At 43.4% G+C, this 144,179-nt stretch overlaps 3 protein-coding genes and 1 pseudogene across 4 annotated transcripts; all 4 read left to right on the forward strand.

Annotated features, from left to right (window-relative positions):
* The first annotated feature begins 5,825 nt into the window (after positions 1-5,825).
* Positions 5,826-45,391, forward strand: bgnb (biglycan b). The gene is made up of 8 exons (XM_083768369.1): positions 5,826-6,130; positions 21,504-21,784; positions 33,922-34,034; positions 36,543-36,756; positions 41,009-41,119; positions 42,735-42,828; positions 43,597-43,735; positions 44,643-45,391. The coding sequence occupies exons 2-8, from the start codon at positions 21,514-21,516 to the stop codon at positions 44,838-44,840; spliced, it is 1,140 nt and encodes a 379-aa protein (XP_083624495.1). The 5' UTR covers positions 5,826-6,130; positions 21,504-21,513; the 3' UTR covers positions 44,841-45,391.
* LOC310861258 (E3 ubiquitin-protein ligase TRIM35-like) lies at positions 38,560-39,683 on the forward strand (annotated as a pseudogene). The gene has a single exon. The product of its transcript is annotated as an E3 ubiquitin-protein ligase TRIM35-like (transcript).
* An 8,372-nt stretch (positions 45,392-53,763) lies between the features above and the next one.
* Positions 53,764-67,771, forward strand: b4galt3 (UDP-Gal:betaGlcNAc beta 1,4- galactosyltransferase, polypeptide 3). The gene is made up of 9 exons (XM_083769055.1): positions 53,764-54,115; positions 57,089-57,176; positions 58,778-59,189; positions 59,786-60,021; positions 60,953-61,143; positions 61,319-61,441; positions 65,559-65,663; positions 66,168-66,423; positions 66,790-67,771. Exons 3-9 carry the CDS (start codon positions 58,892-58,894, stop codon positions 66,955-66,957), a joined length of 1,377 nt encoding a protein of 458 aa, XP_083625181.1. The 5' UTR covers positions 53,764-54,115; positions 57,089-57,176; positions 58,778-58,891; the 3' UTR covers positions 66,958-67,771.
* A 28,065-nt stretch (positions 67,772-95,836) lies between these two features.
* LOC310861945 (V-type proton ATPase subunit S1-like) lies at positions 95,837-129,899 on the forward strand (the record flags this gene model as incomplete). Its single annotated transcript, XM_083769682.1, has 7 exons — positions 95,837-96,021; positions 116,888-116,925; positions 123,520-123,599; positions 126,122-126,360; positions 127,322-127,372; positions 128,515-128,758; positions 129,663-129,899. The coding sequence occupies 7 exons, from the start codon at positions 95,837-95,839 to the stop codon at positions 129,897-129,899; spliced, it is 1,074 nt and encodes a 357-aa protein (XP_083625808.1).
* Positions 129,900-144,179: the final 14,280 nt, after the last annotated feature.

Genomic DNA, 144,179 nt, shown 5'->3' on the forward strand with positions numbered 1-144,179 from the left:
AGAAAGCCTTTAGGCTTATTTCCCTTGTGGTCCTCAACAAAAAACACACTGAAACAACATGACAAAACAACACAATAACATATACATCATCATACAGTACATGATGATACATCATACATCATACATCATGTCAGATCAAATGCATATCAAATATCTAAATATTGACTGAAGCAACTTGTCCAGAGTGCACACAAAAGTCAGAGCAAACGTGAAAATGACCCCAGAAGAAGAAGTGTTTATCCGGGGCTCCCTCTGTCAGAATAAGTCACTCTCTGAAGTGCTTTCAAGTGTCGAGACGCCTGCCATCTTCGGCCTCCATCCATCATCATAACGTCTGAGACGGCTAAACTGTTAGCCCGGCGTATCATCACACCCGACGCAGATGTTTCATGTCACAACGAGCAGGGGGCCACCCCGGAGCCCCTCGCCTCGACCCCGTCCCTCATGCAGAGACTGACCCCGGGACCGAGAGAGAGAGGCGTCACGCTTTTCTTATGCCCCCGTCCACCCAATGTTCTACCCGGCGACAGCAGCTTCCTGTGTTTGTTATTGGAGGAGGAGGAGGGGAGCCGTGGCTGATAAAATAAAAAAAAAGCACCGGTATGCAAACACACACACGCACAAACACACGCACACGCACACGCTCGCACACACACACACACACACACACACACACACACACACACACACACACACACACACACACACACACACACACACACACACACACACACACACACACACACACACACACACACACACACACACACACACACACAGAGAGAGAGACGGGCAGCCGATGCATTCCTCCGGCTGACTCAGGGAGGCCTACGTTAACAGCAAGAAGAGAGAGTGTAATTGAAAGGAGGGAGAAGGAAGATGACGTGAAAGATGGTTGCTTGCTGTGGACAGATAGTGTTATAAGAAGACGGAGTGGAGAGAGAGCAGCAGAGAGAGTACTCCTCTCTCGCTGGCCCGTGGCGTTCGGTTCCAGTGGGAAGGGTCAACTATTTGAGGTCAGGCAGAATGTGCTTATGGCAGTGCATCCTTCAGAGCGTCGCAGGCCGGTCGGCCGGTGCAGTGCAGTGTGTGTGTGTGTGTGTGTGTGTGTGTGTGTGTGTGTGTGTGTGTGTGTGTGTGACCCTCCCCATGGCCCCCTCACACACTCATCCTCCATCATCGAGCTCATTCAGCAGGCGTAGCGGCAATGAGCATGAAAACGAACCTTTCAAAACGGGCCGAGAGCCAAGTCAGAGGCACCGTGTGAGTGCATTCCAAAGTGCAACCCCCCCAAAAGAAAAACAACAAAAACAGTAGACCGATATTGGTCTGCATTTTCTTCTACATCCCTCCCATTCCAACGCATGCACACACACACACACACGCACACACACGCGCGCGCACACACACACACACACACACACACACACACACACACACACACACACACACACACACACACACACGCGCTTTACATGAGCAGCGACTGGGTACATGCTATAATCTCTAGAGACGCCCAGTTTAGATTGAACACACACAGGAGAAGAAGAGGGGAAAAAAATAGTTTAATTTGGACGCCAAACCCTCCGGCTACAGACCAACGCAGTAATCAGCCAAACCTCAGAGAGAGAGAGAGAGAGAGAGAGAGAGAGATGGGGTGGTGGAGGGTTGGGGACAGTTAAGAAACTAAATAGAAATTCCATGTACACAATCCTTAACAAAACAAAATATAATTGACAAAATGAAAGAGTGACAAAGAGAGCTGCAATGTTATCTCTAAAAATCTATTTAGTCTGGTCATGCCAGGCTGGATAGAGAGAGAGAGAGAGAGAGAGAGAGAGAGAGAGAGAGAGAGAGAGAGAGAGATTCTTGATCTGGTCTGGTCTGGTCTGGTCTGGTACCAGCAGTGGTGGAAAAAGTACTCAAATGTTTCACTTAATTAAAGGTATGATTGTATCAATACTGAAACGTGGAAATACTCTGTTACAAGTAAAAGTCCGTAATTCAAAATGCACTTCAGTGAGTAAAAGTACAAAAGTATTGGCGTCAATATGTACTTTGAGTACCAAAAGTAAAAGTATGCATTGTGCAGAATGTCCCATTTTCCCCACGTTTTCAAATGTATTAAAAAAATCATTTGAAAGATGGTCTATTTTCAATTGGCCAAAATGTAGAAGTGGATAATGTATGTTTTGTACTACCGTTAATAATCTAAATCTACTACGTAACTAAACCTTTCAAATAATTGGAGTGGAGTGGAGTGAAAGTATAATATTTGACTCCGAGCTGTAGTGGATTATAGAAGTAAGACTGCTGACTCTGTACTAATTGAAACCCAGAGTTTATGAGTGAATACAGGGAACAGCAGCTAGAGCCCCTGGGGCACCGCAGCGATGATGGTGATGACAATGAAGACAACGGTGATGACGGACATGGTATAAACTGTCGGGGGCTGCAGAGGAAAACAAAGATCATGGCGATTATACGGATACAACTGCAAATTGTCTTTGTTGTTCAACGTAGCTTAGAAGCAAATAAATAAAAGGTTCCCCAGATGGTTGAATCATGGCATGCCATGGGGCACTGCTTCAGCGCTGCATGCTGCACTCTCTCGCTTTCACTGGATGCTGGCATGCATTGGCGAGGAGGAGGAAAGCAAAGAAAAGAACACCCCATCCTGCCAAAAAGACTAAATTTAATACAATGTCCGTGAGAGCAGGAGACAAAATCATACGTTTTGTAATCACAGCCTCGGCGGTGCATTTTAAAGCCACAGTTTTTTTCCAAATTTAAACACATCTTAAAGAGTGTTGATTTGTGGGGTATATCCCACTACTCTCGGTGGATAATCAGAGTGCCAAAGCATATGATGATCCAGCTGGGTTATCCTTCCTTCCCCCGTGGCATGTATGTCACTGCGGATGAGAGAAAAAAGGGTTGAGAAGAGATTGAGAAAATAACAGTTTTTATTATCATTGTCTCCAAAAGCTGCACTACTGTATATCTTTGCTAAAGCTTGCTTTGTTTTCAGGTGCAGGATAGACCACAATCAGGGCTTGGAGAAATTGCACTTAAGTGACGTCTGTGATTCTGGCAGACTCTTCAAACGCCCTCGGTTCAATGTGTCATCTGACACAAATAAAATTAACTTTTTTTTAAGACGTGCTGGTAATTAAATAAACAACTTATAAACTGGCCCATACCACAAACCTATACGGATAGGAACTCGTTCTCTGTGGTGAATGTTATATACAGTAGATCTTCCAATGGCTCTCAAAATAAATCCTGTCATGTACCATGCTACTAAAGACCAAGAGGAACAGAACACAGAGTGCTTTGTGCCATTGAGTATCCACCTGTATCCATCTCTCTGTTTTTACTAACCTCCGAAAAGGTGAGTAGCTTATCCAAAACGAGTATGAAAAGGCCTTAACAGTAACCCTTTATACACTAGATGCCTTATTATTTAATCTGTTGCTTCTTATTTTGGAGTCTCCTTCACATAATGGTGTTATTTCCATATTATGTCAAAAACTTTTAGTAATGTTTTATACTGTAGTGTAAATAGATTTGTGAGCCTAAAGGCCTAGTTTTCGGTGAAGATGTGACCGTGATGGTTAGTAAAAACAGAGAAATGTGTTGTGTGAGCAGTGACTGACGACCATGGCGTGACGTCATGTTGTAGTTTTCGGTGCATGTCACCTCTTCACCGAAACCTCAGAACTGGACTATGAATAGGCCTTAAGAGCTTTTAAACTATCAGGGGTTGATAATATTTATACTGTGATGTGTTATGTACCAAGTCGTCTATTTATGTACTAGCCCTTGTGTGTATAATATGTGTAGGAGCCATTACTGTACACTGTACAGTGTGTTGGTGGCATATTATTTGTTAGGTTGGCAGTATTATTATTGGACATGGACACTAGTGGTTATTCGACAGCATTGGCGTGTGGTGTGTAGGCTATTTAGAGGGTCACAGCAGGTGCAGTAATCAGACAGGGCCACAGTGACAGCAGGTAGCCTACTGGGAAGCAAACCGTTCTTACCAGCCAGGCAGGCAGGCAGACAGAGAAGAGAACCACTACAGAACTGACACTGCAATATCACTGGTATGTTCATTTACAACTGCCACTACAATAAATACACCTAAACCTGGAATCTCGACTGGACATCAGTCTGTTTGTTTCACACTGCACTGAGTGGAATAGAAAGAGAGTCGTGACACGCTTTGATCTCGCCGCAAAGCAGGTGCCTGTGGACTATAGTTCCAAACATCCCATTGAGATAGAATGAGCACTTCCGCATTCCATTGTTACAATGGGAGTGAACGCTAGTGTCGCCAATCTCTTACTAGATTACTCTGACACTGCTTAGGACCACACCTGTTAAGTAACGTGCCAAAGATAAATTTGAGCATATGCGTGTGACTCATCATTCACTCATTCCCTCATCATCACTTCACTCATCATCACTTTCTCGCCTTGACAGCCCATACATCCAAACAGAAAAGTCCTATCTGATGGCATTAAACTATGTTAAACTAACTTTGACACTCAATTTGCCACTCACTTTATGCATGCTCTCTATAGAAAATGTTGGAATGTGAACATTTTTAAATGCATAATTTGCTACAATGATTGCACATATGTTTGGTGTTTGTCAGTGGGACGAAGGGGATTTGGGATGGCAACTTGAAAATGTTAATTATTTTTAATGGGAGCTATTTGATTTTTTTTCTGTTTCATTGTCACCACTGTCCACTGCATACTGTAGGTACAGTAAGATGAAATAGAACACGAGTCAGGGCTTGGAACCATTGCACCTACTGTAAGCAATGTCTGTGATTCTGGCATTCTGACTCTTCAAAAGCAATTGAGACAATGATCTGTTTTAGAGCTTGTGTTGTAATTGGCGGTGCTTATACGCATTGCCGTTTGAATCAAAGTCAGTGTAAAACATGTGCCAATTACAGACCACAGACACTATACCCTCTAATGAGGTCAGTTGAGACGTCAAGTTGGACAGCAAGCAACACACGACATTTTATTTATACCTCCCTCTCTCTCTCCTTTCTCACTCTCTCTCTCTCTCTCTCTCTGTCTCTCTCTCGCTCACAGTGGTGTAAAGTCACTATTACTATTATTTACTCAAGTACTGTACTCGAGTACGATTTTGAGGTGATTTTGCTTTACTGCAGTATTTCCAATTGTCAGTACTTTTACTTGTACTCTGAGGCAAATATTGTACTTTTACTCCACTACAATTATTTGAAAATGTTAGTTACTAGTTACTTTGTAGATTTATTTATTTACTCATGGCGCAATAATGCGCCATGAGTAAATAATGTCAAGTAGGCCTGGTCATTTGCAGATTCAAGCACAGTTGTTCCTTATTTCCTTACTTAGTTAACTTTGTTTTCAAATATGATAATTACCTATTTCAAATTAATGTCAACCCCCCCCTCTCTCTAGCCCTCTTTCAACTCATCTCTCATGTCCCTCTCTTTGAGCCTGTCTGTCACAATTAAACAACATGCAGACAGTAATAGGTTATACTGTACATTCAGTGAATGACAACAAATTCTGAAATATAATTTCCATTCCAATCAATCAATCAATCAATCAATCAATCTAAATATACTCTCTCTCTCCCTCTCCCTCCCTCTCTCTCTCTAGCCCCCCCCCCCCCCCCCCCCCCTTTGCTCCCTCCTTGAGCATCCAAAAAAGGGAGGGAGGGAGAGGGAGGGAGGGAGGTTGGCTTGTTAACTTTATGGGTTTGACCCCCCCTATACACTCACTCGGTCATTTCCTCGGTTTGGACTACAGAGAGCAGACCGACTGCTCCGTGCTCCCTCTGACAGACAGTGGCACACACGCGCACGCACACACACACACACAGTGCCACAGTGCATAGTACACACACACCCACTGCGTAACGGAGCTGCAGTCTGGATGTCAGAGGACCGGAGGGAAACGACAACACGACCTTTATTACCCTCGAATGTGATCCATATATCTGTACATTTATCACGAGGATAATCTTCTGTGAAACCTCTGAAGAAAAGCACACTTCAGTCCTGCTGTGTGGGGGATTTGGAATCATATTATTAATCATTTCTACTTGCAAGGTAGGGCAGACACGTCTTCTATTGTTTTTGCTGCTTGGAGTTTAGTCTAGAGTTGGCTTTGTTTTACTTCGGCTGATTTAGTTGACATATCTCATAGGCTGATATGATGTTTTGAATAGGATATATATTTTCTATCAAGTTTATTTTAGTCATACTGCACACGAGACTAGACGTGTACGTTAAAAGTATTCGACTTTATTTCCCCCAATGCATGATGCAATGCAATTACATCAGAACATCACCTGTGTACATTTAACCTGTTGCATCACACATGACGCGCTGATGCTGCAGTCTGGTTCAATATGTTTCCCCCTCTATAAACAGTAGATGGCGCAAGGGATATCACTTATATCTTAAACTGCAGGCCTTACCTGTTGTATCCTAATTAATACACACTATGGTTAGGTTGTTTATTTAGGCCATTTATTTTTGGCCTCTTATCATGACTTTAGGCTATGGTGAATTATGCCATTCCAGTCAACTAAGTTTGTTGTTTAGATTTGATAAAAGTATCAGTGACTGTGTAGTGTTATATTAATGTATTCAAATATTGATTCCATGAAGAACAGTCAGATGCATACAAATGACATAGGCTTGGTTCTCAACCAGTGGCCCAGGGACCATCCGTGGCCCTTGAGGGGGTTCCGGGTGGTCCCCATGCAGCTAAATGAGAGAGTTGGTCCAAATGGACCCTTAGAAATCTTTAACTCTTGAGTGTGTAAAGTGAAACCAAATGGACCTGTAAGGGTCTATTTGGTTTTTTGGGGTCAATTTGGTCCGTGACTCAAAATGGCGAATAAATAATGGACCTTTTGATATGAAAAAGGTTGAAAACCAACCACTGCAGGGCTACAGTGAATTACCCTGGCTTTCTGGCTGCTTTCCTCCCTGTGCTTGGCCTCATTCTGTCTAGTGTCGGTGATCTCATGCAGTATATCCAGCGGTGGGTAGCTAGCTACCATGTATGAGCCACATATAGGAATTAATTCATCCATTTTGGACCATATAACTGTGATGAGTCATCGAAAAAAGACACAAGACACACTGTACTCTGTACTTAGTGTAAACCAGTGGTTCTCAACCTGTGGGTCGGGACCCCAAGGGGACACGTTTTGTTTAATGACTATAAAGATGCTGTGTAAAAAAAGATGTGCGTGATGTTTGTACAAAATCTGTCAAAGGAGACACTGTCAAACAATGTGTTTAGCAATAATCGGTCTCCTCATACCCGGAAGTTATGTGGGAACGCCTATATTGAGTGGCAAAACGAGCTACTTTCTGGCCTTACCACCCCCTACATCCAAACAGAAACGTCCTGATTGCATTAAACAACGTTAAATAACATTAAACTCACTTTGCCACTCACTTTATGCATGCAGTATACCCTCTACAACAGGCCCATGTGAAACAATTTGGGGCAGAGGTTCTGCTTTGGCATCCAAGGAGTGTTTGTGTACGGTTGCTACGAGAGACACCGTGCCATGCCGTTCCAAACGTTGTGAAGTTCGATTAAGCCGAGTCGGCGCCATTTGAGTTACATGCTGATGGGCACAGAATCGTGAAATCATGTTTTGGCGAGAGCGTTTGCCCCAACTGCCACTAAAGTGTATGGCTACTAACCAATCACAGCATGTCCTTGCACAAGTGCACTGGCCAATCACAACCATGCCTTCCGGCCTGGTGGAGACAAAAAGAACATTACTGTGTCAAAAGTAGTCAACAAACCATTCTATAAAATAATATAAGAAAGAGGCACTGTGAAAATGCCTTGCAACGCGAGCTACTGTGAGCTTGTAGATCTGCTATTTACACATTTATCTGTGGAACCAGCTCAGTGGCCTTCTGGTTTGAGTGTCCGTCCTTGGAGGTCGGGGTTTGATCCCCGGCCAGGTCTTGCTAAAGACCCACTGCCTTCCTGCTTGGCACTCATCCGGCATCAAGGGTTGGATTGGGGTCCCTGCGACATATACTAGCGTCATGTTCAGGGGGTGTACTTGTACATCAAGCTGCCTCACGCTACAGAAACAGGAAATAGGCTCCTTGCTCTATAGAGCATCGCAGTCCTGCCCCTTTCATGACGACGAGTGGCCCGGAAGAGAATTTCCCATGCATTTTACCCATAGATGTTTCAAAAAGTATTAATTTAAAGACCTGTAAGCCTCAGACAAAGCCAACTCGGTTGGTGACAAATCATGACAATAAACAAAAAAAATTGGGCCGAACAAATAATTAGAAAGAAGAAAAACAACAAAAAAGGTGTTGACGTTGTAGCCTTCCCTTTTTCTCTTCTTTTAAATTATTTGTTCCAATTCTTCTTTGTTTATTGTCATGATTTGTCAGTAGCCGAGTTGGCTTTGTCCGAGGCTTTAAACTAGGGTATTTAAATAAATACATTCTGAAACGTCTATGGGGAAAAATGAATGGTAAATTTTATTCCGGGCCGCTCGTCGGGGCCGGGACTGCAACGCTCCATGGGCCTCATGGCTCGGCAAGGCTTACTCTTTACCTATCTGTGGAATAAAACGAAATGCCTCAACATATCAAGTGCTTGGCAGAGTGGGAGGGGTGGCGGTGTCCCTAGTTCAAATCATCATTATTTTGGGGGATTCATATGATATGATTATATAATGGGACACAGCTTGAAAAGGTTGAGAACCACAGTCTGCTGTGCAGGGGTTCTTCTCAAAACATCTTGTCAATTTGGCAGATACACATGTCGTCCTCAGACGAGCCCCGGGGCCCTCCATCCTGGTTCTCCATATACTGTACATCTGGCCAGCTCGTTGGTGCTTTGCCATCCTGCGTCTTTCTTGAGTAGGCAAAATTTGTTTTGTTCTCATGATTGATTGCCTATAAGTCAACTAGAATCTAGATGAAAAGTGAAAACCTTAAAAATATGCCCAAGGCAATTATGCTACATGAGGCTAACGATACTTCTGTCATCGTGGTGTTTTGCAGGCCAGTGTCTGTCTTCAAGAGAAACATTTTTATGCTGCTGAAGTTTTGAGAGAGAGGGAGAGAGGGGGGGGGGGTCCTCACTTAAGCTCTGCTGGTGTTGCAATGAGTTAATTGTGATCATTTCATTATTATTATTGCATTTATTATCATTATTTATTTAAAATGTTTATGAAGTGCTTGGCAGGAAAAACAACGTAGGGAGTGGTATTAACATTAATTGCTCCATAACCACTTTGTGGTGAGTGACGCAGCATATCAGTACTTTGGCCTTCACTCGACTGTGTGAATGAATGCATGCGCTGCTGGCCAAATACTTGTGTGCTTGTTTATATTGAATAAGGCCCATCTTCACACATGGACAGATCCGGGGCCAGTCGTATTGTGTGCTTGTTTATATTGAATAAGGCCCATCTTCACACATGGACAGATCCGGGGCCAGTCGTATTGTGTGCTTGTTTATATTGAATAAGGCCCATCTTCACACATGGACAGATCCGGGGCCAGTCGTATTGTCAACGGAGTGTTCCTCTGGTCTCTGCTGGGCTCTCTCTGGTTTAGTTCTTGGTCTATGCAGTGTCGAGAGGCCCCTGGTTTAGTTCTTGGTCTATGCAGTGTCGAGAGGCCCCTGGTTTAGTTCTTGGTCTATGCAGTGTCGAGAGGCCCCTGGTTTAGTTCTTGGTCTATGCAGTGTCGAGAGGCCCCTGGTTTAGTTCTTGGTCTATGCAGTGTCGAGAGGCCCCTGGTTTAGTTCTTGGTCTATGCAGTGTCGAGAGGCCCCTGGTTTAGTTCTTGGTCTATGCAGTGTCGAGAGGCCCCTGGTTTAGTTCTTGGTCTATGCAGTGTCGAGAGGCCCCTGGTTTAGTTCTTGGTCTATGCAGTGTCGAGAGGCCCCTGGTTTAGTTCTTGGTCTATGCAGTGTCGAGAGGCCCCGGCCACCACATCCAAGCTTGGCGGCAACAGCGAAGCTGCCAAACGGTTCCTTTTTTTAGGGACAGCAGTCACCAAATTACAGCCACGGGAGCAGTTAACTCCACCCGAAACAGTCCCCGCATACTGGACCCGCCTAGCATTAACAGTAACAGTCAGGGATGGAGCAGTGGTGTGGGTATGTGTATACATATGTGTGTGTATTGGTGTGTCTGCAGAGTGTATGCATACTTTGTTTCTTTTTTTTGAGTGGTGCAACCACTCCTACAACCAGCTTGCAATGTCCTCGTACCTGTTTGTGTGTGTGTCTGTCTGTGTAAGCACGAGTATGTGACTTAATAATAGCAGTAGGGGGCGCCAGAAACAGTGAGAGGGGTAGTGACTCTAATGAGAGAGAGTGTGAGAGAGGGGGGGGGGGGAATTGCAACACTCAGTTCACACGTGTGTGATTTTTTATTAACCCATTCTGACCGGGCACCCATTTTGGTGTTGGCATCATGTTATGCTTTAGCTATTGAAAAATAGCAGATCTACAAGCTCATATCGCGCCACCGGGTGGCGCGATACGAGCTTGTAGGTCTGCTATTTTTTGAAAAATCGAAGAACGACTGACATTTTTTTAATCTGATCTCAGGTCAGAATGGGTTCATCAGACCAGTGTGTGTCCGGCGGAAACCTCGTATGAATCTGATCTCAGGTCAGAATGGGTTAAGGAAGTGAGAATCTAGGAAAATGAGCCAAGAAAGAGAAGATTTGAGAAAGTGTCAATGAACTGTGCTGAGGCTGCGACAAGCGAGTCCATTGCAGCAGTTTGGGCATTGACGTTTCCGACGAGTGCTTTGTAGACTGTGGGGCTGTGTTACTTCCATGCTTAACAAAGTAATATAATGCTTTTTTATTACAGTTACTTCAGAATTACTGTTATTTAGGGAAGTGGTGTTCAAACCTTTTCATATCAAGGTGCATTATTTATTCGGCATTTGATCCGTGGACCACCGTTTGATGAGATTTAGCCTCTCAGACCCAAAACTTTTAATATTTTGTTATCGTTTGATAAGATTTTGTCCACAATTCCATGATGTATTGATGTGGTACCGTATGAGGCAAACAATGATCAAAATAATAATTATTCTACATTCTCTATTGTGAATTGTAAATTAAGGCAGATATTTAACAATAATTGAACTCAAATGAAACACATTTCACGCTCTCAATCGTTAAAGTAACAGTTCTATAAGGGTCCATTTTGTTTCCAACTCTCCATCATTTACCTGTGGACAACCTGGAACCCTATCAAGAACCACTGATTTAGGGTGTCCGCAGGGGGTAGCCTGGGAGGCATACCAAACAACTGAAACAGTGCCAGCAAGCACGGTCAGGACCTGGACGGATTTGTGACATAGTGTACATTTGTGACTAGTGTACAAAAGATCCAGTACAAGTAAGACACAAGTCAGAAATTAGGGAGAGAGAACCAAGAAGTGAATGACAGCTCCAGGACAGACGAGCAAGGCATTGCCTAGCAACGGCTGCTGTCAAAAAATGGATTTCAGCGATGTTTTATATAATTAAAAATGACCTAAAGATATGTATACACGTTTGAGGCACCCCGTGGTTTTATTTGAGCGGACGTGTGGACACACTTTAGCATCATACTGTAAGTGTTTTTTACATTTTGATACCAATACTTTTTACTTAAGTACATTTTTAATACGGAACTTCTATTTGTAACAACGTATATCTACATTGCAGTATTGATACATTTTCTTCAGTAAAAAATAAAAAAGTGAGGTAGGCTACTTTTTCCACCACTGCACAATGCCAGTCACGATTCGACTTAATCTCTTCAACCTCGCATTGACCCCCTGTCGCCAAGCGCTGCTGCGCTCAGTTCCAGGGCCATGTGACGTTAATCAACTGTGAGTGTTGTCGACGTGGCTGCTGCCAATAAAAGCCATGCCAGCCGCTTGTGGTGGTGCCCAGCTGGCAGCATGATGGAAGCCCTCGACGCCAACCTTGCCCCTCTGCTGCTCATTCAACCGATGCCAATGCAAATCACTGTCCGCTGGGCTGACGGGTTAATGAAAGAACAATCAAGCAGGGTCATCAGTATGTCCGTACATGGACAAAATGTGTCCGTGGCACAGACTTAGGGCGCCATTTTTGTCACTGGTTTAATGCCACAGATGAGTCCACACAGATGAGTCCACACTATTGATCCATAATGTATAAATGATAGATAAGGATTCAGGACAACGAGGCCTTTTCGTGGAGGGGTCAGAATGAAATTTGGACTTAGACTGTTTGTGGTAGCCTACTATTAGCCCTAAACTGCTTTGCCTTTTTGTCTCCACCAGGCCGATGGCTTGGGGAGAGTATGTTTAGTTTTAACTATTTAGAAAAATATATTATAATTGTTCAACGTGTGAGCTTGTAGATTGGCTATAGGCTATTTGAACTATTAAAAAATGTTTTTCAAAATAGTAAAAAAGGCAAATAAGTTTGGGGATAAGGGGTTTAGCACTGACGAAAATAGGGCCCTTAGGGCTCTATTTTCGTCACTGCCTTAGGGGCAAATATAAAATCACCACTGTCTGCAACACGGGTTACAACATAAATACGGTACTTTTGTGTTTAGCCAGCAGGCCTCATGAACGGATAGATAGACAGATCAGATAGTTAGTTGGATTTGTAGATGAATGGATGAATGGATATACCATAGATACAGTGGTCACATTGAGACTTTGAGCGTTCTAAAGCTTTGTAATGTTAACATGTTTCTGTGGCTTTGCAAGGCTGGTGCTGCTGCAGCCACTTGTTGAGATTCATGGGCATATTTCGTGTGTGCATGCGTGCGTGTGCTTGCATGAGCGGTTGAAACACAATACAATAGAACAGAGCTCCACTGTCCTCCCATGAAAAATAAATCTACAGGCAATCTCAGGGACGAGAGTACAGTAGAGTAAAATTAGCACTGAGGATTTTTGCCGTGCATGTGTACATACTGTATACTGTAACTGATTAAAATATCAAAAGCCCAGAAGAACAGCATAGATTCATATAGCCAAATCTCCACAGATGAGAAAAGCTAATCCCCGTATGGGGTTATGACTCCTCAAAGCCCCAGGGTTTAACTCTCATTCGGAATAAAAGCTCTCCCCTCTTGCGTGCTCGTTGGCATGGCGGGGGCATTAACCACAAGCATATGGCAACAACTCCCAACAAACAGCCAAGTGTTGCTACAGAGGTGACAGTGACTTAATTTATCCAGGGCCAAAAATAGCCGATCTACAAGATGACGACGTGTCGCGCCCGGCACGTTGCGAGCTTGTAGATTGGCTATTTCCCTCCCCCCCAAATATAACCTCTCGCTTCGGCTGCGGTCTGCATGGGCCCTGACCAAACAATCTCTGCTGCAACCATGCTTGGGATCTCAAGGAAAACAAAGGTTATTGTTAGAGACACGGCGAGGACACATGTGGTGAAGGATATGTTCTGTCTTCTTCACAAAGCTTCACAAAAGGCAGAGGTCGCCTTTGTGGTGAACCCCGGCCACATCCAACACAGCTGAGGCAGAAGGTCGACGTATAAACACCAGTTGATGGATGGTTCGTAGAGGAATTGTAAAGATGATCTCTGTCTGGGAGTGTGGGAACTTTAAACAACCGTACATACACCAGTCAGCTGGGCACATATCGGCCAAGTCATTATGGTAGCTTCATATACATGCCAGGTTCTCTTATTATCAGCCAGCATCCTTGTTTCTCTCTCTCTCTCTCTCTCTCTCTCTCTCAGAGGCATAATTTCAGAGGCGTAATGTGTGACTTAACTTCTCACCCTATCTCTAAGAGAGATGTCAGCCATTCGTCCGAGAAAACTAATTTCGACCTTATTCTTTCGGTCATGACCCACACTTCATGACCATGGGTGAGAGTATAGGAATGAAGATTGCTTGGTAGACAGAGAGCTCTGCCTTGCCGCTCCGATTTCCAGGCTGATCTCCTTCTCTGCCCTCCCCTCACTCGTGAACAAGACCCAGAGATACTTACAGTAAGCTCCTTCACCTGGGGTAATGAATGTCTCATTCCCTACTTGGAGTGCACAATCCAACGGTTTCCTATTGAGAACCACAGCCTCAGATTTGGAGATGCTGATCCTCATCCCAGCCGCCGTACACTCGACTAAGTTACCATAGCTCCATTTCATAAAATAGCGAAAATAGTGGATCTACGAGCTCTCAACATGTCGCTTGGCGACGCGTTGAGAGCTTGTAGATCAACTATTTTCACTATTTGTTTGGGGGCCAAAGAGAACATATTTGAAAATATTCGCCAACATAGTGATGCCACGTTGAAAATTATATCACATGTCACATGTAGATGAACGGGCATCGATTGCGATGAATTTAGATGAATCTGCTCAGCTAAAACAATTTAGAGTCTCTCTCTTTCATTGTTGTTCTTCTGTCTCACCACCTCATCTTCCCCTTAATCCCAGGCTCTTCTTCTCCCTACGATCACAATTTACAATTTGGGCAATTTAGACATTCTTATCCAGAGCGATTTACATTGTGAAGCTTCTCTAATCCAAGTATTATAACATTGGAATTCACCTCTTCATGAAAGAAAATAATAATAATCTGTCTGTTGTCATAGCTACCTGTTTTTACTGCTTCAGACCAAATCGGGTGGTTAGGAGTTCAAATAGTCTGAGAGAGAGGGTGTGTGTGTGTGTGTGCGTGTGCGTGTGTGCGTGCGTGCGTGCATGCAATTCCCACCCACGCAGGGAAGGAGTTTGCATACCTTTGACATACTGTACATAACATAGATGGGGAATTCACCCTCCTCTCACCTCTCATTTGTTTTATTGGTGTTGTCGGGCAGACTAGGAGAGGGAGAGGGAGAGGCTGCAGACACAGAAAAGCCTTTGTTTCCTGTGGGTGCTTGATGTGACACTTCATTTGGAAGTGGAGCGCTCCGCTCTGGTTCTGCTCACTGCTGATCGCATGTCTGTCAGTCCAGCCGTGTGACGTTATAGCATGGGCCTCATTTCACCATCATGTCATCTCTCACACCCTTGTTCTTGCATGTGCACTTGCACGGGCGCACGCGCGAAGGGCGCAGCCGCAAACGCACACACGCACGTGTGACACATTCCCTTTCCTTTCCTTTCCTTTCCTTTCCTTTCCTTTCCTTTCCTTTCCTTTCCTTTCCTTTCCTTTCCTTTCCTTTCCTTTCCTTTCCTTTCCTTTCCTTTCCTTTCCTTTCCTTTCCTTTCCTTTCCTTTCCTTATACGGCAGGGACCCCCATAAGAGAAGATCTTTACGGCTCTAGCAGTGATTCTCAACCATTTTAACTTCAAGTACCCCCCAGTTGGACATGCATTAGTCTACGGACCCCCATTTATGAATGGCATTTCTATCTCTGGGACCCCAATTTATATTGCAAAATCAAAGTTAATTTAACTCTGAGAGTGTACAAATGGAACCAAATGTACACTCTCTGAGTTACACGCCCTGAGACCCACAACTGCAGTAGGTTTCTGACGTTTACCCCCCCCCCCCTTCCCACACACACACACACGGACACGCGCACAACACCGCGCCTCTAAGACAAACGGCGCATGGATCAAGAATAGCCATCCATCCATTATACATCTCGGGCATTTAGGATGCATGGATGGAGAGAGAGAGAGAGAGAGAGAGAGAGAGAGAGAGAGAGAGAGGAGGGGCTGTAACAATTATGATTGGTGCTTTTGGGTTTGTTTTAGTCTCAGGCTGGATGTTTGGTGGTTCCCAGTGCGACTGGAAGGAGAAGAGAGGAATTCATATATACATGCAGCTGAGGCCGATAAGGTGGCTATTACAGCCAGAGAGGCATGCATGCTGCTTGATTGTGGCATGTCGTTTATTTAGTCTTATCATGGTGTTGTGTTTACAGTCGCCTTGTTCTTCATTCCTGACTGATGGCCTTGGCTTGTTTTTTTTTCACCTCTTCCTTTCTCGTCCGTCATAACATGATCCTATTGGTCAGTCCATTGGTCTGACCAATGGCTCGATATGGTTGGTTATCTGCACTTAACACTTTCTCCGCCCATGGCGTAGATCTTACGCCATGAGGTCTACCGCCGTTGACATAGATCTGCATCAAATGATCCTTTATAGTTGTTTGTGATAGCTTGCCATCGTAATGCTACTTACATTGGCCCCCACTGAGTAATAGTTGGCTATTTGACCTCTGTCTAAAAATGGGTTATAACTGGTCTAAAAATGATGTTTTTTTATGTCTATATACTTGTCTATAATATAGATGTGGAAACAACATTGTTTCAACGTCTAATCTAAGCCTAGTACGCAAAAAAACTTTCATTTTTAGCCCAGTTATAACCCATTTTAGACTCAGCCACTACATCTCTGATCCATTCCAGACTTGTACTTTTACTCCACTCCAATTATTTGAAAACGTTAGTTACTACAGTAGTAACTGTAGATTTTGACTATACCGTATTGTTACAAAACACACATTAACCACTTCAGCCCTTCAACTCTTGACATATGATAACTTTGAAACCGGACATTCTGCATAATGAGTACTTTTACTTTTGGTATTTTAGGTAAATTTTGATGCCTATATTTCTACATTGTGGTACTGATACTTTTTGAGTACTTCTTCCACCAATGACTTAACCCATAACAGCAAACATAAGATATTATGTACGTTTTTTAAGGTAGCCTATTTTATTTATTCATAGAAGTGTTCCAGCATGCAGCTTGCCATGTTCTCTAGTGTGTCTCTCCGTTGGTCAGGACAGTATATTACATGTGTGTTGCTTACAGGGATATCCGTGCCCACTGGCTGCATTCTTCTGGCCAGGCCGGAGCCCCAGTCAGTGTTTTGTTTCAGCACTATGGTATAATTTCCACAACTATTTTCGTGGCAGGGAGGGAGGCAGAACTAGACTGCGAGGGTTGTGATGCTCATTCGTGTCGACGACCAGGTCAGGACCATTATGCCCTGCAGTGTTTATGTTCCTAACCACTTTCAACCTAGTGGCGTCGACCGTCCCTATTTTGGGCATGTTGTTACTGTCAAAAAAGTGTAATTTTATTTCAAATGTTCTCCCTTCAAAAAGAGAAGAAGAAAATATACAAGCTCAAGTCATACATGTCATGTTGTTGACATGACATGTCAACATGTTGACATGTCCCTCGAGAGGTACATGCGTTAATGCCCGTGCTGTTCCTATGTATGTGTTATCCTATTATCTATATATATATATACTAATATACAATTCAATTGTGAAGAGCACACTTTGTGCATGGTTCGGTTGGCCAAGCCATAGACCGAGTATGCAGAGTATGTGGAAGTGCCGTTAACGCCTGGGCATTGTGGCCGTGATACGTCACTGACTTTACCTCTGCGTTTTCAACCCAGCTTTGTGGGTGTTGGCAGTTTCCCTTTCTGTGATGCGATGGACCGATTACACAGCGCCCACACAACCTTCCCAGCACGGAAAGAAAACACGTTCAGGGGGGCGCCTGCTGGCCTAGTGGGCCAGGCACATGCCACATAATAGCTCTGGCCTGACAGTGCGTCGCATGTTCGAGTCCCGTTCATGACGACCTTTGCTGCATGTCAATCCCCTTCTCTCTCTCCCTCTTTCCTGTCATTCTTCACTTGTATCTATCAATAAAGGCAGAAAAGCCATCACATCGCTGTCTGTCTGCCTTCGTTCAAAAGGTACGGTTTGTGTATGTATGTGTGTCTCACTCGGACACACGATATTCATGGAGAAACAACAACAACACGGGCCTTGTGGCATTAGTTGTTTACATTTTGCACCCACATTTTTTCCTGTTTATGTCAGTCTGTCAAATGGTTTATCCTCTGTGTTGTTTTGAGTTGGTTGTTTTCTTTCAGGGTGGAATGGATTGAGAGGGATCAGTCCCACATTAAAAGCCTTTCAAAGTCCCCATTAGTGGCTGACTGTCTCTGGTTCAAAGTCATGAGAACATCCGGCACAGCGATCGATGAAGGGACAGCGATCGGAAAAGGTCCACCGGATGTTTAATAGAATGAGATTAAGACACATACTGGAGTCAAACACAGAGACACAGACACACACGCAGTCCCATAGATACTCACACACACTTAATACGTGCACGCACCCACACGCACATGCACTGCTTTGCGTTCTGAGATGCTGTGTGTGGAATTCAAGACACATCCATCTGATCTGATGAACTATACATCAGTGGTTTTCAACCCTTTTCATATCAAGGTCCATTATTTATTCGGCATTTGAGCCACGGACCACCATATGATGAGATTTAGCCTCTCAGACGCAAAACTTTGAATATTTTGTTATCGTTGGATAACATGTTGTCCACAATTCCATGCTGTATAGTGAATGCAAGGTATGCTGTCACGCCTACCGGCGCCCTGCATCAAGTGTGTTGGTGTTTGAGTGTTTAGTGCACAGTGCTAGAGCTCTTTCAGTTCGCCAAATGGGATTTATTAAGCCTACTTGAGTAAGCTACTTGTGTGAAATACAACAAATAGGCTTCTCACCATAAACAAGGTCAGAATAAAGGGGATAAAATAGATAATGGACTAACGTAACGTTTCACCGGCGCATTCCTCTCACTGCTGCCTCCTCTGAGTGTGACTCTCTCTCTCTCTCTCTCTCTCTCTCTCTCTCTCTCTCTCGCTCTCACTCTCTCTCGCTCTCGCTCTCTCTCTATTATGGATATATAACCATATTCTCTCCCTCTCTCTCTCTCATATCTCACACACATCGTTATACGTTTGCATTAGTGACTGTCAAAGGTTTCAGAAGAAACCCTAAATACAAAGGGAAGACATCATTGCAATACCAATGTGGAGATCTAATGAAGTACTGTCACCTCATAAACATGAAAAACTGGAAAAAATACAAAATTCATGGCATCCATCTGGTTATCAACTCTTCCATCATTTAGCTGGGGACCACCTGGAACCCCCTCAAGGACCACTGGTGGCCCCCAGACCTCTGGTCGAGAACCACTGACCTACATTATGGACTGCACATGTAGGGAGATGGCAATTTAGGTCTCTTTTCCCCCCCTTAATTTAGTCAAGCCAATTATTTGTACCTAACCAAGATTCAAACGCCACAGCTGTTGTAGTTGTATCCTATACTGCCTCACCTGCCAGTGAGGAGCCCCCACTGGGAGGACGTATTGTTGTATCCTACTGACTCACCTGCCAGTGAGGAGCCCCCACTGGGAGGACATATTGTTGTATCCTACTGGCTCACCTGCCAGTGAGGAGCCCCCACTGGGAGGACATATTGTTGTATCCTACTGACTCACCTGCCAGTGAGGAGCCCCCACTGGGAGGACATATTGTTGTATCCTACTGGCTCACCTGCCAGTGAGGAGCTCCCACTGGGAGGACATATTGTTGTATCCTACTGGCTCACCTGCCAGTGAGGAGCCCCCACTGGGAGGACATATTGTTGTATCCTACTGGCTCACCTGCCAGTGAGGAGCCCCCATTGGGAGGACGTATAGCTCCTCTGTCCCACTCCATCCTGCTCAACATTCCCCACTGACAGGTGTCTCTCTCTCTCTCTCTCTCGCTCTCTCTCTCTCTCTCTCTCTCTCTCTCTCTCTCTCTCTCTCTCTCTCTCTCTCTCTCTCTCTCTTTCTCTGTCTCTCTCTCTCTCTCTCTCTCTGTCTCCTGCTCTTTCAAATGGTCAGTCAGTCTAAACGTCTCTCACACACACACACACACACACACACACACACACACACACACACACACACACACACACACCCTCTCTCTCTCTCTCCCCCAGCTGTTTCTCATTACGGCGGAGGTCGAAGGCCAGAATCACTCCGTTCCATGTTGCCACTAATTAAGTCCTGATGGTGTTTCTATTGGATGGATTAACATTTCCCTGAACAATCCCTAATTCACACACACTTCAGCCCTGCATGTGTAACACTACAGCACTCTGCAGAACTTCGTGCAGGGCAGCAGGGCTTAAAGATCAGACAGCGATTCACACCCCAGGGTGCTAGAGGTCAGAGGTCATGCACTGTGTGTGGTCTTATCATGAATTACCGTATGCTCATGTTAACAGTGGTGGATCATGGTCAACTAAGTACAATTTTGGTAACATGGTAACTACTGTAAGTACTGTACAATTTTGAGTTTTTTACTTTACTGGAGAATTTCCAATTGTCAGTATTTTTACTTCTACTCCACTACATCTCAGAGGCAAATATTGTACTTTTACTCCGCTACGTTTATTCGGTCCATTTTTTTCTCTTCATGTTACACCCAGTGACAGCAATAAATAAAATGCTTTCTCTCTGGAGAATTGAAATGAGTGACCGACGAAGCGAGTTTGTAACATTCTGTCCCAGTTGGTTTCTAGAGAAGAAGTGCTTTTGGTCCTTTGGGTTGGTCCTTGATGCATGCATGGAGTACCGTCCAGAGGGGATGTGAGCACTACTCTCCAGCTCCCAGTCTCTCCTCCGAGGTGTGGCGTGCGTGCAGCAGGGTTCCGTATGAATGGAGACACTGTATATAGGGTGTTTCTGGTTTCTATTCCGAGGCTGCGTTACGTCACTCCTCCTCACGCCCCGTAGCTTAATTCGGTTCAGTCAGACATTTGCTTCGTCCAAGATAAACCGTTTATTCCAGTGGCGTTGTGTTGAATGTGGCCCTGCTCCTGTGGAGCTCAGTCATCCGTCCGCGACGGACTCGGATTAGAACCGCTGCTACTTAACATGGAAAGGAGCCAGCTGTGGTAGCTCTGTCCTCCCAGTACGGACGGAAGCCTCCTGGGCGTCTCCCCAGGGAGGTCCTCCATGTGATCCAGCTGGGTGCATGGAGAGACCACGGGGCAGACCGAGGACCAGATGGGGGCATTATAGTTATACAGTTTATATCTCCATGTTGCCTGGATGTACTGTATATGCCTCCCAGTTTGAAGTAGCTAATGTGGCCACTTGGGAAGTCTGAGATTACCTCCGCGACCTGACTCCGGAGTCCGGATAAGTGGTAGAAGATGGATGGATTGACGGACTTACAGTATACAAATAGACCTGTATCATATCTTTGCAGTAGGCCAGTGGTTTTCAACCCCAATTTTCATATCAAGGCCCATTATTTATTTGGCATTTGAGCCATGCACGGACCATGAGATTTAGCCTCTCCTCCTCTCATTTTGTCTTGTTGGATAACATTTTGTCCACAATTCCATGCTGTATTGATACCATAACAATTCTTCTTTATCTACATTCTCTAATTGTGTACACAAGGCTCCATTTGGTTTAATTTTACACTCTCAAGAGTCCATCGACCGATTGTCAAAAGATTTACCCTTAGTTTTAGTCTCATCATATAGCTTAGTTTTTTATTTCGTTTTTATTTCATTTTCGTGGTAAATCAACACTAATGCCAACCTGTGCCCCCCCTTCCCCCCCTCCATGAAGGCGTTCTGAGATGTTGCCTCACTGCTGCCTCCTGCTGTTGCTCTGCATGGCGCGGCTGCTGCCCGGCCCGGCCTCGGCGCTGCCCTTCGAGCAGAGAGGATTCTGGGACTTCGCCATGGACAGCATGGACGCCGACGGGCCGACGACGACGTTGATGATGCGCGACGAGGAGGAAGGCTCGGCCGTGTCGGAGGAGCTGCCGCTGCCCCCCCGCCCTGGGGTGCCCGTGTGCCCCTTCGGCTGCCACTGCCAGCTACGAGTGGTCCAGTGCTCTGACCTGGGTGAGAGAGAGAGAGAGAGAGAGAGAGAGTGTGTGTGTGTGTGTGTGTGTGTGTGTGTGTGTGTGTGTGTGATGTCATGTGTGTGAGTAAATTTACATGCATTTATACATGGTAGGCAGAATGCTCGTCTTAAAACTCACCCTAATTGTTTTCCGCTGACCTCACGCCGACCGCTCTGTGGGGTGGTTCTTGTATTCTCTCTATTTGTTTTACTGAGAAAGGTTAGAAATATAAGTTTAGGGTTATACTGTAGCCATCGTTTTACTGGGGTTAAGTTAAGGAATAGGGTTAGGTTTTGGCACCGTTTTGCAGAGGTTAAGGTTAGGAATAAGGTTACAGTATGTTTAACCGTTTAGGCTGAGGTTTACTGAGGTTACGCTTAGGAATACCAGGCAGAGCAGTTCCGCCGGCTGTAGTGTACGCCCGAGGCGAATGTGTTTTGAGGCGAGCGTTCTGGTATTCGTAGCCATTATAGTAGTAGTAAGAGACACCTTTTTGAGCTACTACCCCTGGTTCGGCAGCATTCTCAAACCTAAGACACTTTTGGGGGCGTGGCACTTCCTCATTTGAAGACCGGAAGTGGTTTTTCAGCATTCTCAGCCCGAGGGCACTATGGGGGCGTGGCCTAACCCATATTGATGACGTCATCAGATTTTTTCTGTTTGATGGCACTTTCAGTTTTGATAGGTGCAACTACTATTGTTAGAATTAGTTTCACTTGCAGCTTCCGCTTCCAACTTCTTCATTTTGGTGGAGACAACTGTTTCACAATCAAACTGATAGACTATATCTAACTGATTGTGTAAGTGTGTGTCAACAGTTCCTATTTTAGTTCCTCGTTTTCTCAATTACTGTTCTCATCTATACCTCGCATTCGAACTGGCCAATTGAATCTGTGTGTGTGAATATGATACTTCCTCTTATGTGTTGGGGGCCGTTTGTAGCCCACAAACAGTATGTATGGGGGTGTGTGTGTGCAGCGGCGCAACACGGACCGAACGCTAGGGGGGGACATATAGCCGAAAAATCCGTCCCCCCGGTCCCCCCCACCACCCTAGGAGAGGGGGGGATGGGGGGGTCTAACCACAAACGTGGGGTTATGGTTAGGGTTTGGGGTCGAACTACAGAGAGGTTGTTCCAGTGACTCAATGTACATACAAAACTGCGTTTTGGCACAGTTATTATTATTATTATGAATTACCTGGCTGTGATTCCTCCTCCTCCCCATTTGTCTCAAAACGTAAAAGTTTAACCACATTATCAGCAGCGCCTCGAACAGGTCAAAACTCACTGACCATCTGATCTGTAAGTTAGCCTATCCCAGGGGTCCTCAACTAGAAATGATGAAGGTCCACAAATATTTTTTTGAATAAGACCGAGGTCCGGTCCCATGCGCGGCATCCATCGGAGAGCGGGGCTCTATGCCCGTTTAGTATGGTCAAGCCAAGCTTATACAAATCAGATCGCCTTCCACCCAACCAATAATGGGGTGCAGAGTGCAGGCCCGGAGTGGAACTCCAAATCAGGCCGGGAGTTATACGCCCTGGCAGGCCACACTGCGCGCGCGCATAGCGCGCGCCAGAATTTTGGGGGCCCTTGGGGGACATTTTGGGGGCCTTTGCAGCAATTTCACATGAGAAATGTACCATCAGATGTTATTTATATTATTAACTAAAAAAAAAAAAAAACGGTCGCGGACCGCGGTCCGCCAGTTGAGTACCCCTGGCCTATCCTATAAAATGTACAACACCTGGGAGGTTTTCAGGAGAGGATGTTTTAATGTAGTTTAGTTCAACCCATGCAACTCGAGAGGAAAGAAAAACCTGCAGCGCCTTACCTGGTCTTGACAGTTAATAGCGGCGTCGATCTCCTCCTTTCCCCAAATCCCCCAAAATAATAATATAATTCCCAAAGTGGGGTCCGGGGACCCCCAGAGGTACAACTACATGATAGTTTGTGGCATGTCATGTGGACGCTCTCAGTTTTTTTAATTAACATTGATTATCAATTGGAGTCCCACCGCTAGAAATGGTTAAAATAGGGTCCGTCCGAGCTGTATAAATCTTCTCTTATGGGGGTCCTTCTCTTCTCTTCAAATGGGGGGGGTCCGCAGGCTAATACGTGTCCATTTGGGGGTCCTTGACATGAAAAGGATAAAGTAAATCCATTCATCTATTGATCGTCTGACGGTGCCAAAGTGGTGCGTGACACCAAAAGTGGTGTCCTATTGAATTCTGTTCCTGTATTATTAGAATCATTACAGAGTGCAAAGCACATTGGGTCACTGATTGCGGTGTAACAACTCCCAACTTCCGAAAGTTGAGAGAACGGGCCAAACCATTTTGGGATTTAAACAGGGGTGGATCAAATATATGCTTCAAAATATATCGCGTTTATGAACGCAGGATTTCAAAAGTATTACTCCTAAGATAACTTTGGAGCCAGGGGGGGACCCCCCCAGCCAGGGGGGACCCACTAACACATCTGGGGGGGACCAATGTGAGGCTGGCAGGGGACGAAACCCCTCCGTCCCCTACCCTATTGCGCCCCTGTGTGTGTGTGTGTGTGTGTGTGTGTGAGTGGGTGTGTGTGTGGGGACAGGACTACGTCTGCAAGGGAAGCTTGCATGCCTCCAGTCAGCTGAGCACTATGTGTCCCCCTCAATACTAAACTCATAGAAGTACATTTTCACAGTAAAGGCATGTGCCGACAACCAAACTGAACCTATCAATATGGTATCCCATTAATCATGACCCTCTCTGTCTGCCTTCATTGGTTTGCTTTTCGGCATGCCTGTATCAACTATGATCCTATGAGCTCTGTAAATCAGAGAGTTAAATCACTAAAAGACGATTGAATGCTGAGTGATTCCAGACATTTATACTTTACAAATGAATCGGGAAAGGTCTGATGTGTTAGTAAACACATGAATATAGTGCTTTTGTATCCATGATTTACTATCGATGTCGGTAATATGAAGTAATGTTTGCTGTGAATAAGTTCATGTGTGGCATATATTCTATACATTTATGGATGGTTTGGACTCAAGCACTGAGACACATTATGTTTCGAGTGTGTGTGTGTGTGTGTGTGTGTGTGTGTGTGTGTGTGTGTGTGTGTGTGTGTGTGTGTTTGAGTGTGTGTGTGTATCATAGGCATATCCCATAGTTCCTTTTTCCCTTTTTCTTCCAATTTAGTAATTCTGCCAATTCCAAGTCCCCTTATACCGCTGTCCCTTGTCGCTGTGATGCCGACAGTCTGTGTCTGTTCACCTGACAGCAAGGATAAAATAATTGAGGAGGTAGAGCTGGAAATACTAAAGCTGAGCCTTGCGTGTACGTGGCTACTTGCTAGAGAACGAAGGCCCTCTTTGTCCATTATCTAACAGTGGAATTCCTCCTCAGATCACGCCGGTGTGTATTTTGATAAAGAAAGTCATCTCTTTGAGGAATTTGACGTTGTTGACTTGGTTTTGTGTGTGGACACAGGGTGCAAGACTAAGAGGGAGAGGGAGAGAGAGGGGGGAGGAAAACAAGAGAAAGGGGAGAAAATGAGCTGAAATAAGTGTAAAAGAAAGATGGATGGTGAGAAAAAGGCAAGAGGGAGAAAGAGATGGATGAGAATGGAAGGGTAATGGAACTAATGCAAGAAGAGACACTTCGATCGGGTGGAGGTGAAAGGTTAGTGACTTCCTCGCTGGCCTTAAGGAGAACTCGCTTCATGCTGTTCTTGGAATGACAACAACGGTTATCGGGGAGGGAGGAGGATGAAGGGAAGGAGGAACGGAGAAAAACTAAGCATACTTTAAATGCTTAGTATTAGGTATAAAGTACAGCAGCCCTGTGTTCATAAAACAGAAAGATTGGGTATTGGGTAAGACTGACGTTATGTATCTTTCAGGACCTTTCACTGCTTCGTCTCAACCATTGCTCTATGGCTCTGGTCTCAGCCACCGCGGTGGTTATTTTGACATTCCGATTATTATTTTTTGGAATGTTGCCACTACTGTTGAGCAGCCATAAACTACACAGGTTCATCCCGATGTTCTGGGCATCTTTGTAATGTTAGTGTTAGTAAAAAGCAGGTAAAAGAGTAACGTTTGAGGCAGACTAACATCAGTCACTCTATCCATTCACTGTAGTAGAAGAGGTGCAGGTTTACCCTGCAGCTATCTCGGCTCCGCCTACAGGAAATGCGTAAGCTGCGACCATGGGACCCGTTTCTGAATTCGTCTATATACACACTTCCACTCGGTTTGAGCATAGATATATAAATAATAGAGACGCAATGCAATGCAAGTGGATGGGAGGGGATTTCCGGTGCCATCTCTATTATTTATATATCTATGCTAAAACCAAGTGGAAGTGTGTAGGACGAGTGGTGAGGAGCTAGTTTCAAAAAGGGGGTAGGGGTCATCACCATGCTGGATTTTTGGTGGACATTTTTGTCAAAATTGCCCGGCATGAGAATCTAAGGGGTGGCAGGAGGATGAAGCGATGGAGGAATGGAGGCGAGGAGCCAAACTGTTCTCTGTAGATGTTCAGATATGGAGGTATCCTGACCTCCGGCAGCACCGAGGGTCATAAGCAATTTGGAAGAATCGATAAATCAGGCACAAATTATGAAAACAGTATCAGTTTAAATTGTTTTATTTGAACCGAAAATCCGCGTACAAATGATATTCAATAATATTATATTCAACAGTTTAATATCCTGTTGCCAATTTGACGAACTGAAGAAAAATGAACGCTGTGCATGACGTTTATCTAGTAGTTATTTATACATGCAAATAAATTTGTAATAGTGAATTCACTGAATCATCTATAAATACCCATAAATCAATGGTCCCAGCCTTAGATAAGAAAATAATTAAGGGTGCGTTCGGATATGCACTGGGCGTGGTTTTCTGGAGCCACTGAAAAATTGCCCATTCATTTTTTTCTATAGAGATTTACACAAATATTTATATCCATTACTTTAAGTCTAGAATCAAGCCATCCAGGATCCTGGTGAGTCATGACCATAAAACCTTTGATTCTGTGAAAATTTTTTTTTTAAAAACACTAAACAAAGGGTATTTATTAAATGTAGTATATCATATAATTAAATATTGAAATGTAATTTTTTCTACAGAATCAAAGGTTTTATGATCATTCATGGTTCACCAGAATCCTGCATGGCTTGATTCTAGGCTTAGAATAATTGACATGGATTTTTTTTGTAAATCTCTGTGGTAAAAATTAATTGGAGAGTTTTCAGTGGGTCTAGAAAACCACGCCCACTGCTATCTATAGTGTTCATGCCACTTACTCCGATCTTGCACTTACTTATACAGTAAGTAAGTTACACATGATAAGTTGTAAATTATAAATGGTATCATTATCAGCTCTTCTGCACACTGCAAACTTAGGCCCGGGTTCCTCTGTTCCTTCGCTCAGTCAGCAGGTCTGCTGACTGAGCGGAGGATTTGGTATTTTGAAGATTTATTGCTTCATGTGAAGCGTTCTAGGCCTTCTATAATCAAGGGTTGATTGTATGCACCCACAAACAGACTGCTGGCATCATGGAATTCTTTTAAAATATGCATCTTACACAAGGCGTGGCCATCGGTGCACGTACTGTACGTACAGTGCACAGACAGATGTTGTGTGCTGCTCATGCGTAGGATCACACAAAGTCAGACTCTTAAAACCTGCCTACAGGTTTTTGGTTAAATTATAGAGCTGTTTCTTGACAGTCTATGTATCAACAAAGCCTAAGACACTGCTCATTAACTTACAATATAAATTATCTTTTTTTTCTTCTTTTAATTGTTTTAGGGCTTCTTGTCTCAATGTACATCCATAACACTGTATAATTGCATATGCATCACTTTGCATCTACAGGTGATACAGTAAAAGTACAATATTTGCCTCTGAAATGTAGTGCAGTAGAAGTAAAAGTAGAGAAACTTTGACATACTCAAGTAAAGTACAAATACGTCTAAAGTACAGTACTTATAAGTAAACGTACTTTCCACCCCTGTTGTACAGTATAGCTATAGCCTGCATGTACATCATTCAATGGTGTTTATGGTAACAAGCATTCCTCACATTTATATACACTGTAACTCACACTACTTTCAGCCTGGCATCTCCATTTCAGGAATGTCATTATAGCGAACCTCCTCTGAAGTTCTCGGAGATTTCTGAAAGTGCATCAAATTTGCCTTTATAAGTGGCTAATAAGCCCTGTCTGTGTTTTTAGACATAATACTGTAAGTTTTGTTGAATCATCATTTTACAAGCTGCTTCTATGTTTCCTGTCCCAGACTTCCACGGCGGGTAAATGTGGAAGCGTATAATTTGCGAGATGTCAGTGCTTATTTAGAACAGATGTATTCTGGATGTGGCGTCTGTCTTGCTTCGGCGTGCGTCCCGTCGCGCATGATGTCGAGTATTTGCGTTGAGCGGTATTTAGGGGGCACCGGGGTTTTAGGGGGTGCTAGTTTTGTCAGCTGGCGGTAAGTACATGGGGATTTGGGGGCAGACGTGAGTGAATCGTTGCGGTTTGGGGTTTTACGGCGATGGGGAAAGGAAAGCGAGGGGGGGGTGTTTGCGTTCAGAGGATTCGATTCTCATGCTGGGCATTGGTGAAAGCTTTGGCCCAGTCTGTGGGTGTTAAGTGTGATGTATGGGGCACAAATGTGAGGGTTTGTTTCTGGCATATTAAAGACTAGAGGTGTGGAATGTAAATATTTTTCACTGCAGAGAGAAAGGTATTTACAGTACAGTACCTCCAGGTCACTTGCACCGTGTTTTGAATAATCATAAGCGGTATTAGTGCTTGTAGTGTCTGTAAGGTAATAATACACCTTCGCTGACCGGAGTACCCCAGGGTTCTATACTAGGACTCCTCCTTTTTTCCTCTACACCAACTCTTCGGCGAATGTCGAATGACGATTCGAATGATCTTCTTACTTTCTGTTTTAATGTGTATAATATGAAAACATTTAAGGAAGTAGGCAAGACAAATGAGCCTGGATTGTTGATAGAAAGTTGACATTCCATAATACATATACCGGTATACCTAATCTGATTAAGATTGATTTATATGCAGTCACGCTGTTGTGAAATGACACTGATGTTGTGCCTAACTTCTAATACAATATTAATGAAAAAAGAAAAGAAAGAAAGTGCAGCCCATTTCACGTCAATTCAAAGGTGATATCTTTGCTGCTGTGGTGAAGGATACTGGACAAGTCTATGAGGGCCCTGCCACACAGCACCAGGGGCAGGGAGTGACATCAGAAGTGAGCGACGTGGCGATGTGAGCCTAACATCAGGGATAGGTTTGGGAGCCAGAAGGGAGACGAGACTGGGACGTGTGGAGCGTTGAGCCTACCATCAGGGAGAGGTGCTGAAGGGTTTGATCCTGCCTGATGACATGGATTGAAGGGTGTGGGTCGGCCAAAGCAGAGTCATAATATCTAAACATAAGTCTCAGATATACAGCTCTGGCTAGAAAGCTTTGAGTCAGACATGGTCAGTGGAAGACTAGGTCCCATGTCGTGGGGGCGACTGGCAGGCACGCAGGCAGGGTTGAATCATGGCTGTGGTCCCTGGGGATCGTGTCCTGCCCTGCCCTGCCCTCATGGGGGTTCACTGTACCCAGCCTGTCTGGTCCGTGCAGCCAGGCCACATCTTCACTGTACCCTGGCCTGTCTGGTTCCTGCAGGCCACATCTTAGCACACAGCCCCATGATGTGGTCATGTTAATAACCAAGTGGGTTTTCATCCAGTGAGAGCTGCTGCTGCTGCTGGTTTCATTTTTCCAGACAGACACATTACTGGAACGGTGGCTCGCTGGAGCAACAGGTGCTCAGTGGTGGAAAGTAACTACGTTAATCTACTTAAGTACTGTACTTATGTACAATTTGAGGTATTTGTACTTTATTTGAGTATTTCAAATTTCCATTACTTTTACTTCTACTCCACTATAGGAAGTACTTTTAATACACTATACTTATTTGAAAACTTTAGTTACTAGTTACTGTGTAGATTTTGATACCATTACAAGCCATATAGACGGTAACCATTTCGGCCAATTGAAAATAGCCTACAAGCTCACATTGTGTGATTAGGGGGAGATTAATTGATTGATTGATTGATTGAATATTACAGTACTAGTATAGTCAAACACTTTGTCTAAAAGGATTACACCATCCTTGCGGTCTTGTTTCCATTGGGGTCCTATCCAATTCATCAAGAACTAACACAATAAATTAAATATAATCACAAATATAAAAGAATAAGAGGAAGCTATAGGGTTCAAGTGGTTAATTGTTGATTTAGTATCATTGCTGTCGGGTGGAAACTAGAAACCTCATACATGTACAGTATGTATGTCCAAAACCAAACCTCATACATGTACAGTATGTATGTCCAAAACCAAACCTCATACATGTACAGTATGTATGTCCAAAACCAAACCTCATACATGTACAGTATGTATGTCCAAAACCAAACCTCATACATGTACAGTATGTATGTCCAAAACCAAAAGTGTTCCCTTTTATTATGATTTGAAAAAAATAGTGAAAATAGCAGATCTACATGCTCACGTTTCACATTGCAACGTGTTATGAACTTGCAGATCTGCATTTGTACGACACTCTTTTTTTCCTATTACCGTACATTTTTGACCCACGATTTTTGTAACCCATTTCTTGGGCGCTACACTCCCTCTGCCAACCTGGGGAGAGCAACGGACTGACCTCATGCTTCCTTCAATGCATGAGGAGTGAGCAGGCCGCTTCTTTTCACCTGACAGGGTGGAGTTTCCGTTTGGACATAGCACGTGGAAGGAACACGTTATTCCAACCAGTTCCTGGCCAGGGGGAGGCAGTTTAGAGACCAGAATTACTGTATGTTTTTTGTGAGGGTACCTACCCTAGGCGACACGGGGAGAACATGCAAACTCCTGTGCTTGTATGATGAAGAATTAAATATGCACATACAAGGTTTCACTTTCTGCCCGACAGCGACAATATGGAACAAAATGGACCTACGTACAGTACACAGTCCAGAGCATTGATGTCATTGGTGACGTGTTAATTAACCCCACATGTGTTATAAAAAGTTATTAAAGTGTTTTTATCATAGGTGTTTTATGTAAACCATGCATAGTTGAATGGGAATAGTGACTTCACCACATATTAACACATAACACACATATGGTATACACTATTAACACACACTGTACAGTAACTTATAGCTCTATCACCTCATCTACACAGGCAAGGAGCAAGTGTTCCCACAGCGATATCCTGTGACAAACTGTCCTTATATGGAGCATTGGCCAATGCGTTGCGACGTAGCCTGAACCAATCGCGTGCGTGTGTGCGTGCACACATGGTGTTAGGGTTCTTCCTACGCCCGTTTTATTTGATGTGTGATTCTGTTAATGGCATTTAAGGGACATCGTTTGCGACTTCAGTCAAACCAAAACCAGCTGCGAAACATCTGGTGTCCCCATCTGTTGGGAGGCAATTGCGCGCGCGTGTGTGCGTGCGTGTGTGCGTGCGTGCGTGTGTGTGTGTGTGTGTGTGTGTGTGTGTGAGATAGAGACTAAACCGGAGCGATAGCCCCACCCCCCCGCTATTCGTTTAAATGGAAGTTGCTCAGTGGCGTTTTGAAGCACCCGGAAGAACCGTCTACTTTTCATTTTTTCGATTTGCAGAACTGCAAACGTGCTCAACGTTAAACCCCAGCTGCACGGGGTTTCCTCGTCATAACTCCACGGGTCCGCCTGCAGTCCCTCCTCTTACCACTAGGGCCGAGTGCTTCAACGTTGGAGAGCCTCACTGGGGCCTTGGTGTGCATGTGCGTGTGTGCCCATTTGCCCAACCTTCCCAAGTCTATGACTCATCAGTAATACCCCATACACGGGTTCCTTCCCTTTGATCTGAGTATTGGACAGTGATGGAAAAAGTTCTCCATTTGTTTTTCTTAAGTAAAAGTATCAACACTGCAGAAATACGTATTAATTATGCAGAATGTCCCCTTTTTAAGTTTTCAAATGTTTTAACATCTTTTGAAAACTAGCAGATCTACAAGCATCGCGACGCATTGTGATCTTGTAGATCGGCTATTTTCAAATGGCCGAAATGTATAGCGTATAAGTGGTTGTATGTTTTGAAATAATAATTAAAATGTACAAAGCAACTAGTAACTAATGTTTTCAAATATACTATATGTAGTGGGGTAAAAAGTACAATATTTTGGATATAGTGGAGAGGTATTGAGAATCAGAACTACCTCAAAATTATACTTAAATACAGTATGCGTAAATGTACTTCAATCACTTTCCACCACCACTCAGTGCTGGACCTCCATGGTTGTGTCTTCTGTCTTTGGCATTTTTTTCTATGTCTAAAACAACAAAGCAGGCTGAGGGTGCTTATTTCAAGCGTTTGCGTGTGTGGCAACGTGCGATTGCTTTTAATCCCTGGGCAGTTCTGATGGAGGGTTAAGAATAATACACAGCTGTTGGTTTGACAAGTTGGTGACTAAGATGTCCGACCTAGACCAAGTGGTTCCCAAACTTTTTAGTCCGTCACCCAAAAGAGAAATGTTATGTCTGCCCAGGACCCAAGCTAGTGAAAATAGCAGATCTGCAAGCCTCATTTGACTTCCTGAAATTACTGGGGGAAAAAAATCTTTGAATTAGTTTTTTTATTTCATGAAAAACAGATTTGTTTTGGGGGGGAATGTTTTTTGAAAATGTTTTGAAATAATAATACAATACAAATGTGAAAACACATACAAATGTGTCTGGACCCACAAAAGGGTCCCGACCCAGTGTTTGGGAACCAGTGTCCTAGACCGTAAACTACATAACTATACTGACCATGCATGAATACCGTACGGTCATCATGACGTCCGTTCACAATATGACAACAATTTCATTTTAAAACAACACAAACATCAAAACCATACATATACAAACACACAAATAGCTCAATCCCTACATTCCTCCAAACACTCAAAGAAACAAACAAAACCAAGGAACTGGGGTGTCACCCGATAGCAAAGTGGTTAGTGCACGATCCACACGGGCACCAAAAACCCCTTGATCAGCGATTATCCCTGGTTTGATTTCTAGCCGGCTGGACACCTTAATATAAATGATGTCATTCCGCTACTCTCTCCACATTTCTTTTGTCTCTCTCCACTCTCTGCTGTCAGTAAAGGCTTAGAAATGCCCCCCCCCCCCAAACAAACAAAAACAAAAACAAACACACAAACAAAAACAAAAACAAGTAACAAACAAAGAAAAATGATCAAATGCGACAATCATTTGCCAAGTTGGCAAAGGAAGTTGTGAGTGTAGTAATGAATGGAATAATGAAGGCTGAGCACAGATTGCCGACTCTGAACACGAACAGTCAGGAACACACCACGTCCTCAAGAGTTGACATACAGTAAAATAAAATAAAATATGAAACATAACTATCAACTGACCTCAGGTCATATAGCAATTACATTTTTGTTTTGTTTTAGTCATATTCTTTAGTATATTTTTAGTTTTGTTATATTTTAGTCATCTGAAATGTTTTAGTTTTAGTCTAGTTATGCACAGTTGATTTTGTCGTAAAAAAATATATTTTGGCGGGCCTTGATGGCGTCGTAAATGCTAAAACGCACGCATAGGCCTATAGCAGATCTACAAGCTTGTGAGCGTGTTGTGAGCTTGTAGATCTGCTATTTTCAGAGCACGAACCCCGAGGGTAACCAAACAAACTGGATCTCTTCTCCACTAGTCCCTTCCTAACATTTTAGTGTAGTTGTACATTATATTTAGTCATAGATTTAGTCATCATAGCTTAGTTTTATTTTGTTTTCGTCAGTGAGAAAGGTAGTCGACCAACATCTTTCGTCATAGTTTTAGTTAACAAAATCAACACTGTACTCTCGTCATTGTCACTGTCATTCATGTTGGCGTAAGTAGTTCATAAAGTAAATTCTATACGAGATTGCCATTATGCTTCGTGTGAAGGTCTGCCTCTACTATTTTGCCACAGAGAAGAGAGTTCTTTGGGCAATTGCTGAAGGTTTCGGATGCATTCTTATTGTTTTATTTTCCTTGGTTTCCAGGTCTGACCGAGGTTCCAGACAACATCCCTTCCGACACCAAGTTCCTGGACCTGCAGAACAACCGCATCACCGAGATCAAAGAGAACGACTTCAAAGGCCTCGCTAACCTCTACGTAAGACATGCTCTCCTCTGCTAAACACCCAGTTTAACCAGGTTTTAACCACTTATATACCATATCTGTGGGTCTCAAACATCTGCTAAACGCCCAGTTTAACCAGGTTTTAACCGCTTATATACCATATCTGGGGGTCCCCGGGCCCCACTTTGGGAACCACCGCCCTAAATGACATTGTTACTTTATAGCACCTCTTGTCATATTGACGGTACGTTGAGAGCTTGTAGCGTTCGACAACTCGGCAACTCACTTGCTTTAGCGAGCTCGGTGGTGTCTCATGTGGCTCAAGTTCGCTTGCGACGGTGGGCCTCCGTCGCGGTCTAGTCCATAGAGGTATAGGGTCTAGTCCGCAGTTGGTGAGAGGCAGAAGCGGGGCGTGGTTATAAGCACAACGACGTGCACACCTCGACCCCGCTGTTCCTCCCGGAAATTTCACCAGTGAGGGGCAACATCCCCTTCTGCGCCTCTATTCCAAGAAGACGGCACTGCCCGGCTTTGCTCCGTGGTGGGAAATATTGCTCGGTGTTGGCATGGCCTTGGGGCGGTAATAATGTACTATTCTGTGCCTATCGGGTCGCAACTCGAACAACGTGCACACCACATAAACACAGCACAGACTCGGTAGCTAATATAGCTATGGTGGACGTGAGTGACGTGCACGGCCCATAAACACAGCACAGACTAGGTAGCTAATAGCTATGTTGGACGTGCGCGCCACATAAACAGCTCAGCCCTGCTTGTGTTGGCTCAGCCAGGAGTCAAACACCATTACGCCCATTTCCCCACAGCTCAAGAAGTCTCCTCCATTTGCCCCATTTCATTTCTCTCTCTCTCTCTCTCTGCCACCTTTCGCTCTGAGGGCTTTAATTGTATTAAAGTCTGATGTGTGCCCGGAGCAAAAAAAGGAATAGTCGATCCCACATCCTCTCTCCTCTTCTCTGACCGGAAAAGGCGTTTTTTTCGCTGCTGACCTGCGTTCAAGAACAGTGACCAAGAGCAATATTGAAGCTGGAAAAAAAGGCGGCAAAAACGTTGACATTGTACACAATGGCATCTCTATTAGAGAGCTGTCTCACCTTCGCCTGTACCTGCCTGTCTGTCTCCACCCAATCTGCGAAACCCATCGGCAAAAAAAAGAAATAACAGCACCCTCTGCTGTTTGTTTCCTTTGAATTTGCCTCTGGGGGCAGGCCCCATAGAGCAGGGTTCCCCAATAAATTTTCCTCAAGGGCCATATTTTGACTAGCGTACCAGGCTGGGGGCCGAGTCTGCACGCGCGAGGTCGAGGTCTTGCCCTGAAAATTCATTTTCAAGACCCCATTTGAAAAGGATGCCCAGTTTGACATGCATAGGCTACTGACCCCCATTTAATGCCATTTATATCTGGGACCCTTAAAAAAAAAAAAAAAAAAAAAAAAAAAAAATGTTTTTAATTCTTTCATGGGCCACAAGGGGGCGCTCTGTGGGCCGCAAATGGCCCGCGGGCCGCCTATTGGGGAACCCTGCCATAGAGTAATAAAAGGATAGAGACCGAACCAGAGCATTAGCTTCACCCCCCGCTAGTCATTTCAATAGAAGTTGCTCAGTGGTGTTTTGAAGTACAATTATAACTCAATGGCTCGAGCGAGCGGAAGTTTAGCCTAGCCTAGCCCGGACCTCAAATTTGAGGTCCGGGAACGGAGGTTCATGACACGTGATGTCATGAACGTCCGTCCACCTCCATGAAAGTGCTGCAATTCCACATTTCACCAGTAGGTAGTGGCAGTAGGTAGTGGATAGCCTTACTGGGGGCTTGGCAGGCCCCAGTAGAATGTGTATAACAGGAAGGTGGCCCGTTTGGCCCGGACTCAGCCCTCCACTTCCTGTGGTGTGCCTGTGTTTTCATTCCCACTATCAACGGTGTAATATATACACATTCTGAATGGCCTTGCTGACAGAACCGTCTGTCTGTCTCTCCACCTGTCTGTCATCTCTATTAGAGAGCTGTCTCTCCTCAGCCTGCTGTGTGACGGGTCTGCCTGCTGTCCTGACTCACTGTATCTGCTCATGCAGCTGGACATGAGGGGGGGGGGGGGGGGGGGGGAGGGAGGGAGGGAGGGACTAGGGAGAGAGATAGGGGGAGAGGAAGGGAGATAAATGGGGGAGAGAGAGGAAGACAGATTTCAGATTTCTTTTTACAGCACTTAATTGATTATTTTTTACTGGTCCAGTAAAGAGGGGTTAGGCTCTGTCATCCTCTGTCTCCATCCTGTCTCTGTCGTTGTTCCCCCCCCAAAAAAAACAACAACAAACAAACAATACAAACAAGACAGACATCATTATTGACAATAATGCTGCATGCATAACTTCCCATTGCAATTAGAACTGCAGACTCACTCCCAATCTAATATAACGCTGTAATCTCATCGCTTCAGACCTTCCACCTTAGGACTATTCTATGGCTTTGATGTATTACTTTTTGTCTAAATTGTAAACGTCAATTCCCAACGCGTTTCCCCTATGTAGGCCCTGTCGCTGGTGAACAACAAGATCTCCAAGATCCACCCCAGAGCCTTCAGCACCATGAAGCACGTCCAGAAGTTCTACTTCTCCAGGAACCACCTGACCAGCATCCCCAAGAACCTGCCGCCCTCGCTGGTGGAGCTGAGGATCCACGATAACAACATCAAGAAGGTGGCTGAAGGAAGCTTCTCTGGACTGGGCAGCATGAACTGCATAGGTCAGTATAGAAGGTTCTGAGTCAAACCTTCTCCGGACTGGGCAGCATGAACTGCATAGGTCAGTATAGTAGGTTCTGAGTCAAACCTTCTCCGGACTAGGCAGCATGAACTGCATAAGTCAGTATAGTAGGTTCTGAGTCAAACCTTCTCCGGACTGGGCAGCATGAACTGCATAGGTCAGTATAGAAGGTTCTGAGTCAAACCTTCTCCGGACTGGGCAGCATGAACTGCATAGGTCAGTATAGTAGGTTTGCAAACTCACAGCTCATCCCTGTATGTAGCAGCCCCTGAATTACAATTATAGTGTTACTTTAGTGTTAATTATAGAGTTACTTTAGAGTGTCGCAGTCCCGCCCCCTTTCAGAACGGCGAGGGCACCAGGAAACTATTCCCAATTTTTCCCATAGACGTTTCAAAACGTTTTTATTCAAAGACCTTTAAAGCCTCGGACAAAGCCAATGGTATAGTTTCTGCAATTCCATCGTTCTTTGAAGCTCATTTCAGGCCAAAGGGCCAGACTACTGGAAGACAGTATTGTACTGTGGGCTACAATTTGAAATATAAGATAACATCAGATAAAACTATCTTCATCCCCAAGAGGAAATGCAGTTACTGGAGCCAGGAAAATAGTTATTTAATATTTACTATATTTATTTATTTTTTGCAACAGACGCGTGACATCCTCATCATACCCGGAAGTTATGCTGGTACACCTACTGAGTGGGGGGGGGGGGGGGGGGGGGAGAACGTTCTGGCCTTGACAGCCCATACATACAGAAAACATACAGAAAAGTCCTATCTGATTGTTCTGAACAACGTTAAACTCACCAACATTGCAGCTGTATGGAAAGCTTGAATTATACTCTTTCTATCTGCAAAGTTTTTGTTTCATAAAAATCCACATGAGCTACTCTGTCAAAAACATTCGTGAAGGTGATTATTTTTTCAAAGTGTCAGAGTTTGGAAGCGCTCGTTTTGAATATTGCAACATCCTGCTGCCTCCTGTGTTTTGTGACATTTAGAAACGGGTGATACGCAGGTCCGTTGAGTGATTTCCAACGAGCGCCTCCAAACTCCAGTCCTCCATCAGTTGATACCGGGTACTCAATAAATCCAAAGCTTATTGATACCGGGTACTCAATAAGCCCAACGCTTATTGATACCGGGTACTATACTGTGATATTTGGCACCGCCCGGTATGTTGATTTGATTTTGATGCCTATGATACCAGCACACCGGAGACAATATGTCACATTATATTTGAGCTTCCTTTTGCGTACTATTGTTATTATAATCACTTAAATATGCATGAAGATGACCTGCAGTCTATATTCTGTTCTCTCTGACCCTCTGATGATGATACAGTAGGAACGGAAGCTTATTGATGAGCTGCAGTTTAGTTGAACACATCTACTGTAATGTGAGTTATGAAACTGCAGACTTCAACTTACCTGCACTTTTAAATAGACACACAGTATAGAGCTTTAAGCAACTAGTCGACCATTCAACTTGTCGACTAGTAAATCCACTAGTCGACCTTGTTGGTAATAGTTGATTATAGTTTATAAGAAAGCTAGAAAAAGTGCCCCTCTGGGCACAGGTCTCCACCAGGGCAGGTCAGGTTGTGGCCTCCTGGTGGCGCTATAATAAGCCAATGTGAAAAGGGTGCCATTTCTTCTTACGCCTTGGATGGCAATTGGATGATCTGAGGCATTTTGTTCCAAAAATGTGTTTTGCAAAAATCCACCTTTTGGTGGCGCTATAACAGGCCATTCTAGAAAATTTGTAAGGCAATATCTTCGATGAATCGTCCACCTCGTAACCTGGCTCTGAAGCACCTGTGTGAGGCCTTCACAGAGGAAAGACATCAGAGAACGTCAGCAGGCTCTGAGGATCTCTGCAGTCTGCATGCTGAGAAACTCAAACTGTTCTGTCTGGAATGTCAACAGCCAGTGTGTCTTGTGTGTCGAGATTCTAAAAAACACACCGGCCACAGAATCAGGTCCGTCGATGAAGCTGCTCTGGATCACAAGAATCACTGAAATCACTGAAGCCTTTACAGGACAAACTGGAGGTCTTTAATATAACTAAAACAAACTATGATCAAACAGCAGAACACATTACATTCCAGACTCGGCACACAGAGACGCAGATGAAGGAACAGTTTAAGAAGCTTCATCAGTTTCTACATCATGAAGAAGAGGCCAGGATCACCGAACTGATGGAGGAAGAGCAGCAGAAGAGTCAGATGATGAAGGAGAAGATGGAGGGTCTGAACAGAGACATATCAACCATTTCACACACGATCAGAGCCATAGAGGAGGTGCTGAGAGCTGAACACATCACATTCCTGCAGAACTACAAGACCACGATGGAGAGAGTCCAGCTCACACTGCAGGACCCACAGCCGGTCTCAGGAGCACTGATAGACGTGGCCAAACACCTGGGCAACCTGGCCTTCAGAGTCTGGGACAAGATGAAGGACATTGTCTCCTACACTCCTGTCATTCTTGACCCCAACACTGCCCATCCAATATACACCCTGTCTGATGATCTGACCAGCGTGACATGGGGAGAGACAGAGAAGCTCCCTGACAATCCAGAGAGATTTGACCAGATGGCCTATGTCCTTGGTTCTGAGGGCTTTAACTCAGGGAGTCACAGCTGGGATGTTGAGGTTGGAGACAATACACACTGGGATGTAGGTGTGTTTGCAGAGTCCTACCAGAGGAAGGTAGACACAGAGGGTCCATACTGGACAATATACTATGAAGGTAAATACAGAGCAACCTCCTCAGGGTCAGACACTGATCCGTCATTGAAGCAGAAGCCTCAGAGGATCAGAGTCCAACTGGACTGGAATGAAGGAAAGCTGTCATTCTGTGATCCTGATACTAACACACACCTTCACACACGGGTTCACTGACACACTCTTTCCAGTCATTTTCACTGGTCCTGGTGGTACTCTGAAGATCTTACCTAGATCAGTCTCGCCCCCCTTCTGGGAACTCGGATTAAGTCTATCAGTCTAACTCTGGACAATAGATGATGATGATGATGACGATGAAGACTGTAGTGGTTGGTCATTATTGTGTGGTGGCCTGCCACACATTTTATTTGTATGTCTTGTTCTGATTAATTAAAAATGGAGGACCCTTATGTAAACAAGTCTTTTTCTGGTTTTATACTCTCAGATGTTGTATTGACCTGTACTTATAGTACTATAGGTTAAATGCCTAAAATGTTATTGTTAAGGAAATTAATCCCAAGAACATGTTTGTACAAGTATATTCTAGACAGTTTTACTTTGTTTTTCCTGCTGTTTGTGTTCAGGATTGCTTAATTAAAGATGGACTCTCTTCTTACCCAGACTCCTCTCTCTCCTCATTCTGTCATCTGCACTGGTGGAAAAAGTACTACATTTTTTACTTAAGTAAAAACAATACTGCAATGTAGAACTACTCTGTTAAAAATACAAAGTCTGGAATTCAAAATTGACAAGGGTAAAAGTATACAAAAGTATTGGCATCAAAATGTACTTAATTACCAAAAGTATTAAGTACTTGCACTATGCAGAATTTCCCATTTGAGGCATTCAAATGTAAAAACATATTTTGAAAACAGCTACGCAAGCTCACAATGCGTCGCAATTGTGAGCAATTGTCGGTGGTGAGGTGACCACCGAACTACAACATGACGTCACAAGCTGCAGTGAAGAGCAAACCACTGCTCCAGCTCTTCTCTCTGTTTTTACTCACCACCGCTCAACGTTATTTCAGCTCCGGTCAGCTCTGGTCACCTCACCACCGGCGCGGTGGTCACCTCACCATGTGGCACACTTGAACTTCTATGCGCGGCCAAAGGAAGCTGTCTTTTGCGTAATTTCCAGGTTTTTAGACAGCTGGTGGATGGAAATGAAGCTCCACCCATGTGGCAGAATGCCGCTGGGGCAAGCTTTTCCGGGAATCTGGCCGACACGGCAATCTGCAGCGTGGGTGAGCTTCTTTTCCATCCATCAGCTGTCTAAAAAACAGGAAATTACGCAAAAGACAGCTTCTTCTGTCCGCGCATGGAATCTAAAGTGTGCATGCTATTCAGTCTAGATAAGGAGGGAGTGTCCCCGTGGAAGAGTGATGCATGTGCAATGTGCATACTCTATTCTCCAAAACAGACAAAAATAGAAAAAAATAATAATAAATAAAAAGCAGGAAAAGTCTCAAATGTAAATTAATCGCTTATTGTGTCTTCCAGAGATGGGAGGGAATCCCATCACAAACAGTGGTTTTGAGCCTGGGGCCTTCAAGGGACTGAAACTCAACTACCTACGCATATCTGAGGCCAAACTGACGGGTGTACCCAAAGGTAACTCTAAACACACAGCACTGCACCACCCTGTGTTACTTTTGACTGCATTTTTCTGTCTTTTGAATACAATTTCATTTCGTTTTTTCTTATTTTAGTCATCTGAAAAGGTCTAGTTTCAGTCGACTAAATATAAGATTTTAGTCAACTAAGGTCGCCTTCACACCAGAAAGCTGTGCCTGAGCCTCCATGCCCAAAAGAACAGTAGAGAGAGAGGGGGGGGGGAGAGAGAGAGAGATGTCCCGTCATCGACGGCACGACACATGCACGTTATGAGTATAATTTTTTATTTCACTGTGTAGGCTAGTTTATGAATTGAACACATTGATAAAGGTCCCTGCTGCGTTCACCCTTTGTCAAGTCCCGCCCGTGGTTGTGCCCCTCTTCGCACCCATTGGTTGCCGTTTCGTGGTTGGACAAAAATCCTTTCTCTACCACTGAAATAACATATTTTTCAGTTGCTTCGTATTGATATTCTGTGCATTCAATTCTTATTTTAAAATTGGTGTCAGTGAAAAGGAACATCACAGGTCCAGCATGGTGACTGGGCATATCATGTTTGTTTTTCGTTTTTTCCAAAAAATATGTTTTAGCCAATTCAACATAAACAAGGTGGAACCAGGGTGGAACAAGGCAGAAAGAGCCTGCTGGTTAGTCAGTCAGGGACCAATCAGAAGCCTGACAAATGAATTGCTGCAGATGACAGCGCAGTGTGAAGGCAAACCGTGGACAATTAAATATGCAAGAATCCCTACTTCTCCACCCATTCGCATCGAGTCTAAGTATTAGGTGTGAATGCGACCTAAATGTACAGTTGATTTTGTCGACAATAATGTATTTTGGCGGTGTCTTGATGGCGTCATAATGACTACAAGATCTTGACTCTGAAGATCTTAGTTGCTGAAAATAGCCGATCTTCAAGCTTGTAGAGATGCTATTTTCAGAGTGCAACACCCGAGAGTAACCAAACATAAAATGACTTGTCTTTTAGTTCTCCCCTTTATGATCCCTCCCTAACATTTTAGTCTACTTATTTGTTGACCAAATTGTCAAGTATATTTAGTCATAGTTTTAGTCATCATAGATTATGATGTTAGTTAGTTCAGTTTAAAAAGGTAGTCGACGAATATTCCTCGTCCTAGTTGACGACATGAACTGCATCTGCCAGCCAGCTGGCCTACAAGCACATGTGGAGCAGAGCCTTCACATGTGGAGTGGAGCCTTCACATGTGGAGCGGAGCCTTCACATGTGGAGCAGAGCCTTCACATGTGGAGCGGAGCCTTCACATGTGGAGCGGAGCCTACGCGCCGCTATCATGTGGAGCGGAGCCTTCGCGCCGCTATCATGTGGAGCGGAGCCTTCACGTTATCATTTGGCATCTTAATTAGAGAGCAAGTTGTTAATTACAGAGTGAGCTTCGATATGATCTCGGAGCTGTCCATTAGATGCCATTTATTTACAGCTGATTAAACAGGGGAAGAAATAAACATCTGTGTAATAAGTAGGTGAGAGAGACAATGGATTTGGGTCAGGATTGTAACCTTGAGTCGTGCAAGGAGCCTTACAGTCTAGTTTTGGTCTCTCTCTCTCTCTCTCTCTCTCTCTCTCTCCCAGACCTCCCAGACAGTCTCCATGAACTCCATTTGGACCACAACCAGATTCAGGCGGTGGAACTGGAAGATTTGAGTCGTTACAAACACCTGTACAGGTAATTCCATGCCTCAGACTTAACGCACGACTGCCTTCAAACCGCTCCTCCCTTCCATCCTGGCGCTTTTAATTGCATTCCTGGAGAGAAATACTGGGTAATGACAAATGTATATATATTTTTTTTCTTTTTTCAGCCTACAGTGACACCTAAGGTGAAGGCTAAGAACTACAACTCAATGCCACCAAATAACAGCAGCACTGAATGACACATTTTTGGGACCAAGACCATCGATTATTGAAGTTTTTAGCGATAGTTTGTCAAAAAGTGCAAAATGTTGGAATCCATTTGAAAAACTTGCTTTGGTTAAACTTTCTATTTCAGAAAATTTTGCTTTCACGCAAAAATAATTATAAAAGGTTTCACTTATGCCCTATTCAAAAATGTACAAAAATATCCAATCTACATCGCGTTGTGAGCTTGTAGATCAGATATTTTTGAACATTTTCTGAAAACTCCTATAATGACATGCTTCAAATTGGAATGCCAGGTTGTAAGTGTTAAAAAGAAAACAGGGATACATCGGATACATCAGCATAATTGCTGATACTGATCAAACTCAAGAGTACCAGGTCATGAATTAGGTCCTTGGTCAAATGCCGTGGCTGGTAAATAGTAAAGCAGTGCGGAGTTAAAGAAAATGAGGCCATATTTTATCATACTCTGTGTGTGTGTGTGTGTGTGTGTGTGTGTGCGTGTGTGCGTGTGTGCGTGCGTGCGTGCGTGCGTGCGTGCGTGCGTGCGTGCGTGCGTCTGGCTGCAATGCAGGCTGGGTCTGGGCTACAACCACATCCGACACATAGAGAACGGCAGCCTGGAATACCTGCCCCGACTGAGAGAGCTGCATCTGGAGAACAACCAGCTCACACGCATCCCCAAAGGCCTGCCAGGCATGAAATACTTACAGGTAAGAACCAGCTCACGCGCGTCCCCAAGGGCCTGCCAGTGAGCTCTCAGTGAGCTTTCAAAGTGCTTTAACCCTCTAACACCCGCATTAATTTCTACTTGCAAAAAATAGATTTCAACCTTACTACTACTTTGTAGTAAGGTTTGATGGAAATAATTATAATTATAAATAATTATATAATAATATAATAAATTAATAATTTACATTTGGGGGATATCTTTCACAATAATGAATAAAACATGTTCTAGACATTCTAATGATCACAAAAAAACATATATTACAATTATTCTACCTACTTTTATTAGGGTAAAGGTCAAAAGTCTTAGGTTAAAAAAATGTTCAAAATCGCACAGAGTCCAGACATTTTTAATTTGTGTGAATTTCAGCCTCTGTGGGGGGTATTTATATGCAAATATCATGACCAATGGCATTGAAATGGCATTGCAATGAACATCACTGATGACGTTTAGGTGAAAAAAGAACAGAAAAAAATAATAATAATTTAGTAATTAAATTAAATAAAATTGTTGCTAAAAAGCAATGCTGGGTCTTAGAGGGTTAATGCGTTTACTTTTTTAATTTATTTAATGTTTTTTTTAAGTATGCGTTTATAGTGTTTGCAGACTATACTGTATTGGCTGAGAAGTTTTTGGTTAAAATTTTTTTTTTTCATTGAGGTCACCTTTAGGAATAGGGTTAGGTTTAAGAATAGGGTTAGGTTTAGGCATAGTTTTACTGAGGTTACTTTTAGGAATACCCGGTAGAGACTGTTCCGAGCTGCCGGATTTACGGCCGAGACAGTGACAGTGACTGTTTTGGAAGGATGGTTTCGGTATTTGTTACACCCCATCCCCCCCCCCCCACCCCATTCACCCACATTCTGCTATTACCCTTTCCGTTCCCCTAGGTGGTGTACCTCCATTCCAACAGCATCAGCCAGGTGGGCGTAGATGACTTCTGTCCCCGGGGCTTCGGGGTGAAGAGGACGTTCTACCACGGCATCAGCCTGTACTCCAACCCCGTCAAGTACTGGGAGGTGCAGCCTGCTGCCTTCCGCTGCGTCACCGACCGGCTGGCCATCCATTTCGGAAACTACAAGAAGTAGAGGCAGAGACAGAGAGAGCAGGGGTCATCAACATGTCCGTACACAGACAAAATGTGTCCGTGGCACAGACTTGGTCTTGTCTGTGGAACATTTTTAGATTTTCTTCTTTTACACACCATTATAATGTTCTTATTTTGAGCATAAGACCGAATTATTGAATGCCAAGTCTCCAGAATATGTATGACGCTGTGGCATACTCTTCGTCCAACTACTACTAGTGGTTCTCAAATGTTTTATTTGCGAGGAACCGCTTAACTCTGAGAGTGTTCAAATGGAACCAAATGGACTCTTACGGATCCATTTGTTTCCATTTGAACACTCAGTTACAACCTGCTATGGTCATTCAGGGCTAGCTCTTTATGCGTTTCTTCCAGGGACGGCTAGGGGGGCTTTAGCCCCTCTGGTGGAGGCTTAGCCCCCCCCCCCTCACCACAAACCAAATTTACTGACTTCTATTCAAAATGAATTAGCCCCAACTAAATTGCCATCCCACCCTCCATAGTCCCCCCAGTCACAATTTTCTGGAGCTGTCGCTGGTTTCTGCTAATATTATTCTCCCCTCATTTTTGTATGTCGGTGGTAAAAATTTAATTTTGACCAAAATGTCCACCACAAGCCGGCGTTGTGATGACCCCTGAGGGAGAGCGGAGGAGAGCAGAATGTGATGAGAAGGATGGAGCTAATTGAGATGAGGAGGAGGTAGAGGTTTAAAGTAAAACGTTTTTTTTAAAGTTATTATAAATGAATAGACCTAATTTTTGTTTTGTTTTTGTTTTCAGTTTTGTTTTTGGAGAGAGAGGGAGAGAGATGGAGAACGAATTAGCCACTTAAACCCTATACCGGTATACAGTACTTAGTTTACCGGAGTTCCCCAGAGCGCTATACTAGGCCAGCTCCTTTTGTCACTCTACAGCAAATCTCTTTGGGAAAAATAGCCGATCTACAAGCTCGTTTTGAGCTTGTAGATCGCCTACTTTTGCTGAATGTTTGCCCCAGAATAGGGACTATAGGGCTCTAAGTGGTTAATGGTAACGACTTAATACAAAAAGAAGTGAAAACTATTTTTACAGAGAACTTGAAGAGACTGGAAAGCCATGTGCCTACTTTTCACACTTAAAATATAAAATGTCAACACAATGCTAAAGCAGAATTTATTTGATGTGTTTTTTTGCCACACTAGGCATAGATTGTTTGTGGAGCCTTTTTGAAAGGAATGTATTGTTAGGGATGTTCGATATTGTCCAACTCCTAATTTCCGATACCGATTATCAACCGATGCCGTATACCGATACAGTATATGCAGGCTTTTTCACCAAAAGTCAACTAATTGACTTTTATCTAGTTTTTTTTAAGATATTTGTTGGGCTTTTTCCCTTTATTGATAGTGGAAAGTGGAGAGGTGAGAGAGACGGGGAGTGACATACAGCAAAGTTTATCAGGAACGGGACTCGAACCCACAATACACTGTCGTGCCGCATTAAGGGCCTATAGGTGCCTGGACCGCTAGGCCCGGCCCGGGCCAATGTTGGCATATTTGACAGTGCAGAAACATAATTGATGCCTAGCCTATGGCATTAACGAGTGTCAACAAGCGCCAGCTGCACAGACGCACACACCTGCCCTCTGCAGTGCTCTAATTCGAAAGTGACTAGAGTCTGTCTCATTTCTATCCAAAAGCCCATGAATATGATTACTGAGATTATGGTAAACTCACATTTCATATCACACCACACCATACAGTAACAACTCCTGTAACTTAATAAAAACAAAACAAAAAAGAAAATGTAAAGAAAAATCCAAAAACCTATACCAATATTCCCCCCCACCCCCCCCCCCCCCCTTCCAGCCAAAAAGTATGGAACAGTAAGTATTGAAAACCTGTGAAGCATCGTTTCATTTCATTCCTTTTTTTATTTTTGACATGATAGCTCTTATTGTGATAATAGTAATTTTTGTTTTTATTATGATCTGGTGGAGATTGCAGGTTAACGGTAGATCAAATCAATTCATGTTTGTGTGTAGTCACATTAACGGTGCTCTTTCTATTGGATTTTTGTGTCTTCTGATTCTGGAGTCACGTTCTGAACTTTTACTTTTGTTTCTTGCTGGTCTGAAGCCATTTGGAGGTAGGGATGGGACGATAATCGTTATTATTGTTTATCGTGATCAAAACAAAAAACAACGCTCACAATAATCATATCACAGAGATTTAATTTATCGTGAAATTGTCCTCCGGCTCGCACTGGGATCAATTCACATTTTATTTGCCGAGCTGCATATGAATCCGGTTAACTTAAAACCACTTAAAACCCTAAAACGGACCTTGATACAGTCTTTTGTCTCTGCTCTCTACCCAATGACTTAACCGAAACGTGTTCATTTTTGGAAAACGTTCCTTTAAAGTGGTTACGAAAAGTGGCATTTTAAGAGTCTTAAGCATATTTTCATTATCGCGATAACATTGTAAATCACAGTTGTTTTGGTCACGATAATCGTGACATGAAATGTTCATATCGCCCCATCCCTATTTGGAGGTTACATTGTGTTATCAAAGTGTACTGTATGTCCATCATGGATCATTATTTTCACACCGTGTACATGTCATAGCACAAAATAAAGTTAAAGCCACAATTACAGTGCATCAGTCCAACACGTTTTGTACAGGGGTCATCAATAATAATGTCCGTACATAGACAAATGTGTCCATGGCAAAGACTTGCTCTTGTCTGTGGCAATTTTTGTAATTTTCATTTTTACACACCATTATAATATTCTTATTTTGATATAAGACCCAATTACTGAATGTCATTATCCAGGTTTTCTTCAGGATATGTATGACACTTATTTACTACGACACTGATTGATTGATTAACAGTATTCAGATTTCAGATCAATCAATGTCGTAGTAAATAAGTGTTATACATATTCTATGCCTTCACTATGGCATATTGGGTGTCCAATTAGTGGTTCTCAAATGTTTATTCGCAAGGACCCCCTTAACTCTGGGAGTGTACTAGAAACCAAATGGGTCCCATTTGAACGCTCTGAGTTACAGACTTGCTATGTTCTAGCTCTTTATGTTTTTCTGGTAATATTATTGTCTCCACCAGGCCGAAGGCATGTGGGGAGAGTATGTTTTGCACTCCGTCCGTCCGTGTGTCCGTCCGTCCGTGTGTCCGTCCGTCCGTCCGTGTGTCCGTGAGCAGCTAATCTCGGCCACCGTTAACCCGGTCGATGCCACATTTTGCACACACACTCCCTGGATGCCAACGATGAACCTCTGCCCCAAACTTTCCAGAACGGCCTGTTATAGCGCCACCAGGAGGCCACTTTGTGCAAAACAAGTTTTTGCACAGTACACCTACAGATTTTGTCCAAACATCACGCAAATTGGTACACAGTCTCTCTAGAGCCATTCAACGAAACGGGTCTTTCAGATTTCTCACACTCCATCCTGATTGGTTAAGATTGGCTTCCAAAGTTCACAGGAGTGCTCAGTTTCAAACAAAATGCTGCAAATCATGAACACATCGCGTGATTTCCGTGAAATTGTGCACCCACATTCCCACTAGGCCGAGGACCAAATGCCACATGAACAATTTCAACTCAGACTCAAGGTGGCGCTATAACTGGCCGAAAAGTGTTTTTACCTCTAACTGCACGGATCTGTGGATAACTTTGTATGCCAACTCCCTAGAGGCCAAGGAAAAACCTTTGCCTGGAATTTTTCACATCTGCTCTTTATAACGCCACCAGGAGGCCGACATATGTAAAACACATTTTATATTATTACTCCTTCAGATTTTATCCAAATTTCACGCAAATCGGTATACACTATCTCCATAGTCATGTGATCAACACGGAGCGCCACCATTTCCCATCTTCCATCCTGATTGGCTAAGATTGGCTTCCAAAGCTCACACGATTCGTCCATTTCGAAAAAAGGCCACAAATCACAAACACAGTGTGCAATTTCCGTTAAATTATACACGCACATTTTCACTAGGCCAAGGACGACATGCCACAATTTTTTTCCTCAAAATCAGCCTCACGGTGGCGCTATAACAGGCCAATATGTATACAACTTATGTATGCACACATGGAAAAACATTGTACCTGCATCCCTCCAACACGAACCTCCGGCCCAAATCTTCCTCAACAGCCTGTTATAGCGCCACCATGAGGCCACAACCTGACCTGCCCTGGTGGAGACCTGTGCCGATTGGCACTTTGTCTAGTTGTCCACTCATTTTGTATGTCTGTGGATTATTATTTTTTTGTCCATCCCAAGCCCAAGGTGATGGCCCCTGGTTTTGTAACTGAATTTCAGAGATACAGACAAACACATGTATGCTCTGTCATCTAAATGTCTGTCTTTAAAGATGTTGTGATGTTTTTGGGACATTTTGTCTTTGTTAAAACTTTAAAGCTCTGATAGTAATTGCTACAGTAGCCTACTTCAGAGTACTCCGTCTCTTCAGCTCTTCCGAAAGCAGAACATAATTTTCAGCTGGGTCTCTAATTTCATCTAATCAGGAGAGAGATAAGTAAGTTCAGATAACCCATTTATCAGTTTAAAATGTATAGTGCTCCAGTTCCAACTTTTGTCGGCTCATTCATTTGTGTCATCTCTGCCAATTTTCATTTGTATATCCTCTTTCCCGTATGAGTTCACTCTCCTGACAGGATTACTGAACAAACACTCAACATAGCAATGATTACACTGGGAATAGAGAACTACTCCTACTCAACACATTTTGAACAAAACAATATTTAATTGAGTCAACCAGCTCAGTGGCCTTGTGGGTAGAGTGTCTGCCCTGGGACTGGGAGGTTGGGGTTTGATTCCCAGACAGGTCATATCAAAGACTGAAAAATGGGACCCCAAAAATGCCCTTTTGGCATTCAGCATCAACAGTTGGATTGGGGTATGTCCCTGCAACATACTAGCGTCGTGTCCAGCGAGTGTACTTGTACATCATGTCCAGAGGGTGTAGGAAACAGGTGATAGGCCATTGGGCCTCATGGCTCAGCAATGCTTACTTTGTTACACTTTTAACGCAAGCAATCTTAGCCAATCAGTAGCCTCATATTTCCCCATCGTTGTCCAGACTCAACATAACGGAACGCCAACCAGCATGTATTGTATACAGTAGTCAGTGTATGTATTGCATTAGCCTATCCTGTGCCTTTACTAACTATTATGCTTGTCTGTATTGTAATTTAGTAGACTAGAGCATCGTTCCCTTGAGGGGACACTGTTGTAGAGGAGGGGGTGTCCCATATATAGAGAGAACACACAATAGATTTGGCCTGAACCTCAGAGAGTGCAGTGTGTGCCCCAACAAGCCCATACAGTGTCTGATACATTGTTGTTTTGCACAGATCTTTTTTTTTTCTTTTATGCTTTATTTGCCTGCGTTGGGGGCAGCGGTGGAAAAGTATATTTACTCACGTCGTACTGTAAGTAACATTTTGAGGTGCTTTTACTTTACTGGAGTATTTCCAATTTCCAATACTTAACTACTCCACTAGTAAATCTCGAATCCAAATATTGTACTTTTACTACAGCACATTTATTCGAAAACTTTAGCTCCTAGTTACTTTGTAGATTTTGATTATTATACATTATGATCTACACAAGGACACAATGCACCACAATGTGAGCATGTAGATCTGCTTGTTTCCTTTTTTTTTCTTTTCTTTTCTGCATAATGAGTTCACTTTTTGGTACTTTAAGTACATTTTGATGCCAGTATTTCTATATTGCAGTATTGATACATTTACTTAAGTAAACATTGTGAGTACTTTTTCCACTACTGCATGGGTGGGGGTGGGGTCAAATGGGAGTTGTTTACATTGGTCTACTCTCTACGGTATTAGCAATTCCCCTATTACTTTAGCAAAGCATATATTCTGCCTTTTATATGTCCTTGTAATTGGACTAAGCTACTTGCTGCATGTGACATTTTTAGCCTGCCTGCTGCATCGACACAAGAGGGAGAGAGAAAGACATGTCCTTGATTGCAATAATGTTGTGTGTGTGCAAAAATAAAGGAGACGTTCAATTGAACAGTGAAAACATCTGATGAGACACAAACAAAATAGGATGATCGCCGAGGACAGTGGAGAGGAGGAAACATAACACACACAGTCGAGCCTTTGCTCTCTGTCATTGTTAGGCCACTCGTGGTCTGTGTTTATACATTGCTGCACTGGTTGGCATATATTTTCAAACTGCATCAGACACTAGGTCAACAATGCGGGCGTGGTGAGCAATATACAACTTTTGTATGCACTACATCCATTTGTTATGTGTGCGATGGATTCTATATCTATGTGTTGTTCAGAATCATGATGGTTTATACAAAGTGGAGTGTGGATGTCAGGGTACCAGATTGACAGATTGTACTTGGTTGGTAATATTTGCAGTCTAGCTTTGATGGTGAATTTTAAAACATCCTCCCCAATAGCAGCATTGTTGTACATCAAATGTGAAAAAGAGTGATGAGCTAAATCAACACAGGCCAACCTTCCCTGCAGCCGAAGTCCACGCCAATGTTGTTTGGCTTCAGTCTGTTTCGTACCTGTAGTCTAGTGGTGGGTGAGAGTAGCCTCCACTACCATGCTGGAGTCTGTAATTAATCCATCAGAGATGGGCACGTTTTCATCGTTCTTTGCCCATTTTAGCTGGACTCTTGTCCGATGGCAGAGGTCATTGAGATCTGGCCAATCAGACCAGATCCCAAAGGATCTGGATCTTTCTAGGCTTCCTCCTGAAGCCTAGAAAGTTATTCTGGTCTGCCAGGGTGACGTTCCTCCTGTGCAAATCCAGGAGGAGTGATGCCCTGGCCATTTCTCTGACGGTGCCATCATCATTATTGAGCATGTGTAGTAGGTGGGTTACTGGGTTAGCCTTGTTGCTGCATAAATCCACTCTACATTTGGGACCCCTAGCCCCCCTTCGCCATATGAAAGGAAGAGTATGTCTTGACTCTTGTGTGGCGTGTGAGTTTAGGTCAACCCATTTTCTGGCCAGCTGGCCAGTTCTATTCGTCATGTCTCTCAGTGCATTTTGTGGGATGTGTACATTGGCAAAGAGGTGATGTATTTTCGCCAGGGCCACTTCTCTCACAGCGTCGAGCTTCATGACTATAGGGAGGGGGACAGATCGATCAGGTTGAGACGGTGGTGAAACTCTTAGTCCTCAACTCCCCCCTCTCCCTTGTGCTGGGAGTCTGGTGCAACGCACAGGTCCTGGACCTGGTGAGACGTAACAGGGGCCCTGGCACGGACGATCATCTTTTAGGGAACTGTGTTGCTGTCGGACAGATTAATATATACTAGCACGACGATCATCTTTTAGGGAACTGTTGCTGTCGGACAAATTAATATATACTGGCTCGGACGATCATCTTTTAGGGAACTGTGTTGCTGTCGGACAGATTAATATACTGCATAACATAAACAATATAAAAGCATAAATATCAAAAGTACAAAGGACACTGTACTTAAATAATCTGCAATAAAAATACTTTGACTGCTGATATTCACAGTTTGACGTAAGACAGTCAATAAAAAATAACAATTACATGATTACAGTATTCCATAATAAGTTTGTTTTGGCCTTGCATGGTAGCATGAACTTTATACACCTCACTGAGGCACTGGTCAGACTCAATCAAATCAATCAAATGTTATGGAGAATATTTATTTTTAGCCAATATAAAAAAATACCACAAAATATCAGTACCATTTATCATTTCTGATTGGAAAGAAATGAGAGAAATGTAGAGCATCTGAGCTCTGTTTGCCATCAGTGCTGATGGAAATTGGGTTACTGTTGGTTAAAGAAGGAGAAGATAGATAATCTGATATGATGACTGCATAGTTTTCTATGCATTTCGGGGGGTTATTACGCTATGCAGCGCGTGCAGGGATGCCCCCCCATTAGGCCCATACAGTATATTCGTCCTGCCCACCCTAGTGGGCCAGGCTACAACCGGCCCTGGTTTGGTCCCTTGCAGCATGGTTTCCTCCGCCATCGGTGTATGAATGTCACTGTGTGGGTGAATGTTATGCATTATCTATGTAAAGTGCTTTGGATAAAAGTGCCATATAAATGCACCATTTTAAGGGCAGGGCACTGGGCAGTGCAGGGTTCTCAAACCTTTTCACGTCAAGGACCCCTTGATGTGTATTTGGCTGCAGACCCCCAACTGAAAACATTATGTCCCAATTGAGGACCCCATAGCCTACAATATTTATGGTGGCAAAAATGTCAGAAATATTCAAAATATACATACAGATACGAGTCCATTTGGTTCCTAAATCCATTATTTACGGTATATGGAATTATGGGGATCCCCTGGAACCCCCCTAGGGGTCCCCAGACCCCACTTTGAGAAGCACCTGTCTTTTGGTATACTTTAATGCCAAGCCCAATTTGTACTATTTTTTTTACATTATGACTACCACCTCTACTTATTATATAGTATTTCTGCATTTCAGAATTGATTGATTGAATGATTGATCAAATAGGCTACTTTATTAACAGTTTGCAGACAAAAAAAACACAGGAAAGTTGTAGGCTACAGTTCAATACAAGGTACTATTGCTATAATGTTCTATTAGATTATTTATAGCCCAAGAAAGCCTATATGGCTTGTTTCGGTTTTCATATTCAACTCATCTGAGTATTTCTGCATTGCAGTATTTGATACTTTTACTGTTAGCGTATTTGAGTAGCCTACTTTTAGATGATGACTGGTGTGCACTGGCCGTTTTTAATTTGGCCCGCTCCTCAGCGCGTCATCGCCCCTCTCTCTCATCACCTGACCACCATGTCCGTCTCCCAGCAGCGCTCCACTACCACCACGGCGCCGCCACTTGTCCATGTTGACATCGGATGGAATCAACGCACTATACTAGTGCCAGCGATGCTCTTGCGTGTCAAAGTGTCTGCAGCCGCAGCGGCAGCCGCAGAATCGGCGGCGGTGGTGGTCGTGTCTTTTGCTTGGGGATTTCTGCTCGGATGAGAGATTATTTAGAACGATCGAGAGAGAACTGGAGCACCAGAAACAAGTGTCTGACTGAACCATCGAATGTGTTTTTGTGACACTATAGCAGGCAGCTAAATAAATAGCGGCCCCGTCGGTCGAGTCTATCTCTCTACCGACCGATCGAACTGAACTGAAGCACCGCCGACAGGGAGTCTGGATTTGGGGAAAATGTCGCAGGGACATGCTGCTGCTGCTGCTGCTGCTGGTGGTGTGGTGAGTGAGTGAGTGAGTGAGTCGGCAGCCTACAGTGCTGCTGGGCTGGTGGCCACCCGCCGTAGAGAGATCACATTCTGCCCCAGAAATGAGACGCCTAGGGACCGGACAGGAGCACGCGAAAATTCTAGAGAAACGAGAGAAGGTCGTGAGCTGAGAACCCGGGCCGTTTAGAACACCTTAATGCTGCTGGCTGCTTCATGCATTTTGCAGCAGCATTAATAATCATAAGCAACAGACAGGAGCTGATTATTTATTGCTTTACAGCAGTGTTGTTGACTTAATTGTTTCTCAAACATTTTCATGTCGGATAATTACCACGGACACCCGTACGAAAAGAAAGATCTTGTTAGATTCAATATAACAGTCTACAACTGTCTCTGTACTAGAGAGAGAGAGAGACCTTATTATACAGCAGTACATTTTCTCTCACTGGATAAGGTGGAGAAATTCACCACTTTCAACTTGGCATCCCAATTCTGTTCCAAACTATTACAAATTGTAACTTGTTACAAATTGTAACACGTTTGCATTAGGCCTACTATCTCTGTGAGCTTGGATTCTGAAATAGGGTTCTAAAGTGGTGAAACCTTTGCTGTTTTAGCTGGGGACGTCACCCACCCCCCCCCCCCCCCCCCATGGAACTGGACCCCCCTCGAGGAAATGCATGATATGTTAACCAGTGGCCTGCTACACAGTACCATCAAGGTTATAATGCTCGTTTTAAAATGTATTATGATATAAAATGCAACTCTTGTTACAGTTGCTCAGTGGTTTTCAACCAGTGGTCCGGGGACCACCAGGGGTCCTTGAGGGGGTTCCAGATGGCCCCCAACTAAATGATGGAGAGTTGGTAACCAAATAGACCCTTATACTGTAGATATTTAACTCTTGAGAGCGTAAAATAAAACCAAATGTTAAATTATTGTTAAACATCTGCATTACTTAATTTTCAAGTCTACGCAATTAGAGAATGTAGAAGGAATTGTTATTTTGATTAAAGTTTGCCTGTTATCTCTCCTATGGTATACCACATCAATACAGCATGGAATTGTGGACACTGTAGAATCCAATCCAACGATAACAAAATATTCTTTAGTTTTACATCTGAGAGGCTAAATCTCATCAAATGGTGGTCCGTGGTTCAAATGTCAAGTAAATAATGAGCCTTCATATGAAAATGGTTGAAAACCACTGCTTTAATGGCCTGCAACACGCGAGAGTGTACAGTACGAATGGAACCAAAGGGTACAAGTTGTACAATAAACAAATATTAATATCAAACAGGGCTCCATTGGTGGCCCCAACAATGCATCAAACCGGTGGTCCTTGAAATTAAAAAAAGGTTGAGAATCAGGCGCTCTATAGCAGCCCCCCCCCCTACAGTCAGGAGGTGAACTGGAAGCAAAGCAAGTATGATGGAAATAACACTGTAGGACAGGCAGGAAATGAGAGTTGTTGGATTAATTTGATCCGCTAGGCATCTTCCTTCATGGGGGGAAAAAAATGCCACCGTAGAAAATCAGGCAGCGCTAAAAATAGAAACAAACAACAACAGGGTGACATTTTGTGCTTCTGTCTGTCCGTCTGTCTGTCTGGCGTAGCTTTATTGACAGGTGTTCAGCCGCTCGGCAGGCTGAGCGAGCAGGCAGTGGTGGAATGTAGCTAAGTACATTAATACTTTAGTACAATTTCGAGGTGTTTGTACTTACTACTGGAGTATTTCCAATTTCCATTACTTTTTCTTCCACTCCACTACATCTCAGATCCAAATAGCCTATTGTACTTTTACTCCACTACATTTATTTGAGAACTTTAGTTACTAGTAGGGCTGGATGCAATAACCGCCGTACCGTGGTTGTGTAAGGCATACCGGTCGGTGCTTACCATACCAATACCACGATACCGCCATACCGTCGATGAACACTGCTTTATTACTGCGATAACAAAAACTCCATACTGCCCCTGTCCTAGTTAACTAGTTACTTTGTAGATTTTGATTATTATTACAAAACATACAACCACTTCAGCCCAATATACATTTCGGCTATTTGAAAATACAAGCAAAATAGCAGCTGTTATTTTCAAAATACTTTTTTTTACATTTTATTTGAAACATGACATTCTGCCTACTGACTACTTTCTACTTTTTTGATGCCATTTTTGTACTTTTTAGAATTCCAGACTTTTACTTGTAACAGAGTATTTCTACAATGCGAAGGTCACAGTTAACTATTATATGGAATCGTGCATTTCCCGTCAGTCAGTCAGTCAGTGTATCACTCAAAATCCCCAAACATGGGGAAAGCCCCCATATATGGTGCCCGGGTTAGCCCAGGGATGATAGTAAATCAGGGATCATTGTAAATGCGACCTGCTGTCGCAATTAAGCCCATATATGGAGATCCCTGATGTCATCAATATTAGTATATGGATATTATGTTGATCCTTCCCCATCCATCCTTACTCTTCGATGTCTCCCTTTTGACTGATACCTGTCCATTTACACTCTAGACGGGCCTGCCCCAAAGATATTTGTGCAGCAACAGGCCCGAAAATGAAGTCAGCCCGAAAATTACACACACACACACACACACACACACACACACACACCTGCTGCACGATGTAGGCCCCTACCTGGGCCTTCATCAAACCCTGTACACTCAAGACACTGCCCCCGCTGCCACCCTTGGATCTCCATAGATGGAGCTGACCTGTTCTGACATTCAATATGTTGATCTGACCTCATCAAACCCTGTACTCTCAAGACACGCTCCATATATGGCCAGTGAAGGGCGAGGTCGCGTGCACTGGCTTATTGCTAAGCCAGTGGTACTTTTACTGTAAGATATGTGAGTACTTTTTCCACCACTGCAGGTAGGCAGGCAGGCAGCAGCTGGACGTGGTTTTTCAGAGACAAATGGTGCAGTGTTATTCAATCATGTATGGTATGTTATGTTATGTTTGTTGCAGAGAGCATGATGGGACTGGGAGGTAGAGGAGACATGAAGAGCGGTGCTTTTCTGCTCCAGGACCTGCTCTAATCATCCCAACAGCCCAGGTACACCTTGTCAAGCTGCGCACACACGCACGCACACACACATGCACGATCAGTGGTGTAAACTAATATAACTACATTTACTCAAGCACTGTACTTGATTACAATTATGAGATATTTTAACTTTTTTTTTAAGTATAAAATGTGTCAGTAATTTATTTGTATATTTAAGGGGTTGTTATGATTTTACATAACCATGCATAGATGTCAAGAGCAGGGTCAGCTAAATATCAGCTCATGGTTAGGTGACCAATAGCATGCATACTGAACTTTACTGTATTGCACCAATTCTTGAGATACCCTGAGATATGCTGATGTTGTTGACCTTAACCCTGTAAGACCCGGATATATTTCTACATGCAAAAAAGAGATTTCAACCTTACTACTACTTTGTACAACTAGGACTTATGTTAAAATAAATATGTTAGAAAATGTTATGCACATTTATAATAATTATATAATAAATTAATAATTTACATTTGGGGGATATCTTTCACAATAATGAATAAAACATGTTCTACACATTCTAATGATAACAAAAAAAAATATTACAATTACTTTTATTAGAGTCCAGACATTTTTTATTTGTGTGAATTTCAGCCTCTGTGAGGGGTATTTATATGCAAATATCATGACCAATGGCAGTGCAATGGCATTGCAATGAACATCAATGATGACGTTTAGGTGGAAAAAAAAACAGAAAAAATAAATAAAAAATTAAGTAATTAATTAAAATAAAAATGTTACCGAAAAGCAACGCTGGGACTTACAGGGTTAAGCCTGTTTACGCAAACACAGTATCCTGTGAGTCTTACACCTTCGTAATCTTTTTTTTTTTTTTAAGATATTTTTTTGCGGCTTACGCCTTTTATTGATTTTTGAAGGGACAGACAGTAGGCTGACAGGAAACGGGAGAGAGATGGGGGGGATGACATGCAGTGAGGGCCGTGTCGGGTCCGGGAGTCGAACCCGCGGCACACTGCGACTGGATTACCAGTCCGGTGCCCAGACCGTTACGCTACGGCCTGGGCCCACCTTCGTAATCTTGACAGAATCTATCAGTATCAGGTTTATTAGGTGTGTTTTATGAGAGAGCAGGCAACGTGCATAGATAAGATCTTTTCAGGTTGCTCCGTTCCGATTCCAGTGAATCTGTCTGTCAGTGAATGTGTCCTGTCTGCCATAGAGGGGACCTAACTAACTTTAAACCACAGAAATTGTACATTTTGTCAATCTTATGTATTTCTCAGAAATACCCATGTGACATACGACCACTGGGCGGGGGGGTTGTACCTCTCGAGATACTGTTTTGTATATAATGCACGGAAAATGTAATAAACATCAGTGTCATTGTTTGAACCACTCTTCATCGTGTGGCCTTGTCAAATGGTGTCCTCGGCGCGTCACTTTACCTTCTCACTATCCTAACTGCTGCTGAGACCGGTCAACGACTTCTTTTCTCCATTGGTCTGCTTCCACTCATACTACAGCCAGGTGACGACATCTGACCAGGCTGAGATTGACAGTATAAAAACTATATGCTATAGGGGTTAAGAACGTCTTATGCCTAAATTGTCAGTTGTGGTGTGTGTGCGTGTGTCTAGGACGTGATGGCAGTGCTGACTGAGCTACACCACTACTACGTCCCATTCCACCAGACGAAGGACCCTGTCCTCCACCCCTGAACCTCCACCTCTTCCTCCATCCGTCCGTCCGTCATGGCGCTGAACCTGTGCGGCCGTTCTCTGGACTCCCCCTGCACACTGGCGCTGCTGGTGGGCTTCCAGTTCGCCTTCGTGCTCTACTTCTCCCTGGGCGGGTTCCGCGGCCTGGTGTCCGTTCTGGTCCGCGGCCAGGAGCCCCAGTTCGACTACACGCGACCACACGACGTCTACACCAACCTCAGCCAGCTGGGGGCGCTGCTGCTGCCTCCCCCGCCGCGCAACGCCGGCATGACGGGACCGCCCGGCACCGGACCCCCGCTGAGGCTCTGCCGGATCCCCTCCCCTCTGCTGGGTCAGTGAGAGTTTGGATGGATTGGATGTTTTATCCACTTAGACCTGAGGCCGATTCTACAAAATGCCTTCTAGAATCTAAATCATGACAGTTTTCTGTGTCTTAGAAGCTCATAGCATGGCACTCGGTGCCGCGCTATGAACTTGTAGATCTGCTATTTTTCAATAGCTAAAGTATAACGTAATCCTTAAAACACCAAAAGGGGTTCCCGTCCCGAATGGATTATTAGACAGAATTGTAAACGGCACACAGTACAGCCAAACTCTGGGTCCAAAAGGATAGAACAACAAAAAAATGTCCTTGCTGGCTTGTTTCCATTCGGGTCCTATGTATTCAATTTATAACCATGACATGAAAAATAACAACATTCATTATCATCACAAAACATAAAACATTATACAGAGTGGAAGAAACCAGAGCGCAAGCTCTCTTCTCCACTAGTCCCTCCTTAACATTTAGTCTAGTTTTTACCTATATTTAGTCAAAGTCATCGAAGCTTAGTTTTCATCAGTGAAAAACGGTGGTCAATTGACATTTTTCGTCCTAGTTTTGGACTTTTGGTTGAGGAAATCAACACTGCTCTGGTGTCTCTCCAGTGGGTCCCGTGTCCGTCCGCCTGTCCTCCCCTCTGTCCCTGGAGGAGATCAGACAGCGGAACCCCCTGGTGGCGCCGGGGGGGCGCTACAGCCCGCCGGACTGTGAGCCGCAGCACCACACGGCCATCGTGGTGCCGTACCGCAACCGGCAGACGCACCTCCGCGCCCTCCTCTACCACCTGCACCCCTTCCTGCAGAGACAGCAGATCCACTACAGCATCTACATCGTGCAGCAGGTGTGTGTGTGTGTGTGTGTGTGTGTGTGTGTGTGTGTGTGTGTGTGTGTGTGTGTGTGTGTGTGTGTGTGTGCGTGTGCGTGTGCGTGTGCGTGTGTCTTTTAGGCGACATATTGTGTGATGGAGATTAATGCTTTACATGCCACTGTACACAATCTTCAGCGGCTGTTCGATTGATTGATTGAATACTAGGGGTGTCAAATTAGAATCGCGATCCCTGTTATGAACGATTCAAAATCGATTCATAATTTCCAAAAAGAGTTTTCACTACATGGTGTTTGTATGAAATGTAAGCTTACCCTAATCACAGTAAATATCATGTCTTCAGTCATTTTCAAGTTACTGTAGTATAGTCACTTCAGTTTGGCTGGAGTAGATTGTGATGAAATCCTATGTATTGAATTGAGAATCATTTTGAATAGAGAATCGTTTTGAATCTGGAAAAAAATGCTTTTGAATTCGTGACCCCAAGAATCAGAATCGAATCGTGGGACACCCAAAGATTCACAGCCCTATTGAATACTTTATTAGACAGAAATGCAAACAGTACAGAGACACTCAAGTACCCTATTTTCGCCAGTGCCTTACCCCTTGGTCTAAAAGGATAGCACCTAAACAGGTCCTTGCGGTCTTGTTTCCATTCGGGTCCTACAGATGTGCCATTCCAACTATTCACACTTTCCTGATCTTTTCCTGAAGGTCTTCTGAAAATGCATGTTGTCCCCAGGTTTTATTCACTGATTAGCCTAATGCTAATTCTACTGCTTTGCTACAGAAAAGAAGCGTCACTCCTCGAAACTTCCAGAAGAGAAACTCTACATCTATTCAGGGAATCTGAATAGAATTAAGATATATGGCAAATGTTTCCCTTTCTCACTGACAATGAATTCAATGTGTGTAAACCACCTTCTCCCTCTGTCTCTTCCTACAGTGGGGCAACAGCACCTTCAACCGGGCCAAGCTGCTCAACGTCGGGGTGCGAGAGGCTCTGCGAGACGAGGACTGGAGCTGCATCTTCCTCCACGACGTGGACCTGCTGCCGGAGAACGACCACAACACCTACACCTGCCACAAGCAGTTCCCCACGCACCTGTCTGTGGCCATGGACAAGTTCAGATACAGGTACCCCCTCTCCCCACGCACCTGTCTGTGGCCATGGACAAGTTCAGATACAGGTACCCCCTCCCCAAACACCTGTCTGTGGCCATGGACAAGTTCAGATACAACCTTGATATGAAAAGGGCAGACAGAGCAGGTGATATTCACGTGCGTTCTTCTGTGGGTTAATTGTTTCCAGGTTGCCGTACCCGCAGTATTTCGGGGGGGTGTCTGCAGTGACCCCAGAGCAGTACATGAAGATGAATGGCTTTCCCAACCACTACTGGGGCTGGGGCGGAGAGGACGATGACATCGCTGCTCGGTACGAGGAAGCCAGGGACCGGGTGGGGCAGGAGGGAAGGGGGGGACTGTGCATGACCATTCTAAAAATCATACTCGTGAGGGACGTCCATAGACTTGACTGCTACATGACGAGGTGGCAGCCAAGAATATGGACTCGTTAATGTTTGTTTTAAGCATGCCCACCCGGGGAAATCAAGTGCCCTAAGTAAGTAGCCTTGCCGAGCCATGGGGCCCATAGGGCAGGAGCCTATCTCCTGTTTCTGTAGTGTGAGACAGCTTGATGTACAAGTACACCCCCTGGACATGACGCTAGTATGTCGCAGGGACATAAGTGCTCTAAGCAAACATTAAAATCCCATAGTCTTGGCTGCCATATGAGCAGCATAGGGCCCCTCATAAAATAATGCAACTCTTCCATGGTGACTGCAAGACATGCATCGTGATGCATGACTTCAGCAGCAGGAGGCAGCGTGAGACCTACTCAGTATTCTCTGTAGTAACTTCACACTATCGCATTTCTCAGAGGAGGAGCACACCTTTTTAGTCTTTAACTAGAACTAATCCTTCTTATATTAATTTCATTTGAGCTTTGTGAGCGTGTCAGCGTGTGCATTTAAAATTAATCAAACGGATCATTTGTTTTTTCTTTATCCACGTGTGGTGAATGGGATACACAGGAGAGTTGTCATGGTTGCTTTAATCCTTCTTATATTAATCTGATTTGAGCTTTGCTAGTTTGCTTTCATCTCGTTGAGGTCAACACTGTTGTCGGGATCCGTGATCGTGATATAAAGTATAATTGCACGCCGGTGTTTTCATTCAAATCAGCGCAAGGCAAAACCATGCAGGACGGGGCTTGAATTGCGCTGCTGATCCTAAATCAGCATAATCATCACACGTAACACAGCCGTTCGTGTCGCTGCAACACTAACCTGATCCTAGGTCAGCTTAAATGATCACACTTTAAACAGAACTTCTTTCCCCGTTTTTCTCCTCCGCAGCGATGCGGAGCATGAGCGCACATGCAGCGGACAGAGAAAAAGAGTAGGCTATATAGCCTCGGTCAGACTGGCACACAACCACACACTGAATGAATATTTTATTAACATTTGCAACAACAACAAAAAAGCACAGACAGTTCACACACACAGTAGCCTACGGGTCTTCGCGGATCCACTCGGACATTACACATAATGATTGACAGACTCGAGATCCGAGGGGATACGTCCGATTCCGACCCTGCCGGAGTGATTACGTTAAAACAGGACTCCGACCCGAGCGGGTCTCGGGTCAACTCGGGTATTTTCGGAGTCGAGGGACCCGGTGAAGAGCTCTACTCTGCTGGGAGCGTCTGTTGCGCAACACTCAATGTTATTTTCCTTTGGGACGTTGTCGAAAATGTTCCCCCCCCATTTTAGCCGACGAGATCGAAAATCTTAAAACGTTAATAACTATGATCTAAATCATTCCGTCCAATTCTAAGAAAAGAGTATGTGTTAGACGGCCCACCACGGTCCCGTCACTAGTCGCGTTAGAATTAATCATACCTCCCGTTGTTGATGCCTCGAGAGTGTTTTGGCTACATCAAACTACTTCAGCCACATCCGGGATAACATCCGGTCTGTCGCTAAATGTGCTCCGCTGCTATAAATCGCTGGGCGCTATGATTTAATGGATTAAATAACCCTGGGCATTCGGGGTGTTAACCAGGGGAGGTTTGCCGGGCAAGGGTGATCTTTTTCAGCAGCTGTTATAATCTATCTCCAAATGGATCCTATTCACTGTCAGCAGCCATATTGGCGTGACACGGTGGTGTAATGTTACTTCCTTTCACAGGTGTATAATTACGGCACTTTTCCATTCAGGTTCAAACTGAGTCAAGGTACTGCTAAATGTGCATGTTGGCTCACTGGAAAAGTAAAGTCTCTGCTACATTAATGGAACAAAGACTTTGTTAGTGTAATTGATAGCAGCACCTGTGAAGCACGTAACATTACACTGCTGTATCGTCATGGCAATATGGCCGCCGTGAAAAGTGTCGGTTGCATATATCTTTGTCTTTGTACAGCCTGCTGGCACCCTGACCCAGACTCTCCACGTGATTTTGGGTGGTCCCTAGATGACTGTAAAGTGACAATTTAAGGATTTTTATGACCTAATAGAGAGAACCACTGTACGCCCACTGTATTTATATCGGCAACATTTAGTGCCCTAAACAAACATTAAAGTCCATTAACGATTTAAGTCATAAGTGATCTAAACAAACATTAAAGCGACAATAAGAAGGTGACATGGATGTGGGCGGGGTTGGAGCTGTCTCTCTGCAGGCAGCAGCCATTCCATTTTTTTTTGCATTATTTTGCTTTCTGTATTCATCGTAATACTCTCCCACTTACCATTTCAGCTTTTGATTTCCCCCCCTTGATCCATTACCTTTCTGTTCTTAACTTAGTTGTGGTGTTTTTGTTTGCTTTGGGCGTCATAACCTCATCATCTTTCATGCCATCTCCTCTTTTCCACTGTCTTCTGAAGAGGTCTCAGTGAGTAACGACAATGTACCGTTGTTGTGGCTGGGCAATATGGGACACAATCAAATTTCACTATATTTGTGACCATATGCCTCTATCGATATTGTGACTACAATATAATAAGGCTTCAGTGATTAAAACCAGGCAAAGAACACTTTAGTCAATATCTTCACGATATTACAATATGGAAAATCCCAGACAATATCTAGTCTCGTATCACAATATCCATGGATCGATATATTACCCAGCCATACTGTATGTATATGTCCAGTCATAGTATGTAGTGTATAGTATGTAGGTATGTATACTGTACAGCTACCGTATGTAGATATGTATACACTGTATGCTTGTATGTATTTGTATACATGTACAGTATGTATGCAATATGCATGCATGTACTTGTGTGCTGTATGTACAATATGTACTGTATGTATTTATGTATGTATATAGTTCTACACTGCAGGGGCTGGAGAAATCTTGGCATCTGCTTCCTTGACTAGTTTGTCTTTAATAGTGAATATAGTGCCTATTATACATTTTATATATATATAGTTTGTCTTTAATAGGAAGTAGAGTCATAGTCTGCCCTTTGCTTTGGGTAACTGGAAACCCATCTAATAATCACACAAGAAGCTGCACTTTATCTATCTTATGGATGTTGACATCATCTAGACTTCCTATTGACAGCCATATTGAGTCCATATGTGACCAAATTTGAATGAGGGACTGCCATTGGATTCTTTTGAATTTGAATCATAGCTTCAAATTGACATATTCGTTGTTCAGTTTGTCCCACCAGTTTTGGAGATATGGCTTATAGAATAATGTCTTGCAGAAAACTAACAGCGAGTTGAGAAAACAGGCTTGAAAGGTTCACTTCTGTGGTCTCTAACATTACACCTAGCTACATGTTTAAGCATTTATTTGTGTCAATTTCAGCTCTGACACATTTCAGACATGCTCTAGTATGTGAAGAGTCTGCCTGTGCTATTAACTAATTTTGGAAAAAATAAAAACGTTTTTCTCCTCTGGTAAAAAGCTGGAATTTGTGCGATGGCAGGCTCTCAGTCAAATCTGGTCACATATTGTGTCTGCTGTTACCATAGACTGTAAAAAATATGGACAAAGCGTTCCCCGGGTCTAACATGGACGTCTAACGGGACTTCCCCCCCCTTCTTCTCCGTTGGTTTTTATTTTGACTGAAGTGGGTGGGGACTCCCGATCATAGACTGTAACGGTAGCCATGCCCCTCAGAACATACGCGACTTTATGGTCATTTATTTTATAAATGGGACCATAATTTTCCAAAAAGAATATTATGACATTAGAAATGATACTTTAAACTAGTGACTGGAAGCAGAAAGTATTCATGACCATGTTTATTAAGGTAATACAGTCTAGGTGAAGTTGGGCCCAAATTCATGGACTTCTATGGGGCTATGGGTTTTTTGGGTCCAGTGACAGCGCCACAACAGGCCATTATATGAACTTTCAGGAAATCCCGATTTCCTCAGTGGCTTCACAAAATATCTGTCTGACTGCCCCCCTGGCTGTTACATAGACTGGTTGGTTACCAATAATAACTGTGCTGTGTTCTGTGTTGCTCAGGGTGCGTCTGTCTGGAATGAAGATTGTGCGCCCTCCTGTGGCCATCGGGCATTATAAGATGATCAAACATAAAGGAGACCGAGGCAATGAGCAGAACCCACACAGGTACACACACACTCACTCACTCACTCACTCACTCACTCACTCACTCACAGTTAGTCTGACGTACAAATAGTCTGACATACATGGCCGGTTAAGACTCACCCATGGCTTCTGTGTGCGTTTATGGTTTTGGTGGACGGACAGTGGACGGTTTAGGGTGTCGGACCAAGGATATGCACGCGATGTAGAGAAGAGTTTAGAATCGAGGTCCTCAGGCCCTCCTTGAGGGTGCCGTACTAAGTTAAGTTCCGATCAGTCATTGGTCCGACAACGACAGCCTACCTCAAACCATAACCGCAAGCACGGAGCAGCGCATGTTCGCCAACCTTAACGCCTGTTCGCCAACTTCAATCTGGTCGCCAACCTTTAACGCATGTTCGCCAACCTTAATCCGGTCGTTGTCCATATGTCGGACCAATGACTGGTCGGAAAAGCGCACGGACCCCCCTCCTTGATGGGTGTTAAACGTACAATAACACCCCTCCCTCCGTTCCGCGTGTCCATCAGGTTCGACCTCCTGAAGCGGACGCGTCTCAACTGGCGCTCGGACGGCTTCAGCTCGCTGACGTACGAACTGCTGTCCAAGGAGCTGCAGCCGCTCTACACCAACCTGACGGTGGACATCGGAGACGACCCCCACCTGCCCCAGAGGAAGCTGCACCACCCACCGCTCCACCACAACAAAGCCCCGTCCCCTGACCCCCCTGCCCCCAAACTTAGCAGCAGCAGCAGCAGCTCTGGGAAGAGGACGGCGGGAGACACGGTCAGAGTAGAGATGGGACTATAATCGTTATTGTCGTTTATCGTGATTCCTCTGTCATACACTAGAGGGAATTTACTTTCGTTGAGCTGCAAATTCAGTCCCATTTAAGCCCACTGTACTTGATCAAACAGACCTGTAAAGAGTGCATTTGGTATGCCCTCATTACAAACAAATCGAGCGAACATTCCTCCCAGAATGGGGATGCCGGGGTTCAAGTGCTTAAGCAAAAGTGGCATTTTAAGTTTTTAAGCTTTTACTGTAGTTTTTAAGTTATTTTGATTATTTGATTATTATAATATTGCAAATCACAATTATTTTTTCCACAATAATGGTGACGTGTAATTGTCCTTATCGTCCCCTGTCCAGGTCAGAGCTAAGGAGACGCGACAGAACAAGGGGTCCGCGGCGGCTAACGTGAGTATGGTCAACGGTTCACCGGTCGTCCCCGAAAATAACGTCCTCCAACGTCCTCCTGCCACGCCCAGGAGATCCAATCAGACGGCGGCACTGGAGAAACCGGGCGTGGTCAAGTAGGAACGAGAGAGACGACGTTAAAAAAAAAATCAGAAAGATGAACGAGCTTCGCACCCCGTCCCGGTGCAACTAGTGGCTTTTTCTCTCCGTTCATCAGATCTGAAATGAAATGGTGCAGGGAATCTCCAGCTTCTTTCTTTCTTCTTTCATTTCCAGGCCCGCCGGGGTTGATATTTATGAGGCCACTGCACGGACCCCCATTTGATGTATTTTGTTCTTTTCGTCTATGGGACCTCAAAGTGCACTGTAAAATCCTCAGTGCTAATTTAACTCTGCGAGTGGAACCGTAGGGAACCATTTTGTACGCTCTCAAGAGTTAACAGACCCGTAAAGGTTCCATTTGGACCTCACGTTGTAGTACCGACGGTATAGTGGGTTCCTGCTGCTTGCTAACTTAGAGCAGTTCCATAACAAAAGCTTCATGTAGGCTAAGGACAAACGGTCAAAGAGGAGGCCCCACTTTTAGCCCGCAAAGAACACATCCATCCACACGAACACCTGCCGATATGACTGCTCTCTGGAGCCTCTGGTGGTGATCCACTGAATGCACTGTTATGCGTCGTTCTGGTGACGTGGTGACATGGATTCATCCCTCTTTATCATCGCTGTATTTGGACCGGGAGAGCGGACGGACGGACAGACGGTGACACAGACTGGTCATTATCCGCGCACCACTCCGAAACAAACTGGGGTAAAGTAAAAAAACTCGACGGGGTCAAGTACGTTGCAGTACGTGCATCTGTGCTGTTTTCCAGACGTCAAGGCGTTAAGTAGTCTGGCGTACAGTACGTGGGCCAGGCGATCAGAGATCTCCGCTTACCGATCTGTTAGGGATGTCACAGTTACAAATTTAAGTTGACGATACATCGTCACACAAATAACAAGTTTTGTTTTGTTTTTTGCATTGAACATTGGAACGCGCGCACACACACACACATACACAAATAAATCACTGACACATTTAATCCTTTTTTATATTTTATTCTTTCATACATTTTAAAATGTATGTAATTCTTTTCAACACGGAAAATATTGAAGATTATCTCAAATAATTACGATTAGGCGATTATGTAATAATTGTGACAGGCCTAACCTCTGGTGACTTTTAAATGGACCGGGTGGAAATGTTTTGGGGATGGGGAAAAAATCCAACAACTGCATCCAATGCAAAGACTCTCGGGATGGTAAGAGGATTGCATTTCAAAGCAGTAGGAGTTTGTTGGAGCTTTTCTTACTCTGCTGTCACAAGAATTTAGATTTCCCTGGCGTGTCGGTGGACGGAGATCTCTGACCATCTGGGATCTGGCGACCCCACGGACTACAGTGTAAGCAACCAATTGGCTACCAGCCCTCCGCTGCCCTCAGCCAACGCAGATGTGCAGGATTCAGATTCAGCACCAGAAACTACTGCTGCTGCCGGCCCACCGCACGGTGCGGTGGGTGGGTGTCATCCCTGTGGGGTGTCATCCCTGTGGGGTGTCATCCCTGTGGGGTGTCATCCCTGTGGGGTGTCATCCCTGTGGGGTGTCATCCCTGTGGGGTGTCATCCCTGTGGGGTGTCATCCCTGTGGGGTGTCATCCCTGTGGGGTGTCATCCCTGTGGGGTGTCATCCCTGTGGGGTGTCATCCCTGTGGGGTGTCATCCCTGTGGGTTGTCATCCTGTGGGTTGTCATCCCTGTGGGGTGTCATCCCTGTGGGGTGTCATCCCTGTGGGGTGTCATCCCTGTGGGGTGTCATCCCTGTGGGGTGTCATCCCTGTGGGTTGTCATCCCTGTGGGGTGTCATCCCTGTGGGGAGTCATCCCTGTGGGGTGTCATCCTGTGGGGTGTCATCCTGTGGGGTGTCATCCCTGTGGGGTGTCATCCCTGTGGGGTGTCTTCCTGTAGGGTGTCTTCCTGTAGGGTGTCATCCCTGTGGGGTGTCATCCCTGTGGGGTGTCATCCCTGTGGGGTGTCATCCCTGTGGGGTGTCATCCTGTGGGGTGTCATCCCTGTGGGGTGTCATCCTGTAGGGTGTCATCCTGTGGGGTGTCATCCTGTGGGGTGTCATCCCTGTGGGGTGTCATCCCTGTGGGGTGTCATCCCTGTGGGGTGTCATCCTGTGGGGTGTCATCCTGTGGGGTGTCATCCTGTGGGGTGTCATCCTGTGGGGTGTCATCCCTGTGGGGTGTCATCCCTGTAGGGTGTCATCCCTGTAGGGTGTCATCCTGTGGGGTGTCATCCCTGTGGGGTGTCATCCCTGTGGGGTGTCATCCCTGTGGGGTGTCATCCTGTGGGGTGTCATCCTGTGGGGTGTCATCCCTGTGGGGTGTCATCCTGTGGGGTGTCATCCTGTGGGGTGTCATCCCTGTGGGGTGTCATCCCTGTGGGGAGTCATCCCTGTAGGGGGTCATCCCTGTGGGGTGTCATCCCTGTGGGGTGTCATCCCTGTGGGGAGTCATCCCTGTGGGGTGTCATCCTGTGGGGTGTCATCCCTGTGGGGTGTCATCCCTGTGGGGTGTCATCCCTGTACGGTGTCATCCCTGTACGGTGTCATCCTGTACGGTGTCATCCTGTGGGGTGTCATCCCTGTGGGGTGTCATCCCTGTGGGGTGTCATCCCTGTGGGGTGTCATCCTGTGGGGTGTCATCCCTGTGGGGTGTCATCCCTGTGGGGTGTCATCCTGTGTGGTGTCATCCCTGTGGGGTGTCATCCCTGTGGGGTGTCATCCCTGTGGGGTGTCATCCTGTGGGGTGTCATCCTGTGGGGAGTCATCCCTGTGGGGAGTCATCCCTGTGGGGTGTCATCCCTGTGGGGTGTCATCCCTGTGGGGTGTCATCCTGTGGGGTGTCATCCTGTAGGGTGTCATCCCTGTGGGGAGTCATCCCTGTGGGGTGTCATCCCTGTGGGGTGTCATCCTGTGGGGTGTCATCCCTGTGGGGTGTCATCCCTGTGGGGTGTCATCCTGTAGGGTGTCATCCCTGTGGGGTGTCATCCCTGTGGGGTGTCATCCTGTAGGGTGTCATCCCTGTGGGGTGTCATCCCTGTGGGGTGTCATCCCTGTACGGTGTCATCCCTGTACGGTGTCATCCCTGTGGGGTGTCATCCCTGTGGGGTGTCATCCCTGTAGGGTGTCATCCCTGTAGGGTGTCATCCCTGTGGGGAGTCATCCTGTAGGGTGTCATCCCTGTGGGGTGTCATCCCTGTGGGGTGTCATCCCTGTACGGTGTCATCCCTGTACGGTGTCATCCCTGTGGGGTGTCATCCCTGTGGGGTGTCATCCCTGTAGGGTGTCATCCCTGTAGGGTGTCATCCCTGTGGGGAGTCATCCTGTAGGGTGTCATCCTGTGGGTGTCATCCTGTGGGGTGTCATCCCTGTAGGGTGTCATCCCTGTGGGGAGTCATCCCTGTGGGGAGTCATCCCTGTGGGGAGTCATCCCTGTGGGGTGTCATCCCTGTGGGGTGTCATCCCTGTAGGGTGTCATCCCTGTAGGGTGTCATCCCTGTGGGGAGTCATCCCTGTGGGGTGTCATCCCTGTGGGGAGTCATCCCTGTGGGGTGTCATCCCTGTGGGGAGTCATCCATGTAGGGTGTCATCCCTGTGGGGAGTCATCCCTGTGGGGAGTCATCCCTGTGGGGTGTCATCCCTGTGGGGTGTCATCCCTGTGCCTTTTCTCTTAGATTGTTAGTTTTGTAGACTGCGACGGTTGCTTTTTAGGTGCAGATCTGGGATTAGTTTTGCTTGGTCTCTCATGGCAGTTACGTAAAAGTAGTGTAAGTGATAGTTGTGGTGGTTAAAATAAACCTTTTTTTGGGGGGGGCTTTTTTTATTTTTATTTTTTATTTTTTTAAGATATTTTTTTGCGGCTTACGCCTTTATTGATTTTTTAAGGGATAGAAAGTAGGCTGACAGGAAACGGGAGAGAGATGGGGGGATGACATGCGGTAAAGGCCGTGTCGGGTCCGGGAGTCGAACCCGCGGCACACCACGACTGGATCACCAGTCCGGTGCCCAGACCGTTACGCTACGGCCTGGGCCGTTGGGGGGGGGGGGGGGGGGGCTTTTAACTTAAGAAGTTAAAAGCTCTACTCCGAGAGTATTTGTTCAGTAACGGGCATCTCACCATCTCTCTTTCAATTTCACTCGTTTATCCAGTCTGTATTCTCTCTCAAAGTTCTCTCTCTGAATGAGAATATAGAGCAGTGTTTTTTTTCAACACTTTTCATATCAAGGTCCATTATTTACAATAATTTTTAACTCTTGAGAGCCTAAAATGAAACTGTAAGCGTCCATATGGTTTCATTTTACACTCTCAAAAGGTCTAATAAGGGTCCATTTGGTTACCATTACCAACCCCTCCTATATCACTGGTTGAGAACCACTGATATAGAGCGATGTAACATGTATTCTAAGAAAGAAAGAAAAAATCACTTACTGCACCTTTTTTACGTTAGAAGAGAAACCAAAGCTGATCCCACATTGGAACCAAGGAAAAATATTTGTCCTCGTGTACTTCTATATTTGCGCATCGATTGATCAGCGTCGACCAACTCCATATGTATCGATTGATCAGCGTCGACCAACTCCATATGTATCGATTGATCAGCGTCGACCAACTCCATATGTATCGATTGATCAGCGTCGACCAACTCCATATGTATCAGAGTTTATATTTCTATAGACGTGATTTATTTTATTTTGTTTACCGGTTTCGTGTGAACCGGTCCTTTTCATTCCTGTCATATGCCCCCCCCCCCTCTCTCTCTCTCTCTCTCTCTCTCTCTCTCTTACTTACTTTTCATTTCTAGACAATCAAACCATATGAGAACTGAACTGTTTCCAAAAAACTGTGTGTGCATGTGCGTGTGTGTGTGCGCGCGCATACACTTTCGCATTACTGTACTTAGGAGAGCCAAATCTCCCCACAAGTAGTAGTAGAAATTGAGAAATCGACATACGGTAGTGAGGACAAAAATTGTTTTGGGGTTTTTGGGACGGAATTGGGGAGATTTAGGTTTTAATTAGTAAAATATTCAGGTTAAAGGTATATTCAGTGATTTCACTCAAAAAACCTTAGGTTTCGTTTTTGGCTGTGGGACCCAGCCTTTCGTCCAATCAGGATAGAGAGTCAAAAACGAAACCTAAGGTTTTTTGACCCCTAGGGGTTAACTGGGGACAGGGAGGAACTCCTTATATGTCCAGCACACTCTATAGTAGGGAGGATTATCACAACAAAACAAAAAAATAAGTGATATTTGAATTAAGTGAAATCACTGAATATACCTTTAAGGTTAGGATTAGGCAATTTAGAACATGGGTATATCTGCTTGAGATTGTATGTACATGGCCATGCTTGATTTGTACTAAGTATCAGGCCGGTGTTTCACGGATAAAATGGCCGATCTGCAAGCTCTCAATGCATTGCTTTCTTTGCGTCGTGTCTATCGTGTGCTTGTAGATCGGCTATTACTGTACCTGAGATTAACTCAGGTTTTATGCTGCATTCACACTGGCAGCTACGAAAGCTACGACGCGACGGCACCGTCCATAATCGTCGAGTCGCTGTTGGAAGTGTCGATCACATTAGACGTCAAGCATGCGTCCTACGAGCGAGAAAACATATAAAGCCTGGTGATATAAAAGGTAGGAGTTGTTTGATTGAATACTTTATCAGGCAGACATTAGAGAGTACATTCAAACACTTTGTTTACTCTAAAAGGATATCACCGGGGAAAAAAAGTGCTTACGGTTATGGTCTTGTTTCCATTAAGGTCTTGGGTATGTGTGAAGACTTGTTGTACACCCTAATAATGTTCTTATTTTGATCATGAGATCCAATACTCAATGTCAGTTCTCCAGGTTTCTTTAGAATATGTATGAACAGAAACACAACATTTTCAAGAAACACTTCGTACAGGTCAATTTTGTTTCATTTGGTTGGTTCTATTCTATCTATGTACACTCAGAGTTACAGACCTGTAATGGTAATTTAGGCCTAGCTCTTTGTGTTTGTCTACTCACTTTGTCTACTAATTTTGTATGTCTGTTGCAAGAATTTACCCTGTTTTTGTAGCGTAGCTGCAGTTGAAGCCATCTCAACTTGGCTTCCATTGAAAATGAATGGTAGACTGTAGCTTTGTCGCTTGGCTTCCATTGAAAATAAATGGTGGCCTGTAGCTTTGAATCTTTATGTCGCTTGGCTTCCATTGAAAATGAATGGTGGCCTGTAGCTTTGAATCTTCATGTCGCTTGGCTTCCATTGAAAATGAATGGTGGCCTGTAGCTTTGTCGCTTGACTTCCGTTGAAAAAGAATGGTGGGCTGTAGCTTTGAATCTTCATGTCGCTTGGATTCCGTTGAAAATGATTGGTGGACTGTAGCTTTGTCGCCAGTGTGAACACAGCATATTTCTGTGCCGTTAAAATGGCACAAAAAACAAGGTAGACATGGCATTTGTAAAATTGCTGTCTTAAAGTAAGTGTGTGTGTGTGTGTGTGTGTGTGTGTGTGTGTGTGTGTGTGTGTGTGTGTGTGTGTGTGTGTGTGTGTGTGCGTGCGTGCGTGGTTATCATGATTTATCTTTACGCCTATCTCTGATACCATGGACTTGGCATGATAATACAGTATGTTGTCTATAGTTTGAATATACACTCGTTTCATTCATTAGGTGTGTTTCTGCTATTATTACTGGTGACTTTTGAGTTTTCCGAAAGATAATGTTGCAGACAATTTATTTGTATGATTGTGTTTTGAACGTGGCTGTGCTTATGATTTTACGATAACACACTGTGTACGGCTGTAACGTAATGCAGCTTTTGAACCGCAGGGCCCATTATTTCTCACAAAGGTTCGCCTCACTGTGATGTGTCTTCTCCTTCATTAGTCCAAAAACTTTTTAAGGGTGCAACAGTTCATTGAACTAGTCAATTTTATTGATTATAAAAAAGTATTGGTTTTAATCGATTTTCATAAATGGCAAGAATGGATATATGACAGCGCGTTGTTTTACGACGTGTTGTGAGTGTGTAGAATGGCTATTTTCGCGTGACTATTCATATACGCTTCTCAGTTGATTTAAAAAAGTAATAGAGAGTAGGCTAGGCACATGCATCACTTTTCCACCGGGACATACACTGAGTGGCAAAACATTGAGCAGTTTGGAAACGCTCGTTGGAAATCACTCAACAGTCCTGTGTAGCACATGTCTCTACAGGCAGCAGGACCTTGTGTTCAAAACTCTGAAAAAGAATAACCATCCTAGAAAGAGGATAATTCAAGCTTTTCGTACAGCTTCAGTGTTGGTGAGTTAAACGTAGTTTAATAAATTAATACAGTCACATATAGGACCTTTCTGTTTGACTGTAAAGGCCAGAAAGTAGTGTTTTTGCCACTCAGTGGGCGTTCCCGCATAACTTCCAGGTATGATGATGTCACGTGCATAGCCTCTATATTCAGCCCTACTGAACTCATCTGCCAATGAAGGAAAACATGCATGCAGCTTTGTGAGACTTAATATTCAGAATATTTTGGAATGCTTTTATATAAGGACAACATGCATATGGATAAATGTGTAGTTTTGTATAAGGACATGCATATGGATAAATACAGTATGTGTAGTTTTGTATAAGGACATGCATATGGATAAATATGTGTAGATAGAAAGAACAATCTCTATATGTTGATATGACTGATGCACATGGAGGTCCCCAGTGGTGGTACAAGTAATTGTTCTTAGGTAAAAGTAGGAAAAATCCTGTACTCAAAGTACAAACGTATTTGGCATCAAAATATATATTATTAATGTACTTTTTTTTTTATTATGAACAGATCTGTGAGCTTGTGGATCAGGTCTACAAATGGAACTTATGTATAAAATATGCCTTAATTGGTCAATGCATGTTCTGTAATAATCAAAATATACAAGCTGACTTTGTAACTAAAGTTTTCAAATATTTGTAGTGAAGTACAATAGTAGTACAATATTTGCTTCTGAGATGCACCGTAGAGGAGTAAGACGTATGCTATTAAGCATTGAAACATCAATTAAATCTTCTACAGTAGTGCCTAAGAAGTACCTCAAAATATTACTAGCCTACTACTAGTTAGTAGTCATACTTAAAGGACAACCTTAGTTTTTTTTTCAACCAAGGTTAATGTTTTAGGTTGTTATTAGAGAAAGTAAAAGATGAGGGTTATTTTTTTTGCATTTGTTGCTTTCTTTTACAAAATGTTATAGCGATTTATTTTTTGATTATTTACTATAGTCCTACTAGACCCCAGGAATTTACATCTGGCCACAAAAGATCACAGGATCTACTGAATATGACATATTGAGAGTGAACACAGTGCTTCCCCCCCCCAGTAGTATCCTGTGATCTTTTGTGGCCAGATTTAATTTCTTGGGGTCTATTAGGACTATAGTAAATAAAAATAAATAAATCACCATCATATTTTGTAAAAATAGCTAAAATCGCTAAAATGAAAGAAAGCAGCATCTTTATGAACATTGGTTGAAAAAAACTAAAGTTGTCCTTTAAGAACACTTGATTAAATGTACTTACTGTAGTTTACTTTCCCCACCACTGGAGGTCACTGAAGGTAATCTTTCACATAATATCAACAATGTGGAATGTATTGCGTTCACCCCATCATAATGTTACATTTCAGAGCAAATATTTTTTACAGAAGGGAACATTTACTGGGGTTAAACAGGTGGACGATTTCTGTAGGGACTAGAAAGGGATCTGAACTCATACTATAGGCCACGGAATTCGCTGCTGCTATTTGATTGGTGAAATAGTTGATTTTATAACAAAAAAACATTGTAATGTTAATTTTGTGTTTTAATGAGTTTATGGATTATACTAGCAAGTAACGTATTACATGCTAAGTAACTTGAATGTAATTGTATTTATTGAATTATTTGATGATTCTAGAGTTAAACAAGTTGTTTTTGGGGTGATTTTTGTGGTGCATATTTAAATGTTTCTCCACCACACTGTAGAATGGATGGTTGTCTCGTCACTGTCTGGACTCTGGTGTGGAAACCGTTGCTTTACATGATTCAAATAATAATAAAACTCAAATATGGCCAAGCTCAAAATGCTTCGTGATTCGAAACCATTTGAGCTTGTATATCTTTTTTATTTTTCTTTATTTTTCTACTTTTGTGTCAATGTAGTATGAAGAAGCCAGGTGCATTCATTGATGGAAAATACATAAAAAAAAAAAGCAAAACTGGAGAATATGGTTTCTGCCAGACTTATCCATATTCCTTAGGTCAGTGGTTTTAAACCCTTTTCATATCAACGTCCATTATATATTTGAACTTTGGGCCACGGACCATCATTTGATGACACTTAGCCTCTCAGACCCAAAACTTTGAATATTTTGTTATCGTTGGATACGATTTTGTCCACAATTCATGCTGTATTGATGTTGGTACTATAGCAGAGGAGATAACAGTTAAACGATCAAAATAACAATTCTATTGCATTCAGTAATTGTGTAGACTTCTTGTAAATTCAGTAATGCAGGTGTTTAAATACTTTAACTCTTAGAGTTAACGCTAAGTTAAAAATCTATAAGGGTCCATTTGGTTACCAACTCTTCATCATTTAGCTGGGGACCACATGGAACCCCCTTAATTAAAGACACCAGTGGTGCCTGCAGGCCACTGGTTGACCACTGCCTTACATCATACATTGTGCCTCAGTAATGATGACATAATCCTGAAATGCAGCAGGTACAATATTTTAAATTCTACGTCAGTGCCCTCAAGTGGTGAAATAGGGTATAGCACCAGCCATGTATAAGCTCCCAAGGAGTGAATGAAACATGCGGTTGTGTGTCCTGATTCCTGAATGCTAATTGGCTCGTCGCAGTCATTCACCGGCTTCCTCAGCCAATCACATCCTGACCCTGTTCTCTGGGAAGGATTCACATTTTGCATAAAACACCTAGGGGTGGAAAAAGTACTCTTGATTTAATTTTGTTTTACTTTAAGTAGAAATACTCTGTTACAAGTAAAAGCCCTGCACTTGAGTAAAAGTAAGAAGGTAAGATACGTAAAAGTAGTTATGCAGAATCTTCCATTTCACACGTTTTTTCCAAAAATGTGAGCTTGTCTTGTAGATCTGCTATTTTGAATGAAGTGTAAACGAGACATTCTCAACACTACTTGTACTGAGTAAATGTATTTACGGTAGTTAAGGCCAACACATATACTGTACTGCTTCCGATTTGGGAACATCCACTGGTTCGGGATAGGCTGTCTGAACTATCCTCCGGTTCGGGATAGCCTGTCTGAACTATCCTCCGGTTCGGGATAGGCTGTCTGAACTATTCGGAGAGGCAGGACATTCTGAGACTGCCTTTCCGGCAGGTGTAACAGATTAGTCAAATAGCGAGTGATCCATGTGCTTACTTGGATATTGTTCTACATTTAATAAATAGGCTGGTTTTATATAGGATGTATGACATTAAATGTTGGGGATAAATAGTATATATCGTTGTTGTCGAGCAGAGTTTTTCTTAAATTAATTTGATCATACTGCGTCACACAAAAGCATCAAAAGTAGAGGATCCACAATCTCAAAACCTTTTTTTAGCTTGTACAGTAGATCTACTACTTTTGCTATTTTTGAATTTGAATGCTTGAAATTTAACAGTGTGGACATAATGAGGTTTTCCATCCGACATAGCCTACTCTTAAGTCGAATGCAAGTGCTGTCAACAGAATTTTGACATTTTCGACGGTAGCGTGGCACTGGTCCAACCGCTCATTAGCCCGATCCCACACCCTAACCCTAGCCATAATCGCACGCTGACAGGGGAAGTTGCTGGGGCCACGGGGTGAGTCTTAACCTGGGCAGGAGAGCCCGGGCAGAGGCCTTTGGGGGCGGTTCTGTACAACCGTGGGTCTGACCAACTCTACACCGGGCACTGCACCCCCTGCGGTGGTGTGAAACGTGTGTGTCGAATTTGAAGTCGGTGGGGCTAACGGTTCTTGATTTACGTGGATTACACACAGACAGACGTACAGACAGAAAGAGACTTGGTGCATTTATAGATTGACAAGTCTGAGAAAATCGACATTACGTCATGATGATGTACGATGATAAGAGTGGCCCTCACGTCACACAGGTGTGATTATTATTACATAGGGTTTAAGTGGTTTTAACTGGCTTTGATGCCCTGGAACTGCCCCTCCCAAAGACCCCTGGGGGTCCACGGACCCCATGTTGAGAACCACTGTCCCCCTACAACACAGTAGAAACTAGAAAATTCGCAATTTAAAAAAATTGCAGAGTGTGGTTGCCGCAGTGGCTTACATATGCCCCTCCCACTAGTATTGCCAGCCAATTACAATTTCAAGTCACGCCTTAGATCATGCGTAAGTAATTCGGAGGGGATTTAACCCCCGAAATTCATGTTTTTGCGACAAACGGTTACATTTCTCGCATTTGCGGCGCCCCCTATGGATGAAAATGGAATTGCTTTTAGAACTTGGTTGATTGAACCACCCCGGACATGTGATTGAAATTTGGGATGGATTGGACATTCCGTTCGTGATCTATGGCATTTTTTGTGATATAGGCCCCTCCTACTAACTTCGGAAGACGATTACGGCCGAACGATACGCACTTTCAAAATTCTGCGGCTCAGTTTTAATCGGATGGGTCCAGAGATCACGTGTGCCGATTTATGTGAGATTTGGACGAAATCTGTAGGAGGAAAAGCAAAAAGTGTGTTTTGGACAAAATTCAAAATGGCGGAAAATCTATCATGGCGGAAATGGGCGTGGCCTATATGGGGAGATGCGTCATGACCCAAGGAATCCAGGGAAAAAATGATTTTGATTTTACGACCTACGGTTCAAGAGTTATAAGCCAAAAGGTAAAGTGGGCTGTTATAGCGCCACCATGAGGCCGACCGATAAAATTTTAGGGTTAAATAATTTTAGGGATAATGTTGAATTATCCCTAAAAGTTTTGTAACTATAGTGATTACAGTCTCCGACGAACAAATACTTTTATGTGAATTTTTGCCTTTTCCCATTCATGTCAATGGGGACATTTAATTCACTAATAAATTCATATCAATTAAACTATACAACATTTCTCTTAACAAAATACAAGCACACGATTCCCGATTTTTCCGGTCAATTTGACATATGGCTCAAGTGCGTACAGCGTACAGTGTGGGAGGTATAAAGCGTCAAAATAAAGACTACTCCAGTGAAAAAAAAATAATAATAACTAGAAAATTCGCAATTTTAAAAAATTGCAGAGTGTGGTTGCCGCAGTGGCTTACATATGCCCCTCCCACTAGTATTGCCAGCCAATTACAATTTCAAGTCACGCCTTAGATCATGCGTGAGTAATTCGGAGGGGATTTAACCCCCGAAATTCATGTTTTTGCGACAAACGGTTACATTTCTCGCAATTGCGGCGCCCCCTATGGATGAAAATGGAATTGCTTGTAGAACTTGGTTGATTGAACCACCCCGGACATGTGATTGAAATTTGGGATGGATTGGACATTCCGTTCGTGATTTATGGCATTTTTTGTGATATAGGCCCCTCCTACTAACTTCGGAAGACGATTACGGCCGAACGATACGCACTTTCAAAATTCTGCGGCTCAGTTTTAATCGGATGGGTCCAGAGATCACGTGTGCCGATTTCTGTGAGATTTGGACAAAATCTGTAGGAGGAAAAGCAAAAAGTGTGTTTTGGACAAAATTCAAAATGGCGGAAAATCTATCATGGCGGAAATGGGCGTGGCCTATATGGGGAGATGCGTCATGACCCAAGGAATCCAGGGAAAACATTATTTTGATTTTACGACCTACGGTTCAAGAGTTATAAGCCAAAAGGTAAAGTGGGCTGTTATAGCGCCACCATGAGGCCGACCGATAAAATTTTAGGGTTAAATAATTTTAGGGATAATGTTGAATTATCCCTAAAAGTGTTGTAACTATAGTGATTACAGTCTCCGAGGAACAAATACTTTTATGTGAATTTTTGCCTTTTCCCATTCATGTCAATGGGGAAATTTAATTCACTAATAAATTCATATCAATTAAACTATACAACATTTCTCTTAACAAAATACAAGCACACGATTCCCGATTTTTCCGGTCAATTTGACATATGGCTCAAGTGCGTACAGCGTACAGTGTGGGAGGTATAAAGCGTCAAAATAAAGACTACTAATAAAGACCACACTAACAAATAACACTAGAAAATTCGCAATTTTAAAAAATTGCAGAGTGTGGTTGCCGCAGTGGCTTACATATGCCCCTCCCACTAGTATTGCCAGCCAATTACAATTTCAAGTCACGCCTTAGATCATGCGTAAGTCATTCGGAGGGGATTTAACCCCCGAAATTCATGTTTTTGCGACAAACGGTTACATTTCTCGCATTTGCGGCGCCCCCTATGGATGAAAATGGAATTGCTTTTAGAACTTGGTTGATTGAACCACCCCGGACATGTGATTGAAATTTGGGATGGATTGGACATTCCGTTCGTGATTTATGGCATTTTTTGTGATATAGGCCCCTCCTACTAACTTCGGAAGACGATTACGGCCGAACGATACGCACTTTCAAAATTCTGCGGCTCAGTTTTAATTGGATGGGTCCAGAGATCACGTGTGCCGATTTCTGTGAGATTTGGACGAAATCTGTAGGAGGAAAAGCAAAAAGTGTGTTTTGGACAAAATTCAAAATGGCGGAAAATATATCATGGCGGAAATGGGCGTGGCCTATATGGGGAGATGCGTCATGACCCAAGGAATCCAGGGACAAAATAATTTTGATTTTACGACCTACGGTTCAAGAGTTATAAGCCAAAAGGTAAAGTGGGCTGTTATAGCGCCACCATGAGGCCGACCGATAAAATTTTAGGGTTAAATAATTTTAGGGATAATGTTGAATTATCCCTAAAAGTTTTGTAACTATAGTGATTACAGTCTCCGAGGAACAAATACTTTTATGTGAATTTTTGCCTTTTCCCATTCATGTCAATGGGGAAATTTAATTCACTAATAAATTCATATCAATTAAACTATACAACATTTCTCTTAACAAAATACAAGCACACGATTCCCGATTTTTCCGGTCAATTTGACATATGGCTCAAGTGCGTACAGCGTACAGTGTGGGAGGTATAAAGCGTCAAAATAAAGACTACTAATAAAGACCACACTAACAAATAACACTAGAAAATTCGCAATTTTAAAAAATTGCAGAGTGTGGTTGCCGCAGTGGCTTACATATGCCCCTCCCACTAGTATTGCCAGCCAATTACAATTTCAAGTCACGCCTTAGATCATGCGTAAGTAATTTGGAGGGGATTTAACCCCCGAAATTCATGTTTTTGCGACAAACGGTTACATTTCTCGCATTTGCGGCGCCCCCTATGGATGAAAATGGAATTGCTTTTAGAACTTGGTTGATTGAACCACCCCGGACATGTGATTGAAATTTGGGATGGATTGGACATTCCGTTCGTGATTTATGGCATTTTTTGTGATATAGGCCCCTCCTACTAACTTCGGAAGACGATTGCGGCCGAACGATACGCACTTTCAAAATTCTGCGGCTCAGTTTTAATTGGATGGGTCCAGAGATCACGTGTGCCGATTTCTGTGAGATTTGGACAAAATCTGTAGGAGGAAAAGCAAAAAGTGTGTTTTGGACAAAATTCAAAATGGCGGAAAATCTATCATGGCGGAAATGGGCGTGGCCTATATGGGGAGATGCGTCATGACCCAAGGAATCCAGGGAAAAAAATATTTTGATTTTACGACCTACGGTTCAAGAGTTATAAGCCAAAAGGTAAAGTGGGCTGTTATAGCGCCACCATGAGGCCGACCGATAAAATTTTAGGGTTAAATAATTTTAGGGATAATGTTGAATTATCCCTAAAGGTTTTGTAACTATAGTGATTACAGTCTCCGAGGAACAAATACTTTTATGTGAATTTTTGCCTTTTCCCATTCATGTCAATGGGGAAATTTAATTCACTAATAAATTCATATCAATTAAACTATACAACATTTCTCTTAACAAAATACAAGCACACGATTCCCGATTTTTCCGGTCAATTTGACATATGGCTCAAGTGCGTACAGCGTACAGTGTGGGAGGTATAAAGCGTCAAAATAAAGACTACTAATAAAGACCACACTAACAAATAACACTAGAAAATTCGCAATTTTAAAAAATTGCAGAGTGTGGTTGCCGCAGTGGCTTACATATGCCCCTCCCACTAGTATTGCCAGCCAATTACAATTTCAAGTCACGCCTTAGATCATGCGTAAGTAATTCGGAGGGGATTTAACCCCCGAAATTCATGTTTTTGCGACAAACGGTTACATTTCTCGCATTTGCGGCGCCCCCTATGGATGAAAATGGAATTGCTTTTAGAACTTGGTTGATTGAACCACCCCGGACATGTGATTGAAATTTGGGATGGATTGGACATTCCATTCGTGATTTATGGCATTTTTTGTGATATAGGCCCCTCCTACTAACTTCGGAAGACGATTACGGCCGAACGATACGCACTTTCAAAATTCTGCGGCTCAGTTTTAATTGGATGGGTCCAGAGATCACGTGTGCCGCTTTCTGTGAGATTTGGACAAAATCTGTAGGAGGAAAAGTAAAAAGTGTGTTTTGGACAAAATTCAAAATGGCGGAAAATCTATCATGGCGGAAATGGGCGTGGCCTATATGGGGAGATGCGTCATGACCCAAGGAATCCAGGGATTTTTTTATTTTTATTTTACGACCTACGGTTCAAGAGTTATAAGCCAAAAGGTAAAGTGGGCTGTTATAGCGCCACCATGAGGCCGACCGATAACATTTTAGGGTTAAATAATTTTAGGGATAATGTTGAATTATCCCTAAAAGTTTTGTAACTATAGTGATTACAGTCTCCGAGGAACAAATACTTGAATGTGAATATTTGCCTTTTCCCATTCATGTCAATGGGGAAATTTAATTCACTAATAAATTCATATCAATTAAACTATACAACATTTCTCTTAACAAAATACAAGCACACGATTCCCGATTTTTCCGGTCAATTTGACATATGGCTCAAGTGCGTACAGCGTACAGTGTGGGAGGTATAAAGCGTCAAAATAAAGACTACTAATAAAGACCACACTAACAAATAACACTAGAAAATTCGCAATTTAAAAAAATTGCAGAGTGTGGTTGCCGCAGTGGGCTTACATATGCCCCTCCCACTAGTATTGCCAGCCAATTACAATTTCAAGTCACGCCTTAGATCATGCGTAAGTAATTCGGAGGGGATTTAACCCCCGAAATTCATGTTTTTGCGACAAACGGTTACATTTCTCGCATTTGCGGCGCCCCCTATGGATGAAAATGGAATTGCTATTAGAACTTGGTTGATTGAACCACCCCGGACATGTGATTGAAATTTGGGATGGATTGGACATTCCGTTCGTGATTTATGGCATTTTTTGTGATATAGGCCCCTCCTACTAACTTCGGAAGACGATTGCGGCCGAACGATACGCACTTTCAAAATTCTGCGGCTCAGTTTTAATTGGATGCGTCCAGAGATCACGTGTGCAGATTTCTGTGAGATTTGGACAAAATCTGTAGGAGGAAATGCAAAAAGTGTGTTTTGGACAAAATTCAAAATGGCGGAAAATCTATCATGGCGGAAATGGGCGTGGCCTATATGGGGAGATGCGTCATGACCCAAGGAATCCAGGGGAAAAATAATTTTGATTTTACGACCTACGGTTCAAGATTTATAAGCCAAAAGGTAAAGTGGGCTGTTATAGCGCCACCATGAGGCCGACCGATAAAATTTTAGGGTTAAATAATTTTAGTGATAATGTTGAAATATCCCTAAAAGTTTTGTAACTATAGTGATTACAGTCTCCGAGGAACAAATACTTTTATGTGAATTTTTGCCTTTTCCCATTCATGTCAATGGGGAAATTTAATTCACTAATAAATTCATATCAATTAAACTATACAACATTTCTCTTAACAAAATACAAGCACACGATTCCCGATTTTTCCGGTCAATTTGACATATGGCTCAAGTGCGTACAGCGTACAGTGTGGGAGGTATAAAGCGTCAAAATAAAGACTACTCCAGTGAGAAAATAATAATAAAGTGTCACAGTTACAAGAGTCTGGTTGCCCATTCGGGCAACCACACTAACTAGAAAATTCGCAATTTTAAAAAATTGCAGAGTGTGGTTGCCGCAGTGGCTTACATATGCCCCTCCCACTAGTATTGCCAGCCAATTACAATTTCAAGTCACGCCTTAGATCATGCGTAAGTCATTCGGAGGGGATTTAACCCCTGAAATTCATGTTTTTGCGACAAACGGTTACATTTCTCGCTTCTGCGGTGCCCCCTATTGATGAAAATGGAATTGCTTTTAGAACTTGGTTGATTGAACCACCCCGGACATGTGATTGGAATTTGGGATGGATTGGACATTCCGTCCGTGATTTATGGCATTTTTTGTGATATAGGCCCCTCCTACTAACTTCGGAAGACGATTACGGCCGAACGATACGCACTTTCAAAATTCTGCGGCTCAGTTTTAATTGGATGGGTCCAGAGATCACGTGTGCCGATTTCTGTGAGATTTGGACGAAATCTGTAGGAGGAAAAGCAAAAAGTGGGTTTTGGACAAAATTCAAAATGGCGGAAAATCTATCATGGCGGAAATGGGCGTGGCCTATATGGGGAGATGCGTCATGACCCAAGGAATCCAGGGAAAACATTTTTTTGATTTTACGACCTACGGTTCAAGAGTTATAAGCCAAAAGGTAAAGTGGGCTGTTATAGCGCCACCATGAGGCCGACCGATAAAATTTTAGTGTTAAATAATTTTAGGGATAATGTTGAATTATCCCTAAAAGTTTTGTAACTATAGTGATTACAGTCTCCGAGGAACAAATACTTGAATGTGAATTTTTGCCTTTTCCCATTCATGTCAATGGGGAAATTTAATTCACTAATAAATTCATATCAATTAAACTATACAACATTTCTCTTAACAAAATACAAGCACACGATTCCCGATTTTTCCGGTCAATTTGACATATGGCTCAAGTGCGTACAGCGTACAGTGTGGGAGGTATAAAGCGTCAAAATAAAGACTACTAATAAAGACCACACTAACAAATAACACTAGAAAATTCGCAATTTAAAAAAATTGCAGAGTGTGGTTGCCGCAGTGGCTTAGATATGCCCCTCCCACTAGTATTGCCAGCCAATTACAATTTCAAGTCACGCCTTAGATCATGCGTAAGTAATTCGGAGGGGATTTAACCCCCGAAATTCATGTTTTTGCGACAAACGGTTACATTTCTCGCATTTGCGGCGCCCCCTATGGATGAAAATGGAATTGCTTTTAGAACTTGGTTGATTGAACCACCCCGGACATGTGATTGAAATTTGGGATGGATTGGACATTCCGTTCGTGATTTATGGCATTTTTTGTGATATAGGCCCCTCCTACTAACTTCGGAAGACGATTACGGCCGAACGATACGCACTTTCAAAATTCTGCGGCTCAGTTTTAATTGGATGGGTCCAGAGATCACGTGTGCCGATTTCTGTGAGATTTGGACAAAATCTGTAGGAGGAAAAGCAAAAAGTGTGTTTTGGACAGAATTCAAAATGGCGGAAAATCTATCATGGCGGAAATGGGCGTGGCCTATATGGGGAGATGCGTCATGACCCAAGGAATCCAGGGAAAAAATAATTTTGATTTTACGACCTACGGTTCAAGAGTTATAAGCCAAAAGGTAAAGTGGGCTGTTATAGCGCCACCATGAGGCCGACCGATAAAATTTTAGGGTTAAATAATTTTAGTGATAATGTTGAAATATCCCTAAAAGTTTTGTAACTATAGTGATTACAGTCTCCGAGGAACAAATACTTTTATGTGAATTTTTGCCTTTTCCCATTCATGTCAATGGGGAAATTTAATTCACTAATAAATTCATATCAATTAAACTATACAACATTTCTCTTAACAAAATACAAGCACACGATTCCCGATTTTTTCGGTCAATTTGACATATGGCTCAAGTGCGTACAGCGTACAGTGTGGGAGGTATAAAGCGTCAAAATAAAGACTACTCCAGTGAGAAAATAATAATAAAGTGTCACAGTTACAAGAGTCTGGTTGCCCATTCGGGCAACCACACTAACTAGAAAATTCGCAATTTTAAAAAATTGCAGAGTGTGGTTGCCGCAGTGGCTTACATATGCCCCTCCCACTAGTATTGCCAGCCAATTACAATTTCAAGTCACGCCTTAGATCATGCGTAAGTCATTCGGAGGGGATTTAACCCCCGAAATTCATGTTTTTGCGACAAACGGTTACATTTCTCGCATTTGCGGCGCCCCCTATGGATGAAAATGGAATTGCTTTTAGAACTTGGTTGATTGAACCACCCCGGACATGTGATTGAAATTTGGGATGGATTGGACATTCCGTTCATGATTTATGGCATTTTTGTGATATAGGCCCCTCCTACTAACTTCGGAAGACGATTACGGCCGAACGATACGCACTTTCAAAATTCTGCGGCTCAGTTTTAATTGGATGGGTCCAGAGATCACGTGTGCCGATTTCTGTGAGATTTGAACGAAATCTGTAGGAGGAAAAGCAAAAAGTGTGTTTTGGACAAAATTCAAAATGGCGGAAAATCTATCATGGCGGAAATGGGCGTGGCCTATATGGGGAGATGCGTCATGACCCAAGGAATCCAGGGAAAAAATAATTTTGATTTTACGACCTACGGTTCAAGAGTTATAAGCCAAAAGGTAAAGTGGGCTGTTATAGCGCCACCATGAGGCCGACCTATAAAATTATAATTTTAATTAATTTTAGTGATAATTAAGAAATATCCCTAACAGTTTTGTAACTATAGTGATTACAGTCTCCGAGGAACAAATACTTTTATGTGAATTTTTGCCTTTTCCCATTCATGTCAATGGGGAAATTTAATTCACTAATAAATTCATATCAATTAAACTATACAACATTTCTCTTAACAAAATACACGCACACGATTCCCGATTTTTCCGGTCAATTTGACATATGGCTCAAGTGCGTACAGCGTACAGTGTGGGAGGTATAAAGCGTCAAAATAAAGACTACTAATAAAGACCACACTAACAAATAACACTAGAAAATTCGCAATTTTAAAAAATTGCAGAGTGTGGTTGCCGCAGTGGCTTACATATGCCCCTCCCACTAGTATTGCCAGCCAATTACAATTTCAAGTCACGCCTTAGATCATGCGTAAGTCATTCGGAGGGGATTTAACCCCCGAAATTCATGTTTTTGCGACAAACGGTTACATTTCTCGCTTCTGCGGTGCCCCCTATGGATGAAAATGGAATTGCTTTTAGAACTTGGTTGATTGAACCACCCCGGACATGTGATTGAAATTTGGGATGGATTGGACATTCCGTTCGTGATTTATGGCATTTTTTGTGATATAGGCCCCTCCTACTAACTTCGGAAGACGATTGCGGCCGAACGATACGCACTTTCAAAATTCTGCGGCTCAGTTTTAATTGGATGGGTCCAGAGATCACGTGTGCCGATTTCTGTGAGATTTGGACAAAATCTGTAGGAGGAAAAGCAAAAAGTGTGTTTTGGACAAAATTCAAAATGGCGGAAAATCTATCATGGCGGAAATGGGCGTGGCCTATATGGGGAGATGCGTCATGACCCAAGGAATGCAGGGAAAGAATAATTTTGATTTTACGACCTACGGTTCAAGAGTTATAAGCCAAAAGGTAAAGTGGGCTGTTATAGCGCCACCATGAGGCCGACCGATAAAATTTTAGTGTTAAATAATTTTAGGGATAATGTTGAATTATCCCTAAAAGTTTTGTAACTGTAGTGATTACAGTCTCCGAGGAACAAATACTTGAATGTGAATTTTTGCCTTTTCCCATTCATGTCAATGGGGAAATTTTATTCACTAATAAATTCATATCAATTAAACTATACAACATTTCTCTTAACAAAATACAAGCACACGATTCCCGATTTTTCCGGTCAATTTGACATATGGCTCAAGTGCGTACAGCGTACAGTGTGGGAGGTATAAAGCGTCAAAATAAAGACTACTAATAAAGACCACACTAACAAATAACACTAGAAAATTCGCAATTTTAAAAAATTGCAGAGTGTGGTTGCCGCAGTGGCTTACATATGCCCCTCCCACTAGTATTGCCAGCCAATTACAATTTCAAGTCACGCCTTAGATCATGCGTAAGTAATTCGGAGGGGATTTAACCCCCGAAATTCATGTTTTTGCGACAAACGGTTACATTTCTCGCATTTGCGGCGCCCCCTATGGATGAAAATGGAATTGCTTTTAGAACTTGGTTGATTGAACCACCCCGGACCTGTGATTGAAATTTGGGATGGATTGGACATTCCGTTCGTGATTTATGGCATTTTTTGTGATATAGGCCCCTCCTACTAACTTCGGAAGACGATTACGGCCGAACGATACGCACTTTCAAAATTCTGCGGCTCAGTTTTAATTGGATGGGTCCAGAGATCACGTGTGCCGATTTCTGTGAGATTTGAACGAAATCTGTAGGAGGAAAAGCAAAAAGTGTGTTTTGGACAAAATTCAAAATGGCGGAAAATCTATCATGGCGGAAATGGGCGTGGCCTATATGGGGAGATGCGTCATGACCCAAGGAATCCAGGGAAAAAATCATTTTGATTTTACGACCTACGGTTCAAGAGTTATAAGACAAAAGGTAAAGTGGGCTGTTATAGCGCCACCATGAGGCCGACCGATACAATTTTAGTGTTAAATAATTTTAGGGATAATGTTGAATTATCCCTAAAAGTTTTGTAACTGTAGTGATTACAGTCTCCGAGGAACAAATACTTTTATGTGAATTTTTGCCTTTTCCCATTCATGTCAATGGGGAAATTTAATTCACTAATAAATTCATATCAATTAAACTATACAACATTTCTCTTAACAAAATACAAGCACACGATTCCCGATTTTTCCGGTCAATTTGACATATGGCTCAAGTGCGTACAGCGTACAGTGTGGGAGGTATAAAGCGTCAAAATAAAGACTACTCCAGTGAGAAAATAATAATAAAGTGTCACAGTTACAAGAGTCTGGTTGCCCATTCGGGCAACCACACTAATAACTAGAAAATTCGCAATTTAAAAAAATTGCAGAGTGTGGTTGCCGCAGTGGCTTACATATGCCCCTCCCACTAGTATTTTGCCAGCCAATTACAATTTCAAGTCACGCCTTAGATCATGCGTAAGTAATTCGGAGGGGATTTAACCCCCGAAATTCATGTTTTTGCGACACACGGTTACATTTCTCGCATTTGCGGCGCCCCCTATGGATGAAAATGGAATTGCTTTTAGAACTTGGTTGATTGAACCACCCCGGACATGTGATTGAAATGTGGGATGGATTGGACATTCCGTTCGTGATTTATGGCATTTTTTGTGATATAGGCCCCTCCTACTAACTTCGGAAGACGATTACGGCCGAACGATACGCACTTTCAAAATTCTGCGGCTCAGTTTTAATTGGATGGGTCCAGAGATCACGTGTGCCGATTTCTGTGAGATTTGGACAAAATCTGTAGGAGGAAAAGCAAAAAGTGTGTTTTGGACAGAATTCAAAATGGCGGAAAATCTATCATGGCGGAAATGGGCGTGGCCTATATGGGGAGATGCGTCATGACCCAAGGAATCCAGGGAAAAAATAATTTTGATTTTACGACCTACGGTTCAAGAGTTATAAGCCAAAAGGTAAAGTGGGCTGTTATAGCGCCACCATGAGGCCGACCGATAAAATTTTAGGGTTAAATAATTTTAGTGATAATGTTGAAATATCCCTAAACGTTTTGTAACTATAGTGATTACAGTCTCCGAGGAACAAATACTTTTATGTGAATTTTTGCCTTTTCCCATTCATGTCAATGGGGAAATTTAATTCACTAATAAATTCATATCAATTAAACTATACAACATTTCTCTTAACAAAATACAAGCACACGATTCCCGATTTTTCCGGTCAATTTGACATATGGCTCAAGTGCGTACAGCGTACAGTGTGGGAGGTATAAAGCGTCAAAATAAAGACTACTCCAGTGAGAAAATAATAATAAAGTGTCACAGTTACAAGAGTCTGGTTGCCCATTCGGGCAACCACACTAATAAAGTGTCACAGTTACAAGAGTCTGGTTGCCCATTCGGGCAACCACACTAACTATCCGCTCGATTTATGTATGCATTATGGTGATAAATCCTGCTGCCCCCAAAGTTGAAGTGTTTGTATGCAGATGAAATGCTATGGGTAGATTAACATGTCATACAGTATGTCCCCGTTAACACACGCTTTAATCTGCATATCGTCGCCGTCAGGCATAAAACCTTGTATCGTCATGTTTCAACTTTTGGAAGAAGAGGGGAATTCATTTACAAAATAAAAGTATTTGTCGCACAAAAGTAGTGAAAATAGCAGATCTACAATCTCACTTGTGCGCTATTCTCACACTTTAAACCCATTAAGACCTGAGGCCGAATGTCTAAATGTCTAATTGTCAATCCTAACAGTTTCCTGTCATTGCTACTGTATATCATTGGACTCCCAGTCCCAAGTCAAAATATTTCGTTCCAAGAAGATTTCACTTAAAATGTTTCACAATACACAGGTTGCACAAAATTTCAAGGTTCCCCCCCCCCCCCCCCACAAAATAGCAGAAATACAAGCTCATAGTGCGGCACAAAGTGTAGATCTGCTGTTTTTGAATAGCCAAAGACATCTAAAATCACATGGATGCTATCCCAGTTTTAGAATGGTTTTTAAATCTTAATAAAAAAGGAGCTGTTTTGGACATGTGTTTTCCACCCGACAGCGTCAGCGATGACTACACTCGATGCACTAACCCATTACGTCACCCTGTTCAAATTGCAATCCTAATGTCCGTATACTGTACATGCCATGGGCCTAAAGAACAGGATTATAAGCACCATGACATACTGTAGAGTAGAAGTAGACTCTATAATGTTCCTTGAATGTTATTAGAAAAATTGGACAATGATCAGCAACCTCCATACACAGGACCCCTTATTTACTGTTATCAACCAACACATTTGTAAAAATACAGTATCTATCAGAGTGGCAGAAGTCTCTGTCATTCTGTTTGGAACTGAAATCATAGGATGAACATAATGTGTACATTGTATCAATATAATCCTTATATCAGATCACCCATTAAATAACATTGTTTTCCTTCTTTAGAAATAATGTCAAGGACCTTTGCTAAATCACTATTAAAATCAGGCAGACTAGAGCTAGGTGGACTATATATGCATGCAGTAATGTACTGTTCGGTTTCAGCAAACAGCATCAGAGGAGATGAAGTAGTATTCCAAACGTGATCTCCTGATTGGCACAGGAGGATTAAATAGCTATTCTCGAGATTATCCCGTTCTGGCACAGAATACGTACTCTCTGATTTTAGACTTCGGTGAAAGTAGCCGTATCGAATAAAATCGACTAAAACGGGATGCGGCGCAGTTGTGAGCATGTACGTAGATCTGCTCTTTTCAGAGTGCAACACCCGAGTGCGACCAAACATAAAAGGATCTCTACTCCGCTAGTCCCTTCCTGAGTTTGTATTTGTTGACGAAAATGATAAATGAGTCTTAGTTTTATTTTAGTTTTAGTCAGTGAAAAAAAAATGTTTTAGACTTTCCACCTCGGAGGAAAGCCTGGTCTGTGTTCCTAAATGGCCCTGTGATCCGGTGGGTGTGCTTTAGACCCCCGATGATAAAAACTAAAAAGCTACAAAAATAAAGACAGTGTGGCTTTGTCCCCCCCCCCCCCAGAGTTATGGTCCCCCTGTTTGTTTTTAGTCTCGCTAGCGGCTAGTCGGTAGAAGTACTTGAAGAAACGTATCGAATTCATACCCCACATCAAGGCTTTTATTGGGTAGGCCCTAAAATGATGATGCATGGAATTATTTGGCGTAATTCTGATTCCGGTTTGAGGGTTCCGGCCTGATGACTACAAACCAGACTACAACATGACATAAGGTTATCATCCACTCCGATGTGGTATGCCTCCCATGTTTTAGTCAACGGAATCGACACCGAAATGTATTTAGATCCAGAGATACTGAGGAGGAAGAGGAGGAGATGAGATCAGCTGTTGGGGGGTCATCGTCAGCGACGGACGGACAAACCCTGGCTCCCATCTCTTTCCAGTGACAGTGCCTCCATATTATCCTCCTCCTCATCTGCGTCCTGTCATCCTCCTCCTCATCTGCGTCCTGTCATCAGTATGTATTTTGCAGCCTCGGTGGACAATTTCCGCAGCCGGAGGCCCTTTTCAGCGTTCAGCAACGACACACATAGATCAAGTGAATTAATTCTGCTATTCTGGTGACGCGCTGCGCGGATGGAGATCTAGGTCACCGCTGTCATGGCTCTGTTTTTATCCTGTAACCCCCCACACGCGCACACGCACGCACGCACGCATGCGCGCACACACACACATTAAATTCAAAGGGCTTTATTGGCATGAGAAAACATACGTTTACATTGCCAAAGCAAAAACATTATGTACAATTGAAAGTCTGAATATCCAATAGATCAGTTTCTATGTACCGAAGCACACTAGTACAGGGATATACCCACAATGATTTGTAGTCTTTAGGGTGGTTGTGTTCCATTTCCATTTGATATCCTTCTCCTATCAAAGCAGCTCACACATCTTGCTGCTGTGATTGCACATTGTTGCACTTCGCCCATGCAGTCATTGTCTCCACCAGGCCGAAGGCCTGGGGAGAGAGTATGTTCTTCACTGTGTGTGTGTGTGTGTGTGTGTGTGTGTGTGTGTGTGTGTGTGTGTGTGTGTGTGTGTGTGTGTGTGTGTGTGTGTGTGTGTGTGCGTCCGCGTCCATCCGTCCGTCCATTACCAGCTAATCTGTCATTACTGTTAATCCGGTCAATGCCAAATTTCGCACGCACACTCCCTGGATGCCAACGATGAACCTCTGCCCCAAATTTTCCAGAACGGCCTGTTATAGTGCCACCGGGTGGCCGACTTTTGAAAAAAAAAATTATATTACTCCTACAGATTCTGTCCAAAAATCCCGCAAATCGTTACACAGTATCTCTATAGTCATGTGTTCAAGATGAATCTGTCCGATATTTCATAATCCATCCTAATTGGCTAACATTGGCTTTTAAAGTTTGCAGGATTGGCCCATTTGGAACATAAAGCCTCAAATCATGAACATTTCCAGCAGAGGAACTCTGAATCTGAATAGAATTAACATAATATGTTAATATTATATTATTACACCGTGGCAAATGTTCCCCTTTCTCACTGACGATGTTCTGGCAATGCACTGACTAATCTACTGAGTTGCCAATGGCAGGACATCTGAAGTTCTCAAACTGTAGGACACACAAATTAAATTTAAATTAAATCAAATTGTAGGACACGAGAATTAAAAACAAGACAGGATCAACAACAAGCCCCATTTGATGCCATTTTTGTAATCTCCGGGACTCCAATAACTGTCAAATCCTTGTTTATTTAACTCTGTGAGTGTACAGACGGAACCAAATGGACCCGTATATGTGCCGGTCAATTTGGTTCAATTTGTACACTCTCAGAGTTAATACAGACCCGTATGGTTAGATCTTTCACAATTATTACATAATCACAATCTAATTGCAATTATCTTTGCATAACATAATTGTCTAAATTAAAACGCTAAAATAGCAGATCTACAAGCTTACAATGCGTCACTTTGTAACGCATTGTAAGCTTGTACAAGTGTTACAATCTCAACTGTCAACGACTGTAGATCAGCTACTGTATGTTGTCAGTAATTGCTTTGTATATAAGTTATTGTCATCTGCCCTGTGCAAAAATAAATTACGATGCCGTATAGGGAATATAGGCAATCTGACATTTAATTTTGATTCACATCAAAGTTCCAACATTCAATGCAAAAAAACACAATTCAATCGTGTGTTGATTGCATGACAATCAATCGGCCACTTAAATTACACCTGATGGCCCCCGACCCAACTTTGAGAAACAGAGATTTAGGTCACGCAGTCACGGCTCTGCCCCCCCCCCCCAGCCCACATCCCCTACCCTGCCCCCCAGCCCACATCCCCTACCCTGCCCCCCAGCCCACATCCCCTACCCTGCCCCCCAACCCACATCCCCCACCCTGCCCCCCAGCCCACATCCCCTACCCTGCCCCCAGCCCACATCCCCTACCCTGCCCCCCAGCCCACATCCCCTACCCTGCCCCCCAACCCACACCCCCCACCCTGACCCCCAGCCCACATCCCCTACCCTGCCCCCCAGCCCACATCCCCCACCCTGCCCCCAGCCCACATCCCCCACCCTGTCCCCCCAGCCCACATCCCCCACCCTGCCCCCCAACCCACACCCCCCACCCTGACCCCCAGCCCACATCCCCCACCCTGACCCCCAGCCCACATCCCCCACCCTGCCCCCCCAGCCCACATCCCCCACCCTGCCCCCAGCCCACATCCCCCACCCTGTCCCCCCAGCCCACATCCCCCACCCTGCCCCCCAACCCACACCCCCCACCCTGACCCCCAGCCCACATCCCCCACCCTGACCCCCAGCCCACATCCCCCACCCTGCCCCCCCAGCCCACATCCCCCACCCTGCCCCCAGCCCACATCCCCCACCCTGCCCCCAGCCCACATCCACCCTGCCCCCCAGCCCACATCCCCTACCCTGCCCCCCAGCCCACATCCCCCACCCTGACCCCCAGCCCACATCCCCCACCCTGCCCCCCAGCCCACATCCCCCACCCTGCCCCCAGCCCACATCCACCCTGCCCCCCAGCCCACATCCCCCACCCTGACCCACATCCCCCTCCCTGCCCCCACATCCCCCACCCTACCCCCCAGCCCACATCCCCCTCCCTGCCCCCCTCACTCACCGGCCGTGTATAAAATAATGTCAACATCTTCGCGTCCGCCTCCAACAATCTGACCTTGACATTCGTAGGTGATTTTCCACAGAGGGGTGTGTGTGTGTGTGTGTGTGTGTGTGTGTGTGTGTGTGTGTGTGTGTGTGTCCATGGCACGTTATGTGTGTCAGTGTGCACGTCTGCGTCTGAGATGAGTGTGCATGCACACGCGTTTGTGTGTGTGTTGTTTGTGTGTGTGTGTGTGTGTGTGTGCATGCATGCAGTGGTGGTGGTGTGTATGGACGACTACGTAATGATGAGAATGAGATGCACTGTGAAAAAAAGGGAAAAAAGAATGGCCCGCTGTCTATACTTAGGGTTTGCCTGCAGCTGTGTGTGTGTGTGTGTGTGTGTGTGTGTGTGTGTGTGTGTGTGTGTGTGTGTGTGTGTGTGTGTGTGTGTGTGTGTGTGTGTGTGTGTGTGTGTGTGTGTGTGTGTGTGTGTGTGTGTGTGTGTGTGTGTGAAAGAGGGAGCGAGATAAAGAGACAGAGAGAGTGGGAGAGAGATGGAAGATAGAGAGCACAGTAGTGTATATGTGGGAGGGTGAGCATTGAGAGGGAGAGAGAGAGAGAGAGAGAGAGAGAGAGAGAGAGGAAGATGGAGGGAGGGGTGCAGTGTGTGTGACGCACGCTTGATCCGCTCTGAAGCGGCGTGATTGGCTGGCGGCCTCCGCCACTCAGCTCCTAGACCCTTGGAGCCGGTGAGGGGGGGTGGATGGGGGGTGGGAGGGTTCGCTGTGTGTGCAACGGCTCCAGAAGCAGATTATGAAGAGCAGGAGAGCTGGAGCAGCAGCAGTCTCCTCTCATTGTCTCCATGGCGGCCGCACACGCATTCCTCCTCGTCTCCCTCCTCCTCCTCCTGGGCTCGCTGTCCCGGCCCGGTCTCTCCCTCTCCTCCTCCTCCTCCTCCGAAGACTATGACCAGGAGGACACGGACGAGGCGCTGCCCGGACTCACCCCCTACCGCTATGACGGAGTGCCCGAAATCATAGACAGAAGGTATAGAGGAAGGAACCCGCAATATCTCTGTGTCTCTCTCTCTCTCTCTCTCTCTCTCTCTCTCCTCTTCTCCTATATATGCCTGTGAAACAGAGGAGGGGGTGATTGGGGGGGGTCTGGTCAGAAGCATGCAGGATGCTGATGTGCTCTGTACCGGCTGCCTGCATGGGGTCTGTCTGTTGTTCGGTTGTTTGTTCGTTCTCTCCTCCCTTCGTCTTTTATTTTTGGGGGGGGGGGGGGGGGGGGGGGGGGGCGGGGGTGTGTATTCTTTTGTCTCCCCGACTCGGCTCTACCTACCTATACCTACTCTCTCTCTTTGGGGTGGATCACAAAGCCGCAGACATAGACACACACGCACACACACACACACACGCGCGCACACACACCCCAGCAGCAGAATAACACAGTGTTGGCGTAGCAGGAAAAAAAACGCTGCTGCCCTGCAAAGCCTATGTTTGTGTCTCGGCCCCATCGTACCCTCCTGCATCAGACGCTGCTCATCGATCACGCGTTGAGGCTGTTTATTTGTCTCCGTGTGCGCTACCGTGCTGGTCTGGCAGCCAGGCAGGCAGGCAGGCAGGCAGGAGGGGAGCTAAATTAAGCTGGGGACACTGGAGGCCTGTACAGGAGCGAGGGGAAGGAGACCGGGGAGAAGAGGGGAGCAGCAGCAGCAATGGGAGTAGGTAAACAAGGATGGGACAGGGGAGGAGAGTATATAGAGCAGAAGAGGGGGAGATCAGGGGAGAGGAGAAGAGAGAGAATGCATCAGGCAGGGATGGTCTACTGGGCTCTGTTTACTGATGCAGTCAGAGAGAGAGAGAGAGAGAGAGAGAGAGAGGTAGACAGTGAGGTAGGAGAAGGGAATTCTACCCGGCCGTGCATGTCTGCATAATGCACATGCAGTTGGAGTCCCCATGCAGGTCAAATCTGGATGAAATATTCAGCGCCCCAAAAAACCCAGGGGGGCACACACACACACACACACACACACACACGCACACGCACACGCACACACACCACTGTTGGAGGGGAGGGAGAGATAAGCAGTAGAGCCAGCAGCAGGCCCCTCTTTGTGTCGAGGCTAATGCCTGCTTGGCTGCGGACGGACGGACACAGACGACAGCGATATTACATGTGGTGCCAAAACAATGAGAGAGGCACGCTTACACGAGCAGCAGCGCCTCGCACTGCGAGGGAACAATCTGTGACATTTCAACAGCAGCATAAACGCCATTTAAACGCTACAGTATACACAGCCTGCCTCGTGGCCACCGCGATACGTTGCTGTATACAGTACAGTACATACTGAATTATTTCATTGCCACAGTAGACGTCGACATGAATATTTCTGTTGCTTGTTGTGAGATACTAGGGGAAACAATCTACAGCTTTTGTGAGATTGTGATGCAGATCCACATCATTTGTAGTGGTTTTCACACCTTTTTCATATCAAGGTCTGTTATTTATTTGAGTCACAGACCAGTAGAGACCACCATTTAGCCTCTTAGACCCAAGAAACATATATTTTGTCTACAATTCCATGCTGTATTGATGTGGTACCATATAGAGAGACAACAAACAAAAGTTGATCAAAATAACAATTATCCTACATTCTCTAATTGCGTAGACTTCTTGTAAATTAAGTAATGTGGATGTTTAACAATAATGTTTACACTTGTAAAAGCGTAAAATGAAACCAAATGGACCGGCAAGCGTCCATTTGGTTTAATATTACGCTCTCAAGGCGATCGATAAGGGTCCATTTGGTTACCAACTCTCCATCATCATTAGCTGGGGACCACTGGTTGAGAACCACTGCTTTAAACCATAGCATCACTGTTCTGGCGGAGAACATTTTATATTTATTTTGATTTAGAAAAGGCCTATGTACAGCAGAAAAAAAGGGGGGGGCCTAGTATAGATCCCTGGGCAACTCCAGTCAATTGACTAAGTCATGTAGGGATTAAGTGGTCAGTGGGAAAGACAGAAGTCACAGTTGTCTCACTTGTTTGTGTGACAAGTGCAACATTATCAGCTGGACACATTTTCGAGAGTTGACATGGTGATGAATACCATCCTTATCCAAACTCTCGAGGTGTTGTTCTTTGTCAATCTCGGTGTGCAGAACGCAGGTAGATTTGATCTAGCTCTCTCTCTGTTCGCCTGGCATGGCCAGACTAATATCACTGCGTAGATATTAGTCTAGAACGTCAGTTTGGAAGATTTATTTCCAAGGGGCGGTTACACCTTTGAAGCTACACCTTTGGAGAATTGTCAATGCAAAAAAAACATATACTGTAGTTATGGGTCCCCCACAACCCTGAACTGTATGTGTGGTTAAATATTGGTCTTATTCTCTTGATCAAACTCACTGTCACGTAACTCTGTACGTAACAGCTTCAGGTCCCCAGGGGGTCCACACTGATCCAGTCTCAGTTCTGTCTCTGTGTGTCTCTCTCTCTTTCTCTCTGAATACACGGTTATGTAAGCACTTGTCTTTCATTTCGAGAAGCCTTTTCATTGGAGATTCCTGGTACTGTCTGTGAGTGTGGAGTGCTGTAACGTCAGACGGATATAGAAGCAACACAAAGGGACGGTGCCATTAGATGGACGTTGCTCGCTGCATGATGCCACAGAGTGGAGCAGGAGAGTGTTTTAGCTATAGAGCGTAGCAAAGGTATTGAGTCACACATATAGTACTACCGTATCTGTGACAAATATCTGGTCAGAGGTATTGCATGCATGCCCTTTGCCTTGCTTTCCTTCCTGTCCAGGACCAATAAGGCTATAAGCCAGAAACCACACACATCAAGTCCAATAATACCAATTTGATACGGCCACGCTGTGCTTGCGCTTTCCGTTTCTCCTTGGCCGAACGACCTGTCGTTGATCCAAATACCTTTGATAAGAACTTGACCCTAAAAATAAGATTTAAAAATAGTTGTGACTTTCTAATAGAGGGTGACCACTATAAGAAAGCTTGGCTGTAAAGATGAGTTTGTAATAAAAAAGAGAAGGAAAAACAAAAAGTCATGTTTACCCGGTAAAATTGTAGTGAAAGTCAATTTGATACATTTGCCATGATTGATAAAGAGTGTACAAATTACAACTAGTTGCTATTTGAGTTGAAACTCAACACGTCACCTATCAACAAATTAGTCTAATGTTTTTGAGTGGTGCAACCACTCCAAGGAACAGCAATATCCGTCCTAATGTGACTGTGACTATGTGACTATGTTTAGAGTACCAGTAGGGGCAAAAGTGGTGCTGTTGTGCCAGAAACAGAGAGAGAGAGAGATAGGGTTGCACTGTTGCCTGCTAATTACAGAGAGAGAGAGAGGGGGGCAGGGGGAGAGGGGAATGAGAAAGTGTAAATAGATCCTGTAGAAAATCACCCATTTATAAAAAGTTTTGACCCATTGAGGTCAAAACTAGATTTCTTTATTTATTTAATTATTGTAGGCCAGCTACTTATTAGGACCACAAAATCAACATGTCTATAGTTACATCAAATATAGACATCAAATAAGGAAATTTACTTTTGTTTACTTTTGTTTTGCAAGTTAATGTAATGGGTATAATTGTGATGTAAAATATTATTAGTATACAGTATATATTCCTTTTTTGTACTAACATTTTAGCTGCAAAAAAAGAGAAAAGAAGGAATGCAGATTGTTAAACTAACTCTCTACTTTGAAATAGTAGTTGAACCGCATTCCCAGCGACTCTGTGAAATATTATCTGCAGCATGGCTTCTGGGAATTCAATATGGGCTATGATGCAAAGAGAAATATCGCATCACTATTGCGAGGCAGATATTAATGGCCTCTGTGGCCGCGGACGGTTGTAGGCCCTGCAACTTATCTGGTGGCTGAAGATGCGGGCGGACATGTAAACATAGATAAATGTGTGGCTGGATGGCTGTTGGTGTATGCACTAAATCAGTCTCTATATCAGCCTTTTTTTAAATGCGTATAACGACCTGAGGTCGATTCTACAAATGCCATCTGAATCAGTAGTTCTCTACAACACCTTCAAGACTTTTCTACAATGTTCCAAAATAGCAGATGTACGAGCTTTGTATATCTGAGCTATTTATAGCAACACTAAAGTCTAAAATGACAGAGATGCTTTCCCGTTTTTAATGGGTTGATTTCAAGCACCCTTGGTTTAAGATGCTTGTACATCGGCTATTTTTAAATGGCCAACATGTATACATATGGCTGAAGTGGTTAATGTATGTTTTGTAATGATAATCAAAATCTACAAAGTAAAACTAAAGTTAAAAGTACAATATTTGGATCTGAGATGTCTTCTATCTGTGGGGGGGAAAAATTGAGATATGTTTTGCCAAAGGGACTTTTGTTGTGGCAGATTTTATTTGTCAAGCTTAGGAGAGAAGACAGAGTACTCTGTTTGCCAAGCGGCGCCCCTCCATCATTGTCTATGGTGAGGTATTTCAGTGTGGCCTCAGAATTACTAGCAGCTGTTATGAATGTAACTAACTACTGACACACCCACCCGACCTACAAGCTCAGGTTGTACTGGCTATATAGTTCATAGTTATAAATTATAGAGGGCGGACTGCCCTGCCCCCTACTATTAATTTTGATGGAATTTGCTCAGTGGCATTTTGAAGCACCCGGAAGAACGGTCTATGTGTCTAAGTGCTCAATGTTAAACCCGAGCTGCATGGGGTTTCCTCATGCTAAATCCACGGGCCCGCCTGCATTCTCAGCTCTGACCAGTAGGGCTCAGCGCTTCAACGCTGGAGAGCCTCCCTGGGGGCTTGGGCTAGTGCCACATGGATAACTTGTAGCTCTAGGACAAAACATTTGACAGCAGTGTGAAGCCAACTGTCAGTGTCAATCAGAAGGAGAAGCAATTCTCTAATTGGGCAGTCAGGTGTCAATGTATCGTTTGACCGCTGTAAAACCATAGATAAAAAGCATCTACAGGCCTTATTAGGGCAATATAACCAGAGGCTAGATATCGCTGGGATTTTGGATATCATAATATCGTGATATGGATAAGTGTTGTCTTGTCCCGGTTTGAATGACTCAGGAGTCAAAGTTCCAAGTGGGAGGGAAGAGGGTAGGGGATTGTTTTGTCCTGTTTGTAATTGTCCATCAATTTAATTCATTTATTTACCTCATATTATTGATGTGTGATGTGTGTGCAAAGTTTTGTAAATCATACAATAAATGCACCACAAAAGGCTCTGGTCAGGCTCTGCCAGTGGACCTAATGAGCCTAAGTCCTCTCACCTGTAGAATTCCCAGCCTCTGCCTCAGCCAATTGATTGCCATGGCAACCCCACACCTGCCATTTGATTACTTAACCAGTCCACTTTTCACAGTCAGTTAGCACTCTTCAGACACAGAGATCTCCGTATACACTTGACTACGGCATCAATAGGGGCAAAGACAGGCGGTTAAAACGGGGCTATGACAACGGGTATTGCATACTGGTAAGTTCCCAACTTGCATCTAGGCACAGGCACATACTTTGTCGTACGACATAAATTAGAGATGACAGTAGGGCTGGGAAATTAACCGAAACTATATCGAAAGCGAAAAGTTGAATCAATAACCTAGGTTCATCAATTAATTGAGACACAGTTTTTGTGAATTTTTGTTTTTAATCAACGAATCAACACAGAACAATTCTAATATTCGACTAAATCGATTTTTCTTGTCCAACTGTAGCGTGAAAGAAATAGTGAAAATAGCCAATCTACAAGCTCACAACGCATTGCATTGTGACGCATTGTGAGATTGTAAATCTGTTATTTTCATTATAAACATTATGATAATCCATAATCGAGGCAAAGGTTTTAAAATAATGGTGATACAGAGCACCGAAGTCTGACGTAATTTACACATGCTACTTGTTCCCCGTTAACACAAAGCGTGCGGGAAACGGTTTTCTACGTGGTTCGAATCCTAACGGTCCGGTGCGGGACACGTAGATTAGTGCATGTTTTTACTGTTCAAGAAGAGTACGTTACTACAAAAACAGGTGTTACATAAAGGTACATTTCTGCGAGAAACGGACTGTATCAAATAGTGAGTGACGTAAACGATACAGAGCCACCTCCCTTTACTCCCACAGTTTCTTTAATTTTGGACCACAATTCTTATATGAGACGATTTTAAGATGACCCCATGTTATTCTCCATAGAGAAAAACGTCCACGACCCAGGGGATGAGTGCGTAACGTCGAGGTACCTCGGTACTTGAGGTCGTGTCGCCCTAGTCTCAGAGGGGACTGCCCTTAAGTCAGACCTCCCGTTAGTCCGACCTGTGCTGTGGGTTACAATTTAATCACCCGTGCTGCGGGTTACTCATCAGCCGTCGCTTCCTGTGAGGTTAGGGTAAGGTTAGGGTTTGGGATAGTGTTAGTAATGTTCGGACTATAACAGGAGGTCAGACCAATGCCACGCTATACCGCCTCAGATGGGAGTGTAGCGGGCCGGCAGAGGCAGAGAAGAAGCCTTGAAGTTGTTTACTAGTTAGGAGAGCAGACAACCACACCTTCTCTCTGCACTGATAAACCCTCTCAGTGTTCATTTCAGTGCTCAGAATCACACACACACACACACACACACACACACACACACACACACACACACACACACACACACACACACACACACACACACAGAGAGAGAGTCGAAGCTTCAATATTTCATTTTTGAGCTACATTCTTTGTGGTTTTGACTTCACACGTGTTTGCATGTGTGGGTGCACACGTGTGTGTACTTACTATACCTGTACCACATTTTATTAGAAAAAGATTCAGGTTTAGGATTACTGTTTACCCCAGGTGTTAGGATTAGAGTTCTATTTCTATTTGTTCTATTTTTTGGCTAATTTCAGCAAATTCCAACGCTGTCCTAAAATCAGGGGCATCGTTTGGGGCACCAGAGGATGGCAATTTCCACCTCCTATTCTATAGTGTTCACATTTAACCTCAAATTCAGTTACTTTCTTTATATTATCCCCAATTCTGAATTGTTTTTGCAGATTAATCTGTTTGCATCGCAATCATTGCCCATCCATCTACATATGACAGGTGCTTTATTTGATTGTGTGCAACCATTAAATAATTAACCACTTTCAATGTGGCAACCCTATTTTGGGATTGTCATAGGATCATTTTCAAACATTTTCGCCCCTAAACAAATAGTGGCGATAGTTTATCTACAAGCTCTCAACGCGCAGCCAAGCGATGCGTTGAGAGCTTGCAGATAAACTATTTTCGCTATTTTATAAGTGGGGCTTAAGTGGTAACTTATGCTTTGCCACGCCCATTTATTTCTGAAATTATGCGTCTGCCTAAAATGTCAATGTTCTCACAAGTATAACGATACAGACCGTCTGAGACAGCGTGGTGAGACGAGGAGTGCTCCTGGCATGGCTTGGCTTATATAAAGGGTCTGGTTCAGCACCCATCAGGCACCGCCGTGTGACCTGGCTGAGCCAATGGCGGGACGGGGACCGTCCGCATCACAGCGGTCCCGGGTTGCTGACCTCGCGAAAAACTGGCAGAGGAACAAACGGCCTGGGCTGTCTAGTTAGTGCTCGCACACGCACGCGCGAGCGCACGCGCGAGCGCACACACGAACACAGTCTTATACAGTACACAAGCTCATCTGGCCTCTTTCAGCCAGCTGCGACCTGGGCAGGTGCACGGGGGGGATGCTGTATGCATGATGGGACGAGACATGTGTGGATTGGAACAAAACATACATAAACATTACAGTAGTGCCATTTTCCGGGCTGCCTGCCTGCCTGGAGCAGTGGTGCAATAGTACCTACTCAGTACTCACGTTCTGTACTTAAAGTAAAAGTGTCAATACTGTGATGTAGAAATACTCTGTTGTAATTAAATGTCCCGGAATTCAACATTTGAGTAAAAGTGCAAAGGTACTTATGAAGTATACCAAAACTCATTATGCAGAATGTCCCATTTCAAGTTTGTATAGAAATCTTTTGAAAATAGATCTACTGTGAGCTTCATGTATATTGGTTATTTTCAAATGACTTAAATGTAAATTATATAGGCTGGTTAATGCATGTTTTGTAATACAAATCTTAAACTCCCTAATTACTTAATTCCTCAGCACACACATTTCCGTGCGTTTTCACTGCTGTCGTATCCTACTGGCTCACCTGCCAGTGAGGAGCCCCCACCGAGAGGACATACTGTATAGAGCATCCGTCTTACTCCTCCTGCCCAACACTCCCCGCTAATAGGAGTATACGTGCACGTTGTGCAGTGACAAAATGCTTCCCTCACCCAAACACGAGCCAATTGAATTAGCTTGGCTTAGTAATGCGACAAAAAACAACAAAATAATCCATGAGTTCAAGGTTTCATTGGGCGTGTAATTGATAGAAACTTAAGTCCTTTTTTGTTTTCGTGAACTATCCCTTTAAGGGGTGAAGGCACTGGCTGTCACAATAGTGATGTCTCAGTCACAACTGCCAGCTGCCAAAGGCACCGCTCAAGCTCTGTCACACTGACTCAATCACGCACACACACACACACACACACACACACACACACACCCTGGTTTAATTTAATTGAATGCAACAAACCCGCTTGGTATGGATTTAGGATTATGTCATTTCATGGTGGCCAGTTTAACTAAATCAAACCAAATCCTAACCCTAAACATAACCCCTAATGCCTAACCCTAACACCAACCTGAAACTTTCTCCAGGAAACTGCATGGTCCTCACTATGTCTAATTGCCCACCAACATGGAGATTGTGGGTTCGAATCCACCGTGGTGCAACACAGGCTTTGTCTGCATGGGGTGCATGCTGGACCTGCTGGTTAGGCATTAGTTTGACAGCACCGTCGCTCCCGACATGTGTGGCCCTATACAACAAAGCGGTGGTGGGTTAAAACTCGCCCGTGGCCCCCAACATGCGTGGCAGGTTAAACCTAACCTGTGGCTTCTTGTGAGGTTAGGTTTAGGGTTTGGGTTTTGGGTAGGGTGTCGGACTGATGCCTGTCGGACCAAACACATGCCTTTGTCAGGCGTCTACACAGGGGAGTGTTGGGCGAGAGGAGTAGGACGAAGGCTCTACATCCTTCATAGATTTGAAACGGGACATTCTGCATAATGAGTACCTACATTTTGATACAGGTCTACTATACTTTTGTACTTTGTGCACCTTCATGTCTAGGCCGTGCCCTGTCTGTCTGTATCATCCGTCTGGCGTTGGCGCGTCTATGATAGTGCAGCACCTCGGCTGATGAGTAACCATCCCCAGACGTCGACATCTAGCCATCATTATCTCTTTAATTAGTCTCTCCCGTGTTTAGTCGACTGAGCCTTAATTCACATTAATTTGATTTCCTTCGGAAAGGCCCCGTAGCGTACATTTAATTATGCCGTCGTACAACGGTGTGCAACATCACCGCCATGCATGGATTTCGCTTGAGTATCAATATTGTAATGTAGAAATAAGTAAGAATGGCCTGGGCCGTGGCTCTTATAACAACCAAAGTATACAGGGGCTTTCTTTTTCATTCCCCCCTTCCTAAAACATGATCATCAGGTTCTATAGTACCAGTAAGACGCCTGAGGGTGAGATGCGACCCTGGCCTAAAGGGCGAGGTCGCATCCGCCTCGTTGACAGCATACTGCTGGGTGAGTGCTGGCGCTTTGGCATGGGGGGTCAGATCAACATGGAATTAATTCTGTACTGGCCATAAGGAGCATGTCTTGAGTATACAGGATTGGTGAGGTTAGATCAACATGGAATGTCACAACAGGTCAGCTCCATATGGAGATCTAAGGGTGGAGGGTGGTAGCGAGGACATTGAGTGTACAGGGTTTGATGAGAGGCCAGGTAGGGCCAGGCCTTCATTTTCGGGCCTGTTGAGAATAGGTTTTCGCCGGCTGCCAGGCGCGCCTGCACTAATAACTTTGGGGCAGGCCTGTCTAGAGTTTGAATAGACAGGTACAAGTTAAAAGGGAGACATCGAAGAGGAAGGATGGATGGGGAAGGATCAACATATGGAATGTCAGAACAGAGTATGACATATCCATATGGAGATCTAAGAGTTTGAGTTTTGAGGTCAGATGTAGTGTTGCTGGCCAATATTGATGACATCAGGGGTCTCCATATATGTGCTTAACTGCGACAGCAGGTCACCTTAACTATGACCTCCATCCCTGTTGATGTCATGTGATGTCACGAGACCTGGGCACCATATATGGGGGCTTTCCCATGTATGGGGATTTTGAGGGACTGACTGACTGACTGACGGACATAAATGTACGATTTCACAGTAAATGCGACGTGCGGTCACAATAACTGATTATACTAAAACGTGTACATAAAGTGATTTTATGTGGCCACACCCACCAGTTCATTAAGTAGCCTATGCCTGGTTATGACCTTAGCACCACCCACCTGAATTTAACCTTGCCCACAGTCGTATGATAATCGGGTTGCGATGAAACCAAAAATACGCAGGGAAGACATATTTTAATATTATAACCACACCTCAGGCTATATTAGAGTAATGTTAAATCCATAGACGCATACAAAACAGATAAAGTACAAAAATCACAGCACTCCATCTTTGGTTAAGAAAATGGCACCACTCTATTTGTCTTTACAGAATTGAACCCGGCCGATGGAATATAAACTAGGCCTTTCCCCCAGGGCCTGCCTGTCTCTAGGTGTTCTGAGGTTCTGAACCACTGTCAAGTCAAAGTCAAAGCCTGAGCCAGTATTGACATTGAATGACTGGATCCTTGATGGGAAATTAATGAACTCCACTGTTGCTATGATGGATTAGAGCAACATGGAGCTTGGCTGTCCTTTACGGAATCTATGGAATGGCGGATACATTAAGATTAGCTCGATGTGAGAATATGTGGTCCTTTTTGGTTAAAGTGATCCTTTTTGGTTAAAACAAAACGTCTGTCTTTTTTTTGGGTGTGTGAAAGAGTCAAAGCTCTATATTGTGATAGTAATCATTGCTATGGTGTCTCCCTGTCTCTCCCACTCTTTAAATTGATATGTAGGCTATGTGATAACATTGTTGAATGAAGAATATTGTTATGAATATATGATAAGAAAATCTGATATTGAAGTATATTGAAGTCTTTCTGCCTTTGGTTCGCTGCTAACATAGACAGACACACACACACACACACAGGCTGAAATTGGTTTTTGTGCATTGTTCCCTATTGTTATTTCGTAGAAGTAAGAGAGGCAAAACATTGCGGCCACAGCTGCTATTGACAATGAATAAACACACCAAAAGGCCTATTCATATTCCAGTTTTAGGTGATATGGTAGTTGACCACCGAAAACTACAACATGACTTCACAGCGCGGTGATATGCCCCTCACCACTCACCCCAGCACTGCTCTCTGTTTTTACTTACCACAGGTGATAAGGTGGCCTTATCACCTAAAACCGGGGTATGAATTGGTCTTTAGCAATACAGTTTCTCACTGCTCACCCTTAAAACATGTCTTGCTAATCCCAATAGAGACATCCTTTACCTATAACGCTACTGTGTATTGCTTTTGCAATATGTATATTGTGCATGACTGCATGTTGATATTGCGATGATGAACAATTTTTAAGATTTGTTTTAGGCTTTTGTGCCTATATTGATAGTTACAGTAAGACAGACAGGAAAGAGGGAGAGAGAAGGGGAGAGACATACAGTACAGTGATGTAACTAGGGTGCGTTTTGCGTCCCAAAACGCACTTTATAGTTTTGGGACGCATTACACCATCAACCTCAGCGTCCACGGGTACTCTGACCGGCGCGGCCCACAGCAGTTCATTTTACCGTTTTTCCTCTGCACAATTTTCCAGTCATTACGGTAACCTTCCCCAAACATCTCGCTCAGACTTGTATGTATTGTAGTCTGTATTGTAGTTGTGTTGCCATTTGCCATGGTTTGATTATTTTGCCTCCTCCCTCCTCCTCCGCTCCATGCACGCATGCACGCACTGACAGCTCTCACTCACTGACACTCGGACCGGCTGGCGCGGTGATTCAGGATTATTATCACACAGAGCCCGTGTGTTAAGACCAATGTGACTCGTCTTCATGGATATAAACTAGTGGTGTCAAAATTATCGATATGAATCGATAATCGATTTTAACATTAACGATGCGACTACATCGATGCACGTGTGTCTGGATCGGTCAAAATAGCGTCTGCATCGGACGTTGGTTCGATCCTAAAACTGCGAATCGATATAATTCAACTAACTGCGGGAAAAACCCAGTGATCTCAGCCATTTTAATTTCAAGGACCCCCAAATTAAATGTATATGAATTAGCCTATAGGGTGACAGGGTCCTATAAGCCATTTCATTATGATTTTCATCTCTGCACTGGGACCCCATGTTACAGACATGTTTACAATATTTTACAACAGTAGCTACTTATATTTTGTTATTTAAAGCTGTGATTATTTATTTAAGAAGCACTATTCTGAACCAATGTTCGGCTTTAAATAAATAAAAATGTAATCATCCTTAACCTTTAAGCTAAGGGGACTTAAAATCATTGTTTTAATCGATGGCCTTCATGCCCTGGCACTTGGCCTTGTGCCCTCAAAAAGCTGACCACACTAAAGGCCAAGTGCCCCCCCCCCACCCCACGAACCCCCACACGGAGTTGCACCAATGATTTTTTTTGGGACTCATATGAATTTTTTGGGACTCATTTGAATGACCACCTGTGCATCCCGGGACCCATTACATTGAAAACCTATTTACTGGACATACAGCAAAGGTTGTCATGAACGGGACTTGAACACGCAATGCCACATAATAGGCCAGAGCCTATTATGTGGCATACTACAGGGCTTAAAGTTCTCAGTCCTGGGGACTGATTTCAGTCCTGAGGATTTCATAGGGGTCATTTAATGAGATCAGTGCAGATTTGCAAAATAATTCAGTGTTTTTTTTTGCTTTAAGCCCTGGGCATACAACTGGACCACTAGGACAGCGGGCATCCCAACGATGATGAACAATTTTTGATATATTGTGCATCCTCAACTTCAAATTTATAGTGTTCCAGTTAAAATGAATTGCTCATTTCTTTGTCATCACTACCTGTTTCACTTATTTGTCCTATGCTGTATGAGTTATCACTCTTGATTGAACAAACTTGGTAATCCCACCTGAACATGTATTTTTTGCTTCCTACAGAGCTGCAGAGACAGGGTGACTAAACAAGCACTCAATAATTAGCGATGCTTACGATCACAATATAGAGCTACTGTATTTAACACATATTTTAACAAATAGGTAATAATAGCTAATAATCTACGCCTATATTGGGCATGTCATTACAGGCTAAAAGTTTCTAGCTAGATTTTGATTATTATTACAAAACATTAACCACTTAATTTCGGCCATTTGAAAATAGCCGATCTATGATGCGACATAAATATGCGACTTGAAATATGGGACATTCTGTATAATGACTACTTTTACTTTTGGTACGTACTTTAAGTACATTTTGATACTCATACTTTTACTCTGGGAAATTTTGAATCCCGGACTTTTATATGTAACAGAGTATTTCTATATTGTAGTATTTATACTTTTACTTAACTAAAAACCATGAGTACTGTTTCCACCACTGATGATTTGAGATTGACAGACGGGGATGATGGGGACATGGGGAGAGACAGATTGACAGACAGGGATGATGGGGACATGGGGAGAGACAGATTGACAGACAGGGATGATGGGGACATGGGGAGAGACAGATTGACAGACAGGTGTGATGGGGACATGGGGAGAGACAGATTGACAGACGGGTATGATGGGGACATGGGGAGAGACAGATTGACAGACGGGTATGATGGGGACATGGGGAGAGACAGATTGACAGACGGGTATGATGGGGACATGGGGAGAGACAGATTGACAGACAGGTATGATGGGGACATGGGGAGAGACAGATTGACAGACAGGGATGATGGGGACATGGGGAGAGACAGATTGACAGACAGGTATGATGGGGACATGGGGAGAGACAGATTGACAGACAGGGATGATGGGGACATGGGGAGAGACAGATTGACAGACAGGTATGATGGGGACATGGGGAGTGACATATTGACAGACAGGTGTGATGGGGACATGGGGAGAGACAGATTGACAGACAGGTATGATGGGGACATGGGGAGAGACAGATTGACAGACAGGTATGATGGGGACATGGGGAGAGACAGATTGACAGACAGGTGTGATGGGGACATGGGGAGAGACAGATTGACAGACAGGTATGATGGGGACATGGGAAGAGACAGATTGACAGACAGGTATGATGGGGACATGGGGAGAGACAGATTGACAGACGGGTATGATGGGGACATGGGGAGAGACAGATTGACAGACAGGTATGATGGGGACATGGGGAGAGACAGATTGACAGACGGGTATGATGGGGACATGGGGAGAGACAGATTGACAGACGGGTATGATGGGGACATGGGAAGAGACAGATTGACAGACAGGTATGATGGGGACATGTGGAGAGACAGATTGACAGACGGGTATGATGGGGACATGGGGAGAGACAGATACCGCATGCAGTGGGGGGAGGGTAAGGGCAGACTTGTTTTGGAACACAAATGGCTTAATCATAATTGCCCTGGTTTATCAGTGCGGGCCACGGCCCATTGTGTATCACAGTAATCACACGATGAAGCTTTAACCTTGAACCACTGCATTTGATTAATTGGTCAATTGCACACAGAAGAAAATGGATTAGAAATACTATACAATGCACTGAGGTCATATTAAACAAGAACGTATAGAACGGCAACTGTTAATTGAACTGATCAATTTAGTTGATTATTTTAAAGAAAAAATCACTAATTTCATTTTAATTAAAAAGAATAAAAAATAAAACAAGGCCAGTGCCCCTACTCAGGATGGAACCATGCAATATCATCTTTGTCAGGTGGAAACCTCATATGTCCATTAACATTTCAGGATTCAAATTCAGAAATAGCAAAAGTAGCAGATCTACAAGCTCGAAAAGGGTTGCTTCGCGTCACGTTTCAAGCTTGTAGCCTAGATCTGATACTGTTGATACTTTTGTGTAACGCTGTAGTATGACAGGTAGGGCCTTAATTTACAAAGAAATCACGAACATTTTGAATTTGGACATTCTATATGCAACTATATGCATGCCCCACCCATGCAATAGCCATTGTAATTGTTGTATGTCAATGTTAGAGTATCCGTTGTAAAATAAAATAATGCTTACGTGGTTAATCAATTTGTTTATATGTATCAAAATTTCAAAATTATTGTTATTTGATTCATCAAGAGAAGTAATCAATAGAATACTAGCAACTATAAGGACAAAGAAACCAAGGCACTCTTCTGGGGAAAAGAGGTTAAAAAGCCTTTATTGAAGTTGCTAATAGAAGTTAACTGGTTATCCCAGTTTGTAACTTCTATTAGGAACTAGCCACTTCAATATAGGCTTTTTAACTTTTTTCCACCTGAAGAGTGCCTTGGTTTAATTGATAGTTGCAGCCCTATACTACTGGCAATTTTGTCACATGACGTCAATCCCAATATTTAGGATCTTAATATTTACATTATCATCAATGTTCAATATTCAGGAGCGCCGTGAGATCTGTATGGCATCATGACATCATGACTTTAAGCTCTTCATCCCAGTGCCACTGCCCTCGGATCACCTGGCAGCGGTCCACTATAATCCCAATCCATCTGCCAAGTTGGCTTGCCTGGCACGGAACGATACTGTACAACGTTGCCCATGGGTGCAAAATGTACAGCAGTGGTTTACAACCTTTTTCTTCTGTCTTTTTTTGTTGTTGTCTTGGATAAGATGTCCACTGCACAATTCCATGCTGTATTGATGTGGTACCATAGGAGAGATAACGGGCAAACATTGATAAAAATAACAATTCTTCTACAAATTGTGTAGACTTATTGTAAATTAAGTAATGCAGATGTTTAACAATAATTTTACTTTTGAGAGCGTGAAATTAATCCAAATGGACCCAAAAGGGTCCGTTTGGTCTCATTTTAAGAGTTAAAGATCTAAGGTTTCCATTTGGTACTTACAAACTCTCCATCATTCAAAAGTAACTGATGAGGAACCCACTCAGGGACCACACAGGTGGTCCCCGGGACACTGATTGAGAACCACTGCACCAGACTGGTACATAACTGCTCCCACACCACTGCTGGCACGCCTATTATATCTATACCCACAAATCCTGTCGTTTTCTCCGACCACCAAGCCCCATTGATGCTGCGAGCACCGCCATCATGGTCAACTGTGTGTGTGTGTGTGTGTGTGTGTGTGTGTGTGTGTGTGTGTGTGTGTGTGTGTGTGTGTGTGTGTGTGTGTGTGTGTGTGTGTGTGTGTGTGTGTGTGTGTGTGTGTGTGTGTGTGTGTGTGTGTGTGTGTGTGTGTGTGTGTGTGTGTGTGTGCATGGTGATGGGCGTGTCCAACAAGGACAGGATGCAGCAGTAGTAGCAGCAGCATTTCTGATATTTTTTGCATGCACAGGCGTATCATTTTCATGCATTTTGAAACTTTGTTAGTCAACTCACTAACATTTTCGTCTATCCTCGTCCATCTCGTCAACGAAAACACACACACACACACACACACACACACACACACAGTCACACACACACACACACACACACACACACACACACACACACACACACACACACACACACACACACACACACACACACACACACACACACACACACACACACGTCTCGCATTGACGTCATGTATGTGGGGGCTGCTGGTCTTGAAGAATTTGTAAGCACAAATTAGCCCCCCTGAGCTAACCTCCCCCATTTGGTCAAACTTTGGTGTCCTGACTGTCCGGTGGGTTTGGTGTTGCCTGTCCCCTTTTGTCCTAACTGTCCAGGGGGTGGGTGTTGCCTGTCCCCTTTTGTCCTAACTGTCCAGGGGGTGGGTGTTGCCTGTCCCCTTTTGTCCTAACTGTCCAGGGGGTGGGTGTTGCCTGTCCCCTTTTGTCCTAACTGTCCAGGGGGTGGGTGTTGCCTGTCCCCTTTTGTCCTAACTGTCCAGGGGGTGGGTGTTGCCTGTCCCCTTTTGTCCTAACTGTCCAGGGGGTGGGTGTTGCTTGTCCCCTTTTGTCCTAACTGTCCAGGGGGTGGGTGTTGCCTGTCCCCTTTTGTCCTAACTGTCCAGGGGGTGGGTGTTGCCTGTCCCCTTTTGTCCTAACTGTCCAGGGGGTGGGTGTTGCCTGTCCCCTTTTGTCCTAACTGTCCAGGGGGTGGGTGTTGCTTGTCCCCTTTTGTCCTAACTGTCCAGGGGGTGGGTGTTGCTTGTCCCCTTTTGTCCTAACTGTCCAGGGGGTGGGTGTTGCCTGTCCCCTTTTGTCCTAACTGTCCAGGGGGTGGGTGTTGCCTGTCCCCTTTTGTCCTAACTGTCCAGGGGGTGGGTGTTGCCTGTCCCCTTTTGTCCTAACTGTCCAGGGGGTGGGTGTTGCTTGTCCCCTTTTGTCCTAACTGTCCAGGGGGTGGGTGTTGCCTGTCCCCTTTTGTCCTAACTGTCCAGGGGGTGGGTGTTGCCTGTCCCCTTTTGTCCTAACTGTCCAGGGGGTGGGTGTTGCCTGTCCCCTTTTGTCCTAACTGTCCAGGGGGTGGGTGTTGCCTGTCCCCTTTTGTCCTAACTGCCCAGGGGGTGGGTGTTGCCTGTCCTCTTTTACATTCGCAGTTCAGGCATTCAAATGCTAATCTGGTGGCTTTTGTTTTAACCTGCCAGGTAGACTTATTACTTTACTGTTGATCATCTACTACTGTTATGGTGCTGAAATCGTACTGTGTTTATTAGCAAACTGTAAATGAAAGTACCCAACGAAAAAAAAACGTTCCCCACTTCCCCCCTAACAATTATAAGAAGTCTTCGTCTCTGACGTCTTGTCATATTTTTGTCATCAAAGAGAGCTGTTTTAGCTCGTCAGCGTCAGTTTTGTTTTTGTATGGTAGGCCTATTAGTCCTGAAGAAAGGGCCATTGACGTAGACATTTACGTTATCGTCATGCCTGATGAAAACAACACTTTCCTTATGTGACTTATATGACCCGGGTGGAGCACACCCGGGTCATTCCAAAGACTATAAAAATAAGATGCCAGTGGTCCTCTGCCTGGCACTCAGCCTCAAGGGTCGGATTGAAGGGTTAAGTCCCTCCGACATAACCCTTCCAGCATCACACCCAGGGGGGCAAAACGTCACTGGATTCGTTTAAAAATGCATGGGGAATCAGGGGAGTTAAGAATTCACAATCTCAACAAAAGACACCATTGTCTCTTTCTTGTCAATATGTATAGACACCACTGTCTCTTTCTTGTCAATTTGTAGACACCACTGACTTTTGTTGAGATTCAGAATTCTTAACTACACAACATAATGAGCACCACAATAGTTTTTTCTATGAACATTTTAACTCAATATATACTGAAGGTTAACATCAGGGGAGCGTTGTACATTATGCACAGCACACGCATAATATAGTATTGTTTGTGTTGTTTTTTTTTTTTCCTTTATGTAATAGGAAAAAAAAAAACTTTTTGACCTAATAATTATAGCCTAGGTAAAAATCACTATCAGCAACAGACCTAAACACCTGGCATCGATCGGCCTCTATACCGGGTACACGCACAACAAGCGATGGACCAACGCCATGTCTTATCTTCTTGTTCCCACACCCACCCACCCACCGCCCGGTACCACAGGAACCAAGGTCATGTCTTACCGTCTTGTCCCCACACCCACCGCCCGGTCCCACAGGGACCAACGTCATGTCTTACCTTCTTGTTCCCACACCCACCCACCCACCGCCCGGTCCCACAGGTCTTAGTTTTGTTTGGCGCTGGCCTGTACTCTCTCTAAGCTTATTATAACAGGCTGCATGTGGTGGTCAAACCAACGCAGATCTCCAAGGACAACCCCCTCCCCCCCCCCGCTGTGTAGAGCAAAACGCTGAAGCATCACAACAACGAGGAGGAAGACGGGCCGGTAGCAGCTCCGCTCACTAAGCCCATTGGCAGAGATTTACGCAGGCTGTGATTAGACAGTTAAATGGATGGGGCTAGGATTAGCCACCAGGAGTCCAAGGCTACTTGTCCAAGGCTTTTAGATGGGATGAGAACAGGATGGACTGGAGGACATGACACATGATGGAAGAGAGTGGCTATAGTACTGTACTGTAGGCCACCTTCCTGGTGCTATGTCGGCCTTGCCTTGTCATGACGCGTCTTGCCTAGTGTGTTGATTTTGACAGCAAATGTTTGATTTAGTTGTCATATTCTTTAAAGTTTTTTTTTATATAAAATTAATAATAATAATCCATTTAGTTTTAGTCAGATTTTAGTCATCTTAAATATTTTAGTGTTAGTCTACTTTTAGTCGATTAAGTATAAGCTTTTAGTCGACTAAATCTACAGTTGTTTGTCGATTTAAATGTATTTTGACGTAATGCCAGATTTTACACTTGGTTGCACTCTTAAAATAGCAGATCTACAAGCTCACAATGTGACACATTGTGAGCTTGTTATGTAGAAGCTTGTAGAAGCTGCTTGTTAGAAGCATGAAATAACTTTTAGTTCTACTGGATCTCTTCTCCTCTCTTCTCCTCTCTTCTCTTCTCTACCTCCTAAAATGTTTGTCTAGTTTATTTTTGTTGACAAAATTGTCAGTATATTTAGTCTTAATTTTAGTCATTGTAGCTTGTTCAATTCATCAAAACATTTAGAGACGTAAAAATATACACTTCTATAAAAAAAGGAGGTAAAAAGGGAAAAGAAACATATTCAGTGAGGGGAAAAGGGATGCGTGGGTGGGGGGGGTTCAGATTTATTCATTCTGTAATTATTATGCATGATCTGTAGATTCTGAAAATTAATTATTTGAATGTGATTAAAAGTTAAAAATAAAAATAATCATTTCTGATACTGAAACTTTACTGCATATCATTTGTAGATTTAGATCTAGGGGGTATAATGTATAATATATGGTATTTCACAGGGTAGGTGAGATTAAAACCGCAACACCGTCATACAACAGAGAATTTAGCAGGGCGGTCCCTGACCATGCCGTGCCCGTGAGAGCCAACTCGTACACTCTGTCCCCGTCGAAACATGTTGCAAAAGAAGAATGCCTGTGCTTTTATTATGGGTGACTGTACTGCTGCACTTCTAACTGTACATATACTACTGTAGACTGAATGAACCTCAGAGAATATGAACCAGCCATTCCATTTACAGTACGCAGCAGTTTGTTAAGGACTTGTTCACAGAGTTCAGTGTTTCTCTGCAGACTGTTAATCCAAGTCCTCAGTGTGCCTAAAGGTGACTCCACACCGAGTTGTCACAGTTTGTTGCATGTCGGGTGGAAAGACTTGGTCTTGTCTGTGGAAAAGGTTTGATTTTCTATTTTGCACACCATTATAATTTTGATCATAAGACCCAATTGCTGAATGTCATGTCTCAGGTTGTATCCATTATGTATGACACTGGTTTCCTACGACACTGTGGCTTGTTAGGAGTCCAACTAGTACTAAATATTTTAATTTTATTTGCAAGGATCCCCTTTGTTGGCTAAAAGACTAAGACTACTAATATTTTAATATTTAGTCGACTAAGACTAGAATAAGACAATTTCAGATGACTAAAACAAGACTAAAACTAAGCAGTGTGTTATTCAAAAGACTAAGACTTAAGACTATTTTAATCATAATTTGCTGTCAACATGAAAACTGATAGTGGACTAAATTAAGTGTTGTTGTTCTTTGTCATTGTTTCCACAGCAGAGAGAACGCCCGACGGGCGACCAGAATCACAGCCAGTAAGTGTTCCACCAACATGTGCTGTGACCACCAGTTGTTTTACCTAAGTAAAAGTATCAATACTGCCATATTTATCTTTAATGTCATTCCTATCATTCGAATGTAATTTTTTATGTTCTGTGTGGACCCCAGGAAGATTAGCTGTTGCTTTGCACCAGATAATGGGGATCTTAATAACTCTAAACTCTAAATACAAAGGTATTGGTATCAAAATGTACTTAAAGTACCAAAAGTAGAAAGTACTCTTCATGCAGCATGTCCCATTTCAAACAGATCTACAAGCTCACAATGTGTCACATCGCGACACATTATGAGCTTGTAAATCAGCTATTTTCAAATGGTCGAGATGTATATAGGGGAAGTGGTTAATGTTTTGTAATATTAATAATCCAAATCTACAAAAGTAAACTAGTAACTAAAGTTGTCAAGTTATTTTTGTGCAGTAAAAGTACAATATTTGCCTCTGATATGTAGTGGAGTGGAACTAAAAGTACTGAAAATATGACATACTCGAGTAAGGTACGAACACCTCAATACTGTACTTGAGTAAGTGTACTTAGTTACTTTCCACCACTGGCCGTGACGCAGGAAGAGAGGCCTGCCATGATCACTGCAACGCTGGCCTGCTCACTGTGACAGTGGGACTGCTTTGACAAACACCTCCCATTGTTCACGCTTCCTCCGCACATGATGAGCCATGATTTATAGAAGATCTTTGAATAGCAGATCTACAAGATCTGCTATTTTCAGAGTGCAACCATGGTGTAAAATCAGCCATTACCTACGACGGCATCAAGGCCTGCCAAAACACATTTTAGTCAACATCGACTGCAAGACAGTCGTCTAAAATCTTGTGATATCGACTATAACTAGACTAAGACTAAAACATTTCAGATGACTAAAATATGACTAAATCCAAATAGGATTTTATCACTTTTCACTGTTTTGTTTATTCAAGACTCAGGGTATACAGTAAATCAAACAAAATGACAGTATATGTGACACACCCATACGGAACATATCAAAGAAATAACATGTACATATATAAATGTTGTGAGCACCATACACAAAATATTGTGGCAGCATCAAATAAAATAAATAAAATAAAAAGTTGCATAGTCCTATGCTAACATGGAAGCGACATTGATAACCACATAACCTGAACCAAGTTTTAAAACAAAAACAAGACAAACATACGACAAGACAAGACAAGACAACATGGCATGGTCATTGGTCACCCTTTCAAAACACAATGGACGTGGCAGTGCATCCACACATGGCTCCTAATAATAAATATACTGAACAACCCAGCTACGTCGGGAATCTAGCATGCTCAAATCCAGGATTAAACCCATTCAATCTGGAATATCTTGAAACTGCAAGTCATTTACTAGAGCGAGGAAGGGGCCCCATGTGTCCTCAAATTTGGATACCGAGCCTCTCAGGGTACATCTAATTTTTTCTAATTTAATAAAGTGGAGTACGTCTCTAATCCAGTGGAGATGGGTTGGGGGAGCAGAGGACTTCCATTTCATCAGAATTAGACGCCTAGCTAAGAGAGTGGTAAAGGCCACCAAGTGAGCTTCGTATTTTGACAGGAACAGATCAGGGGAAGAGATTCCGAAAATAGCTGTCATTACATTTGGTTCAAATGGTACCCCAACACTACTCGACATAGTGTCAAAGATCTTAGTCCAATACCTACGTAAAGAAGGGCATGACCAAAACATATGTATATACGTGGCAGGGGCCGAACGACACCTATCACACAGGGGATCAATATCACCATATATTTTGGATAACCTAACTTTAGTGAAATGCACACGATGGATGATTTTGCATTGGATTAGCCCATGCCTCGCACAAATGGAAGAAGAGTGGACAAGACGTAAAATATCTTCCCAATCACCATCTGAGATTTCTTCTCCTAAATCCTCTTCCCATCTGTTCTTAATATTTTCTATTGAAGTATAGGCCGCAAAGAGAAAATACAATTGTACATAACCGATATTAGGCCCTTTGTGCTCGACAATGGAGTTAAGAAGGAATCAACCACAGTGGCCTCTGGAAGGTTTGGAAATACAGGGTTAAGGCTACGCACAAAACTGCGAATCTGAAGATATCGAAAGAAGTGTTGATTTGAAAGGGAATATTTCCCAGACAGCTGTTGAAAGGAGGCAAATACCTTGTCAATATACAGATCACTGAGCTTTGTAATACCAAGTGATGACCATAAAGAGAAGGTATTATCACTAAAAGATGGATGGAATAAAGGGTTTGCTGTTATTGGGGCAAGGAAGGACTGGGCCTGTAGACCAAAGTGGCGCCTGAATTGATTCCAAATTTTAAGTGTGGATTTGACAATAATATTCTTAGAACTAGAAAAAGTGCCCTTCTGGGCACAGGTCTCCACCAGGAGGATAGGAATGTTTAGGAGTAATATAAACATGTTTTTTGTTTGTTTGTTCCAATCTTTGCCAATCAGGATGGAATATGGGAAATGGTGCAGATCCGTGTTGATCGCACGCATGCACAATCCACCTGTTGGTGGCGCTATAACAGGCCAATGTGAAATGGGTGGGCTATATTCCTCAGCCTAGTAGGAAAGTGCGTGAAAGATTTCACGTCAAATTGCACGCTGCGTTCATGATTTGAGGTGATTTTTGTTCAAAACAGGCCAATCCTGCAAAATTTGAAAGCCAATGTTGGCCAATTAGGATGGAATATTAAATATCTGACACATCCGTCTTGAGCACATGACTATGGAGATACTGTGTAACGATTTGCGGGATTTTTGGACAAAATCCGGAGGAGTAATATCCAAAAATGTGTTTTACAAAATTCGGCCTCCTGGTGGAGCTCTAAAAGCCAGATGTGAACTAGTGGGAATGTGGGTGCACAATTTCACGGAAATCACGCGATGTGTTCATGATTTGCAGCATTTTGTTTGAAACTGAGCACTCCAATCTTAACCAATCAGGATGGAGTCTGAGAAATCTGAAAGACCGGTTTCGTTGAATGGCTCTAGAGAGACTGTGTACCAATTTGCGTGATGTTTGGACAAAATCTGTAGGTGTACTGTGCAAAAACTTGTTTTGCACAAAGCGGCCTCCTGGTGGCGCTATAACAGGCCGTTCTGGAAAGTTTGGGGCAGAGGTTCATCGTTGGCATCCAGGGAGTGTGTGTGCAAAATTTGGCATCGACCGGGTTAACGGTGGCCGAGATTAGCTGCTCACGGACACACACACACACACACACACGGACGGACGGACGGACGGACGGACGGATGGACGGAGTGCAAAACATACTCTCCCCCCATGCCTTCGGCCTGGTGGAGACAATAAGGGGTAAGAGAAAAACGAATAGGGGTATGAATAAGAGCAGTTAACGAGGCAGGCCTTACTGAGGAAGATTCCATCTCAATCCATGTTGGACGTAAAGGTGATTTCTCCAACATCAGCCAATGTTGCCCAGTAATAAAACCTAAAGTTAGGTAGGGCTAACCCACCCTGAGGTTTGGGTCTTTGTAATAATGTTTTACTGATCCTGGGAACTTTTTTATTCCAAATAAATTCTGAGATCATGCGATCAATTTTATCAAAGAAAGAGGGGGAGAAAAATGGGCAGGCACTGGACAAGATAAGAGAACTTTGGGAGAGAATTCATCTTGACACAATTAACCCGTGCAGCAAGAGATAAAGGCAATAGAGACCACCGTTCAAAACCTTCCTGGAAACGAGTCAGTAAAGTACCAAAATTATATTTGAATAAATCTTCAAACTTGTCTCTAATCTGAATACCAAGGTATTTAAAACCATTCAGAGCTATTTTAAATGGAAAATTGCTCAGCGGGTAATTACGTGCGGCTGCGTTTAATGGGAGTAACTCACTTTTATCGAGATTCAGCTTATAACCAGAGATGAGGCCAAATGAGGAGAAAATATCAAGTATCGCCGGAATGGACGTAGATATGTCAGAAATATACAAAAGTAAATCATCTGCATAAAGGGATGTTCGCTGCTCAGTGCCATTTCTAACTATACCCGTTATGTGAGGGCTTGATCGAAGTGCAATAGCCAACGGTTCGATGGCGATATCGAACAGAAGTGGACTCAAATTACAGCCCTGCCTGGTCGAGCGATACAGAGGGAATTGTGCTGAACGGGTATTATTGGTCCTTACTGATGCAGTAGGAGATGTATAAAGCAGTTTCACCCAAGACACAAAGTTGACCCCAAATCCAAACTTCTCCAATGTACTAAAGAGGTACCCCCATTCCACACGGTCAAACGCTTTGGCTGCGTCGAGCGAGATAACAACCTCCGGGCTAGCTGAGGGGGCGGGGCTATATAGAACATTAAAGAGACGCCTGATATTAAAAAATGAATATCGATTGTGAACAAACCCTGTCTGATCCGGCAAAATTATGGTTGGAAGGACAGATTCAAGGCGCATAGCTAAGAGCTTGGACAAAAGCTTTAGATCCACAGATAGCAAGCTAATAGGACGATAGCTAGAACAAGATAAGGGGTCCTTGTCTTTCTTCAATAATAATGAAATTGAAGCCTGGTGAGGGATGGTGGTAAACTGTGTGAATTAAATGATTCCGTATACATATCAATTAGAATAGGTGCTAATTTCTCAAAAAACTTCTTATAAAATTCAACTGGATAACCATCTAAACCTGGGCATTTTCCTGTTTGCATACCACTAGCAGCTCTTCTAAGCTCATCAATACTGACCGGCCCATCCAGCTTCCGAGCTACCTCTGGACTCAATTTGGGTAGGCCTATGTCCAATAAATTGAAAAAATTATCATAAGCAGAGGGATCAGTGGTTTGCTCAGATGTATACAGGGAAGTATAATTTTTTTTAAATTGTTTGTTAATCTGCTTAGGATCTGTTGTTACACCAGCAGGAGTTCGAACTTGTGGGATCTGATGGGAGGCAGAGGCCTGTCGTAACTGATGAGCCAGTAGCTTGCTAGCCTTATGCCCATGTTCATAATAATTAGATCTAGATTTAAGTAATAAATCCTCTACGTGAGCAGAGGAGAGTATGTCAAATTTAGCTTGGAGAGAAATACGTTCTTTATAAAGATCAGGTGAGGGTTTAGTGGAATGTCTACTATCCAATTGACTTATTTGTTTAGCCAAACTACATATTTGCTGCTTCCTAAATTTACTCTCAAATGCACTATACGAAATTATTTCACCTCTTAAATATGCCTTTAATGTCTCCCACAGTAGGGATGCTGAAATCCCAGGCATCTGATTGATCGAAATAAATAAATCAATTTGGCTATTAACAAAATTTACAAAAGTTTCACTGGACAATAAACGACTATTTAGGCGCCAGGGGGGAGGTGTATTATCATATTCTCGAAAATGCAGTTCAAGAACCACTGGAGCGTGGTCCGAAGTACTATTGCTTCATAGTTGCAAGAGTGTAACATTGGAGCCAATCGGTTATCCATCAAAAAATAATCAATACGGGAGTACGATTGATCAACAGGGGAAAAGAAGCTGTATCGTTTACCAAGTGGGTTCAAAAAGCGCCAGGGATCTAAGACAGTGAACTCATTCATAAAAGCCTGAATGACTTTGGCAGACCTCGAGGGCACACTAGTTCTGGCAGATGATCTATCCAACTCTGGGTTAATCCAGGAGTTAAAATCCCCCCCCAATAGGAGGTAGTGTGTCGACATATCAGGTAATTTAGCAAACAATGTTTGAAAAAAGTTCTCATTATCCCAATTTGGACCAGGATGACTGGGGTGTTGTATAATGTGACCAATGTGACCATGCCCCCTGAGTTGTAGTAGGCACTGGAAGCACTCAGACTTGCTCTCGAGTAGTTTTAAAACTAGTTAAAACTGTTTCAACACCGGGAGTGAAAATAATATACCGTAAAATAATACTTTTAAAAGGGGTCTGGCAGGAGCTCTTCAACACACGTCTTACTCCATTGCTGGCTCCGCCCCTATCTTTGTGGCATTACTTATAATCCCACTTTAATCTGTATCCAGACTGAGTTCTCTATCCCGATTGGATAAAATTGGTATCCCGACCTGAAAATGCATTTTCTGTTTAATATAAAGCTGGAGAGACATGGAGACTCCTGTTACTGAACAAACACTATATACACTATATTCACAATATAGAGCTTTTTAATGCTTATTTTAACCAAAGGAAATAATTTAGCCTACCTTTAATGTACAGTAAATCCCTTGTTTCTGTGATATGATAAATAATGACTCTCTCACACCTAAAATTAAAGCGCTGATGATGATGAGTCACTGTGGCGGTGACGTAAACTATACAGAAATAGAGGAGAGGCTCTTCTGTTGTGTTATGCAGGTGTTTGTGGCCTGTTTTCTCTTGTGTGTGTGTGCGTGTGCGTGTGTGCGCGTGTGCGTGCGTGCACACATGATTGCGTGAATATATTAGCGCCAGAGATCACTGCAGTGACAGTGTGTTTACGACGAGTTCACTGATATACGTAGGCTATATTAAGCTATCTCACAGTGCATTGTGTGCGTGCGTGCGTGCGTGCGTGCGTGCGTGCGTGCGTGTGTGTGTGTGTGTTTTCAGGTCAAGAAGGAGTGGCTTTACAAAGTGAAGAGGTTCTCTTGATGCCTGAAGATGAAAACCCACTCAGGAGAATGATGCAGGTAAGACAATCGCTCTCTTTTACCCTCCTCTCTCTTACCCCTTTCCTAACTCTGGGATCAATACCATGTTGGGGTTTCGGACGCCTTCTGGACGGAAATAACTTCACGTCATCAGGTGGCCAGAACACACGACCAGAACCAACGGCACCTCCAAAATGATCCCCCCTAGATTACAATGTGTTTAGTTTGGTATAATCGTTTCGTTTCTCCCTAAAGTTTGCGTGCACTGGCCATATATTATGGTTTCAAAAGTACACTTTTTCATTTGCCTCATTCCTTGAGAAGGCCTGGTCAATGAGGAGGAGTGCCATTTACATGTAAAATGGCCTTGTTATGATTGTTTTCGTTTTATTTTCTTTGTTTTCTTTTCTTTGTTTGTTTGTTCGAATAATTTACAAATATGTATGAACAGGAAGTGTCAGTTGTATTCAGTGTATTCTGTGAAATGTGTCATATAATCCCATATGGGATGGGCCAAAGTGGCATGACACGAAAATAAAAATTTAATTCATTCATTCATTCATTCATTCATTCATTCATTCATTCATTCATGGAGCGTGTCTTGAGTGTACAGGGTTTGATGAGGTCAGATCAACATGGAATGTCAGAACAAGTCAGCTTAATTCATATATGGATATCTAAGGGTGGTAGTGGTGACAGTGTCTTGAGTGTATAGGGTTTGATGAGGACACAGGTAGGGCCGGGCCTTAATTTTTGGGCCTGTTGAGAACTCTAGTTTTGTCATAGTGATGTCACGAGACCTGGGCACAATATATGACGTGACGTGACAAATTGAGTGACAAAAATGTATGGGGATTGTGAGTGACATGACGTGACGTGACAAATGTTTCATAGTTAACTCAACTGCAACCTTCGGTCGCAACAATACAATACAGTGCAGTACAGTACAGTACAGTACAGTGTAGTATACAGTACATTACTGAGTACAGTATAGCACCACTCAGTTCAGAAGAGAAGAGATCCAGTAGAGCTAAAAGACAAGTAATTTTATGTTTGTTGGTTGTGCTCGGGTGCTCTGAAAATAGCTGATCTACAAGCTCACAACACGTGTTGTGAGCTTGTAGATCTGCAATTTTCAGCATGCATCCATGTGTAAAATCAGGCATTACGAACTGCCAAAGTAAAAAAAAAAAAAAATCAACTGTATATTTAGTTGACTAAAACTAGACTAAAACCAAACTATGACTAAAACTATTCAGAAGACACTACAACACAGAGTATTCTCTTCCATGAGAGAGTAAATCTATGACTGCCCTTTAGAGGACACTCAAAGAATGGCACACAGCTGTTCTTTATGCTGCTGTGTTGATTTTGACTGCAGATTTAGTTTTAGTTTTAGTTTTAGTTCCTTTGAATACAATTCCATTTAGTTTCAGTCATATTTTAATCATCTGAGTAGTTTTTGTTTTGGCGACATAAGATTATAGTCGATTAGGCCTAAATCTACATTAGTCCTACTAAAAATGTAATGATGTAATGCCTGACTTTACACTTGGTTGCATGGTGAAAATAGCAGATCTACAAGCTCATTATGAGCTTGTAGATCTACTATTTTCAGAGCGCAACATCAGAGAACCAAAAATACAGATCTCTTATTTTCTGTGTCCAGTATCAGTACCCCAGCAGCAGTACAAAACCATATTCCATGTGACAGCGAGTATAGGGGTCAAAGTTGAACGAAAGTTGCCCTATAAGAAATAGGTAAACAATGCAAATGGAGCTAGTTTTGTGGATTAATTTATTTTTAATGTGTGGCCCCGCCCCCCCACCAAATGACTGAGATTATTCACCAAACCGCTCTCACCACCGCAATCAATTTATACTTTTGCAACCACTATATACATATATAACCACTATAATGAACAGCTTTAAGTCTCCAAAAATCTGAACTAACCCTCTAATAGAATTTGTGTTCTCAAATAACCTTTTAATCTCAGGGAACCTGCCTATATTAATTATATTTGGCCGCAGCCCCCCATCTGAAAACATTTTGTGCCTTCAGGGACCAAAATACAAGATTTATGATTTCAGAGCGTTTTTATTCTTTGTTCTGGTGAGGTTCATTGTTGTATTACTCAATCCCAGGGGTGTAAAGTAATTACATTTACTAATGTAGTCTTAAGTACAATGTTAAGGTATTTGTACTTTACTTGAATATTTCCAATTTCCAATACTTTTACTTCTACTCAGTTACAGCTCAGATACAAATGTTGTACTTTTACTCTACTACAATTATTTGACAGCTTTAGTTACTAGTTTCTTTGTAAAATTTGATTTATTATTACACAACATACAGTAACTACATTTCGGCCATTTGAAAATAGCCGATCTACGATGCATGCCACGCATTGTGAGCTTGTAGATGGGCTATTTTCAAAAGATTTTTTAGAAAACTTGAAACGGGACATTCTGCATAACGGGTACTTTTTGGTAAAAGTAAAAGTACACCACTGCCAACCGTCTGTACGTCTCTCTCTCTCTCTCTCTCTCTCTCTCTGCAGCCGTTTGGATGGCACCAGGCCGGCGTGCCCCACAGTAAGAGGAAGCTGCTCCAGTCCCTGATGGGGCCCTACGGCCCTCTGAGCGTGTCCTACAACGGCAAGACCTGCATTTTGTTCAAGGCCAAGCGCCTGGCCATCCGCTACAGGAACCACACCTTCATAGACCTGACCGAGAGGGTGTTCAGCCCCAACTCGCCCGTCGACACCAAGGGCTCCATCTGCACCAAGGAGAAAGCCACGTGAGTCCAGTCAAATGTGTTTGTTTTGATTGAATATTCAATTTACTGATATATATTTTTTAAAGGTACATGCAGTAACCAACAACGATTTAAAAACGTTTCAAGCGGATGACACGAAAAGCCAGTGGCTTGTTTCCATTGTAGTCCATTTGACATTCAACACATACAGGTATTTTGGGGCGTTCCTTCATGGGGTGAAAACAACACAGCTTACCATTGGAATTGCATTGGGGAACATGCACGTTGTTATGCTGCATTCACACAGGCAGATGCAAAGATGCACAGTGTATTTGTAGCTGTTGTAGTTTTTGCAGCAGCTACAAGTGGTGGATTTACTTTGTAGCTTCACGTCGCTGACTTCCATTGACAATGAATGGTAGACTGTGTCTTTGCGTCTACCCCTGTGAACACATTACATTTCATGGGTTTTATTTCGTCATAGCGCAACATAATATGGTGAAGTATTGTAGTGCAGGTGATTGCAACAACCACCGATGCAGTGCAAAATGAAAACAGGACCACCGGCGCCAACTATTCTAAACTTTCCACATTACAATAATCATATTGTTTGAGACCACACATGCAAGTGTTTGTGGGGTCAAACAAAGAATCACGTGACGTCGATCCTCTTCCCCTTCGCTCATACAAGGACATGAAGTATGAAGTATTTATTGTGTAGAGCAGACCTATAAGCTACTATTTTAGCTACTTTTGTGTGACACTGTAGTATGATGAAGCAGGGCATTAATTTACAAACGTTTTTTTATGGAGATGAGAGGGTTTTGTCCGACCATATATGCTGATGTACAGTAGCCTGGCTAAAGCCAGACCGAATCAGCCGTTGATTTGAGCCTGGCTTATTAGCCAGGCTAATGCTGATGTTCTACTCTACTGTGTTAAAGGCATTACTCAATTAAATATAATAACACACTTGACTGTGTGTTGTTTTGTCGTTTCACAGGCTTTCTTTAATGTTTGGTGATGTTGAGGATCTGCGAGGACTAGTCATCAGGTACAAACATCTCTCTTACCCTTGTTTCCACTCGTCAGTCGTCACCATGAGTGGTGGAATGTAACAAAGTACATTTACCGGTACTTAAGTACTGTACTTAATTTTTACCACTTTTTAACCACTTCAGCCTTGTATACATTTCGGCCATTTGAAAATACAAGCTCATGCTTCGCGACGAGATGCATTGTGAGCTTGTGGATCTGCTATTTTCAAAAGATTTTTGAAAACTTGAAATGGGACATTCTGCACATTGAGTACTTTTACTTTGTTCCACCCCTGGTCATCATCATCTCTTTAATGCAAACACCATCATGTCCATGATCAGAAGTGCAGATTTCGTCTGTAATATTTAAATGTGGTGTTCATCATACGATGTCCCACACTGAAAACAGCAGATCTACAAGCTCACAACACCTCACATCCATGATTAATTGTAGAGCTTGTAGATGTACTAAGAAGTGGCTGCAGTGGTTAAAGCCCTAACCACACCAAAGGGTCGAGACGGTTTTAGCGTTGTCCCTGCGGTGTGATATGTCCTGTTGCACGTTGACGCGCGTCGTCCCTAGTGATTCAACACATGGAATTCAATGGCCCAAACCACACCAAAGGGTCGAGACGGATTTAGTGTTAACTCCTTGCAACCGCTTGGACCCAAGGAGTTGCATGATGACCCTTTGGTGTGGTTAGGGCTTAAGGCCCGTACCACATAGACTTTGATGCCTGACAGCGTGTGTCCCGTGTTCGATTCCTGAGCCCGGTGGTGAATTAGCTGTCTCTCCCTAGTCTCGCGTGGCCAGACTGTTTCCGGTCATACTGTCTGGAGCAACGGAAGCATTGATCATGATTCATGAGTAAGCGATAAAGCCAAAGTGAAGCCTCCTCCACACTTCCGTTTCATCTTTAAACTCACGCGAGACTTGGCTGGCATAATTCTATCATCACTACCCTAAATAAACATTAAAGTCCATAGACTTGGCTGAGGATGGGGAATGTATAATTAGGCTCTAAAAACAAACATTAAAAGTCCATAGACTTGGCTGGCATATGACTTAATTTTGATGCACTGGAGGGGCCATAGCGGCACGCCCCTCAAAAACGACTACATTTTCCACATTTCCTCTGTCCTCTCCCACCACCGCCAGGCTCCAGATGTCCAACACCTTCTACGAGGCGGCGGGTCAGAACTGGTTCACGCTGGACAGCGTGCACATCCACTACAACTGGACGCAGGAGGCCACGTTCAACGCCAGCGAGGTGTACGCGCCTGCCACCTCCTCCTACCACTGTCAGCACGTCAGCAGCCTACACAAGTACGACACGCTGCTGGTGCCCAGCGCGCAAACCGACACGTCCGCCAACTGGCACATTACCTTCACCGACTTCCAGGTAGGCCTATACATCCCATTAAGACCTGGAATGCATCTCTGTCACTTTAGCGTTAGCCTGGCCCAGCCAGCGTGCTTTCTGGTCTAGAGGGACGAGCGCGCATGGAGCAAGTGCTAGAGAAATATTGGATCACCGATCAGAGCCCCCATGAAAATAAAAGCCTGCGTACCGAGGCTACTTTTAGCGTTTATCCACTTTAACAATCCTTTTTTATTATTATTATTTTTTTTTTTTAAGATATTTTTTTGCGGCTTACGCCTTTTATTGATTTTTGAAGGGACAGACAGTAGGCTGACAGGAAACGGGAGAGAGATGGGGGGATGACATGCAGTAAAGGCCGTGTCGGGTCCGGGAGTCGAACCCGCGGCACACTGCGACTGGATTACCAGTCCGGTGCCCAGACCGTTACACTACGGCCTGGGCCTTAACAATCCTTTTTTATTATTTTTTATTATTTAACATTTATTTAACCAGTAAAAAAACAAATTGAGACGGTGTCTCTTTTACAAGTGGGAACTGGCCAAGAGGCAAAAATTAAATTACACTTCAATGCTACATCGTACATGTCAAATTTAGATAACAAAAAAAACAACGATAAATACTTTTAGTTACTCCACTGCGCCTTCTACCGATATTGCCCAGAGAATTGCCTCATAGAGAATATTTTTCCTCCGGTGAAAAAAGATCCCTTTCTGGCCAAAAAGTACAGTTTATACGTGTGGTGGGGGGCTCAGAGTGTGTCCACTAAGGAAAGTAGGCTTGAAGTTGAGAGTAAAATAGCTAGTTTCGAAGAAAACCTGGAGACTCGCCATTCGTTAATTGGGTCTTATGATCCAAATAATATAAGAACAATACGCATAATGTTATGTAACAAAAACAAATCTCTCCTCTCCTCTCCTCGCAGATCCAGGCGTTCAACGTGCAGTCGGACAAGTTTGCGTCGCCCAGCGACTGCGCCACCTTCCTGACCCCGGCCATCCTGATGGGCCTGGTGACCTCGCTGATCCTGCTGCTGGTGCTGGCCTATGCGCTGCACATGGTGGTCCACCTCAAGCACATCGACCGCTACGAGGAGCACAAGGCCACCGTCTACTTCCCCCGCAGTCCCGAGGCCGAGCTGCCCGACAAGAACAGCCTGTAGAAGGACGAGGTCGAGGAGGGAAGGGAGAGACAGACGGTGGGGGAGAGAGAGAGAGAGAGAGAGAGAGAGAGAGAGAGAGAGAGAGAGAGAGAGAGAGAGAGAGAGAGAGAGAGAGAGAGAGAGAGAGAGAGAGAGAGAGAGAGAGAGAGAGAGAGAGAGAGAGCAAGGGGAACCGAGGGCATGGGACCAGAGGGGGCTGTCTGCAAGTGGTTAGAAGAGGGGGAAAAAAAGTATCCTCGGCAGATACGTGTTCAACAAAATGACGTCGAATAAACATTTTTTGCCTGTTCATAATGAAACCATCTATTAAGTGTTATCTACTAAAAACGAGGACTGTTGCTTGGATACTTTTTTCTTATCTCTTCGTTGGCCTGCGCGTCTTTTAGCATCCATGTTTTTTGTACACACAGCTACTGGATGTTTCGTCCTCTTAATCCCCCAGAGGCGGTTCCTTGTGTCAGAGGTCAAAATAAGGGTGGGCCCTGAAGGGGCAACGGCATATTCAAGCCTTTATACCCCCCGCCAGGTGTTAGAAAACCTCAACAAAGCTAGCCACTGTGGCTAATACCGCTAACATCCGATGTTTCCCGGTTAGACTTCTGTGTTACGTGGCTCACGAGTGTCATTATTACTAAGCTTCTTTCCAACACAGTACACACATCACACCTTTTCAGCTTTCACTACAGTATATTTCTTCCGATACCGCAGCAAGGAATATATATTTAAAAACAAGCCAATTTTTTTATAAGCCGAAGTAGCCGTATTAGCTGCATGCTCTGATAAGTTGATCTACCTGGGCTATCACAGTGTCTCCTAATATCGTTTGATATTATGGGACCGCCTTGCATGAGTTGCAGCTTGGAATAACAAGATCTGGCATAAAGTAGTCGAGGACTTAGCAAACAGGGGAAAAGCTTTTTGAGTTCCGCGGAATGTTCTATCACCTGGCTGGAGGGAAAGGACCAGCACCATTGGCCCCTTCAGAGCCCCCTAGGGACCTCTCACCCTAAAAAAAGAAACTTGGACAAGACTGCTGCTTGGGACTTAACTGTGAAAACGGCCTTTTTACAGACCAGCCAGACAAGGGGTACCGTCTCCAAACTAGCACAACACTCGTTAGCTGCGTTAAAAAGCACTAACAAATGAACAAAACTCTCAAAGACTAAAACAAGGACCTATGCTGCACAATACGGCCCGTCGTGAGGGCGATCGAGGAGGAGAAAGAGGAGGTTGTAATAATAATAATGCGGGTCTGAAAGGGATGACATGACTCTGAGAGTCGGAACGTTTATGGAACGTGGCGGGGAGGACGTGGTCCTCCCTCCAACATCACTGGAGGTTTGACTGCCAAAGTGAAGCTACGAAAAGGAGATGCCATGACGCATGGCAGACGAAAGACGAGAAGCGTGTGACGAGGTTGAACGTTGTGAAAGCTAGACATTACAGCAATGTAAAAAAAAGAAAGAAAAACACACATCCATGTACAGACGTGTCATTCTGCGGAGGTTCCTTCTTTTTATATTACGATGTAATCATGAAATACTATTAGATACAGGACGACTATGCTAATCCTCATAACCAAAAGGATATACAAAAGCTGTAGATAACATTAAGATCTCTATATGATCATAGCTGTTTACTATCTTCAGATATTGCACAATTAAACTAATAAACATAGGAACAAGTAAGACGTGCTATGATGAGGATTGGTTGAAAGTATCAAATGCATAATGAGTTTTTTTCTACAAAGAATATTAAACATATTACACTGTCTGTCTTATATTTGTCTTGAAGTGGGCCAGACAATGTTGTCCAGTTCCATCTTTAAAGGGATATTTAACTTTAAAAACAAAAAAAACAAAAAAATGTCATTGTCTACTCAGGCTTAATATGTGAACCCCCCAGAGTTTTTTAAGTTGCTCGATTTCAGTATTTCGATATTTGATATTCATTTTAGCTGCCCCGCCCCCTTCCTATACAAACCCTTTCTAACTTCAATCTCCATTTTAAGCACGGTAGATTCATCGAAAACACCCGTCCTTGGTTCTGGTGATATATTGTCCTCCAAATATGTGAGTTGCCCGTGTTTATTTTATTACTTATTTCATTTATTTTTTATTTTGGTATATATATATATATATATATATATATATATATATATATATATATATATATATATATATATATATATATATATATATATTGAAAAAATAGTTTTAAAAAACAAGCGTATTAGGAGGGCAGTATGAGTATGAGTGTTTTTGATTAATCTAACCTGGTTAAAATGGAGTTTGAAGTTACAGTGGGTTTGTATAGGAAGGGGGGCATGGGCAGCTACAATCAAATAATTAATCTAAATACTGAATCGAGCAACTTTAAAAAAAGGTTTTTTTTTTTAAAGTGAAATATCCCTTTAACTGTAAATTACAGTCCAAACCTCCTATACCATAGAAGGACAGTAGTACGGAATGCCGTCCGCCCTCCGGAAACATATAGAGGTCATTATTATCCCAGAAATCACACTAGCAGCCGGTTACAGCGTCCAGTAAGTCACCCTTACTGGTTAAAAAAGAAAAAAGAAACACACAGCATGACAGTAAATAGATATCTTAACATTCGATATGGCAGTTCTGTCAATCTGTAGCAGTGTGAAATGTGTTCTTCTTTGGTCATAAATGTATCCTGCAAACTATGAAATGAGTGGATGGAGGCAGTTTGTCCACGGACCAACTGTTGTAGATTGAACAATAAATGGTATTCAGAGGAAATGGTGTATTGATATTATCACTATAGTTGTGTTGTTTGTAATAATGGTCTTTTCTGGTCTGGTCTCATGGTCTTGATACCTGCGTTGTTTTACTCTTCGTTTATGTGTGTGCGTGTGTGCACATGTGGGGGTCCCGGGGGTGTTTATTAAGCACCCCCTGCATGTGCACTTGTACACGCACACACTTGTGTTCTTATACTTGTACGACGAATAGCAAAAATCTACAAGCTTTTTGCAAGCTCAAAGATCTGCAATTTTGCCAACACCTGATTATTTTTTTCTGCAATGCTATTCACAATGATGTTACATAATTTATTTTATGCAACATCAATTGGTGCTGTAACTAGGGTTGTGATTCCCTTTAACAATTCCTATATGGGGTTCCAAATGAACCCTAGAAGGTCTGTAACTTTTGAGAGTGTATATGGAACTAACTAACTAGCTCTGACGGTGTGATAAACCGGTTCCCGGAATCGGTTCCAAAATTATGCCACCCATTCCGGTTCCTCAATGTTGGATCCCGTACCTCCGGGTCCAAATCAAGGAAGCTTTGAGAAGGAAAGGAAATGGTAACGTGACTGGGCTGCACCATGACACTTTCATGGGAGCCAAACTACCCGAAAGTTTGGCAGAATGCACTGGAGTCAATGAGAGCTCAGTGACCAGCTCTGAACAAACATTATTTATGAATGACTTACCTTTCTGAACGTACCAAGTATCGCGATACTTCCCACCGTGTCCTGTCTGGCAGTCAAATCTCGCGACACCTCTGAGCCAGAAACAATACCTGCTGCTGTTTAGATCCTCAGATAAAATTATATACTGTGCACTCTGTGCACATCAAAAAGTAAGTGATTAGAAAACAACCTGTGATATATATGTCTTCATTTATATTCCTGAACCGATTATATGACAAAGGTCTCAATTGTTCAGAAATACTTATGTTTGTTATGAGCTGGTCCAGCCAGCTCCATTCACTGCCATGTATTCATTGCACTTCTGGTGTGAGTTTGGCTCCCTGCATGAAAGCCAAGAGGAGAATTAGCAAGAGAGGCCAACTTTGCTCTGCTTCCTGTATCTATAACTATATCTATAACTATAAGTGGCTTACATTTACTTACTTAAGTACTGTACTTAAGTACCATTTTTAGGTATTTGTATTTTACTTGTATTTCCAATTTCCAATAGGCCTACTTTTACTTCTACTCCACTACAACTCAGAGGGAAATATTGTACTTTTACTCAAATCAAAGTTTATTTATGTGGAGTGTCACAGTCCCGCCCCCTTTCAGAACGATGAGGGCACCAGAAGAGAATTTCCCATTCATTTTTCCCATAGATGTTTCAAAAGGTATTTACAGACCTGTAAGCCTCGGACAAGAAGAAAAACAAAAAAAAGGGTTGTACCTTCTTCTGTCTAATTATTTATTTGGCCCAAAACAATGTGTTTATTGTCATGATTATTTGAAAAACATTTACTACTTACTTTGTAGATTTTGATTATTATTTCAAAACACATGCAGGGGTTAACACTAAGGGTTGCCTTATTGTCAAAACTTCCGGGCAGGTAGAGTTTGCATTCAGGAGTCACCGCTGATCACAAAATGGTGTCAGACGCTGGGCATTTAAAAGGAACCAGGAGGCTATTTGAGGTATAGGGCTACTATTTGAAAATATACGCTAGACTAAAAAAATGTTAGTGGAGAAGAGAGTAGAATTAAAAGACAAGTAATTTTATGCTTTGTTGCGCTCTGAAAAGAGCAGATCTACAGGCTCAAGCGTGGCTATTTTCAGCATGGAACCAAATGTAAAAGCAACCATTACGACGCCATCAAGGCCCGCCAAAATACATTTTAGTCAACTAAAGAAACTGTAGATAGGTTAGCCTGGCGGTTGACTACAATCTTATGATGACTACAATTAGACTAAAACTAAAACTTCAGATGACTAAAATGTGACTAAAACTAAGTGGAATTTTATTCAAAAGTTTATGACTAAAACTCTAAAACTACATAATGTCCTGTCAAAATCAACACTGGTGCCACATTCCTCATATTCTTGTATCACTTGATATAATACAGCTCAATGGTATATCTCTGGACTCTCTTAGTCTTTTCATGGTTGGAAGCTGTCAGAAAAATGTCTAAATTGTTAATTGTAGTCGTCTCTCTGTATTCCACAATGTTCAAATCTGACGGGGTAATTAAGATACACTAATGTAGGGGGACGGCAATAATTGTTAGTTGAAGTCTACATAAAGTTGGATTCTATATTTTTATGTAATAGTTGTCTAAATGTTCAACCTATCTTCCTAAAGTGGAACTCACTTCAGGCTCATATAGGCCTACTTATGCTCGATAACAGCCACTTTTTAGACTAGCCTATTTTATTTTTGCATGCTATAACTCTCCAGGAAGAGAGGTGCTTGGTAAGCAGGTTGCCCACAGAGTGAGCACACACACCAACATGGTCCCATCTTATATAATGAGCATTAAGTGAGGTTGAAAACCAAACTAGGTTGACTATAGTAATTTGACTGCTCAGATGTGTAGGCCTATGGGCTAAATAACAATGCACAAAATATTGAAATATATTATTTTGTTATTATATTTTAAGATGTCCACATGAGTGTGTGAGAGTCAAAAGATTTAGCAACCTTCCTCCATCAGCCTGAGGTTCCATGATGTGGGCATGGGAGCTTGTAGCTCTTTACGTAATAACTTCACCTATAGGCTACTGTCTACATAATGGAACTACCCAGCTTTAGAGACATTTGAAATGCACACGTAAACAGTAATTATACCTCAAAGTGTGTTGGCCTACACTATGGTTTGCACTTTGCAACCATAATGCAGAAAATATTATTGTCGCCTGTATGCTGCCTGCATATACATACTACGTACACTAGATGTCAGCATATGCACATTCACAGTCACTCTGAGACGACTAGCGAGTTAAATCCTCAAGTTCTCCCGAAACAAAATCGGCACCAGAGTGCGTGACTAATGTAACAACAGGTGAAGACGTCAGGGGTGAAGTTAACTGAGTATGTATAACCGGAAACCCATAATCAAACCGCGCCCATTGTCACAGGCTGGCTCACAGCCAGGGTCTGTACTTTGTTTGTAGGCTAGTTTGTCAACAGAATTAAGATGTGGAGGATATATGCGACGCTAATTAAGTAGCCTACACAAATATCGTTCCCAAATCTGTGCCGTTGGAAGTCACAGTGGCACAAATAGTAAAAATGTAGTTGCCGATTTATATTTACATTTTTTGCGAGCTGTGTCTTCTGGAGACTGCATGTATACTAGTCTGAGATGGAAACAGATCCGACTAATCATGAGCAAATGAGGCCGACATTGTAAGTTACGTAAGGTATAATTATCATTGTGTACTGTAGGCTATATATCCACTACATGACTGAAAATAACTAACAATATACCAAATTAGTCAGAAAGGGTGCATGAAGAGTGGGCACAACATCAACACATAACGGGGAACAACAACAGATCCATATGTGTACTACACATATGGATCTGTTGTTGTTCTTGTTGTAACGACCCAGCACACTCAAACAAAAGAGGCGGCTGATGACCCCCCTTGGGCCCCCTCAACTCTCACTATAACTAGACACTTTACATCCCCCCTCTCTCTTTCTCTCTCTGTTTAAAAGTACAGGAACAACCTCAAAGTACAGGTAAAAATATAGGCTACATTTAGAATCAATGTTGTTTGTCAAAGGAGAACATTTAGAACCAGTTTTGCTGTTGTTGGTCAAATGAAAAGTATGCATGGTTATTGTTGTAATCTCAGGTAAGGACCCTGGTCCGGTTCTGGCTGACCGGTAGTGTGTGTGCAGGCTGGGTGGTGTTAGCCCTAGAACGGCTCTTGTTGTTACATACAGTATGTACAGTATTTCACATACAGAGCCATAGAACAGAGCCATGATTTGTGGTAGACCGTTACCATATGCGGCATGAATGTGATAAATGCTCCGTTTGTACTCACCCATTAAATTATTCCAAAGACGTGGAGTGAAAAATGGTCCTCTAGTTTTATATTCATGTGAAAGTTCTGGCACAAAACGCGTATTTAGTGAATTATCTCCACTTTTTCAAGAGATGCACACGGACGCCTTTCTCTCCGGCGAGGGGGGGCACGGCAATATCGATGAACCGATTTTAGATACTTCCTGTTGTCATCACAAATTGACCGGAGAAACACAAAAGTTTGCGGTCACACAATTGGCAGGTGGTGTGATTAATTACCCAGCACCTATCGCAAAGCACCTGCCAATTGTGTGACCCAAACTTTTGTGTTTCTCCGGTCAATTTGTGATGACAACAGGAAGTATCCAAAATCGGTTCATCGATATTCCAGTGCCCCCCCTCGCGCGGAGAGAAAGATGTCCGTGTGCATCTCTTGAAAAAGTGGAGATAATTCACTAAATACGCGTTTTGTGCCAGAACTTTCACATGGATATAAAACTAGAGGACCATTTTTCACTCCACGTCTTTGGAATAATTTAATGGGTGAGTACAAACGGAGCATTTATCACATTCATGCCGCATATGGTAACGGTCTACCACAAATCATGGCTCTGTTCTATGGCTCTGTATGTGAAATACTGTACATACTGTATGTAACAACAAGAGCCGTTCTAGGGCTAGGGTGGTGTGTGATAATCCAACTGAATTATTCCTGTGGTAACGGCGGCGATCGACGGGCCCGGGAGAACAATAATAACGGGACACTCAGACAGTATCTCGCCAAAGGTTCACAATTTATTACACACATACAGAAACATATATAGCTCTGGATCCTCGTGTCCTCATGACGTGCCACTGAGACATAACAATAACATTGGCGCTATACAGCAAGTGGCCTTGCAGTTGCTCCCTGAGATGGTTTCAGTGGCTAACCAGAAAGTCAGTATGTTACAGTTCATGGCAGTATACAATACATATCCTGTACATTTGTATACTCACGTACAAGTACACAGCATAGGCAACATATCATGTTGTATATCACAACAGTTATGATTGCTCACCCCCTCCATTGTTCTGGAAATTCCATTCTGGAAAGGTGTTCCATTCCTCCATTGTTACTGAAATTAGTTGTTGTACTATTCTGCTATGTCTGCCTAAAAGTACAGTACTTGAAATTCCATTCTGGAAAGGTGTTCCATTCCTCCATTACTGAAATGAGTTGTTTGTTTGTTGTCTATTGGTATACTATTCTATGTCTGCCTAAAAGTACAGTACCTGTTAGAGTTAAATATTTAGCTGGGGATTTTTGAAAATGACTCATATCATGAAGGCAGTGTGCAATTTACGTGCAATCTTTCACAGACTTTCATACCTGGCTGAGGAATATATCCCACCCTTTTCACATTGGCCAGTTACAGCGCCACCAACAGGTGGATCTGTTGTTGTTGTTGTTGTTGTTGTTGTAGTAACGACCCAGCACACTCAAACAAAAGAGGCTGACCCCCCTCTCACTATAACTAGACACTTTACCTCCCCCCTATCTCTCTCTCTCTCTGTTTAAAAGTACAGGAAAAATCTCAAAGTACAGGTGGCCCTGCCAAATAAAATAGCCTAGTCTAACTGTTATGTAAAAAAAAAAAAAATCCATGTGTACTGCATTCTGTTGTTGTAGGCATTATAAGCTCAAGCCATACAGACATGTTGTAAGTTGAATAGCCCGCCGGGCACCGGTCTACTTGCCAGTGGTGAAAAAAGTACTCACAATGTTTTACTTTAATAAAATAATCAATACTGCATTATAGAAGTACTCCTTTAGCCTACAAGTAAGCACCTTGGTGATGGCAGACTGCTGGGTGAGCGCTGGCGCTTTGGCATGGGGGTCAGATCATTGAGTGTACAGGTTTGATGAGGTCATATAAACATATGGAATGTCAGAACAGGTCAGCTCCATATATGGAGATCTAAGGGTGGCAGCGAGGGGAAGTGTCTTGAGTGTACAGGGTTTGATGAGAGCCCAGGTAGGGCCGGGCCTTAATGTTCGGGCCTAAAGGGCGAGGTCGCGTGCACGCATTGTCTGGGTGCGGGAGACTGCTGGGCAAGTGTTGGTGGCTGGTGCTTTGTCATGGGGGGTCAGATCAACATATGAATTCTGTACTGGCCATATATGGAGCGTGTCTTGAATGTATAGGGTTTGATGAGGTCATATCAACATTCATTGCTGTCGGGAGGAAACCTCATAACAAAAAAAATTAGGTTTTTGATATTTTGGCATAAATCAGTGCTTTTGAACACCCTTTACGTCTGTGTGTTGTTTCGAAAATATTGAACCAATGGAAAGTAGTAAAAAGTGCTTTGGACAAAACCTCTTAACTCCATTGGACTCTCAATGTCTGCTAAAGCAGCTAACTCCACCACCTCTTCCCCTCTCATGGAAGTAATTGACAATATATAAAGTTACAACACCAACTTTGATGAGGCTGTATTGGCTTGTTTAAAAAAATATATGGTTTTCTTAATTTCCTTAAAAAACGTAGCCTATATTTTTCATTTCCTAAAAAAAAATACATTTTGGAGTTATGAGGTTTCCTCCCGACAGCAGAGATATGGAATGTCAGAACAGGTCAGCTCCATATATGGAGATCTAAGGGTGGCAGCGGGGGCAGTGTCTTGAGTGTACAGGGTTTGATGAGGCCTAGGTAGGGCTAGAGAACTCTAGTTTTCACCAGCTGCTGGGCGCGGCTGCACTAATAATTTGGGGCGGGCCCGCCTAGAGTTTGAATGTACAGGTATCAGTCAAAAGGGAGACATCGAAGAGGAAGGATGGATGGGGAAGGATCAACATATGGGATGTCAGAACAGGTCAGCTCCATATATGGAGAGAAGGGTTTGAGGTCAGATGTAGAATTTCTGGCCAATATTGATGACATCAGGGATCTCCATATATGGGCATTCCCATATGTGGGCTTAATATTGATGATCTCATCATGAGATGATGTCAGATGATGTCACAAGGCATGATCATATATTGAGTCATGGGGTGACGGACTGACGGGAAATCCACGTTTTCATAGTAAATATGACCTGCCGTCGCAAATAAATTACCAAAAGTCCCTTCGGGCTTGGTCCCTTAAAAATGGTACTTAAGTAAATGTACTTAGTTACTTTCCACCACTGGTTGTAAGCTGAACTGTACGTTTATGTTGCCTGTGTCTTTTGTACCTACACTAACAGCACGTCACTTCTGAGAGTGCCCTCTAGATGTCAGCGTGTTCCTGTGTCAAAGTTTCACAAGCCTTGCACGTTGTCTATCTATTCTGTGCTATGCGCCACACATTAAACGAATAATTTTGCATAAAATTAATTGCGCATAATGTGGCCTACATAATTTCCGGCCCATTATCACGAAAGCCAATTGAAACTAAACATTACAAAGCAACGATGATTACTTCCATTGAGAGTGATAAGTACTGGCTGTTTAAAGATGCTGATTTCAGCACCATGGACAGTGCACATCATGGATAACGTCGTCCGTCGACATTAAAAGCTCTGTGGCAATCTGAGAGTTTAGTTCCGAGTGCCTTTCTTGCTTTAAGAGCATGAAAACTTCATCAACGGCCTCTTAACAGAGGGGTGGGGGGTGGGGAGGGGACTGGGGGGCTGATACGGCCTGCGCTTCGGCAAAGACAAAAGACTTTTATGTGAGCAAACTTTTCCTCCTCACTAACAATTCGGCTTCCCCGAGCTCCTTCACAGAGAGACAAGAACAGAGGAGTGTTTAGTGTTTGCTTTTTAATCTTTCCCCCCACTCAGTCAGAACTCCAGAGCGAGCGAGGGGGGTCCTCCGTGCGCTCAAAGCCAGGGATTCAGACTTTGTGGCCACAGCAGCCTGCGCGGAGACAGATAGGCCCGCCTGTTTTATATGTAAAGCTGCCAGCCAGAAAGCACATGGCCCACAGGGTCTATTCCACACTACAAGGCTTTTGTTGCAGCCAAACTGTGGCTGGGACGACCCTGTGTCTAAGCGGCTTTGCATTCTGGAAGCAGAAGAGATGCATGGGGAGGGAGGGACGCGGACTAGAGGCTTGTGGGTAAAATTGTTGGACCCGTCCTCCGGAATTCCATGGTCATTGACTTCAGCATGCCGCGGTACGGTACACACACATCTGGCTGGGGTCCGGATGGCGATGCACACATATCGTCACTTGTTGGGTGGAGGAAACCTTGTATGTCCAAAAATATAACTTTTCAGGGAATGGGGGAAAAAGATAACCTGTGTTCCAATGCGGTGTTGATTTTGTTGACTAAAACTATGATAAAAAGAAGTTTGTCGACTACCTTTTGTTACTGACAAAAACAAAATAAAAGCTACATTAAAAACTAAGCTACGATGACTATTATAGATTGACAATTTCCTCAACAAATAAAACTAGACTAAAATGTTAGGGAGGGATTAGTGGAGAAGAGATCCAGTAGAACTAAAAGACAAGTCATTTCATGTTTGGTTGCACTCAGGTGTTGCGCTCTGAAATCCTCAAGCTTGTGGTAATACTTTTAATAGCAGTTCTACAATCTCACAAGATTGCTATTTTCACAACTTTTGCACAGCGCTCTTGTAGGGCATTAACATTTTTATGCCCAATGGCAACCATTATGAAAGTCACCGCGCAGTCGGATAGTAGCTCCTGGCACAATAATATCTATTTTGGGACAGAGAACAGAAAAAAACTAAATACAACCACAAATGTTACCGCATAGAAGCTCCAGATGCCACCATGCCTGCTTGTTAATGCATTTATTAACCCATTTAGACCTGAGGCTGATACGCTGATTCTAAAAACGCCTTCTAAAACCTAACCTCTAGGTTTCTGAAAACCTTAGTCAAAATTAACTAGCAACAAATGAGACACAGACATAGCATCCGGATTGAAAGGTATAACAACGTACAGGTCTAAATGGGTTAACACAACGCTCCACATGTCCCAAACTTTTCTCCCTTCTGGCTTCAAAACTATGGAATGCACTTCCCATTACAATCAGAATTGCAGACTCACTCCCAATCTTCCTGAAAACTTATATAACTTATGTAGATAGCATTTTCTTCCCTTACGTTTTATGAAAAACACATATTGCTGTATATCGTTGCTGTCCTGCAGAAACCTCTTATGTCCATATTTTTACTTGTTGTGTTTTTCCCCCCATAATTTAATGCCCTACTTTATCATACTACAGTGTCACACAAAAGTAGTAGATCTATTACTTTCGATGCTTTGGAATTTGAATCCTGAAAATGTTTGGACAGAGGCGATATATATACTTTACTGTAGCTAAAATCTGAAATGACACGGATGCATTCACCGTTTTAACGGCTTAATGATAGATAGATATTGTCCGAGGTGACGAGAACTGCTGTCTTTGTGTTTCTCGCCCTCACAATCGGCTTCTCTGAGGCAATGGAGTTTTGAGCGAGCAGTGGTAAATAGTCCAGAGAGTTAATATACTGCAGCTTTTCAATGGCTTGGATTATTCCGCTTTCAGCTTTTGGCCCAATGGGACACTTTGATTTGAGCTTGTGCACATCATCACACACAGCCAGCCAAGACAATAAAACAAAGCTTGTGAGTTCCCATTCCACGCCTATCTATCCCCTAGCTCTGGTCCATAGCTCTAATGCGTTTCATTTAGAGCTATGTTACTCTCAACTTCCGCCGTTCGCATGAATGCAGACCAGCCTCTCCTCTTTAGCGTAAATAAAAAGAACGCTTTTGCTACTCAACAAAACAATGGCGGGTTGTGTCATTAGAAAGCCTACTTTCCTTAGTGGACACACTCTGAGCCCCCCACCACACGTACTGTATAAACTGTACTTTTTGGCCAGAAAGGGATTTTTTGTTTTGGTGAGTAGCAAAAACTTTATTTTTATTTACGCTAAAGAGGATTCATGTGAGCGGCGGAAATTGAGAGTAACATATAGCTCTAAATGCAACGCATTAGAGCTATGGATCAGAGCTATCTATCCCCCATAAATGCTGAGTGTGACCGAGACCTAGAAATCTCTCTCCTTGAGCGCAAGTGTAGAACCGGAGGTCGGTAGCAGATCTTGATATGGTATCCGAGGTCTGCTACGTGATCTGGGTCCGTCTTAGCTTAATCCGTCGTAACTTGCGTAGGCATTGATATTTATGGCCTTAGGGTGTCAGGGGTGATGTCACCCTGACGTCCCGGTTGTAATGTCAGAGAGGCACTCCGTTCCTTCGTAACACTCATTTTAGTTTGTATTTTTCATTACAAATTAGTTTTGTTATCAACAACAAACCATCCTGGGTTACAGTGGGAGTGGGAGCAGAGAGGAGCTGTGGTTCTGTTTATGGCACTGTGAAACACATCTGTCAATCTGCAGAACGCAGCGTTGTTGGTTGCCTTGTAAATGTTTGTGGAGTGTCTTTGAGATTTGTGGGATCAGGATGAGACATCAATCCAATGAAAATATGTTTTATTGCCATGCTGGTATGTGTGCTTGTACAGTACTTCAAACCTTAACCCATTGAAACCAGGCAAGCGCAAGCTTTTTTGAAAAATCGTGAAATTTGGTGCAAATCTTTTAATAGATATTCTTTTAAAGTGAACCTTTTGTAACTCAAATCTTTGCTTCTGGAGGTCCCTGGAACAAAATATTTTGAGATGTCAGTCCTTGGGTTTTCTTTACCCATAAAACTGCCTATTCATACTCTGGTTTTAGGTGCTAAGGTGGGTGGTTAGAGAGATGTGTTCGGGTGAGCGGTGAGTCGCTTACCACCGTGGCGTGACGTCATGTTGAAGTTTTCGGTGGTCACCTTATCACCTAAAACTGGAGTGGAGTATGAATAGGCATTTACAAGGCTTTTTTATTTTTAGAATGAGCATATGGTCTTAATGGGTTAATAAAGCAATAAGCCACAAGAGGTCTCAGGTTACCGGGTATTTTATAATGGCTGAGAGGCGTAGTGAGACACAATGCGAAGTGTCGTGGAGTGTCTCCGACCCTCTCAGACATTATAAAATACCTGGTAACCTGAGACCTCTTTAAACGGTTACAAAATAGCAATATTAACCTCATAAAACTATTCATAATTCACAAAAGTAGTTACACTTTGCGCCACTTTGCGCCCACCAGAGCGAGCCACACGTCCTTGTTTTTACTCGGCCAGTCTCTGTGACTGTGGAGGAATAGGAGGCGCTTGATGTCTTTACAAGGCCGCCCGGAGCCACATATTCACAATCATATGAGTGCGGGTGGTGCTTAGACGCCCGCAAGGCCTGGGTTTGTAAGGCAATCAAGTTCTCCCCTTCCCCAGTTCAGCTACAGAACTGCAGGATCAATGTAACGCATCTGGGAATGATATAAAGTGATTGAAGGTGTGGACTATCGTGAGATTTACTACGTGGTCTAATCAGTATTGGGACTAACAGTTTTAGAAGAAAAGGTATAGCATTGTGTCACTACTGTTTGTCACATGCTAGACATGAACTGCTATACTGCACTAT

The sequence above is a fragment of the Protomyctophum parallelum genome, assembly GCF_964188405.1.
Source record: "Protomyctophum parallelum genome assembly, chromosome: 7".
Classification (NCBI taxonomy): Eukaryota; Metazoa; Chordata; class Actinopteri; order Myctophiformes; family Myctophidae; genus Protomyctophum; species Protomyctophum parallelum.

Bases quoted from the DNA above. Each gene is read 5' to 3' on its own strand.
- b4galt3 (XM_083769055.1), top strand. From the start codon at position 58,892: ATGGCGCTGAACCTGTGCGGCCGTTCTCTGGACTCCCCCTGCACACTG. The intron at 59,190-59,785 runs GTCAGTGAGAGT...GTGTCTCTCCAG, and splicing joins GATCCCCTCCCCTCTGCTGG to TGGGTCCCGTGTCCGTCCGC. The intron at 65,664-66,167 runs GTACACACACAC...CGTGTCCATCAG, and splicing joins AATGAGCAGAACCCACACAG to GTTCGACCTCCTGAAGCGGA.
- bgnb (XM_083768369.1), top strand. From the start codon at position 21,514: ATGTTGCCTCACTGCTGCCTCCTGCTGTTGCTCTGCATGGCGCGGCTG. The intron at 41,120-42,734 runs GTAACTCTAAAC...TCTCTCTCCCAG, and splicing joins ACTGACGGGTGTACCCAAAG to ACCTCCCAGACAGTCTCCAT. The intron at 43,736-44,642 runs GTAAGAACCAGC...CCGTTCCCCTAG, and splicing joins CAGGCATGAAATACTTACAG to GTGGTGTACCTCCATTCCAA.